The sequence below is a fragment of the Actinia tenebrosa genome, unplaced genomic scaffold (genome assembly GCF_029948245.1).
Source record: "Actinia tenebrosa isolate PJP-AT-01 unplaced genomic scaffold, QUT_ActTen_1.0 PGA_scaffold3__52_contigs__length_22856419, whole genome shotgun sequence".
NCBI lineage: Eukaryota > Metazoa > Cnidaria > Anthozoa > Actiniaria > Actiniidae > Actinia > Actinia tenebrosa.
In genome coordinates this window covers 9792739-9936917 of record NW_028292580.1, presented here as the reverse complement: position 1 = coordinate 9936917, position 144179 = coordinate 9792739, and the positions used below count along the sequence as shown (strand labels likewise).

At 38.9% G+C, this 144179-nt stretch overlaps 7 protein-coding genes, 1 long non-coding RNA gene and 3 pseudogenes across 10 annotated transcripts; 6 read left to right on the top strand and 5 right to left on the bottom strand.

Moving 5' to 3' along the window:
* Positions 1 to 18645: 18645 nt before the first annotated feature.
* On the bottom strand, positions 18646 to 24868 carry LOC148908479 (uncharacterized). Its single transcript, XM_089035327.1, has 5 exons — positions 24058 to 24868; positions 23319 to 23819; positions 22171 to 23070; positions 21503 to 21787; positions 18646 to 21062 (listed from the first exon to the last, which is right to left on the bottom strand). The coding sequence occupies exons 1-5, from the start codon at positions 24604 to 24606 to the stop codon at positions 19902 to 19904; spliced, it is 3396 nt and encodes a 1131-aa protein (XP_088891453.1). The 5' UTR covers positions 24607 to 24868; the 3' UTR covers positions 18646 to 19901.
* Positions 24869 to 31936: 7068 nt separating this feature from the next.
* On the bottom strand, positions 31937 to 32629 carry LOC148908478 (uncharacterized). The gene has a single exon (XM_089035888.1). It carries the CDS (start codon positions 32627 to 32629, stop codon positions 31937 to 31939), a length of 693 nt encoding a protein of 230 aa, XP_088892014.1.
* Positions 32630 to 35740: 3111 nt separating this feature from the next.
* Positions 35741 to 37325, bottom strand: LOC148908477 (uncharacterized). Its single transcript, XR_016120887.1, has 2 exons — positions 37214 to 37325; positions 35741 to 36312 (listed from the first exon to the last, which is right to left on the bottom strand). It is a non-coding gene; the product is annotated as an uncharacterized LOC148908477 (long non-coding RNA).
* Positions 37326 to 42207: 4882 nt separating this feature from the next.
* LOC148908475 (F-box DNA helicase 1-like) lies at positions 42208 to 66553 on the bottom strand. 2 transcript variants are annotated; one of them, XM_089035518.1, is made up of 17 exons: positions 66471 to 66553; positions 62911 to 63001; positions 62544 to 62633; positions 61467 to 61686; positions 58675 to 58753; positions 57211 to 57297; positions 56588 to 56724; positions 55801 to 55900; positions 53959 to 54080; positions 52268 to 52334; positions 50898 to 50998; positions 50278 to 50359; positions 48196 to 48300; positions 47386 to 47498; positions 46828 to 46869; positions 46593 to 46682; positions 42208 to 45861 (listed from the first exon to the last, which is right to left on the bottom strand). In XM_089035518.1, the coding sequence occupies exons 2-17, from the start codon at positions 62937 to 62939 to the stop codon at positions 45724 to 45726; spliced, it is 1602 nt and encodes a 533-aa protein (XP_088891644.1). In that variant the 5' UTR covers positions 62940 to 63001; positions 66471 to 66553; the 3' UTR covers positions 42208 to 45723. The 2 variants fall into 2 exon arrangements, with proteins under 2 accessions (XP_088891644.1, XP_088891645.1); XM_089035519.1 differs by lacking the exons at positions 62911 to 63001; positions 66471 to 66553 and adding an exon at positions 61811 to 61928 and having other exon boundaries at positions 62544 to 62626.
* LOC148908476 (uncharacterized protein KIAA1958-like) lies at positions 64540 to 66066 on the bottom strand. Its single transcript, XM_089035440.1, has one exon. The coding sequence runs from the start codon at positions 65894 to 65896 to the stop codon at positions 64541 to 64543; it is 1356 nt and encodes a 451-aa protein (XP_088891566.1). The 5' UTR covers positions 65897 to 66066; the 3' UTR covers position 64540.
* A 1224-nt stretch (positions 66554 to 67777) lies between the features above and the next one.
* LOC148908474 (uncharacterized) lies at positions 67778 to 69584 on the top strand (annotated as a pseudogene).
* Positions 69585 to 80392: 10808 nt separating this feature from the next.
* LOC148908473 (ankyrin repeat domain-containing protein 16-like) lies at positions 80393 to 89119 on the top strand. Of its 2 annotated transcripts, XM_089034773.1 has the most exons (7): positions 80393 to 80922; positions 82203 to 82325; positions 83330 to 83439; positions 84260 to 84411; positions 85315 to 85476; positions 88012 to 88090; positions 88957 to 89119. In XM_089034773.1, exons 1-7 carry the CDS (start codon positions 80603 to 80605, stop codon positions 89103 to 89105), a joined length of 1095 nt encoding a protein of 364 aa, XP_088890899.1. In that variant the 5' UTR covers positions 80393 to 80602; the 3' UTR covers positions 89106 to 89119. The 2 variants fall into 2 exon arrangements, with proteins under 2 accessions (XP_088890899.1, XP_088890900.1); XM_089034774.1 differs by lacking the exon at positions 85315 to 85476.
* A 7602-nt stretch (positions 89120 to 96721) lies between these two features.
* Positions 96722 to 99627, top strand: LOC148908472 (uncharacterized). Its single transcript, XM_089035216.1, has 6 exons — positions 96722 to 96757; positions 96987 to 97032; positions 97101 to 97176; positions 97829 to 97879; positions 97982 to 98418; positions 98543 to 99627. Exons 1-6 carry the CDS (start codon positions 96722 to 96724, stop codon positions 99625 to 99627), a joined length of 1731 nt encoding a protein of 576 aa, XP_088891342.1.
* Positions 99628 to 99793: 166 nt separating this feature from the next.
* Positions 99794 to 101597, top strand: LOC148908471 (uncharacterized). The gene is made up of 3 exons (XM_089035215.1): positions 99794 to 100975; positions 101092 to 101206; positions 101412 to 101597. The coding sequence occupies exons 1-3, from the start codon at positions 99794 to 99796 to the stop codon at positions 101546 to 101548; spliced, it is 1434 nt and encodes a 477-aa protein (XP_088891341.1). The 3' UTR covers positions 101549 to 101597.
* On the top strand, positions 101594 to 106875 carry LOC148908470 (uncharacterized; annotated as a pseudogene).
* Positions 106876 to 118636: 11761 nt separating this feature from the next.
* On the top strand, positions 118637 to 120450 carry LOC148908469 (uncharacterized; annotated as a pseudogene).
* The last annotated feature ends 23729 nt before the right edge of the window (positions 120451 to 144179 follow it).

Here is a 144179-nt window from a genome sequence, read left to right as displayed (position 1 = left end):
TGATTCATTTCTACGCTCAGTTGCGCGTCAGACACGACGAAGACGTAGCAGTTTATTTTGTCGCCGTCGCCGGCACTGGCGTTTTTGGTGCGCTTGATCTCCAATGTTATGCCATCCTGCGTATTTACTAGACGTAAACCCTGACCATGCAGGTCTTCGTCGTTGATGGTGCGCATATCAATCCACAGCGCATACTTATCCTTAAAGAATTCCTCGGGGCTAATTTGGTCGCCAAACTTGCGCTTTGCCTCCCTGTACACGTCTGCGGGCTTTATCCCCTGGGAGTAAACCTTGTTTGGGACTCCGTTAATATTCACGCCGACGTTAGTAATGTTAGGGTTGTGAAAGGCTTCGGAGTCGCGCTTACCGGCCTCGTAGGGTTTAGCAAACACCAACATTAACCCCGTGAGACTTCTTCGGGGGAGGTTAATGCTTTGGTTGATAACCTCATCCGTCTTATCCAAGAAGCTAAACGTCTTGTACATTACTACGTGGTCGTAAAGGAATGCCTTTCCGGAGCTGTATTCCATGCCAGCGCTACGGGCCAGCTCTTCGCTGTACACGGTCTCATACTGCAGCTCTAAGTTGGTGATAGAATAGGGATCCACAGCTCCACTGATTGCGCTGTCCATTCCTCCTATAACGTTCGTGGTGTCTGCTAACGTTACTTCAAACTGCAACTCGGATAACTGCCTGGGGTAATACGCGCCATGGTTCGTAATTACTTCGAAATCTAAAGGGATAACGTACTTGCTACCATAGGCGGTCTTTACCCTCGTTGCGTCTGCTACTGCGGTTGCTCCACTGGAGTCCGTAGGCGCGGGGTTAGTATCGCTGCGAAGCTTACGAAGGATAACGCTTCCAATTCCCTGCTCTATCTTTTGTGCACGGTCGAAGGCTGTTAGCCACAGATCCTTATACGTGGTGTACAAATCGTACCTATTCAAATCCAAGAGGGATTCCCCTGCGAACTTGATTCTCATCTTAGAGACGAGGTTCCTACCCACATTATTGACGGTATAGCGCTTGTCCTTGGTGCTTGGTTGTATTGCTAGGTCAAACCTTAAAGCCAAGGTACCAGGAACCAATACTAGGTTATCCGTTAGGCGGGGCACGCCTACGTACAGCGTCTCCCCCGGCTTTGCGCTAGAAGGTGTGAATGTGACCCGGTGAAAGGTGCGTTCTGCTTTCAGTCCGCCAACCTGCTTAGGTAATACGTTGGGATTTAACTTTGAGCTTATCATATATAATGGAAGTAGAAGGAACAGACCCAGACTTCGATCCCACCACTGAGGAAGGTCAGGCTGACATTAACGACGGTGATGAAGAACCGCTGCTTCCCACCCAACAAGTCGACGATTCCCTAAGGAATAGAATTGCAAAGGCCCTAAGACATCCCAAAGCACGCGAGTACACGTTTCCGCGTGAGCACATAGAGCTTCAAAACATGGGCGAGCCGCAAGCAGCCGCGCGGGAAACCGTAGAGTGGGCAAAGCAGGAGCTAGAGCTGCGCTACGACAACTTTGATGCTGACGACGTAAAGCTCACGGAAAAGGGAAACAAAGTCCTCATAAGCGTCCAAGACTTAAGATTTCCCGACAAAGACCGCTGGACAAAACCGCAAAACCTCTTTGATGAGGAGGGCAACGTTAGGGGTGACGTCTTGAGATTAAGAGGCTTTCAACGTGCCACCAGAAGCATGTTAGAAAGGTTGGCAAACCTAACCGAAAGGACCAACCTGGAAAGGCGCGCCGAGGAGCTGCAAAGGGAGTTAGAAGCAAAAGCAGAATACGATAGGAAAGTTCAAGTACTCGCCGACATACACGAAATAGAACTTGGAGGTAAAGACGATCAAATGCGCGAATTAGAAAATGAATTAAGTCACATTAGGCGTCAAAGAAACCAAATCGAGGAAAACCTTGGGCGCACCTTAGCAGAGTTGGACATGAGCAAGGAAGAAGCTGGGAACTTAAAAAGTAACTTAGCTAACTCTTTAGAGGAACGGCGGCAGTTGGTTGCTGAAATCAATGCCAAAGAAGAGCAAATCCGACAAAGGGAACAGGCCATCGAAGACCTTGAAAAGAACATATCTGAAAGGCAAGAAGTAATCGAAGACCAAACTCGTACCGAAGAGGAAAGGGAAGCAGCTCAAAAGGAAGTAGATACGCTCGAAATACGCCTTGCGGAATTGCGGGCGCAAAAGGAAAACCTGGAAAAAGAGCTGGGGCTTACCACCAAGGAAAAGGTAAAAAGAGCCCTTTTGAAGTATGGTATTCCGCTGGCATTTGCGGTTGCTATTTCGAGCGTAGTAGGAGTCATCCTATCCACGCTTAAGGCTACGGGCGCGGGCGTAAAGAAATTAGGCAGTGGGCTGACGGACTTGGGAAAAAAGATGGCAGCCGGTCTTCCTGGGCTGCTGGGTTCGGTTGTTTCCTTGGCACTTAGGGCCGGCGGAGAACTGCTAAAGTTTGTGGGCAACAACATTTGGATCTTGGTCGTCGCTATTGGGGTGGTACTCCTGAAGAAGATGAAGGCTTAATCTTATCCTCGTATATTATATCAGGCTTATCGTCGTCAGGCGCGCGAGGCGTCCTCGACTGGGGATAAGTAAAGATAGTATTCGCACCGCCTTGATAATGCGGAACTAGTGGTATAGCGGTCATAGTACTAATGGTCTTATGATGCCAGGTCCTGTCGGGGGTGTTAGCGTATCCGTCCGTGCTATTTATGAAAGCATAATAACCAAGATTGCTACTACCGTCAGGGTAAATCTGTAACTTAGCATACTTACAATTGACTACCATTTGAAACGTAGCCACGTAAAACGCCTCATTACTAAATGGATATGGCTGCGCCGAGAAATGAGTAGGACTTCGATTGTTGGTCGATGCCCTATAAGGGGCTAACGGCTCATCGTTCTCGTCAACCAACCTAAACCCTATGATTCCCGCCCGCCCCGAGGTAACGATAATACTACAAACGATCAACGCAAGACCTCCAACTTCAACCCACATCCCAATATCGAGCCAGGTGTGATCAGTATACCGCTCATCCCTTAAGTAATAAGCGTAATGGGCTTCCTTCCAATGCGGATTCATATATTTCAGGCCTAAAGGCTAAGCACCGTAAGAGTGCTTATGGTCTTGTGGTTATAGGTCGTATCCCTTTGATTTTCTATGCTATTTACGCAAACGCTCCCAGAATCGTCTACGCGTATTTGCAGCTTTACCTTCCCATGGCAATCAGCAACCATGTGAAAAGTCCAAGTCGTAAGATTCTCAGCGCTATTCGTTGGCGGCTCTACGGAGAAATGCGCAGGCTCCCTGTTGTTTGTCTTCGCGCGCATAGGCTGCAGTATGCCATTCTCATCCAGGTACCTGAAGCCCACGTTGGCATGGCTGCTCGTGCCAATGCAAATACTACAAAGGATCAATTTCTTTCCTGAGTAGTTCAAATTCACGGACATGCCCGTGACATCAACCCAAGATGCCTGGGTGTATTTTTTCTCGCCTGTGTAAGTCGTATAAACACAATCTACTCCAGCTACGTAGGGGTTGTTCATCGCCATATATAATAGCTCAGACCAATGCTTGCAGCGGTTAAGCCGACCTTTAGTAAGTTATGGTCATATTCCTCAGGTATCGCAGGCAGGGCCTTCTTTGATGGTTTCTTAACTACGGGTAGCTTCGTTTCATGCGACTTTTTTGACTTCTCCACGAAATGGGGGATGTTCCTAAGAGTGTCAGAGTTCACGTCGTTCACCCCAAACTTCATATCCTTAGTAGCTCGTTGAAGTTTGTTGTTGTATCCTACTACAGAACCAGTATTTATAGATAAATTACTAGGCATTAACCAACAACCCGGGGCTACTGCATAGTCCAACCTCGCCTTAGAATTTTGTATAGCTAGTTGGTAACGCTGTACGCCCTTGCTAATGTCGCCCTCCAAGATCGAACTTTCGAATAAGATCAAGGCTTCGGCTCGCGTCTCTTCTGCGGCGCCGGTATTCCCCACTATACTCGATCGGGTGTTTACCTGAGCTCCAAGGATGGAATACACGTAAGCTTCTATGCTGCGGTTCAAACGGGCAAGGCCGGCTTTGGTTAGTCCTTTACCTTCTGGGGGTATGAAATTAAAGTATTGCTTCGTTTGCTCGTCGTTGGTAATCTTGATAATCAGCGGGTTAGCCCCTGCATACTTACCGCCCTCGTCTTTGAACAGAGGTCCGTCTCTGACTTCCTTAGTGGTTTTGGCATTTGGTTCAAAGAAGGTGCTACTGTCGTGAGTTTCCTTATGATATCCCGTGTTCCATCGTAGATTCAATGCATGAACTTCCCTGTTGCTTAGCTCGTGTCCACCAATCCCCCAATAAGCCCAAATATGCCCCAAGCCATTGTTAGCGCCCGTAGTGCATCGGAAATCCTTCCCTACAACACCAAACTCCTTACAAAGTCTATCATAAGCCGGCACGCTGTATTTGTTATCTCTTGGATAAAACGCGGCATCTCCCGGCAGCGCAATAACGCCCATCTCATGCAGTATTCTTCTAACCGTAAAGTGAAAATGAAACATAAATATCGAATTCTTCATTAAGTTTGCACTTACACCGCAGCCGCTAGTGGCACACCAAACCGCAAAGTTTAGTTGCTGCGGCCAATAACGCATGTTAGGACCACTTAACCATTCATGAGATTCCTTAGCGGTGGTATGATTAATGGGTACGTCTTTGAAGATATCTCGCACCTTTAACGGAAAGGAATGGTTGTTAGAGATCCGCATATTCAATGTCAAATCCAAACTTGGATGTTTATCAAATGAAACCGCGAGTATCGGATAAGTACCGGTACCAAGCAATAATTCCTTTGACCAACCTTGCACGGGTTTTGGATGTGTTGGTGTGAGTTTAACATAACCAGAATTCTTCAGTTGATTGTCTATCTGATCGACCAGCGTAGGCTTCAAATCCTCGTTGCTGTACATCCTGGAGCCGTTGAAGTAAATCCCATCAGGCCTCCTTTCGAACTTACTAGGGTCTGCATGTGGAAACATCTTCCTAAATGCTCTCCAATTCCAGTAATCCCGGTTGTCATGATGTGGCTGCTCCTCAATATCATTCCCAAAAGCGTCGTACATTAGTATATATAATGGATGTTATACCATCAGCACCTCAGTTGTACCCAGATGTTCCCAATTATCACGCTACCACTAAGGATACAGGTCCTAACGAATTAAACGCGGAGAATTTCAGGCTTAATAAAGCGAACTTAATCCTGGCTTACTTGGAAGGGCAGACAAAACACTACGAAAAAGTCCGAAAAAAGTACGTCAGAGCCCGGAGTACGCTACATAAGATTGCGATAACTTCAGGATCCATATCTGTTGTGTTAACGGGCTCTGGCGTTGCTACTTCGCTTACTGGGCCGGGAATAATCGTTGGAGTTCCTTTGGCCGGCGTTGGGGCAACCTGTGGTATTATTTCTGCTGTTGCTACGGGTATTATGAAAAAGCTATCCACGAAAATATCCAAGCATGACACGACAATAGCTCTGTCTAGGGCTAAAGTAAATACTATTACCGACCTTGTCTCAAAGGCTTTGCGTGACAGAAAGATAGACGACGTAGAATTCTCGCTTATTCTGGCCGAAGAAGACAAATGCGAGAAATTAAAGACGGACATAAGGAATAAAAAAACAGTCGTAAAAGATCTTTCCGAGGAATCTCGCAAAAAGATTTACCAAGAAGCGAAAGAAGAGCTTCAAAGAAAGCTTGCTTAGACATCAGTTTTGAAAAAAGCGTGACAGGATTCTATTTACATATTGAACGTCAGTCTGGAAATTACGCGTAATCTTATGCCATAAGATTTATGCTAATTACTCATCTTATGGCATAAGATTTATGCTATTCGCTCATCTTATGGCATAAGATTTATGCTATTCGCTCATCTTATGCCATAAGATTCACTATCTTCTCGGAATCCATCCTAACAGGGGGTGGTTGGGGTCAATTTCGTAAAATATTTCGTAGATTACGTCAGGGTAATAAGGAATATCCTTATCCAGCCGACAAAACATCCACTCGGCTTTTGTCATATCAGAAACCTCAGGAATAGAGTTGTCGGTAATTTCAGACAAAAGATAGGGAATAGCTTTGTAATATTTCCCTAGTTTTAATTTTTTCAGCGTTTTCCGTAGACTTTGCGGGGTTGGCTCTTCTAAATGGTCTATGATTTTCTTCTTTACTTCGTCGCTTAAATATATCGGATGTAAACCTTGGATATGACTCATCCAGTCCCTGAAGTATTTTAATCTCTTATATGGCGTTTTCTTACGACCTCCATTGGCGTAATATTGCTCTTTGGTAGCATTTGGTACGGCATTACGAATATTCTTACCACACTCGTAACACTGTGCTGACGTGTCATCTTCTATTTGCATTTTTTTACCACAACACCAAAAGGGTTCTGGCTTAGGTACGATAACTTTAGGTCTTAGACAAATTATGCAAAAGTCGTTAACGAACTTCTTACATTCGTGCATCGTATATTTATAAGATATTTTAACCTCCGTTTGCGATAAATCTGCTGTACCCGTCTTCGTAAATCCGCGAGTTAAACCCGTATATCTTTGGCATCGATCGCGAGTCCCCCTACCTGCTGCTCATACCCTTGCTGAAAATAATTTTCTATAATCCTACGCAAACCACTTTCATCCATGTTGTTGTCCGTTGTTTGTATCTACTTTGGAACTAGAACTGGTAACGAAGTTAGGGTTTTGGCGGGAAACTATGAACTAGATCCCAGTCTTCTTCGTCGTTGCGTTTTCTTTTTTTGTTTGTGTTGATTTTTTTTCTTTTTTTGGCTAAACTTAAAACAACAACAAAAAATGGCTCCTTTAGGAGACGACCAAATGCTTCAAAAGTCAATAATTCATATGCTTTTACCTTGATAATAATAATAAACATTTGAGATGCACTATACACCAACGAAACCACACTAACATACAAAAAATTATAGAGTTCGAATTAAAATCTGGTAGTTTGACAAGTCGAACATTCTTGTTGTCGAGTCAAAATAAAACTTTAAAAGGAGAAAATGTTTCTTAATTTCGGTGATAGAAGTTGTTCTTAACCTTTCTTGTCATAATATGACTATATTTCTAGGTGGTGACAGAAAAACAAACGTGTCACAAATGCCAATTACTAGCGCTAATGGACAACTCAGATTGGCTCACACATTTCATAACATCCTGCTTTAGTACAGTCGATCAGTACACTGGTTAAATACAATCGATCATTATATTATCAGTTATCACTTAAAGCATGGACCCTAAAAACCCATACTATTTCTATAATTGGGATAGTTGGAACCAAAAATTTGAGCTGTCATTTGATAGTATGTTTACTTTTCTGTCCACGCACAGAATTGTATCAGCAATTGTTTTGTTCAGTAAGACCCCAATTTGGTTTCTGCTGGAATAGTCGCAAACATGTTTATTCACAAACGCCGACACAGTCGACATTCAAATTTTCAGTCTATTTGGAAGTCAGAGTTGGTTAAGAATGTACAAATTAAGGTACAGTGAAAGTAATTGAGGTTCCTGATGATGATGACGAAGTTGAAGACGAGAACGTATTACCATTGGTTAAGAAATATCCTTAATATATCTAAACTAACCAATCAGGTTCAAGTCAATGGCATATAAAACGACTCCAAAACCCCATCGACTTATCTGTCCACTCACAGTATTGAGCACTAATAGCCAAATAAGCAACTAGGTAGCTATCACAGTTATCGAAATTGGTCTTGCTATTCAAACTGTTCTTTTCATAACCATACAGTGTCTAATCTTTCCTGATACACGTTCCATCTCTTACAAGAGGAACAAGTCGATCAAAGACTCTAGCTACATCTTTGAGATTGCAGTCAACCCCAAATCCTGTTGAATGTTTCTCAGGTATTTGAAATATTGGAATAATTTTTAGCATGGAGTCAATGCTAATTATACTTGACAAAATGCATTTGATACCATTGCTATGCTTCAGTATTGTGGCAGTTTGCTAACCATTATTTAATTGCCTTTTTTTTTTTGGAACAGTGATGTAAGGCCAAATTGTAGTGAGGGGATGGGGGGGGGGGGGGGGGGGGCAGCTGTCCCCAAAAGTTTGACAAAGATCAAAAATAAAAAATTTAATGAACATCAATCAGGCTTCCGCTCAGTCCATTCTACTGTCACTTTGTTAGATGCTACGAATGATTGGTTTAATAATATTGATAATGTACCATTAAATTTGGTTGTTTATCTTGGCCTAGCCAATGCATTCGACACTGCTGATCATTCTATTCTATTAGAAAAGCTTACGCTTTAAATAATTGATTTTGCTACTCTTAATTTATTTCAATCATATCTTACTTATAGATACCAATACTGTTATGCAAATGGTTTCCTTTCGAAACCCTCTGAAATAAATTGTGGAGTTCCACAGAGGTCTATCCTGGGATCATTATTATTTGTTATTTATATAAATGACATGCCACAATGTTTGCAATACTCTGTTCCAAGGATGTTTGCAGATGAAACTATTAATACGGCTTGCAAAAACATCTGTCAATTTGCAAGAACGCGCCAATTCTGACCTGAACAATATACGGGAATGGCTGTTGGCTAACAAATTAAGCATAAATATTAGTAAAACGGAATACATGTTTATAGCATCAGATCCTAAATAAGCTAACATTCCTTCCTCTACTAGCATTACTATTGGCAATAGAGATCTTAAACGTGTCTCATCATCTAAATCATTAGGGGTCTATGTTGACGAAAGACTGTCATTGTCAAGTCATGTTGATCACATAGCTTAAAAGGTGTCATCTGCAATAGGAGGAATGAAACAAATTAGACCATTTGTTAACAAAAGTGTTCTTATTTCAATTTACAATTCCTTAATACAACATTTTGATTATTGTGAAGTAGTCTGGGGTAACGTTTCTAAAGAGCTAGCTGCGAGGCTACAAAGGTTACAAAATAGAGCTGGCAGAGTAATCACAAAATCAACTTATGAAATAACACAAGATATAAGAAAAGATTTGGCTTGGGATGATCTATCACAAAGAATGACTTAACATTTACAACAAATTAGCGCCAAAAAGTCTTGCTGAAAAATTCTCCACGGTTGAATCCAGAAACCATTATGGCTTAAGGAATAATGAAATCAATTTCAACTTATCTAAACCAAAAACTGAACATTTGCGAAAAACGTTCTTATTCTCTGGACCCAAACACCACGACCACCACCAACACAACAACCAAAATCTCAAATGCTCTTGGCATCGAGGCCCAGGAATTAAGAGATTCATTTGCAAATTTCATATCATTAATACAATTAATACACTACAAAACAGGAGTACCGATTGCATTTGTACAATCCTCTACAGATTGCAAGGTCGCCGATACTCCTGGTCATCGACCGGCAACGGGGCCCTGGAGGAGTGTATGCAGCACTTGCTGTCATCACGCACATTTCCATCAAAGGCTAGAATAAAATCAGCTTTCCTGTTTGGAACTCTTCCCCTCCATCAAATACGGAGGAGGTACAAGGATAAGAGTTGGGAGGATCGTTGCGTTGAAAAAGTACGTAATATGTTTAAAATACGCACACGATAAAGAAAAAAGAAAAAGAAAAAGAAAGAAAATTCTAAAAAATAGCTGTAAACATGTAATCATACAAGACCTTCTCAGCTCGGGCTGAGGAGGTCTAGACCACCTAGTTGCGTTTATAAATGGATAGAGTGAGTGAGTGAGTGAGTGAGGGTGACAGTGAGTGTGAGTGTGAGAGCGAGTGTTCGAGTTGTAACTAAATAATAATAATAAAAAATTAAACAAAAAAAAAAACAAAAACAAAAACCACGAGAGAAAAGATAATACAAGGAAAGGCAAGGGAAGGATACAAAAAAGTCAACCAAAAAGACATGAAAAGTTGGAAAGTCTCGCTGGGGGGGGGGGGGGGGGGGGGGGGGGGGAGGGGGGGAAGGGGAGTCAAATGGAAATACCGTTTACGGTATTGTTGGTTCAATTCCAATATGGCTTCCAATGAGACAAATCCAAAGAGGGTGGTGGACAATCCTGTATGGCGACACTTCCTCGTCTTAAATTATCCCATGAATCTTCAAATTTGAAGGTCTCGAGCGATTTAATATTGATGTTGATGTTAAACGAATGAAGGGTCTTAAAGATGGGGAAAGTCTACTGCAGTAAGGCCACGTAAGGAAAGCAGAAACAGATCAAATCAGTCCAAACCTCAAGTATTGTTTTTATTGTTTTTAGAGTTATGGTCCTTTAGTTATGGCAAACCCGGCTATGTCCAGGAATAAGACCCATACAGGGTGTGGGTTGTACTTAACAAAAAGACCTTATATTTAGAAACAGCATATTGTGCATTCCCTGTAGGGCATACTATAATGATATAATAATATGCCAATGATATAATGCAATAATGATGTCTTTTTAAAAATAAAAATAGCAGTATTTGAAAAAGTATATACAATACAGAGTGTCCATGAGGAGAAAAATGGGAATTGGGATTTGCCTTTGTTTTGGGTTGGGAAAAGGGATTTTATGGCCTAGGTCGTGAAGCTATTATTAAAGCAAAATAAGTTTAGTCAGTGTAGACAAGAATTATACCCTTTCTAATGTAGTAAAGTGTACATCAGACATACCCCAAAGTGGCGATTCAGGTGTCTCAGCTTGGCTTATGAAAGTTAAGAAAGAAAACAAAGAGGGATGGACTGCACAAGAAAAAATGATGTATAAGATAAAGTAGGTTTCACTTATTATTGGTGATTAGATTCTTGCACGCAATTATGTTGTTTTAACACTGATAGAACAAGTTTTTTTCAGATAGGCAATCTCCCCCCTTTGAAATTTGTATTATACCTCTTTTTATTTATTTTATATAGAACTGGAGTTGTAGTTCGTGAAGCAGCTAAAGTATGGCCAGGAAATACGAAAGTCTACTTTAAACAGAATCAAGAAAACCGTATGAAGCTAGAGGAGCTGGTAGCTACATTGTCAAGTTCATGTACTATCAAGGAAATTGGCTTTGGCAGAGGTATTTGCATGCTATTGACCTATTTTAATCAAAATATGTAGATAAAATGATGTTAAAACAATCTGTTCTTTTAGATGCTATACGTTCTCATATACTCCAATGGGCTCAAGAAAAAACCCGTAAAATTACAGATGGCTATAATTATGAAGTATATCTTTCAAAATAAATCAATATTGGAAATCTATTCAAAGAAACCAATCATTTACCAGTATTCTACCATTTATGTACCATTGATAAGCCTATATTGGAATCTCATTTTTTTTCCTGTGGAAAACAAAGGAATTAGCATGATTTAGTACTATTTCACTCCAAACTAGTGTTAATGATTATGTGCAAATGATAGATTAAAAAACTATGAAATTTATTCAGTGCCTTTTAGGTCTTCAGTTTCTAGACCCCAACAAATCTGCAGACATGGCCGACATCCTAAAGGAATTTTAAGAGAAATATGTTGCCAGAAAAGGAGAGATACTTCACCCAACCATTATGCATGGCGATCAGCTAACAGAGGAACGGGCAAGAAATGTCCAATGGACATACCACATGTGTGAAAGTAATTTTGAGCGTCTAGAAGGAATAGAGCCCAACTTTTTCTGAATTCCACTTAAAGATGTGTTTATTTGAAGTTTGTATGTTCCAATAAATATTGACCCCTTACATGTGGCGTCAGAGACGCTCCATTTGCAGTACAAAACGAAGGACCCCTCCTAGAATCTACTGTTTTGTCATCCAGATGGAACTGCATTCTCACAGACTGCAAGGGGCATATAACCTGTAAACTGGCTTTTTTGGGACATCCCCCTTCCCCAGCCCTTAAAAAAATCTACGAAATCTAAATAGTTACTGATAACTTTTATTTAGTAACCACCTTTGGAATTACATAAGAACCACTTTAGCCTAACCTCAGAAAAAAGTGGTTGTCATATGTGGGTTTCTACTGTATTTAAATTTCCCTTGCGCAATACACATTCTCAATTAAGACAATATAAAGTGCACCATTGCAGTTGAGTGATTTAAACTAGGTAGATTTTATTTCATGGACATAGTGTAAGCATTCAAATTATTTAGGTCAGTAACAAGACATTTGTCAAGAAGGAATTAGCTGGAGAGAGGGGAACATCATTTGCAGATATGAATCGTAGTGGGAGTTCAAATGCTAAAAGGGGCCCTACGAAGGACTACAATGCTTATAAAGACTTCCATGAGAGACATCTGCACACATTTTAGCAGCATGGGCTGAATTCACAGGGATGGGAAGTATTCAAGGTAAAGCATGTTTTGATGCACTACAAAAAAAATTTATTTTTTACAGCACAATTGCAATGCCATATTATTTTGATAGAATTTTGTAACTGGGGTATTAAATCTATTTCAGAATTCCAATGCTGACATATATATGACCATAACATTATTAGAATTTGATATGTATGTCTCTTCTCAGGAAATCCACAAAGACAAAGAATACCTGATGAATCTGTATATTGGGATATACAGACCAAAAAAGAATGCCTTCATAAGCAAATTGAGCAATTTCTCAAGAAATATGTGTTTCAGTACATATATGAGCTGGATGAATTGGAAAGAAATGGCTTTCGTTGTAGAGAGTGTGGACAGAAGTTTAAATATCACTCCACAAGAGTGAAGTAAGTAAAATATATTAAAACCCCAAAGTGCCAACGTTTTCTGCTGTTGAAATCAAAATAATTCTTTTGAAATTTTTGTAATGTGAATGAAATTGAAAATGATTAATTTAACATCAAGTGTGGAAAACATGGCATTGTGGTATTCTATAAAAAGTGAAAGCATTAAATCTATGAAAAACAGGAACTTTCAGTGAGAGTAACAATCTACAAAAGAAACACAATCAAAGATTAAGTGCCTTCACTCTACATTATTATGCATAGAAAGTAAAATATAGTGTTGCATGTTGGAAATAGTCAATGTTAACATGAAAAAGTAAAACCAATATATTATAAATAAACCCTTAATTTTGTATTGTTACATAACACTTTATACCACTTATTACTGTATGGATAATAATAATATTTGTTTAAAGTTTGAAGAATTTTTTATATTATCAAAATTCTCTTTTCCTACATTTTTGTTGTCAATAATGCAGTAGTGGGAACATAATTTTCTGGCCATGGCACCATTATATCCCCTTCCATTCCTTTACCTCCCATCCCCTTCCCATACCATAAATCTAAAACTGTAAGATTTAAGCTTATGTCGCTATAGTGAACGGACATGCTTCTTTGAGCTGCACTGTAAATGACGCAATTAGGAATCTAGAACAGGTCAGAGAAACTATAAAGCAAAAACTAGACCTAATAAATAAAAGGATAGAACAACTATCCGACCAATATCAAGAATTGGGTAACTCAGTTAACGTTTTCTCGGGAAAATATGACGAATTCTTAAATCAAACAAAGACATCAAACTCTCAACTGCAATGACAAGCTCGAGATATCATTCTCATCAAACAAGACCTCAAAATAATTGACAAACGAACAGTGAAAGCATTAGACGAGGTAGCCGAGCTAGCACAATTTATTGGGAGGGATTGTTTAGAGATTTCTGGAATTCAAGATGATGGTACCAGTGCTGAAGAAATAGTAGAAGTGGTAGCAGCATTGCACATAACAAATAATAACAAACAACAAATGTATTTTTAGAAGGCAGAATAATATGAAGGTATCCTTATTAAAGATTATTATTATTTATTTATTATTATTAAAGTAAACGATCACACACAAGCTTACTCGATAGTATTGTCACGTAATCTTTGACGGTAAGTTTGGAAACTAACCTGAACCGGAAATATTATTTCAGCGAGTAGGCGTGGAAAATCATTCGTTTCTAAGCAACCGCCGCGCATGCTCAAATGATAAGCGACAGGGTTTCGGTAGAGTCGTCTTTTCTTTCTTTCTCTCTCTCGGGGGAAGGTAAAGGAGACTCTGCTTGCAGTGTAGAGTTATCAATACAAGTAGCAAAGGAAAAAGTGTCAGTTTTATCAGAAATGAAACAACATCAACATACTATTCGTTGGAGTTTGGCAGGTGAAGCTGGATAATGAGAGAGCTGACCTAACCACGTTTAACACACCTTCAGGTCGATTCAGGTGGCTACGTGGAACGAACATTGTATAGAACATTACACTAAGTAAAGATAAGTTCCAACTCAAGAAGACAGAGGTGCGTTTTCTGGAACACCTCCTTAGTGCAAATGGCGTGCAATATCTCATATGCCAAAGCCAACGGATGTGAAAGGAGCACAGTGATGACTAGGATTCTCAGTAAATTTCTGCCTCAGCTGAGTAAAGTTTGCGAACCACTAAGAAATCTGACATTGAAGGAAAGAGTATGGTGCTGGCTAGATGTTCACAAACAAGCATTCAGCAAAATAAAAGAGCTTCTTACAGCAACACCATTACTTCGTTATTTTGACCCTGATGACGAACTAACACTGCAATGTGATGTATCGGACAAGGTACTTGGGGCTACCTTACTGCAACAAGGCTAGCCTATAGCATTTGCTAACAGCGCTCTCACACAGTGTGAGCTTAGGTACGTGCCAAAAAGAGATGCTGGCAGTGGTATACAGTATGGAAAAGTTTCACCCACTACACCTAAGGAAAGTTTCCGTCTACTCTGATCACAAACACCTTAAGTCAATTGTCAAAAAACCTTTACACAAGGCTCCAAAAAGGTTACAGAGAATGCATCTTCGGCTTCAGAACTATGAGATTACTGTGATGTACGAGAAAGGAACTGAAATGCATCTGGCTGATACATTGAGCCGGGCTTACCTCAAGGATACGGTACCAAGTGCCTTAACAGAAGAGTTGTCAACAATCGACACGAGAGAATGAACACACGTCTCACAAAGCTGCTTAGACGACATAGCACATCACACAAAGGGAGATCCCACATCACGCGAGCTAGATCGAGTGATCCATGAAGGCTGACCATAGTCCAAAACTGAGGTACCACTTCCACTTCGCCCATACTACCATTGCCATGATGGACTGTTTATTCAAGAAGGTATAATCTACAGGGGCGAAAGAGTTGTCATCACCACCTCATTAAGGAAGACGATGACCAAGAAAATCCAATCAAATTGGGTAAATAAAGGAAAGCCAAGAGGCCATCAGCCTTATCATAAAGGATAAAGATTCACTGATGACAAAGAATTGAAATCCATATATAAAAAAAGAATTCGTTCATGTTCAACTAAGCCAAGTATTATCGAAATAGTTGACAGTTTATCAAATGATGAAAGAAAAGGTCGCAAAAGTGACTCAGATGTCACTATTGCACTCTCCCTTACTGAGAAGAAAATCTTACCTTCTTGTTTGGAATATTTTGACACTGATGATCAAATAGCAACTAAAGAAATTTGTAAAGTTCAGTCAGTCAGTGAGAAATATATTGCTGTAATACCATGCTACTCAGCCATGGTAACAGAAGAAATATTCTGGTTGTTTCAGACAAAAGAGAGTTAGACAAAGAGAGCATTTCAGGAAAAAGCCTAGAACTAGTTAGCGAAACTAACACTTAAAACATGGTCATCAAAAGATGAGGAGATAAAAAAAGGAAATGTAATACTAAGAAATGATGACTTCATAAGGTTGGTAACAAGAAGATACTTTCATGTCATTCAGTCAAACAATTACCTAACATTCACATCTCATAGCTAACATGATATAGAAAAATTCTTGCGTTGTTTACATAATCTAGATTGATTTTATCACATGTTAGGAACAGATCAAGTTCAGAATTCATTTATTGTATTTCTCTTATCATCTCTTATTAATGACTCCTGACCCCTCTCAAATCCTCCATCCAACTATACCCCACTCAAATAATCAGGACAGGTCCCTTAAGGCTTTTTTTATGATCCTGGGCTGCTCCCTCTCTATTCTTTCTAGATCTGGATAATTACTTGCAGTTACACACCTCTTCAAAGGTGTTTGGGCTTTTATGAAGGGATATGACAATAGACATAATAACAATAATAAATAATAAACAGTAGAGGAACTAAGACGAAAGACTGCAGTGCAGCTTGCTATGTTGCTGGGAGAACTTGAAGGCCACGTGGTGCAACAGAAAAAGACAAGAAAGGTAGAATTGATGCGAAGGATTTTGGCCATAGCTGTCCCAAGGACCTAGTCTATTGACTATATTAAAACACACTGGCTCTTTTCAGAGCCTCCCGAAACAATAGAGTCAATGCTTATATATGCTTATATACTCGTATTAACTTTTGTGCGCTTACGTTAAGATACCCTGGTCCCAGAGCTTTCTCGTTTTTTTTTTTTTCTCTGTAAAAAGCGGCAACAACGAGCTGCGAAGCAGCGAGCCGCGAGAAACCTCTGGTCACGACCGTTGAGAATCTCACTTTCATGCCATCAACTTATGATCGTCGAATTCTGATTGGATGGCTATTTTAATCAGTGTACGAGAAATATGATTGGCTGGATTAGATATCTATGGGGGTAGGGGCTGAATGATTTTGTCACGTCAATATTTTTGTTTGGGGAGAGGGGTCAGACTTTTCGTGCCATCGGACTATATCGTCATTATAGCGTCTTGTCAGCCTGAAGTTTGATCTTTAAAATAAATCTTACAATCTTATCTAAAGTCTATAGTTTATAAATATTGCTGGTTTATAGTTTCAATGACGGTTTTGATATACAGAGAACTATTCGAGAGTATCTTGAAGTCAATTCTCGAAAGTCGTTTTCCCGAAATAGAACAGCTATCGGCTGAGCAAAGCAACGCTTTGTTTGGTCTGTTAAACCGAGAAGATGTCTTCGCCGTTTTGCCAACCGGCCATGGCAAGTCAATCATATTCCAACTACTGTTCGACTTCTGTAAGGAACTTTATCTCAGAGGGTTTCCTTACCCAAGGAACGCCATCGTCTTGGTGATTTGTCCGCTAAATTCGCTGGTGGAGTCTCATATCCGAGAGTTGAATTCCCGAGGCATGACAGCAAGCAGTTTAACAGGAGATATTGATGAATCGAAAATACTGCGTGGTCAATATTCTTATCTCTTCGCAAGCCCCGAGTCTGTCCTCCAAAATGAAAAATGGAGGAAAATGCTTGAAAGTGAGGTCTATCAAAGAAATGTGTTCGCTGTTGTCACCGATGAAGCGCACGTGGTGCCAAAATGGTAAGCTCAACTGATATGACCCATCTTCGTGGTGATAAACTTTGACAATCGATTACATGTAACTGTGACATTAGTACTTAGGGACCTAAAATTACGGCTTTCGTATATTTAATCTTGAGAACACAGGGGAGGATAGTTCTGATCATAGAGTAACAGTCACAAAGAAGAAGCAATGATTCGATAAAAGGTTTCTTGGCGTAAACCTTGTAAAAGATAGAGCTAAAATATTCCTACATGACGTTGTAACCACAGTTCCGAAACATTTGTGAATTATAAAAATTGAAAAAAGCTTTAGATCCCAACAAGAAATCAGCTCAAACTGAAGTGTTTTTAGATCGGTCACTTGTTGCACAAATTGTAAATGTCTGCATTTATGCTCAATCATTGGTTATATTTTTTCCAGGGGATTCAGCAGCCAAAAACAGAAATCGAGTAAAAAGGAGTATGTTGCTGCTTTCCGTGAGTGTTTCTCAAGACTTGGGGAACTTAGATCTCTGCTCAGCCAGAAGCCACTGGTCCCCGTCCTTGCGCTGACAGCCACAGCAAACACAAAGACAAGGAAGGACATAAAAGAATCCCTCTGTATTCGAAAAAATTGCATTGAAATTTTTCTTAGTCCAAATAGAGAGAATATCTACCTCAACATTGCTAAGGTGAATTCAAACATTGGAAATTCTTTCGAATTGCTTCTAAAGGAGATTCATGAGAAAAATGTAACACTGGACAAAACTATTGTTTACTGCAAATCAATAAAGGACTGTGGCCGCTTGTTCATGCATTTTAAACAGGAACTTGGAAAGGATGCTTACGCTCATGATTGTGAAGCTTTGCCACAACATTTGATTATTTCCATGTTTCACCATTCTACACTGGCAAAGAACCAGATAAGAACATTAGAGTCCTTCCATGATGAGAATGGCACATGTAGACTGGTGTTTGCTACTAATGCCCTTGGGATGGGAGTCAACTTTCCCAACATAAGGAGAATAATTCATTATGGCCCACCAAGGGAAATGGAGGAACTCGTTCAGCAGATTGGTCGTGGAGGTAGAGATGGTAAGCCTGCTGTTGCTTTAATTATGTACACTGGGCATCATCTGAAAAACTGTGATCAGTCAGTTAAAGACATGTGCAAATCCACATCAGGATGTTTGAGGAAACTTTTACTGGCTGATTTTGGGGTTGAAGAGTTCCCCAACTACCAAAGCCATGAATGCTGTATCAACTGTCACAAAACATGTTTATGTTTAGAGGAATTGTGTAGTATCCCTTTGCCTGAAGTGTCACTTCCAGATTGTAAATCCAAAGCACCACAGAAGACCAGGAACATTACAGCACAACAAGAAGAGCTGTTGCGAGAACTCCTAAAAGACGTCTTGGAACTTTCTTTGGGTCTCATTGACTTCTTAGGCATAGATGGCACTGCTTTATTCACCGATATATTGGTGAAGAAAGTTCTAAAACATGCAAAATTTATTTTCAATAAAGCCTACATACTTGAAAATCTTCCTGTGTTCAAGAACCAACATGCCATGGACATATTATGTATGGTGAATGATGTGTTTGAAGACATCAATGAACAGGAAATTGATATTAGCCAGTGTTCTTCATCAGAGGTTGACTTTACCTGTTCTGATGTGGAACTTTACATCTGTGAAGAGTTACTTGAAGAATACAGTGAAAGTGAGGCTGATTGTACAGATGATGAAGAACTGTCTAGCAACTGGTGAGCGATAATAAACACATGTAAGCATTTAAAAGTATGTATGTACTGAGACTGGTACCTGTTCCACCAAAAAATGGAATAAATGATGTGCAATGAGCCCTGATCACATAATATTGTTTTTGACACAACAGCATGTTTGACTGTTTATTGGATTTTTCACATTTGTTTTTATATTTTGAACATGTACTAGTAACTACCGGTAATAATATTGATGTATAGTTCCTCCACCTTTAGAGACCTTTGACATTCGATCTAAAGGTGGAGGGACCATACATCAATATTATTAACTATTGGTTATGCATTCCTTTCTTTTCATGTTGGTATATCTTTTCTGATATTTCCCCCACAAATATCAAAAAGCTGCTTGCTTAAAATAATGGCTAGACATCAGACAATACTCAGCAGTGGAATTTGTCTGGTCAGATCTTTGCCTTGCGAATTATCTTGAGCAGTAAAGAAACAAGGCGACATACTAGCCATTATTTTATGCCCTAAGTGAAAAAAAGAATTTTGCAAATGTTTACCAAGAAAATTAAAGGTACTTTGCAGTATTTTGAACTTAACACAAATGTCATTTGACATATTTAACTAAAACCTAGCTTTATAAAGTTTTCTTTGACACTTTGCTGCACAAAGTAAAAGTTAAAGTTCACATATCAAATTTATTCAACCAAAAATTTATCAATTGAAAGTAAACTGCTATCTTGTATGTCTGGATTCTCTTTAGTCCTTTTTCTTTGGGAAGGGGGGGTGGGGGGTTGAGATTGCATAAATATTGAGTCATGAAAAATATGCAAAAAAGTGAAACCAGACTCCCCTGAAAATTTTCGAATAATTCCTCAAAAAAATAACAAGCAAGACTGCTATTTTCATTTTTCCTGCATTAAAGCTGGAGTTTAGAATCCTTGTTTGGCCCATTTTTTCTTGTGCTGATTAAACCATGAATTCAGCTTGTCATATTCCAAAGTTGAGAGTATACTTCTTTTAAAGTGCGGAAAGGCTGCATGTTGTCTTCCTTCTTCAGCTTTATCAACAAAGACCTCTGCTCTTGTGTGCAACTCATTCACAATTGTTTGAAAGTCTGATTGAGAGCGTGTCACAGTGTGCTTCCCAGATGGTCTTCTAACAGTTAGCTCTGCATCTATAGAAGACAGCAAATCCTCAACAGGCTTAACTGCTCTGCTGCAGCGTAAGGCAGGAGTTTGGTTGAGGTTGGCACCAAGATTACTCAGCATTTCTTTCTGGAGATGTACAATATGTTCCATCCTCAGATCCATAGAAATATTGTTACCAGCTCCACCTTTGTTGTTCACAGTCCTATTCCATATAAGACTGTGTGCCTTTTCTGAAGATAGCAGAGATTTAGTATTTGCAATCAGTTGTAATGCTGCCAAAGCATACTTTGTGTGGCCATGACCTTTATACAACAGCAACATGTACTTCCAACATCTCACTATTCTTGCACCATCTCCTTCTTTTACTGCATCATTGAAATTAAAAATTAGCATTCCAAGACTTAAACGCACACAAGCATAGTTGTATACATAATCTTCTTTGACTTCTACTTGCTTAGGAGATTCAGCTATTGTCTCAGCAATGTCCACTCCATGTTTGAGTTTCAAATGACTATCTCTTGCTTTCTTATAAACATATGTCTTCCCGCACTTACTGCATGGGAACACTGTTCTTTGTTTTGGCTGGTTTAAAGTGTTTACATGATCAACAATTTTGCTGTATTCTTCTGATTGTTTCTTCATCACATATTTCTCAAGTATGGTTTTTACATGATTGTAGAACCAAAGTTGTTTGTCTTTCGTAGATGCTGTTCTTACAGAATGTGGAACAGCTTCGTCATGTATTGACTTCATGCCAAAGTGAGACATTGTTGCTGCAACTATGTAAGCATTTGTTTCATTGTGAACAAAGTCTTTACAGTAATTAAAGTTATCTTCCACATTATTTGTCTTTGCATTAACATTGTTGGTCACATTCATGTTAGAGCACATTGTTCCTTGATCACTTGCTGATGATTGCTTGTAAAGGATGTCATACAAAATCTGAAAATATAATAACAATTATTGTAATTCTAATTACTGTGATACTAAAACAGACTATTGTTTAAGCCCTAAAGAAAAATAAGATTGGATTTACAAAATGGAGACGGGGGAATGTTAACAATACCATTACCACTCCTTTAACTTTCACGCGCCCATCAAAACAACAGTAGCAAAGGGGAAATAGGGCAATACGCTGCCTCCACCAATCAGAGAATATAAAGGTACCGACCAATTTATTTGATTGACGCAAGTGTATTGCCTAATTTTCTGCTGTTCAATGAGCAAAAAGTTATATAGTTTGAACAATTTTTCTAGAAAGTCAAAGTTTATACTTGCCATGTGCTAATGACTGTGATGTCAAGTCTTAGCGTGAATATTTTTAGTTAAATTATGCATTTAACTTTACTTAGTATTTTAGAAGTAATGGATAAAAAACATACCTGGTATATTAAACGAATCCCATGCCAATCTTCGTGTTTAGTTTCAACACCTTCAAGTCTGTCGTAATTTGTGTCTCCATCCCCTCTAGCATCCTTAGCATTTCTTCCTCTCTCTTCTGTAAGTTGATCTCCTCCAAAGAATATACTTTCAATGGCTTCAGTCACTTGTTCTCCACTTTCTGTTGTTGTTACCATGGTAGGTACATATTTCGATTGTATATGTTCCAAGATTTCAATCATCTCATCATTCAGATTTTCATTCTTGAATAAGATTCCAAGAGGAACCTGAAATGCATCAATTATTGTTAAGTATGTATTAATCATGTCATATAACACAGGAATTTCAATCTTGGAAAATACTTGGTATCTTGAAATTACCTAATTAAACCAATAATTTACCAATCTGAATTGTCAAGATATTGGGAGTGCTCTATTTTATTACCAACAATGTGATTTTGTTGATAAAATCAAGCAACAAGATCCTAACCATTGTTATTCTGTTCTATCAATTAAAACCCCAACTAAATGTATTGGAATTTAGTGATTTTTCCTGTGTCATGTGTATGGAAATGTATATGCTTTGGTTGGTTTGGTTTGCAGCCTCTGTATCCCCACTGTAAATGTATTTTTCATATGAAATAATTTGTACTTTATAGCTATTTACTAACCTGGACTGACTTCTTCTTCATCTCCTGTGAAAACTGATGTGGAATGTGTTTGATGATAGTTCCACTGAAGCACTTGAAGTCAGGGACTTTATCAACTAGTACTCTTGCAGCCAATGGGATGAAATCTTGTAGTAGTTTATTGTTGTCTTCAGGTGAGGGAAGGAACTCTGAATTTTCAACCTCTAAAATAGGTTTAATCTGTGTGGCATTGTCAGGGCACTTGGAAGACACCCGATCTTGAATGGCATTCATGGCAAACCAATGTATGCTTCTGTTCTGTTTATCACTAGACATATGTTTCACCTTAACATACATATCTAAATTGTCACCTATAATTTGGTATTTTGGAGGCTCATTGGAATTCTGATGAGATTTGAGAATGCCGACATCTATTTTGTCCAATTTGTTTAATTCATCCACAGTTTCATGATCAAAGACAAAGTCATTGAATGTCTTTAGATCACCTTCAGAAAATCCACTTGTTATCAGATGGTCAGAGACAGGGCAATTCCCAGCATTAGATAGTGCTTTAATGCTCTCACTTTGGCTGTATTGCTTGTAATCATCAAGGAAGTCTTCCATATTTGCTAGATCACTGTTTGTTGATTGGCTGTTCTCATTACAACATCCTATCGATGAATCAGCTGTAGGGAATGATAGATCCAGACTACTAATATTTATTGTCTGAAACCCCTCTGGAATTTGCTCTTGCTTTTGAACTTCTTGTGTAGTTAAATACTCATCGACATGGTCAAGCATCTCATTTATCAGGTGATGGTCCTCTAGCTCACGTTTCCAGGTCTTTACCTCAGAATCAAAATTCTTTCCCATTTCATCTAGTTTCTTTAAGGTGCTGTTATGGCTTACAGATATCCCCCAACGGTTTGCACGAACAAAACCCTAAGATTAAAAAAATGAATTTAACCTAAGTAATCCTATGAGCAACGTGAAGTTAAGGTATATATCCTTTATCATTCCCTCCCCACTCCACATTCCCAACGTTTTGGATTGCATCCTTTTTCTTGAACTCCGTTAATTAATAGCACTCTGTTACATAGTATCTGTTACATTACAAGCACAACTGGAATATAGACATTACACATGTAAAGGAAAAATATATTTGACTGTGTGCCAAACTTTAAATGTACCTGTTTTTTAGCTCCACCATGCCATAAGACACCCAATGAAAACCTGAAAGCAAGAGCAGACATCTGGGGACATCTCTGCTTCAAAAGAATAGAAGCTGCAAAGACGATAGGTGCTGCACTGCCACTCATCTCATCACCATTTCCATCTCCTTTTGTTTTCCTCTTTTTTCTAAGGCTTAAACTGGAACTGCACATGCATCCATACAATGTAGGTGCTCTTGTTGCTAATTCTTCTTCGCATTTTCTTTCAGAAAATGCGACCAAATCTTCTGCCTTCGTTTTTTTCAAAATGGATGGTTGTTTGTCGCTGCATAAGGAGTTGCATTCTTTATCGATATCACAGTATAGCTTCTGTAATATTTCATCTTTTAGGGATGAGTGTTTCCAAAGAGAATTTGCTACTCCACGGTATTCTTGGTGAGCAACCTGTCTTATAATGGTGGCATCTAACTCTTCTTTAATAACGTTTTTTACTCTGCCGGATGGGTAATCAATGTGGACCTAGTTAATGAATTCAAAAGAGGATATGTCAATACTTTAAATTGAGCCTCCTTTTGTTATGATTGTGGAAACGATCGAGACAACAATCGACAAAAAACTTATCGCGAATAGGAATTTATCGCTAATTTCCCTATTCTTTCTTTCGAAAATATATTCTTTAAATAAATCTTAGAGAGAGGTAAAACGTAACCATAGAAAAAAATATTAAAGAACAATCTAAGATATTAAAATATCTCACCTCCGTGCGAGCATTGCCTTTAGCTTTCCGGTCTCTCGGGTCCAACAAAACTTCACTGTCCAAACCTTGGAAAGGGTTATCCGCAAAAGAGTCTCGATGATCTGAAAGTAGTTTTCTTTTGCTTCTTAACTGGCTGTTAGCGCAGGCCTTTTTCCGGACATGGCAGTCGTTAAATTTCTGTGAATGAGGATCAGCTGTTGTAGTGGGGGAATCCTTAGCACATCTCTTCTTGCGAACTAAATCCAAGCGGTTTATTGTTTCCTTGTAGTTTTCCCTAAATGTTAGTATATCATTTTCTTGTTCTAAAATCTTGTGGTATTTCAAAACAGTCCTGTAGCATTTTTGGCACAAAACTTGCGATATACCATCGATGTCCACCACTTTCGCGCCAGCGACTGTCTCAAAACGGCGAAGAAATTCTCGATTATTTGCTCCAAAAATATTAATTTGCGAGCGCCCACTGATTTTTAAACTTTCTCTGCAAGCTCTACAGAAGTTGTTTGGACGCTGTATAAATACCTTTACCGGTGTATTATAATCTTTCTGCATAATCCCATAACTATTGAGTCGAAGTAAGAAGAGTCGCACATGTAGTACACTATTTTGACAGCTCGTAAATATACAAAGTCTCCTCTCCCACCCCTACTTGAAAAAAATAGTGTTGGTATATAGCATTAAGCCTCCACACCCTAATGACAATTTGTAACACGATCATCCTTTTGTGATTGGTCGACTAGAAGTGATGGATTTGACAGCTATGATGGCATGAAAGTGAGATTCTCAACGGTCGTGACCAGAGGTTTCTCGCGGCTCGCTGCTTCACAGCTCGTTGTTGCCGCTTTTTACAGAGAAAAAAAAAAACCAGAAAGCTCTGGGACCAGGGTAACGTTAAGACTGAAAAATGAGAAAAAGCTTTCTTACCGTCTGTAAGATTATCGTACAATGACCCAAAGACGACCATGTTTAATTTAATCACGTGAAGAAAGAAAACGACTCAAGCAGGAGAGGGTGAGCGGGCAAGGGACTGAGTCGAGATTTGTTTTGCACCAAAAGCTGAAAGTATTTCCTTGAGGGTTCAACTAGTTCAATTGATATTCAAAAGTTTTTGTGTAATTTACGAGTGCAGTACAGGCAATTCGAGAATTTTGCTTGAGTAACGGAACAAAATAAGATTTGAAAACTACAATGATAATCAAGCTTTAATTTATAAAGTTGGTTTTCATGGGGTTTTTTTTTTTTTTTTTTTTTTTTTTTTTTCTGGTTTATCAATCTGTTTTTAATAAGCATATGATTCATTGACTTTTATTCATGTTTTGGCTCCTAAAAGAGCCTTTTTTTCTTTGACGAACTTGACCATTACATGTGCTCCTTAAAAAAGATATTCGAAGCCTTTGTATTGGTCTTTTCTTGTAGAATTCGTTGCCTTGTGCAGGAACGAAAGTGGGAGAAAAGCCGGTAATAAGCTTCATCTCCATCGGAAACTCAACTTTTCGTCGACCACCGGTTAAAGTGATCGACGGCCCTCTCGAGGTATCGCTGACGCTTGGCATCTTCAAAGTCTTGTTCAATCTTGTCAATCAGACTTGATGATGTGAGTGTAACACGCCTATCTTCTTTTATTAGTTGATCAAAGCCGATTTCATTCATTAATTTTACAAACTCTTTATCATTGGATGATTTAATTGCCTAAAATGTATATTTCAGAATTTGTAAAGTCTATCTTGTCCAACAAGTCTATAAATATAAAGAAATTTGAATCATCAGGCAGATGGTAAACACTACCAATAAAAATCGGTTTGGAGCGTGAAAAGCGAAGCTTGCATAGTACCAATTCCAGTGCCGCCTCCATTTCGATTTCTGTCCTGTAGTTCAATATTATAATTATCAATTGAAATATGTCTTCATCTGAGATAGAGCTATCCAACCACGGTTCGGATAATTTTATGATGTCAGGCTTGTTGTCAGTTGTAAAGAGACGAAGTTCATCAATATTCTTCAAGAATTTCGAATGTTCAGGTGAATATTTCTTAATCCTTCAAATGCTTCTGTGATTTGGGGGCTGAATTTACATCACTATCAGTAGATAAAGTATAATTTCTTGAATTTCTTTGAGTTGGGCCAGGATTTACTTGAATATCATTTGATAGTAGATAAGGATTGTAGATATCAGATATTTGTGTAGTGAGATACCGTGGCGTAACTGAAAAATCCAAAGTATTGATTGATGTCATCCTGACCAGTCATGCAGAGCACTATTCAACTAGTGGCACCTTACCTGTCGGAATCAGTGACCATGACCTTATTTATACTATCAGAAAATGCAACTTACCGAGACCTAAACCTCGCACTATTGAATATAGCAGCTTCAAAAACTTTAAAGAAGAGGATTTTATTTCTGCTCTGCAAAATGTTCCTTAGCATAATGCGTTTAGTAATGACGATGCTGATGAAATCTGGGATCATTGGTCAAAACTTTATAAAGATATCTGGATTTACACGCTCCCTTAAAGAAGCAAATAAGATCTGATCAATTACCGTAGATAACGCCTGAAATATCGCGAGATATCTCGTCGCAATCATCTCTTTAAACAAAACAAAAAAATCCAACAGTTGACTCCTGGGAGTTGTCGCGTAAACAACGGAATATAGTTAGATCTCTCAAACGTAAAGAAACAAAGGCCTTTTGTTATAAAGCCTCGAATAATATCAAGAACCCTGGGGAGTTTTGAAAGAAGATGAGACCCTTAATGACCAACAGTAAACCTTCTGGCTCAATAAACAAAATTCATCTGATCGAAAATGATGCCTTATTAACTGATTCTAAACCTGTGGCTGAACCACTGAATGATTACTTCATTAATATTGCTGGTTCATATGATACTCTGGAGGATTTTGCTGATCACCCAAGCGTACATCGTATTGTGAAGAACTGTGATTTCAACTTTGACCTCCACATGGTAAATGAACCATATAAAAGCGGTATAATGGATAAGCTTAACCCCAAGAAGTAGGTTGGTATTGATAACATATCTCCAAGAGTTCTCAAGTTGTTGTCACCACTTTTATCTCACGAAATAACACCCCTCATCAATTATTTCACTGGCAGCCAGTCATGTCCTTTGGAATGGAAATCTAGTCATGTGACACCTTATCATTAAATCTGACGAAACTGACAATACAAATTATCGCCCTATTTCCATTTTATCAACCATCTCTAAAATCTAAGAGAAAGTCTTGTATGACCAGATATACACTGTTATGTCTCCCCATTTTTCTAACAACGTGTCTCGATTTTTAAAAGGACACTCATGTTGTACAGCCCTAATCAAAATAATTGATGACTGGCGTGCAAGTCTTGATGATTGAAAGGGAATTGTTAACATAGCAGTGGATCTCATCAAAGCTTTCGATTCCATCAACCACAATCTGCTTATTGCAAAGCTTAAAGCCTATGGCTTTAACACCGATGCAATTTATCTTATTAAAGCCTATCTCCTTGGTCGCCGCCAAAGAGTTAGGGTTGACAACGTGTTTTCTGAGTGGCAACCAATAACAGCTGGTGTACCTCAAGTTTCCTTACTTGGGCCGCTTCTGTTTAACATTTTCGTGAATGACTTTATCTCTACGTCTGTATGCTGATGACACTACTGAATACTATGCTGCCCACTCTCCTATGGTACTAAACTATACTATCAACAAGGAACTTAACACCTTCAAGGAATGAGTTACTAGTAACCATCTATCAATAAATACTGTGAAGACTCAAGCTCTCGTTATTGGAACAAACACAAGTACGATCTTTTATTAGGTGATAATCCTGTGAAAATCAAGGACTATTTAAAGATACAGTCGAACCTCTATTAAGCGGCACTATTATGCGGTCACCCTCTATTCAACGGTCACTTACTAAAGTCCCAAATTTTCTCTCTCATGTATATTGTAAACTTGACCCCTATTAAGTGGTCACCTCTATTAAGCGGACGCGGTCACCATATCAACATACCAGTTTGTAAACTTGCATTGTATTTAACCTTTATTAAGCGGTCACCTACTGATTACACATTGATGTATTATGACACCAAATGCATAAATTATGTCAACATTCTTTTAACAGTTGTTCAGATAGCATAACTTCAATAACAGATGTTCGTATTTTACGTCACTGTATATAAAGCAAATCCGCAGCACTAGCCAGTTTGTTTCGGCCATTTTCCACTTCGCGCAATTCCATGGTCACGAAGAGCTGTCGCTAGCGCTTAGCAAAGTGAACGACATGTTTCATGTCTGCCTCTAAATTACAAACAACCATAACTGAGTTTTTTTCATAATACTGTACTGTACCTTAAACAAATCATGTTTACACCAGCGATGTGAATTTTGTGATTTTTTATAGCAAGAACAAACCACTGTATTGTACGTACGTAGTCATGCAATGTTGTTCTTCAGTTTGCGACGAAAAAAAATATTTTGAGTGAGCAATTTTGCACTTTATTGCTCTATTTTCTAGTGTTACTGTTTTCTAAGAATAAAATGTACATTTCGTGATCAATTATGCACTCTTTTGTTAATTTTCTACAAAATGTGGCCTAAATAAGTAAAACTTCTATCAAGCGGTCAACCTCTATTAAGTGGTCACTTGGCTAAGTCCCGTGGGTGACCACTTAATAGAGGTTCGACTGTACTTGGCGTTAGTATTGACTCAAAATTAACTTTTGAGGATCATTTAAATACTCAGCTTAATAAGGCTTATGCTAAGACAAGCGCTTTACGTAGAAAATGACGCCTAATTCCAGCTCATGTTATGATTCAATTATATAAGTTTTTATTTTGCCTCATCTTGAGTAGTGTCCCTGTGCTGGTGGGGATATCTAAATCATTGTCAAACAAATTAGAAGAAGCAAATTATTATATTCTTAAAACTTCATTAGGCCTATCTAAATCTAATTCTTATGACAGCATTCTTAAATCAATTAATATGCGTACCTTAGTGTATAGGAGATATTTTCAAGTTTTAGTCTTACTTTTTAAATGCATCAAATAGAATGGTACTAGATACATTGACTTTTTCAAGTTACGTACAGTCAAGTATAATTATAATTTTTCTTCTCAAACAAATATATATATAGACATACATATACATATATACGTATTATATTATACTTTATATTAGTTTTAAATATTTCTTAAGGGCTAGTGCACGTGCGTATTTTAAACGAGTATGTGATACTCCTTGGTGTTATGTGGATAAATAAACTATTATTATTATTATATATTATTATTCATCGTTGGTTCCAAAGAAAATTCCATAAGTGTGGGATTGATGTATGTAACTTGTATGTCATTCTTTGTATACTGGTGAGCCAAGTACCTTGATTGTCAACAGTTGGGGCTCAACCTATGACTACCGCTCCGAATGTTGGCTTGAAGAAAGCTACGAGACATATAACCCGTTCGCAGATCAATTTCTATTGAGTTCTCTTCAGGTCAATGACACTGTATATTTCAGAAGAAATACTGATGGTGGGTTGCCTTGTTTCCCAAGTGCGGATAATACAGCTCGCATTCCTCACGTCCCCGAAGAAATCAATGGCTATGATGAAAACAACTTCTTTCTTGGTGTGGTGACAAATCTCCACAACCGAAATGGCGTAATTTACAGCTGGTACCGCAACAAGCACATTTATCTAAAATCCCTGAACTTTACGCATGCTAGCATTTGGAAAATAAAATCTTTAAAATATTCAATTGCCTGTTTCAAACCCCACAGTATTTTATACTCGATAATCTATAATTATTATAATAATAATTATAATTATTATTATTATAATTATTATAATAATAATAATTATAATAATAATAATAATAATAATAATAATTATTATTATTATTATTATTATAAACTTTATTTGACACAAATCCTTCAGTAATAACTGATTTACAAAGATGCTCTGTATAATAAGAACTATAGTAAAAAATAATATAAATAAATAAATAAAGTATCATAATAAAATGTTAAAATAATGTGTTTATGCGTATAAGATTCCGAATAGGGAACCCTGTGTTGTGTAGGTAGAGAAAAGCTGGAGAGAGAGAGATTCGTCGTTGTTTCGAATAGGATAGCGTGTTGTTGTTGTCATTTAATAAAACGAAAAATCAATTGTATCGACTTCCTTCAATCATAATGAATATATAAAAACATATGTATTGTAAAATTACTAGTTAATTTACTAATGGTTAAAACTGATTCTAAAACTAACACGACAAAGCTTAATGGCCCCAGTACCCGCTCCTCTTTACGCAGCCAAGCTTCAATCAATCTTCCTCCTACCCGAATCACTCAGTCTTCTAAAATTGGCTTCAGTTGGATGAATCGTTGTTTAACTTCCTGGCTCAAGGTTTCTTCTTCACCGTCTTGAGTGCTTAAGGTATCAGGGTACCCAAAATTGCTCAGAATTATCGATTTTTACATTTTTACAATTTCCAATAAAATATATAATATTCTTTGATTTCCCCCCCGTTCAGTTACCCGTACATTTTGAGTCCGACATCAAAGGGAATTTAACCGATTTAACTGAAATTTTGAGGAAGTCATCTTGGATAATTGTTCTTCAAAAGTGTGTCTCCGATTTTTTTATTTTTTGCTTATTTCCAAAGTTATCGTGGATTTTGGCTCGGATACAGCTGATATATCAGTGTCATAACTTCAGGAGCGTATAAAAAAGCAACGGGGCAACTAATCAAAAATCGGAGACACACTTTTGACAAGTGATGTCTTGTGATCTCGGAAAGGTAATAAGCATTGGTTTCCGATTATTACCGGCTGTCATCAAACTCGGCAAAGATGCCACAGTGAAAATTTGAATAATTCGCTTTAGCTTAAAAGGATAAATGTATTTTACAAAAAAGAAAAAAGGAATAGTTTCTACATTTATTCATCTTTCAGAAAATGTATACTTTGTAGAGGTTTCGATTAAAAGGTTTTGTGCTATTAAGAGTTGAATGCACAATGGTCGCTAGGGGTACCCTGATACCTTAAGAACGACTCCTTCTGGATGATTCTTCTCTCCGCTGCTTCATTTTCCGAAACTGACAAGGTCTTCTGACTGGGTCGCAAGTTCTTGGTGCTGTCACGCTCAGCTTTACGCGGTCAAGCTTCAATCAACTTAGGAACAGCTCTGATAAACCATGCAACTGCTCTTCTTAGCCTGTTCCAGGTCGAGCACTTGTGGAACAGTGAGTCACAAAAGTACTTCTGCAGCGTCGTTGCTCCGACTGTCACTTTCTCCTTCTTAACTCCTTCATCCGTTTCTGACAATGTTGCCGATATCTCTTGTCTCCATATCTGCAGCTTTCTTGATTCTGTTGCCTTGATCCCTCTTGAAGCATTCATATAATGGCAAGACGATTTGCGACGAAGGTTGTAAATCTTCTCAATTCGTTGAAGATGTATCTAAGAACGATGATAGAATCTGTCCAATAACTGACGTTGTCGATCCTGAGTCTTTCTTGCACCGCTCTGACAATCAACTTATTCATCTGAACAAGCAGGGTGTGGCTGTAAGTTCCAGCTTGGGTACGGTCATTGTGCACTTTAAAGGTTTAACACGAGACTTTCCCATCACAATGCTACAATGACTCTGACCTCTTTTGTTTATCAGTCTCAGGTAGAAAAATGGTAGAGCTCCGCCCTCACTACAGTACCAAAGTTCTTTGGTTTGAAGCAACGTGGGATACTTAGATCTTTCAAACTTGCAAGTGCTTCTTTCCATTCTATCCAACTGGCAAGTATATCTAGTGGGAGATTCTCGTCCCAATCATATCTCTTATGGCAAAGTCCTTGATTTTAGAAGAAGACTTGCAAACTTTCTGACGTTAAATCTCAGTCTTTGATCACTGGTGCGCGTTCATCTACTGGGAATTCTGACAAAACTTGGCGATGATTGGACATCCACTTTGTTAACTTGAATCCTCCTCTAGCTAGCAAGGTCTGTAACTGCTTGCTCACTCGTATAGCTTGATCAACATCAGCAAACGATTTCAACAAGTCGTCAACGTAAAAATCTTTATACACAGCATCGATGGTCTCTGGCATGAAGTCGTGCTCGTTGTCCTTTGCTGTTCTTCTCAGTGCATATCCAGTGATGCTTGGCGATGAAGTTGCACCAAATATATGTACGAGCATTTGGTGAACTTTGGGTTCTTTAGTTAAATCTCCTTTTGGCCACCATACGTAACACAATGCGCCGCGGTCCTCTGGCACTACGTGGACTTGATGAAACATTCTCTTAATATCTGCTGCCACGGCTACTTCCTTCACTCTGAATCTTAGGATTACTTCAATCAACAGACTTGTATTCTCTGGTCCTTGAAGTAACTGTTCATTCAAAGAAGTACCTCCCCTCTTGGCGGCGCAATCGAACACTACTCGCGGTTCCTCTGGTTTCCTCGGATGCCAAACTGCATAGTGAGGCAAGTACCATACTGGTTTCAGTTTATGGAGTTCCTTCTCTCGAAGAACCTTCACTCTCGTACTTCTCCATGACTTGATTGTACTTCTTTTTGAATTTTTCATCTTTCTGCATCCTTTTCTTCAACCATTCTAATCTCCTTTCAGCGTTCGCTCGGCTATCTGGAAGGATTGGGCGATCTTGACGAAATGGAAGTCTTTATTGATAATGTCCGTCAGTTAATTTTACTGATTTGTCCAAAATATCTTTCGCTCCGTGGTCTTCGATGGACATACCTTCATCTGCGTTATTATAAGAGTTCGCAAACTCGTCGTTATACATGCGTTCTATTTGAAGGTTTAGCTTCTCGTGCTCGGTGTTAGTGAGACTCACATACACTTGACTTTCTGTAGATTCTGCTATAGGTCCATAGACAGTCCAACCGAAGGGAGTTTTCACCGAAAAAGGCTCTCCTTTACCACCTTCTCTTCTATCCAGTTCCTTCTCTATGATATCTGGACGGTCGCTACCAAAGAGGATGGTTACCCTTCTGTCGATTTCTCTTAGGGTAAGATCTTTAAGGTGCGGCCATTTCTTTATTTCTTCATTGGTCGCCACATGCTTCGGCAGAACAGGAAGATGTCTCGTAGTCAGTACGTTCTCTAAACGGAAGTGTGCGTCTCCAAAGATTCTACTTTTAAGTCTATTTCATATCCGCATTTCCTTTCCTGCGAATTGACAGTAGACATCGTAAATCTTGCTTGCCTCTTGGTTTTGATCTCTAATTCGTCTATTAAGCTCTCCATACAGAGGGTTGCGTTCGAACCACTGTCAAAGAATGCATATGTGATGATCTGCTTGTCACTCTGGGGGGTGCTGACCTTGATAGGTACAACCTTGAAGCATACTTTCGGTCTGCTAACTTCTAGTGCACTGACTGTGACGGGATCACTTGGCTCTACTGCTATAGCATTTGGGCAGACGGTCAAAGGCGTTGACTGACTAGTTGGCTTCACTGAGTTTGTTCTTTCCTGACTCCCTGATGTCGCCTCTCTTGCTTGTACATTTATTTCGACGCTCTTCCAAGTTGAATTGCTGTTGTCTTTCACGCGATCTCCTTCGATGTCTTCAATGTGAATCAAGTAGTGATGCTCCTTACCGCATCCTGAGATTCTACACTTGAATCCCTTTGTACACGACTTGGCGCAGTGTCCTTCTTCAAGGCAGATTGATATATAGTGAAGCAAGTACATATAGTATTTGCTGCTTTTTTTGTTCTTGTTTGCCAATTATTATATTTACATAGAATAAAATTATTTAATGATCTATTTTTATGTCCTACTCCTAGCAATGATTTACCATGTACCTCATTTTTTGGCAAAGTACGAGCAATCGCAATCGAGACATATGTTGGTTATCCTATACGTTAGAAAGGTTAACATTAATTTTAATCTGCCTTTAAGAATCAAACTTCCTGCAGGGCCACCTTCAAATAATTGATAGAGTAAGGTTAAAGCGAATAATACAATGATCAGTCATTAGTTGATGTGTTTTAAGTACTGGTATTAAGAGGAAAATCCTCAACTTGATCCTTATCAACGATGGTAAGTAGTCAAAAATCATTCCGCCTTCTCAGCCTGCAAATCAGTACTACTGAGTAGAAATTACTTTAGTTTATTAAATGTGTTTTTGTGATTCTTTCTTGAGGGATCGGATGCTACTTAAATGCTGAGTTTCTGGTCGCTCAGTTTCCTTATCTCCTTCGACGAAACCGCTTCAACGAGAAACACCATGTAAGAATTACATGTGCTAAGACGTAAGATTCCGGTTTTATTTGGCATATTGGTTTCAACTGTAATGTGACTGCCAACAGCTCCCGCCCCAAAGACAAGAAAAAGAAATTAGTCATGATAGCCAGTATATATTTATGTGTTTATTTCACAAATAGATCAGGCTTAGCTAGCTGTAGGACACAAAAAAAGTTATAGATATCACGAGCCGTAGGTGAGATTTTAATAGATTTTTACGAGAAAAATAGCGTGAAATTTCAAAAAAGAAAAGAGCGCGCGTCTGTGGTCTTTGGTCGTAAGATACATAATTCAAGGTTGCCGTCACTCGATGAACTTCTTCAGAGAAGTAACGAAATGATGGGTATTGCTGCCACGAAGGAAACTAAGAAAAGAAAGCCCATGCATTTCGAGTTTTTCACAGATCCTGTCACAGGTTTCCGAAGCAATAAAGGCATATACAAGTGTCGAAAACGTGTTAAAAAACTTGCTGATAGCAACATCAGCAAGACCATGGAAAGTTTGTTAGCGATTTTTCTTATGTTCATTGACATTTTGACTAATGTTGATGGAGAAGCATGTTTTTGGTCATGTGTGTTAATGATAAGATGCAACGTTTGTATCTTAGCAGATCCTCATACTAATGAGACAACAGATGAATGGACTTAATTCAGGAAAAAGAAAAAACAGGTTTGTTAAAATCCTGTATACCATCTCTTTCAAGGGTTACCCTCTCCTCTTGCGTACTATTTTTTATTTTGGATGAATGATGAATTTCAACATAATAAAAATACTAAAAAACAGCCTCCTTGAGACTCGTCTCAAAATGTCAAAAGTCAAATGGTCATACCATCTATGGTAGAATGGTTCAAATCCAATATGGCTTTCAATGAGACAGTCTAAAGGATAATAATATTGTATGTAAATTTTTACACCAAACAATACAATTGCTGATAAATGAATAATCGTTTGCTGGGTAGTAAAAGCTGCTAGAAGAGTGGAAAAGAAATGAAGAACTAAATAAGAAACAGCAATGTACGGAGAGACAGGAGTGTCTTCATGAGAGCTGGGCTGATGCTAGAGTCACCCTGTTTGAATCCATGTTTAAAGCACGGTTTGCACCTTCAAGAGAGGCTGGTTGTAGCAGATGTGGAAAGCAACCCATTATGATAAGATGCCATGAATGCACGGGAAAGTTTCTATGTTGTGTTACGAAAAGTAAAGTATTCATGACAGAGAAGCAATCAAAGAAGGGCATTACATACCCCTTGCCACTATTGCCTATAACAGTGGCGAGTGGGTAACTGTTGATAATTACTGTAAAACTTGATTTATGCAATTGTGTAATGTTTGATACTTGCAATATGCTACTGTATGTATTAATTTCTTATCATTTAGGTGGAAGTGTACACTCCAGAGGCTACTCTTGCTGGTACTCACTGCATCATATTGAATGTTCGAGGTACATTTAATTAAATGAGTGTTAACTACAATACTCTCAATTGAGCTTTGAAAGGTGGTTTGATTATAATATTGCAATTTTTAAATGCTCTTGCCCTTTTCAGGTAGATTTGATATGAATCGTAGGGTGTTCACTTGTAAAGGCTGCTGACAGTCTTTTTCAGCATCAAATGCAGCTGTTGTGATGCAAATTGGTTACTGGCCAGGGAGCATAAGTAATCTTAATTATGCACTTGATAAAGATTTGTTTCTCAGTTGGGATATTTTACAAAAACAAATCCCAGGAATTTCTGAATGTGCCTTTATCAAGTCACTAAAACGATTTTCAAAAGAGAATGGAAGAATAAGTGTAGGTTATAGGGCCACTTGGACGAAAATCGGACAAATTTTAAAACCCGTGTATGCGACCACAAACGGTTCCAAAACAAGCCATTGATTTGTTTGTTCACGGCCAAAAGTCAATTCGGCCAGCGGTCTCCCGTAGGAAGCCTCCATGTAACGTCATTTACTCAACCCTTTCGTAGAAGCACAGGTAGCCCAAGCTTGGTTTCTGTGGTGTCCTGTTATAAGGAAATGTATGGAGATTCATAAAAAATTTCGATAAAATCATTAAAACGTGAAATAAAGCCTCAAAATTTTACCCAATCATTGAGAAATAGCACTTCTTTCGCTCTGCGTGGTTATTTTTTGAGTTTAGCCCGTTTTAAGATTTTTTCCCCGCCAGTAAGAAATAAGAGAAGGTTGGAAACTCGAGTCCCAATACTTCAATTGTGACTGTCCAAAAGACTATAAATCATGGGTCACTTTTGGTCATTTCAAGGTTTTGCTTTTCCTAAATATCTAAATGACACATATTTGTTGCTTAAACTTAAAATACTCAAATATGTGAAAAGCAGCATTTACTTGATGTACCATATAAAATCCAATATGACAGGTATGACACCGCGTGACAAAGTGAACTCGAGCGATATAACTCTTACAATTGGAGCAAATCCAAACAAATATTTATGTAGATTAAGAGTATTTTTAATAAACAATACAAGTTCATGAGTTTTTACCTCGTGCAGGTCACGTAACGGCTGCTACGGAAAGTGAAAGTCGCACACCGCTACAGACGAGTAGAAAGCGATGCCATATTGGAAAACCAAACTTGGGATACTAGTGTATCCTCTTCTGAGTCTGTTTGATGAGCCCGTAAAATCCAACAAAATCGCACAAAACATAGATAATTTACCATGAAACATTGCTAAACTCCCAAAGAAGCATTAAAGCATAAATTTGTTTTTGACATTTAAGTTTTTTCAAGCAATAAATCGTTCAACTTGAAGCAAAATTGTTGAGAATGAATCCCACCAAAACATGGCGACAAGCAACCGAACTCTTTACGGTCAATTCAACTCTAAAATATCGCTCTAAATAAATTAACTAAACAATAAATGGCTAATATAATAGGTTATTTACCTTTTGGGTGCGGTATGAGCCCGTAAAGATCCATGTTTGAGGATTAAAAGAAGGATTTTTAGTCGAAAAGTAATCGCACAACAACTTTACTCGTCGACTGCTCCTCTCTGATACCATGTGACTGCCTCGTTTACACGTCGATACAAACTAACACCACGGGGGAGGGGAGGGGATTTATTCATGGTTCAGAGTGACTTTGTAACACTTTTCGGAGTGAAAATAAAATATTTCCAACAAACAACTCACAAATATCTTTTTCCAAACGCACTACAACGATTATGAGACACTTTTGTTTTATTTTTATGAGAAAGTAAATCATTTAAACAAAGTAAATTCTTGCTAAAGTTTTAAAGTTCTGAGTTTTTGGGACAACACATTGTATGAGTTTCATTCGTAATTCGGTAAACGATCAGCTTGGACATCGTGCAAGGTTAGTTTTGGATAACGTGCACGATGACGCAAATAAATACATCAATCACTTTTGGGTTTGGATTTGGCTTCAACTCATTCCTATACGTCCCCAACAAATATTCATACATATATTTAATGGAAAGCGAATGAAAAAGCGCTATCAGGTTTTTAACAACGCCACTGAATGTTTTAAAATCCCGCGGCCTTTGGATACCGGCCTTTTAACGGTATTTGTGTTTTAATGATATTTGTAAATATAATCCTCATATCATTAATAATTCATGAGTAAACCAGCCAGTATCAATGGGCTATTTTGGGTCACAGTTTTTAAACTTTGTTCTGTTTCGTTTGACCCGATCCTCCGTATAAAGCTGAAAGAAGTGTTTTTTTATCATTGACGATAGTTTTTATCATAAAGTTTGGCCGCAAAAAAGAGTTTTTTGTCTTTATTCTGGTTGCCGTGGACCGAAGACGCATGTGCAAAGGCGGAATTCTAAGGGATGTTTATGACTCATTCAAACCCCCATTTAACCTCAAAATTTCGTTTTAATTGTGAAGATTCTCTTGAAATGAATGCAGATATACCTACAGGTCCTTTTTATGGTAATAAAAACTCATATTTTCTAGCTTTTGGGGCCTGATTCACGGACGGCGGAGCAGTTTTTTGATTGGGGGGCAATAGTGACATTGTATAGCAAGGTGGGGGGGCTAAGTTTAGTGAAAATGTATTGAAATTTCACAAAAAGTGGGGGGACTAAAGCCCCCCCAGCCCCCCCGGTTCCGCCGTCCCTGTGATTTTACATCTTTTAAGAAACTCGAGTTATGATATCTTCGCCGACTAACTGACGGCAACAATTATAGACTGTTTTTGTGCTTAAAATGCTTCTCGAATATAATTTATCTTCGAATTTAATGATCCCAGATGAATCGACTGATATTTCGAGAATTTCTGAGCGATCCAGCAATCCTCTGCGATCGTCTGCGATCGTCTGCGATCATATGTGAACCAGGCTTTACATTCGGAGATGTGGATGGAAGGAAAGCTCTTGGTTATAGCGAAAATCGCCGGTACACTTCGTCGTAAGCTTCGTAGACTTTCCAAAGCATTTGGTTGATTATAAGTGCCAAAACCTTTTATAAGTTTAATATCTATTCGACAATCTTGAAAAAAAAGCAGAGCTGGATAACTTAGAATTTGAGGTCACCCATCCAAGTGTACTGACCTTACTCAATCGTGCTTGACTCAGTGTCTTGTATGTCTTGGAAGCCCAAGTTTTTTCCACTGGGTCACAATTTTAAATGCAAATGGTTGCATCTATATATTTGACCATCATCTCGAGTGATATCGGTAAAACATTTACACAATATTCAACCGCTGAAATAGAGTAATGTGAAAATATTGTAACTAACTTTAGTATAATTTATAAGAACGAGGGGGATTAGCTCAAATGGTAGAGTGCTTGCTTAGCATGCGAGAGGTACCGGGATCGATACCCGGATTCTCCAAGTTAAGTTTAATTTTTTGCTGGAGCTGTTCTTCTATCTTATCTAGGTTATTGATGTACTTCTACTAACAGATTTTATTAGAAACTTCACTTCTTATAGTAGAATAGCTTTGTACCATTGGAGCAGCTGTTCATTAATGTATTCATGGGTTTGTGGGTTTGTGGGTTTGTGGGTTTGTGGGTTTGTGGGTTTGTTGGATTGTTGGAATTTCCATTGATAAAGCTTTCTGGGGCCAGGAATGCATTTAAAATGAATGAAATTAATTGGGCCTCTGCAGAGTACTGCCTTCTCAGAGAACGTTAGCAAGTACAAGTAGTAAGTGTTTGGCATCAAGCTCTTTGTATAACAGCTGATGAATTTCCTTAGTATGTTGACCCATACTAGATTGCGTGTCACGAATAGTATACCGTAAGGCTTAGTTTAGCACGGAGATTGTTTCAGGTATCTATCTAGGAGCTTCAGTGAGATAGCTCATTTAAATTTTAACCCTTACCCTAACCCTAAAAAAAGTCTTCGCCCTACCTAAACCTACCCTAACCCTAACTCTTGTTCAGGAATAAAGACTTTTTGTATTCATTATCGTCATCATTACAGTTATTATTAGAGAAAAAAACTGGTCAACAGTAATCGATCACCACTGCAATTACAGCAGTAGCGCAACTCAACGCGTTCGAACTGAATGCATGCGAAGACGACTATTTGGCAGCCGTTTTCATCATCGTCATGTAACATTTGTTATCACCGCCAACGTTAGCTCCACAATCGTCATCATGACCATCATCACATTGCGTTCAATTGCACTAGGTCATGACAGCCTTATAGTTGCGTTATAGTTTTACAAGTTCATAATCGCCTTAGTCCTTGAGCTTGTATAAACCTTTTCACCATTTTTCGTCCGCCATTAAATATACCATGATTATCCGTGCCAACAACAACTTTCAAGATTTCCCGCGCTACATTTCCGGTGCTACATTTTTCATAAGGGCATTTACGAAGACACACTATGGCGTTTCTTAATGTCGTACTTTCCATACAAAAGGACGTCATTTTGACACAGTATTCACTCAACGGAAAATCGCTGGATTAACCAAGAGCTAAGAGGTGAGATTAAAGCACTCTAACTATCGTCGGTATTACTCTTATCTTTCGTTGCTCGTTTATATATATTGATGAGAATTCAACCTTTTCTTACTCAAGAATGTTCACTTCGTTATTATAATTCTTGCATTCATTCTACCTTCCTCTACTTCTCCAGTGCGTGGGGCAATTGTCCTTTTTCTCATCTTTTGCGTCTGCTACGCCTTCAAAAACGAGCAGCCCGTCTAATTCTCGATGCTGATTTTTCAAACTCATCTGTAAGTCTTTTTGCCAAACTAAAGTGGCTGCCTATCTCACTTCTTACTAACCTTAGGAAGCTTGTTGTTCTGTTTAATATCGTAAACAACCCAATCCACCCACTTGCCTTAAAAGCAGCTTCAATTTCTTGGCTACTCTTCGCTCTTCTGGTGTAACTACTAGAGCTTCTAAAACTAATCTTCATGTTTTGCATCCTCGTACCAACTCTGGAAAACGTATATTTGCTTATAGTTCAGCTTCCCTATTCAACTGTCTTGATTCTGATTTGAAACATCTACTCTGTCATCCTAATCCCTCTTACTCGCTTTCATCTAACCTGTCCAATTTCAAGTCCAAAATCCTTCATTTGTCTTCAGTTGTCTTCAAGTGTCTCGCACTTAGAAGAATTATTCTGTTTGGAGTGTTGCTTTAAACTTCGTTATTATTCCTGCAGCACTTCTATTTTAAAATTTTGTCAATTTTTCTTATCCATTTGATTACAATTGTAATTTATTCAAATTTCCAGTAATATGATGTAATTTTTGTACTTTTAATTTCTTATATTTTTGAATTGTTTCAGTAGTGTGAGGGCCACGTGTTAGATAACTCTCTGCGTTAATTGTGTCACCCTCCTTAAATAAAGTTTATTCTATTGTATTGTATTGTATTGTTATTTTCCGGAGCTACATTTTTTTCTTGACGCTTTCCCGTTATTGCGATAGACAGTGGAAAACACGAATTCTTCCTTATTCTTTGTAATTGCTCGAGGTTAATTAGCATGAAATGTGACAGGCGTTCCGTGATATAGTATGCAAATGAGAAAAAAACACCTGAAGTGACCCGGAATTGTACGCGATGATATCATCACCACCTAACAACACCATCATTACCATCATCTGGGAGCAGTTAACTCAGGAGAGCTTTTACTAAACTTTGATTCTCAGTCCGTCAGTCCGTCGTTCCGTACTCCATTTTTAATACACACCACAGAATTCCTGTTCCCGGTTGATTTCAAAGCAAAGCTACTTGCAAATGCACAAAAAAAAAAAAACATTTTCCAATAATAATAATAATAATAATAATAATAATAATTTCATAATTTGAAAGTTTTGGTTAAAAACAAAAATGTCAATAAAAAAAAAAACTTAATGGACGAATATGGTTGAAGAGTTGATTCGGAGCCTTAAAGGTCTTTTTACTGGATGTGAACTTCATGAAACCACGAGGAAGCGACTTTTTTCACATCCATTGAAGGGACTTTTTTCATAATCGAGAGGTATATAAAACTCTTAATACGGATACCCAAAATCGTTATGTAAAAGAAGTGGAAGTACGCTTATATTTTGCTCAGTAATTTTTTAAATCAATTTTCGAGAAATAGTGTTGTTTTGTCCTGAAAAAAATCGGAAATCTCCAGACAAATTTCGGAATTGAATGAAAGATATTCAAGGTAAATTCCACTAAAGGTAATATTGTATTATATAATAAATGGGAGATCCGCTGTTAGGTAGTGCGTAAACTTATATTACTACCTCAACAACGTTATTATATGGAGTGGACTTTGACTTTAGCCTTCTAGAGAAGTGTCTCTGGCGTTACCCGACTGCAATACACTTGGGGCTTTGAGGAAAAGCTTCAATGTCACAGGCTTGGACAGGAATATTTGCAGAGCAACGAAAATACCTTTATCCATGAGATGCAACATGAACATACATTTTAAAAGTTTTTTTTTATTCACTTGTTATATTTGTTACACCTATGCAATAATTAAGCAATGGTCAATGCTTTGCGTGCTTATTGATGTGGGTCGAACGCCGACCGCAATAAAAGGATAAGAAATAGCCATAAGTAGTATGCTATGCATAAAATCAAGGCCCCGTGCACACGTATCAGGAAATTTTTGTATCCGTATCCAGAGTGGAAATTTTCTAATACGCTCCGAATACGGATACGTGTGGACGGTCGCATCCACAAATTTTCGAATACGATGATGTAAACACGATTTTCCGCATGCTTAATAAGAAAAACTATCTGTCAAAGGGACTAGGCACTAGCGTGCATCAGGGCGGATCATGAAATTTCTGGATACGTGTGGACAGTGAAAACGATTCGAATACGCTGTGTGGACGCGAACATTTTCGTATCCGCAGAAAAAGATTTGCGGATACGTGTGGACGGGGCCTTAATTGCCGTTACTTTTTAAAAACTATGGCTTCCAAGCATGTTTAGTCAAAGACTATTTAGTTCACAACTTTAAAAGATTATCACAATGGTTAATTTATGTGAGCTTTCTGTAGCGGTATTTCAGAACAGACAAAACGGACAGATTTTTCGCAAAATCGAGTTTTTGTGAAAAACAGTGCATTTGCTTAATCGCTTACATCTTACAAATTATTAATCTGAAATGCAATCAGAATATACCATATTATAAGTAAATGATTGTTTTAGATGTTGGTAAAGTTTTATGGCAATTGCTTAAAGGGCGCAAAAGTTGTGAGTCAAAAATCGACATAAGCGATTCGGCCATTTGGAAATACCGAGCCACCTTAACTTCAAAAGCCACGCCCTAGCGTTTTAGCCTTTATTTAAAGGTTTACTGCGAGTCCTCAATCCTTCCCCAATAAAAATCGTACCACCCCGTACTACCTACATAAGATATACATAGTTTTTATTAGCTTTTTTCATTGGTATTGGAATAACCTAAGCTTATTGTTTATGTCCATTTACTTTACTTAACAACCTCTTTACGAAAGAAGCGCATACGCCGCGTCTCGGTAAGTATTCCCCATTAATCACTTCGCCTTCGGCGAATAATTGTTAAATATAGGGATGACTTTATGACGTATGCGCTTCTTTAGTATAAATACATAGGTGATTCTTTCAAAAAAAGAAAAAAAAAGAAGATAAAAGGCATTTTTTTCCGGTAACAGCAACGAAGCGGCTGGCCGCCATTTTGCATTTTCGCTCGAGGTGATTGTCGTGTGATAGTGTGTTTCTTGACCAATCAGCAAACGAGATTTTCTATAATCACCTGCGTATTTTTACTAAATCTCTTTAAAGCTTCCCAGCTTATGAACACGAACAATATAAAAATCTGTAAATTTGGATAATGATATTAATCTCTCCTAGTGTTAAATTCCAATTTAATTCGCCACCTTCGTTTCACAGGTCACAGACACAAAGCATTCGATCAGATTATCAAAACTGGAAAAATCAAATTTTAACCTTGTAGCTCCCATTGGATGCTTTGTGTTTGACGTGTGAAGCGAAGTATCGAAAGTGGTGAATACCGAGTAGCTCGCTTTTTTTTTCGTTTTAGACCCGGAACAGAGTATTTTTTGTTATGCTACTGCTAAATGCTACTACAGTTTGGGTAACCCATAATATTCTGTGAAGCTGTCAATCAGCTGTCATTATTTTCTATCGTATCCAATCACATTCGGCATTCTTATCACTTCATATATAACGAATGCGGATATGTTTACAATACTTAACAGTAATCTTTTCACCTATCGTCATCAACAAGTGTTTTTATGACGTCCCGTATACCTTTTGTTTTATTTATATACATGATCCGTGATTCGCTAAGTTCATATGTTCTATATCTCAATTATTGTTTTCTTTAAATAACAATTTATTGTTTGACGTCCTTGTCGAAGCGTATGTATTTAAAAAGACTCGTGTGTGTGTGTCTGTTTGCACTCCAACGAACAATGCGAGATAGATATTTCATTTGCGACCAACAATGTAGAGTAAAGGATTTGGTCATTGTCTTACTCAAGTACCTGCCATTTCTTCAAGTGAATAAAGAAAAAAATACAGATGCAGATAAAACTTGTGGTTTCACGAACGAGAGGTCCTTGAAACTTCTACTAGTAGAACTAGTAAAACTCAGGAACTCGACCACGTATAGTTCGAGTGCTTAAATGACAAAAAACTTCCTCAACAATTCACTAATAATCACTCTATTTTTACTTCGAGGTTCTTTTTTATGGAGATTTTTTATATTTATACAATAAGCAGTCTATATCATATTTTTAGGTGCCATCTATTTATGAGTTCATTTTTTCCCATGAAGAAAGCTAAAAATAGAACTCCTAAATATTACTCACTGTCTGGCTGTCGTGATTGGATTGCGCTAAAAGTAAGACAAAGCCACTCGACACAAAAAATGAAAACCGCACACCCTTCAAACTAGGCTTAGCGGGCCGAAACATCATTGCTCTAAGAGCAATATAGCCTTGTTTTAATTAGTGACGTCATACTTAAATATAACCTTTGCACGCGAGACATTTGTCCATCAAACTTGACCATTATGAAATTTAGACAAACAAAACAGTATATGTTTTATAGAAAAATATATAAAAAGCTCAGAAAACGTGGTGTTCAGCTGTCGAACATACATTTTCTCTTTTTGACGACTTTTGCAATGGTCTACATACGTAGATATAGCAACATCTTTTTGGTTTATATTTTGCGCTCGCAAATAGTATTCTAGTTTATGTAAATCATTACAAATTACTTAAGCCCTGATGATGCACTGGTAGTGCGAAAGCTCTATAAAAATAAAAAGACGTGGTAGAAACCAATTCAATATAGTAATTATGGTGCCCACATACAAAAACATTCTAGACACACTCGATTGAAGAATCGTTGTCGGGTTCAGAAACATAGAACATAAAAGCTGAGACCGAAATTGCACATGGGAAATGACATAATTATATTATAATTTATTCATTTGCGCCATCCATGCAGTCGGTTTAGAAAGCCAAACGCGTATTAAAAACAGTGGATTATTCCACGGGTCGCCGGTCACAGCATGCTTCTAATTAACGTACTTCCCATGTGCCATTTCGTTCTCAGCTTCTATGTTCTATATTTCTGAACCCGACAACGATTCTTCAATTGAGTGTATAACATTTAATGTATCAGCATTTCAATGCGAAACTAGCTGGTTTAACCAAAAGAGGTGTGTTTGGTAGAGCTAAGCCCCTGCACTGAAGATATTTTTAAAATAATTGTGTGTGTTGCGCTGTCAACCATGAAAAGTAGCCGCCCTGATAACGCACCATCTGCGAACTGAAAGTATTGAAGCGCAAAGGAAAAAAAGTGCATACACAAATATTTACTCTAGTGTCCTGGTGTCGCAAACGTAGCTTTCTAGCTTTCCCGAGAAAATGTGTAGAGAGGACAGAGATATCTATTGTGTGATGTCCCCAAGGGAAGTCTAACACTACTTCTTTTCAGTCCTCCTTCTTTTACTTTTCTTCTTGTTCTTCTTGTTTTCTACAGCCAACAGGCGGATTAAGAAAGCAGTAAAGATGAGGCACTTTCTCAAGTGCACACGCACTACACACAAATCCCTGGCCCTTTTCTTCCCTGTTGTTCTTGTTATACTGAAACAACAAGATGATAATATAAATTATAAAATACTATGGTCAACTCTAACCTTTACTCGCATAACCACGTCTGGCAGTGTGCTTTAGACCTGGCTGCAAAGTTTGTTCAAGCGCGCCCCTTAGACCCTCAGGTTATGGAAAAAAACTTGGTCGAGTTTGCTTTGCAAAGCATTGTGGGGTTGTTTTAGGGGATATATTTCCAAGATGGCTTGTATTTCGTTCCTTAAAACAGCCCCACAATGCACTACAAGGCCAACTCGAACCAGTTCTTTTCCAAACCTCAGAATGGTGAATAAGATCATATGAATAACACTGAAGGATTTCAAAGTAAAACTTGACTAGATGTTAAATATTGATGAACGGTATTAAATGGTGGCGACGAACTTCAGTTGTTGCTTGTTAATATGAAAAAATATTTGACAGAGAAAATGATTCACTTGGCCAAAAAATTTTATCGCTATTTAGTACCGCAAGTACAGCAGTGGCGCAGCTCAACTGGGTCGGGCTGAAAGCACATGAAGGCGCCTATATTTGGCAGTAGCTATACAGTCCATGTATGACTCCGGAGCACAGATCCATTCAGTTTGAATTATTCAGGGTTGGATGAAGTGAAGGAACAAACCGACTTAGCTCACTATGGGGCGCGACTGGGATTCGAGGAGAGTCTCTAAGTAAGACTGAACCGATATTTTATGTGGTTGTCATAATGGTGAATGTCTATAACTTACGATCGTGTGTTTAGGTTGTTCAACCATCAAAGAAGGCACATGATACAATCTTATTGGGTCGTAGCAGAACTTGCAGCTAATTGAACCCTTCTACAACATTAATGGGAAGTTTGAATCAATGATTATATGGTATCTATAGAAACGTCGTATATGACAAGACACGTGGTCTAAAATTAGGAGAACATAACACCTAAGATAAAGAGGTCTTTTTTCAAGGACTGTGGACATAACATACCCCATCATAGGACCCTCCTGTAACGGGCTGCAAAAGATGTTCCTGCACACAAGATTGGAGAAGAGCGTAAGACGATGAGAAAAGTAAATACACACAACTGACAAATAATAATATTATCTAATGCAAATATTGGCAAAATTCGGGTGTAAATTTGCTTCCACATACCATAATTAAGCCCCAATCCCCGTTATCAGTGTTGTTGTCTGTTTAAGGTAATTCCCTTGTTTTGCACTGCGTATTTTTCTGCGCATGCAGCTAAAAGCATGAAACTAACAAAGTTTAGGCATTTTTCTATCGGAAACTAAATAAGAAACATGTTCAAAACCAATTTTCACTTTCTTCTCTTTCTTTGGTAGAGAAATTGCGATTTATATCCGACTAGCCCCAGTCTCCACTCGGAAAGTGTCAGTTTTCGACTATTTTGGGCTTCCTGTGTTGAGAAGGGCTCGAAGTATTTGTTCGCCGATTGTGTTCTGACAATAATTTTGTATGGAGCAACACGATAAATACAAATAAACAAAACAAAAAACAAGAAATAGATAGTATTACAATACAAACCTTGTTCAATTCTAAGGCACGCACGATGGTTTGGTTGAGTATCAGTCTGTTCTGAGCCCGTGTCACAGCTACATAAAGAAGGTTTTTTTCATCCCTGATATCTGCTTCTGTGACTAAAACAGCATTTCCTTGTTAGAATACCTTTATCAAGTAACTTATAGCAGACATCATCCAATAATGCCTTACAAACCACCACAACAGCAGATACTATCCAACATGGCTGCGATTGAATCATTCTCGTCTCTTACCACAGGGATCTTGGTGTCAGTCGAAGTCTCTCCCTGGATTCGAGGGTTTTCTACAGGTTCTATGCTTTTCCTCCCATCGCAAAGCCAAACACGCTAAATTCTAATCCATCTTTCAGTTAGCCGTGCTCTGACTAAGATCAGACTAAGCGTTGTTTCAGGCTCGATCTGTTGGTTAGCAGTGCCCTGACTTAGATCAGCCCAGAGGTTGTTTCAGGGATCAATCTGTTTGTTAGCCGTGCACTGACTTAGATCAGCCCAGAGGTTGTTTCAGGGTTCAATCTGTTGGTTAGCCGTTCCCCGACTTAGATCAGGTTGTTTCAGGGTTCAATCTGTTTGTTAGGCTAGCCCCGACTTAGATCAGCCCAGCGGGTGTTTCAGGGTTCAATCTGTTGGTTAGCCGTGCCCTGACTTAGATCAGCTCACATGTGGTTTCAGGGTTCAATCTGTTTGTTAGCCGTGCCCTGACTTAGATACGCCCAGAGGTCGATGAGGGTATGACTAAAATTTGAAATATTTGAAGGCGCCTTATGCCTGATAGGTCCTGATAAGATAAGTATCTTACCTGTAGTGCTGATCATGCTGGGATTAGAAAGAGCAAAATCATCATGTACTCGCACACTACTGAACTGCAGCCCCTTTGCCTTGTGTGCAGTAGAAACTATATAATCTAAGCAAAGAACGAAGAAAGAAAACGAAAATTCAGATGCATTCTATCAACTCTTATTCCACCGCTTTTGTCAAGTACTACTTAAAATAATTTCACTCAGACCGTGAAATAGTTAGTCCGTCCGTCCGTGTACACGACACAGGAATCCCGCTTGATATCAAAGCAAAACTACGCAAAAATGCGGCTCTAAAATGCACAGAAAAAAACGCTTTAGGACAAGTTATAGACCAAAAACAATTAAAAAAAAAAAAAACTTTCATGTAGTCAAAGATGGATCAAGAAGTGTTCTTCAAGAATTCAGGTGTGTGTTTTTTTAGCAAACAATCGTATATATATTTGTTTTTGACAAGCATTCTTCTCGACGAATCGACAAATTAAAGACTTTCTCTCAATTTTTTATATTTCTATCGATAAGCTTAATTTATTTTAATGCTGGAGGAAATATAACACGAAGAGCATTTAACAACAAATATTCGTCCTTTATTTAGCTTTGTAAATCTTTAACAATTCGGTTGTTTTTAACCAGCTATCGTATGTTTTTCGTTCAAGAAAAAAGCAGCTTTGTTCGCCTCCTATCGCGGGGTCCCATCGGCAAAACAAAGAAGACTTTCATTCAATAATTTTATATCTTTCTACTGACAATTAATTTAATCATTGAATGAAATATAAATTTTTACCAAATATTCAACTGTTTATTAAGCTGTTCGAGTGAAAAAAATTTGAAGATTTTCCCCCCGATCTTATTTTTACCTTTCAGTTTCATTCAAATTGTTTTCCCTGTGACTTCCGTATTGGGAGCTCCGCTTTTAGGCAGTGCCTAAATATATATATTAGACTAAGTAAGACTAAGTAAGAGTTACATACCGTGAATGGAAGTTATTGCTGGTACAATCATTCCCAAGAGAATATAATAAAAGGCGTAAATTTAGCGGGATGTTTATCGCGAGGCCAAAATTTCGCGATTTGTTTCGATTCGCAATAATCAAGGTAGGCGAAAACAAGTACGAATAAGGTAATCGTAATGTTTTTTTTTGTCTAATAGACTCCTTGCATATGACATCAAACCAGCTCAATTTGAGGACAAAACAATTAATTTCAATAAAATAACAAAACAAAATAATTTTAATCACATTGTTATGTCCTTCATATTGAGCTGCATTCCAACGTGCTAAAAGGGGTCAATCATTGGTTTATATATCAATCAGAGTAAATCATAGAAATTCATACTAAGGTCACCTCTAGTTTCAGTTAAGAGCAAGTTGATGACACGAGTGAAAAACGTCTGCGCATGCTCTGAATCCGTATGCAAATTACTCAAAACATATGTAAATTAGACTTTCAAACATGCCTGATAAATTGGACTTCACAAAATGCCAAAACTTAGTGTCCATGCTTGAAACGTAAGGCTATTTTTTTATATTGTGTTACTTAATACAGTATCGTGGTCTGACAAAAGTATACTCACGAAATTTTTTGTATACTTTGAGGAAACAAACATTTACTTACAACGATACAGCGCGATGTGTCCTGGTCATAAGCAATATTTAAGCTTGGTTCACACGAGCAACGCAAACGCAAACGCAAGCAATGTTCACACGTACAACGCAAATGCAAGTAAATTAAGATACGCATGCGCAGTAGTGATTGTTTATAGTTCACACGTATTTTCCTTGCGTTTGCGTTTGCGTTGCTCGTGTGAACAACGTCTTGCGTTTGTGCTTGCGTTTGCGTTTTCTCCGGTTCACACGTTAAAAACGCAAACGCAAACGCAAACGCAAGCACAAGAAAATGGAAAATTTTCCATTCCTTGCGTTTGCGTTTGAGTTTGCGTTTGCGTTACTGTAGTTCACACGTAGTTTTCTTGCGTTTGCGTTTGCGTTGCTCGTGTGAACCAGGCTTTAATGTATCAAAATTAACCGCTTTGTGAGAAAGTTCGAGTCAAGCATAAACTTTGAGGATTTTCGTATGAACACGTACCTGCCTGGCTCGCATCTTTAATCACATTGTTTTCGATCGATTTAATGTATATAGGAACATTGCTACGAAAATGCTCTACAATCTAAATGCAAAAGTAATTTAGATATAGTTTACGAAATAATGCATGCAAGTCATAGCCCCGTGGTTATTGGATTAAGAGATCGTGAGAATGTCTCATCGTTCTCTGTCTTTTTGGATAGGGTAAATAACCACTCATTCGGTCACCAGTAAACCGGCAAAGCAAGCTTTGCAGTTCACCCCCCCACCCGTAAGTTCTGTGTTCGGTGTCTATACTATACGTCACTATTTTCGCCGATCCCACTGTAATCATGAGTGGGAGCAGACGTTGTTGATAGAACCACTAGGACGAGAATAAGAAAACTAAGGTGGGGTGCAGCCGCTGGTCAGGGACGGGAAGTATAATGAGCAAGTAATAAGGTCCAGGGCCCAGTTGTACGAAAGGTGAATAGCTCTGATGGATTAATTCTTATCCAGTAGACAAAGCGATGCTGTTATCAAATAATCATCCACTGGATAAGATTTATCCGTAAGATAGCGCTATTCACCCTTCGTACAACCGGGCCCAGGCTGTTAAATGCTTAAATTTAAACTGGTATTACCTTAATTTTACCGCCGAGTTCTTTATCGTTTGCATCACTCGCAAATTTCGACAGCTCCTTAAATGTTCTAAATTTTTTAATGAACGGGTCTTTAATGGAGCCTGTAAATAGAAGTAGGTTTTCTTACAATAGACCCTTCTTAGCTTGGGCATAATTTCATTCCCAATAGTATCCGAGTATGACGAGGCACATGAATATATGGATACAACTCAAATGGAGAATATTATTTTCAAGAGAACGACACGTGGTCTGAAATGGGAAAGCAATACAATAGACAATAGAGTGATTTAGCATCAAGACGCGAACGTTAACAGACGACGCCGCGAGCGGATTTCTTTCGTGCGCGCGCCGTCCTCAAGAGGTTGACGTGCTAAAACAGGACGTCATTTAATTTTCAGCATTTTTACGTCCTGTCCAGGACGCCAACTACGTTGACTAGGGCACAAAAAAATGCGTTCGCGCCGTCGTCTTTTGACGTTTGCGTCTTGATGCTAAATTTCACTATTATCACAAGAGCATAATGTCGTATTTATTCACGCGTTTTTACATATAGTCGCAAACGAACGAGTCCGCGAGCAAGTGGACAAACGAGCAGCGGCGTTTCTCTATCTAATGGACGACTTGAACTAACAGGTCACGTGACCCAACCCCTTTCAAAACAAGCAGCTACGTTTAGATAAACATCAGGAATGAAAATAACTCATCGACATTACCACTTACCAATATCAAGGTGCTCTTTTCATTTCTGGGCAGCTTGTCTTAAGTGGGGTAGGGTCACGTTTGCTGTAAGTCGTCTATTTTTTCACAAAAATTAAAGTGCTACTACGACGAAAATCGCTCAAACTTGGATTCAGCTGAAACTTCCTAAAAATACTCTTTTAAGGTCCAATATTCACTGTATGAAGTGTTTTCTCGATATTCAGGACGAAAGTATGATATTTTTACGATTATTTTTTGGAGTCTGTGACGTCATACACTCAACATCAAACATTGCTACATATATTTCTTTGTATATAAATCCTTAATTTATTTTATTCCTATGAAGCCCAAAGGGTGGCTAATGTGCTTATTTCACATTACTTGTGACTATGATTTATATTTTGGGGTGTTTGGGTATTTCTTTCTCCCTTTACTACTGATATTTTGATCATAAACTACAAAGAAATGTATGGAGCGATGTTCGATGTTGAGTGTATGACGTCACAGACTCCAAAAAATAATCGTAAAAATATCATACTTTCGTCCTGAATATCGAGAAAACACTTCATACAGTGATTATTGGACCTTTAAAGAGTATTCTTAGGAAGTTTCAGCTGAATCCAAGTTTGAGCGATTTTCGTCGTAGTAGCACTTTAAGCTAAAACTCTTACCGTGCCCATAACCAGTGTGGAGATGATAAATGTCCAGAACTCGGTCCAAATTGTACCTTTCTAGGCCCTAACATAAAAGAAGGATTAGAGTTGGTGGTGAAGTAGTACAAAGCTGGAGAAGGCAATGTGCATCAAAGCTCACAAAGCACTCTGGAAATTCGAGTACTGCGAAAATGGAACATGGAAATCTAAGGAACTATCAGAACTATCGATCTGCACTTGTACAAGCAAAAAATACTCGTTGTTTGTACAATGGTTATTGTAAATTTGCTACGAGTGGTAAAAACAAACACACCGAATTACGAGTATGACGTCACATTCTAAAACTCATGAATATTTAATGAGGAGAAAACAAAGCAAATCAGTACTGTGACGGTGGTTTGGAAATGTGTTCTTAATTTGCATTAAATTTCGTAAACGTTTTCTTTGATTTTCTCCAAGAAATATTCATGAGTTTGAGAAGTCATTTGAAACACTTGAGATAGTTCTTCCTTCGATTTCCAAACACCTCAAAGTCAGTTGGAAATCGAAGGAAGAACTCTCTCGCGTGTTTGAAATATTACTTCAAAATTATAAACCTTCTATAGCTTTGATAAAAGTCGCAACACTCAAATGAAGTACACCTTTTGTTGTTCATTAACCGCAAAGGAATATTCATTGAAGCGAAGAAGCATTGTCATTAGAGCGAACAGGCATACAATAAGGCGAACGGAGTCTCAATAGTGCGATGGAACGTTCATTAAGAAATTTAGCATTGAATTTGACAATCATGAATATGTTTGCGTGGGTTCATTAACATTTTCAAACTTTCATTAGCGTTTTGGTGCAGACAATAAATCACAACACACATTCAATACAGCGTTTTGGACATTTATTTACGCAATACAATATAAGTATATTGTGCTTTTACGATTGTACATTTTCAAAAACAAAAAAGTGAATTTATCCTTGAATGTGTTCTCTATTTAAACATCTTGAATGATATGTTTGCATGTGGTTGTACCATTGTATGCATTTCTGTGGATCTTCATAGGCCCTCATAAGACTTCATCTGACTTCATTTGGAATTTGGTTTCTTTTTTGAGACATTGCAGCATCCCAAAAAGAGGGATTAAAAAAATCAGAACTGACTTGATATTTATACCTAACGGCGCTTTGTTTGTACGAAATCATATTCACGGCTTGTAAAAAAAATAAAAAGACAGTTAAAATCCTACAATTTCTAGTGGAAAATATACTTATATTGTATTGCGTAAATAAATGTCCAAAACGCTGTATTGAATGTGTGTTGTATTTTATTGTCAGCACCAAAACGCTAATGAAAGTTTGACTAACGTTAATGAACCCACGCAAACATGTTCATGATTGTCAAATTCAATGCTAAATTTCTTAATGAACGTTCCATCGCACTATTGAGACTCCGTTCGCCTTATTGTATGCCTGTTCGCTCTAATGACAATGCTTCTTCGCTTTAATGAATATTCCTTTGCGGTTAATGAACAGCAAAAGGTGTAATATTTTACTAGAATCAATAAAGTACTGTCTTAGGCTTAGGTGCACGAAAAATTAGTTTGCCAAATCGGCAAGTGCACCCAGATATACCAATAATTATTGCTTAAGCCACTTGTTTTTCCAAAGATGTCACAATAAAAGATAACAAAATAACAACAACAACAAACAAGACGCCCTACCCCAGCAAAGGCAACCTTGAGGTTGTTTCCATGGTGACACAACCTCGATGCCTCGGAAAATACTCCAAAATTCGTTCTGCAGATAATAGCCAATTGACCGACAGTATCTCCCATTATTCCACCTGGAGATCGAATAAGAAGATGCAAGAATACGTAAAGTAAAACAGTAAATAAGAAAATTTAATACATTTAAGGGTTGGTGCCTATAATTTTCAGCGCACACGCTTACTGCGCATCTACATCAATGGATTTCCACGGGTTTCTAAAGAAAAACACCTAAAGGTACAGAAAACGTTGGCTTTGGGAGGCTCTTGCGTTAAATTTAAGGCCAAAAACAAAAGCAATAACTATTTTTTATATGGTCAGATGGTTCAATAAGTAATCTTTAATCTAAAATTCAAGTGTTTTGGGCGAACAATACTATGTTTTTACTTTCAAAAAGAAAATAGTTTCGATCGAATCGGATCGGTGAATCAGAGAAGAACTTTTGTTTCAATATTTCCATACAGATAAGCCTAGTTTATCTTAAAGTCAATGTTAAAGTTTAATATCACTCGTGCTATCGAAATCACAAACTCATACGGGGATTGAAACGTTTAACACGATAACTATGCTACAGAATAGTCAGACATTCAAATCAGGAGTTTTGATACCATATTTGGAATGTTAAGGACGTTCATAGGCAAAAGATTCCATCGTCAGATTTTTTAAACATTTTGCATGATGAAAGAACATCATACTAGAAGTAAATTAAGCAAATAAAAATGGGGGTCCCCGACTTCGTTTAGTCTTCAGAATACGTGGAAGTTCACCCTTTTTATAGTAAAAACGCGCGAACAACGTAAACATGGAAAGCTGTCAAAAATAGGTCATATTTTATTGAATAAATAAATTGGTGGTCCCCATTTCTCATAGAAGACTAGAAAATAACCAAATAACTAGCTAGCATTTGAAATTTGTGTTAAAAAATAGAATTATAAAATGTCAATGTATTAAAAGTGTGGACTTGAAGCCTTTGCGTTACGTGAAAATCTATTCCGATCATACACAAAATATGGAAATTTGGTTTTATCCCATCGTCAGATTTATATGTCCTCTAAAGTTAGGTATTATCGAGTACTTTCAAAAAACGAAATAAAAAGGGGGTGCTTATCAAAACATTGGAATGACGTCATCACGATGAGCGCGCGCTCACTTGCGTAGGAATGTCCATGAACCTCCTTAAGCTTGATTCAAGATGGCCGCTTCTATCATATCTCAAACTTTTTGCTGAGTTTACTACCTTTTAGAAGAAATTTACCGAATCTCTAAATGGAACATTTGGAATGTCTGTCTTCAAGTTTAGTTTTGAGATTTTTTAAAGCAAGAAAAAATTGTTTACAGAGAAGAAATTCACCAACAAAGAAAATGGACGACTTGCACTAACAGGTCACTAAATGAGTCAAAATGAGCTCCAGAAATGAGAGCGCCTCAAATTTAGTAAAGGGCAAAGGTTCAGCTCGAAATGTTGACTATAGAAGAAATTAAATTAAATATAGAATCAAATATTTTACAGGGATTTGTACGGGTAAAGTGTTGGCTGGTAAGCTTTTGCCATCCAGCGCATTTTCCCATACAAATCCTTATAAAACAATCAATTTTATATCTAAAACCATTTTTCAGGTTTTGTTTATTATGAGCTAAAACTCCGCATCCCAATTAATGCCGAGATGCTCTTTTCATTTCTGTTTTTTTTTTTTTTTAATTTTGATAAAACTGCTCGTTTTAAGGAGTTAGGGTCACGTGACCAGTTTGTGCAAGTCGTCTATTGTATTTAAATTAGTCATGAAATAGTAATCTCACCTGGTTTACCATTACCAATTAGTGTCTTGCCATGATAGTCCTTCTGTTCCTCAAGCAGAGAATTGGCAACATAGGCTATCTCAGGACCAAACCTGAAAGACTAACAAACAACACTTAACCCATTGTAGTCTCTCAGGTTGAAGGAGTTTTTAAAAAAAAACATTAAGAAACCTTTGTTGTCGGCAAGAAAGTGCAAAAGTAGATTACACTGTTTATTTATGGAATGGAGACCTACTGTGAACGTGCAGTCATGATTTTGACAATAGGGACTTTAAGATTTGCAAAATCTATGACGACGACGTCAACCGGAAGTGTAAATAATTTCTCTCGTGGGGTTCTGTTCATTGGAAATTTTACTCAGGACATTGTCAGTAAAGACAACTCATCCACAAGGAAGACAGACTTTGAAGGCGCCAAACCCTAAAATGAAGTTATTTACACTTCCGTTAGACGTCGCCATGGCAGATTTTGCAAATCTTTCAGTCCCTATTAGTGCCGTGTCGACGACGAAACTTCGCGTTACTTTCTCTTATTTTTTAAATACGGTTTGTCCATGTATTGTTCGGTTTAATATATAAAAAAATATCAAACATTCATGTTCAACAACATTCTTGCGCAATACCTAAAAAAGCAGTAAAACTGATGGGCTGGTCAGTAATAACAGACGTAACATTATAGTATTTTTACGTGTGTTCTAGATAATATATTTCTCGGTGACCGAAATCCCTCTAGCTTTTATAATAAATACTGGGTTTATATGATAAATATACAGGTGGGGAATATATACCTGAGTCAAGTAAAAGGTATGGCTACTCTTGACAGACTCCATGGCGTTTTCAGCTCCGCGAAAGGAGTAGATCTGCTGATGAGGATCGCCTACTAATATCTTGGAGCACCTTTGGGATAGTAGAATATTGGCCACGGCTGAAAGTTAAGCCATCATCAAAGTTTATTATGATGATCAGCAGTAATCTATATTATACATACATACATACTTTATTGAGACTCCCCTTTAAAAGGGCTTTTCACATCCCCACATCATGACTTATAACATAACTTGAGAAAGAGAGAAAGAAAGAAAGAGAGAAAGAAAGAAAGAGAGAAAGAAAGAAAGAGAGAAAGAAAGAAAGAAAGAAAATAGGGCAGGAATAAAGAAAGGAAGGATGGAATGGATGGAAAGTAAGGTTGGGTAGATGAATGAATGAATAAATGAATGAATGAATGAATGAATTAAAGAATGAATGAATGAGTGAATGAATGAATGAATGAGTGAGTGAGTGAGTGAGTGAGTGAGTGAGTGAGTGAGTGAGTGAGTGAGTGAGTGAGTGAGTGAATGAATGAATGGATTTCCTAATGCATGGAGGGCCAGACAGAAGGACGAATAGATGGATACGAGGATGTTCACTTTACCTGGAGTAAGATCCTGGGCCTCATCCACTAAAATGCAATCATAATCGCCTAGAGTAGGTGCACTCAGTTGAAAAAGCTTCAGATATCCTAGACCACATGACAAAAACCCAAACACAGGTGATCATAATCCACAATAATTACTGATCTTATCAAAATCCATTGTTTTCAGTCTGCATTATCCCAACGAATGCATAGAGGAAAATCAGACACATTTAGTTCATTCATTATTGGCTTTGTTTCTATGATAAACAAGCTAGAAAGAAAACAGTTGGATTTTGATAAGAACAATAATTATACTAGATAATTACTGAGGCATTATACCTACGAAAGCTGCGTGCCTCAGTAATTATCTATTAAATAACAACTGAACTTCATTTCTGATATTAAGAGCAGATGTCCACTAATATCGAGCAAAATCGAGAATTCGCGGTCACAGTGAAAATAATGTAAACTACTAATAAAAGGTATTTTTTTAAAGGAAATGCATTTTCGAGCTTTAATTCCGGATGAAAATAGAAACGAATGAGAAAATAGCGACCAGAAACAATAAACACTTGTCGATTTCAGTCACGGTATATGTCGAAAATACCCAATGTTCACGGCCTCCGTATGAACACAAAATACAATAACCCAAACTGATTTTTGGATATGTTCTAGAAGTACATCTAAATAGTTCATGACGTGAGTTTCATTGAGAAAAAAAGTTGCGCACTTGATTAAATTTTTTTTGGCGTAGTAAGGGTCAGATCTATGAGTGAATACCACTCAATTCTAAATATCATCTGACCGCTTTCAATAAATAGCTAAAACCATTATTTTATACCCAATCAAGTCTCAAACATCTCTTCTATCAATTTATAAACATATAGTTTTCATATCTTTTTCTTATTCTGTATGCGTTAGTTGTTTTTGGACCGGTTTGATTCATCTGAAAATTTGCATACTTTTGGGATCGCCGCTAGGCCAACAGTTTTTCTCGGATTTCTTAGATTTTTAGCGGTTTTTTGAAAGACTAACTACACCACGTTTGTTTACTTGGTAATACCTTCCAGCAAACCAAAAATGAGCAAAAAAGAAATTTTGACCGTGACCGGCCGATGCTCGATATTAGTGGACCTTCGCTCTTAACTGCTTACTTATCAATCAAGATACTTTGTACGTTTTGGCTGGCTTGTAAAATATTTGCGATATAATGCGCGCGCTGATTGGCTGGCTCGTATCAGAGGACAGAGACACGCTCAAAATCGTTCAAAATAGTAGCACCATAAATATAAAGATGCTGTTTGGAAACACTTATCATATAGTCTCCTTCACAGCCCTCGATAGTTTTGGTCCCAGATCCTCACGGGCCCTCTCCACTAAAGCGAGGATCTGGGACCGAAACTAATGAAGGCTGCGGATGATGCTATTCATTGTTCATATCTCTAAAGTATTCTTGGAGTATGTCTACTGAGTAGTTCTCACCATCATGTGTCATGTATATGTCTTTGTCATTCACGTCTTTCATTTTATTCCAAATTGTTTTAGCATCTTTTAACAGTTTCTGTGGGCGAAAATAATAATACTAATAAAAATAATGATAATAATAATAAAAGTAATAACAATAGAGTGCAAACAATTAATCCGTGAAAGACTAATTACTAAATAGTACAAAATAGTGCTAATTAAACAATAGAAAACAATGGAATTTGCATGAAATTGTGCTATTTAGTATTACTAAAGTTTCACGGTTATATTGTTTGCACTCTAATAATAATGATGATGATGGTAATGATGATGATAATGGTGATACTGATGATGATAGCAATATTATAATTTCTAACAAAACACTTAACAAATAAACGTCTTGATGTTCTTTACAATACAATAAACACTATAGCAAAACGGCTTTGCACCAGGTTTTGCACCGTCTTTTGCAGTTATCTTCGTCGGCCAATCAAAACGACGGGAAAATAATTTGAATGATATTAGCAAATAATTGCGTTGAAACACTTAAATTTCATAAGCCACGACCTTTCTTTATCAGCAGGTTATTATCTTGTGCGAACGCGAAAGCCTCAAAGATACTAAGAGAATACATGAATGATATTGGAATTCGAATTCCAAACTAAGCAGCAGCATAGTTTTAGAGAAAATGTTATCAAGATTATACGATGAGTTTTATTATTGTTTTCTGATTGTTTGTAGGCTCAGTATTATAAGTATGCTGTAGGCTCGATATTATAAGTGGAAATAGCAATTATAGTGCAACTACGATGAATATGTGCGAATAAACTAAACTAAACTAAACTAAAATGTAATGTCTCCAATTTTCACTTTTTAAACATATGTACTTTACAAGAGAAAACTGGCGTCTTTCATTTCTTGTTAGCATTTTTGGTTAGAGATATTTAAGTTTATGCTAATTAGGAGGTAAGTGACGTCATATTCTCAACTTAGTTTCCTTCTGCGACATAGATTTCAGTATATTTCTGAGAGTATTCGATGAATGTCATTCAAACTTTGCAGTTTTCTTGTATTCAAAATATGAAACATCAAAATGCATAAACTGTGGTTTTTATGACGACACAGTGGTGTCCAGGCGCCTAACAAAGATTTTTTTCCTTTTAACGATTGCTTTGTTAATTTTTAACTAAACTAAATCATGGATATTAAAAGTCCATGTTATGATCCATGACTAAATTTGGGCCTACGATCATAACAGATATTCAAATCTAGCCTCACTTGATACCATCTCTTGTTAAGGCAGAAATTTCAAACACCTGAAGTTTTGATAGGGGTGGCCTGGAACCGAGGCTGTTGCTTCGGCAACTTATCTCTATAGTTGATTTTCTAGAACAGCTAGAGTACCATAATACTACTAAATGTGGTTGATTTTGATTTGATTATCCTAATCTTAGGCCGCTTTAAAACCTTTTTTACTTACTTAAAATTATTGAGAATTTGACGACATCAGGAAAAATGGCCGCCATTTTTAAACTCCGATATCTTTTGAAGAAAAAAAGATATTCTTGGCTTTCACGTCACCTCATCGAAAAACTAAAATCCAAAATATTAACTCCACAAAACTCTTTCTCGAATATTTTGTCCATTATAAGAAAAGCATACCAAGATCATTTTGTATTATCGACGTTTGGCTTTAGATTTATTACGATTCGAATCCGCCGCGCATTTTTAAAGAAATAGGAAATTCGATAGAAATAATACGTTTTAAACTTAGTTGATGATTTTGATGATTATTGTTATCAAAATATTAAAGTGGTTGCAATATAAACATGATTTTCAACCTTCGTGGTTTGGCCGCCATGTTTGTGCACCTAAACTCTGAATGGGACGCAAAGATGGCGGACCTATCAACTGAATTATGAGTATAATCAATCGCTCATATTTCCGTACCTAAAACTTCTTTTAACTAGAACTTCGGCCGAGATACTACTCAGCTACTCAGCTCGATTAGTCTAGCTATTCTGAGTAGCTATTACCAATACCTGTTTTATTATTATATTATAAATAAACTTTAAAAATCATGGTAATAAAGCTCAATCAATCATATAGTTTACGTTGCCCTTTCGGTGTATGGAAGATTAGTCGTATATAAGTCTTAAGGAAATTTTCGATCACTTCGGTCAAAGCCAAGAAAAAACGAAAAGTGACATTTAACTTCACTCTCACAGGTCTTTAATTCCAGGCAAAACAAACAAGGATGTCATAAATCTGATCGTAGTGGCGTTATACATGTACTTCAAAATAACCATTGTTATCACTACTGTTGAAATGTTTAATAATAACGGGGTTCTTATATAGCGCATTTTACATGGTCTCAATGCGCTTCATAATCATGACTTTAAGGGCTGCGCTGTTTAGCAATAAAACAGTTGTACGCTGGGAAAACAACTGAACATAACGTCACTTCTATGCCTTTGGATTCGTGTAAACACACTATTAGGCCAATAAGCGCGCAAACATTTATTTTATAATCTAAAATTGATTAAGACAGAATGACACCTAATATTTAAGGGTTGCAAGCATTCCTAAGAGTGTCAAAACAAAAACATATTGTTTTTTATAGCAGTTCTTTGATTGACGGTCTTCGAAATGCTTTGGCGAACGAAACATTGAACTTCGCAGATCGCACATGAACGATAATGGTTAGTAATAAAACCGACGACCGGCAATGCAACATCATAAAATACAAAACAAACATGAAAAAATAAAATAAAATAAAATAAAATAAGAGACAATGAAATAAAGCTTACAGATTTATAGGTGTCACTGTTGAAAAATTTTTCTTTTTCTTTATCATCACTGGTGAACCTACTCCTGGTGATATCTTCTTTCGTTATATATTGACGAGAAGATGCCAAGAAGTTGCTGACCGTCTGAACGACTCTCTCGGCGTGAATGAAGGTAGTATTGTCTTCCAGTACTCTTTGGGCATCTGTACTCCTTAATGTAGTACCAAGTTTGCTTGTGTATCTGAGAAGAAAACAGATATCTATTTAAGGTAATCGTTCTTTAAGTTACCATGGGAGGCCTAGGCTTCTAACGCGTCGTGTTTCATCAATGTAGTTCCAAAGGTTCAGAGATGCTTACTATTTACCTGGAAAAACCGGAAATTCCGGTTGGAAAAACAACTGGTGTGTGTCATTCCTATCGGAAAGTTCTGGAAAACTTGGTCTTCCGTTTGAGGTAGTCCACTTTTCCCGCTTTTTTCGGTTCTAGACGCGTGTACCATTTTTCAAAAATCAAAGTGAGTTTAATATTGTGTGCAAAGAACATTGAACTATTTAAGCTTAGGTAGTAGGTGTTAGAGAAAGTGTGTCTACTTAATACGAAAGTGCTAGACCGACTAGAATTACTTTTTTTTTTTCTGCCAATATGGTTGGAACCAAGAATTGACAATTTTATATTGGTTCATCAGTACTATCAAAATGTGGGTAGACTTAACCCACCCTACTCTAATCCCACTACGTAGTCCCTGTCCAACTGCATAGTATAAGGATTATCTTGAAATATAAAGGAGAAAAAACACATAAATTGAAATATTACAACTCGAGCTCTGGTTGGTTGAAATTAGCGAGCAGGCGCGTACACAAAGACCAGTAATCATCAATTACGTCATGCTACAGACAATAGTTTGTGCTATACCCCTTGCCACAATATTGCGAAATTGCGAAGGGTAATCATTCAAGCATTTCAAAGCCCAACTTCGCTGCGCAACTCTATCATTTCGCTTAGTAGATTGAAAGTGTAGCTAAACTGAACTCGATGGACCCATGCTCAGTGTTGTTCTATCCCTTAAGGCGTCATTCCTATCAGTGGTAGGTATTTACCGGCATCCAAAAGCTCTAAACGCCAGAGAATGACTCGTCTTTGATTTTACATTTCGTGGAAATATCTTTTCGGCTTGTTGCTGAATAGATCTGACAAGAGTAAACAAAATCAAATCAACAAAGGAGTACCACTCAAAGAACCAACGGACCCTGACCCAGGGGTTAAAGTTCTCTACGATCCCCCCTTGACCCAAGGATCATGTCTTACACCTACACCCCTATCTGACCCCCCTTGACCCATGGATCATGTCTTACACCTACACCCCTCTCTGATCCCCCTTGACCCATGGATCATGTCTTACACCTACACCCCACTCTGATCCCCCTTGACCCTATTCTTCTTCTTTGAAACATAAATATTTCTTACTTGTTGAATGACACATTTAAGAATTTCATATTTGGATTTGCTCTAGTAAATTCCACTAAAGTTGTTGTTTTACTGTTGGTTTTCTATTTTCCTAAAATAGAAAACCAATAAGTGAATCTTGATGTATTGAAAACTCAAACAGCAAGTATAATAATAATAATAATAATAATAATAATAATAATAATAATGATGATGATGATGATAATAATAATAATAGGAGATTTTTGTACAGCGCATTTAAACAACGTCTCAATGCGCTTTACATTAATGACCAGTGGAAGACTTTACGGGCTGCATATTAAGGCACTAGTAGCAGCTGTGCAGCTTACAATCATGAGTGATTTGTTAGTACATTAGTGTTATGCCTCCAAATTGGGATAGGCTATTGAACCGGGAGACAATCCAGTAGTCTTACACGAATAATTCAACAGGTTCTTTTATGTCCCCCATTTTCTACTGTGGGTTAGGAAGGGTTGGGAGACAGGGCCTACGGTTTAAAGTCCTTATCTGAGAAGACTTGAAGGTCTAACCATATTTGCAGATATTATTACAAAGGGAACACCTTCTCCTCAGACCCTGAATATTTGTCCGGTCGAGGCTTGAACCACGAATATCAATATTTAGACACTGAAATGAGGCTAACACTGAGTAAACGAGTCTGTTGTTAAGGAACGCAGTGGTATTTGACGAAAGGGGATTATAACTCTTGTAACTTTCTGTCTTCCTTTTTGTTCTATTTTGTTTTCGGGGAGAGGGAGGGAAAAAAGCCTCTGCCCTGACCTGTTGAATCATTTGATGAAACCGGTTATGAAACCAGTTTTCTGAATTAAACATCTCTACTCATGACAGCTGCAAAGTCTGCTGTAAGATTATTGAGTCCACAATACTCTACACAATACTGAGCATGACTTTTTACGATAGCTGCTGACTATTAATGAGCCCACTATTTCCAATTTCATCAGTTGCCTAGTATTGCTTACACATGCGCAACAGAAAAGGTGACGGTTAGGGGCAGGGTGGACATGAATGAAAAACGTCTGCGCATGCTCTGAATCCGTATGCAAATTAGTCAAAACATAAGTAAATAGAGATTACTCCACGGAAAGTGCCACGAACGATTTTTATTCACGAGTTGCGCAGCACCAAAAAACGAACGAGTGAGCGCAGCGAACGAGTGAGTTTTTTGGTGCGTAGCAACGAGTGAATAAAAATCGTTCAGGCACTTTCTGTGGTGTAATTTTTTTATTTCATACATACTAAGATTTTCTGGGTTTTTATGTACGTGCATCTACGGCCGCGCCGCAGGCAGGAAGCCATTCGAGTGCAATAACACACACTGACATTACGCAAAAAATACGACAATTTCTGTTTAACAATTTAATTAGAAAAACGAATGAAGCAAACAAATCAAATAAAGTAAATATTTATACATAAATAAATAGATAAATATAGATAAATTTAATTTATTTATGAAGTGTCCTTGAAATTATAATTTCTCAAGTTTGAAAATGAAGTCTATATACGAGCTTCAAGTGAAAACTTGTTTACAACAGACTAAAAGCTAGCTTAAATCTTGATGTAAAAATAACAGACACAAAGTAGAATCAATTAACAATTCAATTTGTTCAATTTAATCTTCATCAGAACTGCTATATAATACACGAATTCTTTTCTGTGGACGGATTTCTTGGGATGGTATGGTTGGCGATTGATTCAGAGTGTTTATTGTGATTGAAAACTGTCCTCCTTGGATAACGGCTCCACTAAATAATGCTATTGACTGTTGACCTGTATTGCTGCTAGATTGCTGAGGCTGTGCTAGGGAACTAAATCCAGCATTTTCAATTGGATTTTGGACGGAAGTTGCGTTTGGCAGGCTCAAAACTTTTTCGTTGGATATATTTGCCAGCATATTCGACATGGATTGTTGTTGTTTTGTAGAAAGCGAACTGTAATTTTCTATAATTTTTAGATTTCTGTGGCCGGAAAGCTGTGCTATATGGGCCGGTGGAACTCCGTTGTCGCTTAATGTTTGAACCATAGTTTTTCTTCCACTATGATTTCTAAGTTTAGGATTTTCTATGCCAGCTTTTTCTGCCATCTCTTTCATCAACCCGCCCAGTTTGTTTACACCCACCTTGTTGCTTTTGAACCAAAGTTTGCTTGAGGAAGCGCTTCTGACTTTAACGTTATTTACGGCCAAATAAAAAGGACTGTCTCGTTCTTTCGTATTACCGGGCCTTTTCTGTGGAAACAGTTTGTAAACTTTGACGGGATCTTTTTCACTGCCATCCGTGGCGAACATTTTTGGTGGAAACGGCCTGACATCAGTTGCGTTTGCGCCGGTACGTGTTTTCGTTTGCCTTTCGTTGTATTCTAGATACTCGACGCCACCCGCTGTTTTGTTCAAAGTCACATCGCCCCAGCACATACTGTGATGTTCCTGAATCCCACGAAGTCCGAAATGAAGAGTATTGTTCAGCCAAAGAGAGTTAAGAAGCGCCTCAGGACTTGAAATTCCAAGGAGACCTTTTTCATAGAGGACTTTCACCTCATCTTCTGTCAATGCCACTGATGCATTTGGCTTATTACCTTTGCCTCGTTTCTTTAGCTCTTTTTGCTTAGACTGCAGGGTTTTACGGGTTTTTTCAAATGCCAAATCGTTGATAATACTGACTTGGTAGTTTTTGCGCTTTAAAAATCTTTCAAAGCTAGCAATCATGCCTCGGAGGGACGTTGGCTCATAATTTTTTCCCTCTACTGTACGAACGGTAAGTATGAACTCACTCAGCAACTCATTGAGCTCAGCTGGAGGAATGTTTTCAACTTCCCTGTGCTCTTTCTTGGATTGAAGAAATACTTTAAGCAATTTTACATCTCTGTTGGTCTTAGCTTGTGTGTTTTTGTTTTCTTGTTCATAGATAAAGTCGTCTACCGTTCCTTCTAAGAGTGCAAATCTCGGCATTTCCTCCGCCATGTTTGTCATTCAAGTGCAAACTCGCGCTCGCTGAGTATCTTTTGATTGATATTTCGGATGCCAAAATGAAGCACAATCGTTCACGCTTCTGATTGGACGAACGAGAGTGAAAAATAGTCGTTCTCTTTTCTGATTGGTTGAATGCATATTTGGTACGAATTTTACGCGGGCTTTTTATCGTGGATAAATCTTAGTACGTATGAAATAAATTTGACTTTCAAACATACCTGATAAATTGGACTTCACAAAATGCCAAAACTTAGTGTCCATGCTTAAAACTTAAGGCTAATTCTTTCATATCGTGTTTGTTAATAAAGTATCTTGGTCTGACAAAAGTATACTCTCGAACTTTTTTGTATACATGGAGATAACAAACATCTATTTTCTCACTCCAACTCTTCAAAATTCTTAGAAAATGTGCTGAAATGAACGCATGTTCATGAGTGTTCTTTTCCTCATGAATCTTTCCGATCCAGCAAGAGAAAAAGAAAAGGAGACTCTGTCAGCAGGGAACTTTCTGTCTATTCTCCGTCGGATTTATCATATGGCAATCTTATAACACCTTAAGTAATAAACATCTCACCAGCAAAAGCCACTATCTTGATCACTTCCTCAGGCATTATATTGTGTTTGATGATGGCTAACTGCTCATGAGTTAGTTCATAGGAGGTGCTGTATAATGATAGATGAGATAAATGTAAGCAAATGTATAGCAGATGATGTGCTTGTGAACCAGTTTTGAACGTTTTTTTTTTGCTGATGTCAGCCCGAGGAAAATCATTTATCCTTTTCCTTTGCGCTTTGCGCGTCTCATGGTAGTGGTTTCAGTTTCTGACTTTCATGTTTGTTTGTTTACGATGAAAATTTTTTTCAGGCACTCTTTCTCAGCTTTTTCGTGTATATAAACAATTATTTATTTCACTCGTGAAATTATCCGGCTGTAATACACAACTAGCAGTGTAGAGACGTGTAAATAATTGTCCAAAAAAAAAAACAATCTTTGCAAGATCACCACCATTCTTGCTTGGATACACAAGCACTGTTATCTTTCAAGATGGCGCAGCAAAACGTGAAAGGGCCTACTCTTTATAGAGTGCTTTCACGTGACGTCACAGCGGCCATTATATGGGGTACCAAAACAATACATTTTCTGTCCTCCGGGAATCGTACTCTATTTTTATAGTCCAATCATCCTATGAAATTTTGGGGGGTGGGGTTGGAACAAATTGCAACAGAATTTTTCTCAATGCTGTTTGACCCGTTAGGGTAAGTTAATCAACATACTAAAAGTCCCAAAAAATCCCTTCGGTGGAACATTCCTAAAAACGGCTTTTCATATTATCAAGGATTACACAGGAAGCCCAATAATGGGAAAATATCAATTTCCCAAACAAATATATGTAAACTTGTTTCTTTCTCTAATTTTACATTGTGCTGAGGCACGTATGTCAAAATTAAGTATAATCTTGTCAATATTCAAACAAAAAAGATAATAACTGGACAGATTTTTCAATAAATGCAAATGTAAATACCACAGGAAGCCCATACTTTGTAAATTTATTATAAGATAATTAAATGGGTCCTAAAAATAAGTATTTTGATAGTAATGAATCACTTCTATACTTATCTATCTCTTATGAGTACTTTTTTCATCTATTGAGGATTTAAGAAATTTGAAAACAAACACCTGAATTTGTTTCCAGACCTCTCTTTGGAAAAGGTAAGTGATGCTTTAGAAATTTAATGAAAGGCCAGCACACTGCCATGCCATGGATGCAATATATGGATATGATCGATATCCTCACAAAATTCCAAAAGGCTAAGAGAAAATACAATCCGTTCATGAAATGCTGCCCTATCTTGCTGCCTCGGGACACAATATTGCAAATGATGGCTGAACTTGAAGATAAGAACCCTGAAGTGTGTTATAAGAGTTTCCAGGAGGGTCTACATGTTTGCGCAGAAGTGGATAGATATTGGGCGGGACTGTCTACTGACCTGACCATTGAGCAAGTACTTATGAGAAGTATAAAAACAAGTGGCGGTCTTACCAGGGGGCGTGGAATGACAGAAGTGCAGCGATTGATATGGGTGATGTCCATGCCTATGTGTGCAGCAGTCAACAACGCTATGCAGAGTCTAACAGGTGTCAACTATTACACTAGTGAGCAGCATGTAGACACATCAGTAGCTAGACAACAGCGCGACTTTAAAGATACAATGGAATTCGTTGCCTATCTTCACTCAAGAAATCCGTTCTGTGCAGATCCTTCACTACGAAGTATTTCGACAGGCATAATCGCAAAAGAAACGATCAACGCAGATAAAGCCAAACAAGTAGGAGAAAGTATACTTGTTTCAATGAAGGGTAAGCTTGTACATGAACACACTTTCAAAAAGAAAGTACAAGCTGTAACGCTTGCCGCCAAGACCACCATCAATGTGAAAGGGATGACTGTTCAAATAGATTCCCAGCTCCTGTTCCAAAGGTTCGTTCACGTTTCCACTCGCGGAAGGTATGACATTCCAAAAGAACTGTTCCAGTTTGAAATGTTACCCTCCAGCACTATTTGATGCTTCTCTCCTGCCACCACAGGCAAACAAGCTTGCCTATAGCCAACGCTATCTGGGAGGAAGTGAAAGATAATTTTCCGTCTGAGCTTCCAAAGCAAGAATATGCGTTTGTGCTGGATGGCGGTGCCCTACTTCACAGAGTTTCATGGCCTCGTCATGGTCTGACGTACGATGAAATATTTGACTTATACATGCAGTATATAAGTTTCAGGTATCCCGGCAATGTCATAACTGTTTTCGATGGTTATGAAGACGGCCCTAGTATAAAGGACTGTACCCACATGAGACGTGCAGGACAATATGAGGAGACAGTGAGTTTTTCAACCAGACATAGAGATGAAAGGCAAAAAGGAGCATTTTTTGTCAAATGCCTCCAACAAACAACGGTTTATCCTGCTAAGCGCAAAACTTCAATCAGCTGCAACTACCACAGTTCATGATCCTGGTGACGCTGATCTTCGTATTGTGCTCACTGCCATTGATATGAGTCAATTGTTTCCAACTATTCTAGTCGGTGATGACACAGACTTGCTGATTCTTTTGTTGTACCACGTAAACAGTACGAGCGTACACGACATTTTTTCAAGCCAGAGCCAAAACTAAGATCTACGAAAAGAAAAATGTGGGACATCAAGAAAACAAAGTTGACTTTGGGGCTCCGTAATACTTGGGTGCGATACCACTTCTCGACTTCACGGAATTAAAGAAGTTTAAAATTGATGAGAGTTTCCGTCAGCAGGCAAACGTTTTCGGATGTCAGGCCACCACAAAGAACGATCTGATTGCTGCTGGAGAAAAAGTGATTTTATCTATGTACAACAATATAAACGATAAAACGCTTGATGAGCTTCGATATACAATTTTTTGTCAAAAGGTTTCTACTGGATCTTCATTTGTTCAGCCAGAAAACTTATCACCAACATCTGGAGCAGCTGCATACCAAAGCATGAGAGTGTTCTACTTCCAACAATGGAAAATGAACAACACATTAACACCTTCCAATTGTGGATGGCAGATTGTGGATGGCAAACTGCTTCCTATCAAAACAGATCGTCCAGCAGCTCACAACGCACTTCTTGAGATAATCAGATGCAATTCCAAGTCAAACTGCAACAATAATTGATGTACTTGTAAAAAGTATAACTTGGATTGTTCTTCTGCATGCGGTACCTGTCAGGGTCACATCAGTTGGATTTATAGGTGGTGAATGCATTCAGTACTGTTTGCAAAGATGTTTTGATAATGATAGGGGTTTTTCAAATGATATATTGTTAAATTTCTATGTTTTATAACAAAATAAATAATTTACAAAGTGTGGGCTTCCTGTGGTATTACTTTGCATATATTGGAAAAAACTGTCCAGTTATTATCTTTTTTGTTTGAATATTGACAAGATTATACTTAATTTTGATATACGTGCCTCAGCACAATGCAAAATTAGAGAAAGAAACAAGTTTACATATAATTTGTTTGGGAAATTGATATTTTCCCATTATTGGGCTTCCTGTGTAATTCTTGATAATATGAAAAGCCGTTTTTAGGAATGTTCCACCGAAGGGATTTTTTGGGACTTTTAGTATGTTGATTAACTTACCCTAACGGGTCAAACAGCATTGAGAAAAATTCTGTTGCAATTTGTTCCAACCTAAACCACAGGATGACTGGACTTTATTATGCAAACACTGTGCAGAAAGTTTCTGTTGTTTATGGCTGCCTTCTCACGTGAGTGAAAACGCTCTATACTGTAAAAGTAGTGAAAAAGAATCGCAAAAATCTCCATGTAGTTTGTACTGAAAGTTTATATACCTCTTTTTTGAAATGTAATAAAATATTCTTTGTGTGGCGGGGGGGGGGGGGGGGGGGGGGGACGGTTTTGTTGTTTGTCTTAGGCAGCTGCACTGAAAGTCGCAGTTTTGTCCGGTTGCAGCTTGCAGAAATACTTTGCCACGTACATAGAAGTATTTAACAACAGATAGGCCATATATATATATTACTGCTCAATATATTTCAAATCCTACTTAATTGATTAATTAATTACAATTAAAAATTAAAAACACCAAGAATATTATAATAATATTTAATTAATATTATAAGAATATTATAAGAATTGTTATAGACAAAATTCTACATTTTCATATAATATGTAATCAGCCATTTTGATAATATGTAATCAGGTCATTTATTTTAAGGGGCCCGGTTGGTGTTGTTTTGTAAATTACCTACCTTTGGCAAGTCTTCAAATAAATAAGTAAATAAATAAATAAATACATAAATAAATAAATACATAAATAAAAATAAATACAGAAATACATAAATAAATAGATACATAAATTAATACATAAATAAATAAATTTATACATAATTAATTAATTAAATGAAGAAATAAATACATAAATAAATAAATAAATAAAATAAATAAATAAATAAAATAAAAATAAAATAAAAGGTAAAGAGAAATGCAAGGGAACACTTACCCTCCTGATACTTGACTTATCGTGGAAGAACTCTCAAATAAATGGCAAGCACATATTATCCTGTAATGAAGCCTGTTGATGATAATAATAGTAATGGTGATATTGCTGATGACAATAATGTTTTAAAAATAAAAACAATTGCAACAAGAAAAGAAGTCCTATTGTTTTGTCCCCCAGAACAATTCCTCTAGGAAATCAATGCAAGGCGTATTTTTCATTTAAATAAACGAATAAATGCTACAGAAAAAAAAAAATCGAAAAAACATAGAAAAAAAACCCCCAAAACATAGTGCTAGAGGTTAATAAATGAACAATTTACCATAATCATCTGGAAGATTTACAAAAATCTCTTTTCTGATATATAAGATGTCATTAATTTTGAAAACATTGCTGAAAAACACTTCTACAACAGACGCAATTTTTGTTGTTACGAAGTCATACTGTAGTCTCAATTCACTAATCAGCAAGGACCTTCTCAATTTTAAAAGGTTCATGCTGATTGTTTGGCTAATTTTTGGAAAGAAATGTCCTGCATAAATAAGCATGCGGGAAACGTTGTGTGACCGTGACTAGATACTGTACTAGGAACATCTGTGTTGGAGGCTACACCTTCAAAGTATGAGCTCTAACATTTGAGTGAATTTAAAAAGGTGTACTAGATCAGTAATATCTTTAATAATTGATAATTTACCCCCAAAAGCACCCAAAACAAATGACACCTCCAAAAGAATATATTTTCTTTGGATTTGGATTTTGGGTGGAGGGGATGGGAGGGGTAGAGCCACCCTGGGTGCCATAGAAGTGCTATTGACATCTGATACTGTTGGTGCTTGATCAATAACAGCATTCTGATTGGTCCAGGGGAAAACAATAGAAAGAAGAGTTTAGAAATAAGGTGGATAACTGACAGAAAAATTTTAGAAAATAAGTGGATTTTTCAAGCACTAATAAATTTGCTTCGATTGAGCTCAGGATTTGCTAGAATATGGTACAATAGACAGAGCAGAAAAACGACAAGGCTGCTACTTTCGCCGGCTTTTTCTTTATCTCTCATTCATGCTAAAAACGTTTAGTGTTTTCGTGTCTCTTGGGCTTTAAACTTCACAAAATTCTGCTAATCTCAAGCAAATCTACTTTGCTACATCTCTCCCAATGTTCTGGGTGTTATATCTCAAATATGCATTCCTTAAATTTCCCCAAACCTTGGTATTTTGTTAATCAGCCCCAAAAGAGCCTGTTTATGAAATATAAAGCTTATTAACACATAAACGTCGAAAGTAGAACCCATTTTTCTGCCCTGTCGGTACAATAATCATTCTTTCTTATTCCGGAATATTATGAGTAGGAGACATGAATTTAAGAGAATTTTATTAAGAATATATGCAAAATAACAAAACTAATTTATTATATAGCTTCTTATTAATCCCATATGGGTAACTGTCCAATTATTTTCTTAATTGGAAAGGTCTTGTTGAGATAGGATAAATTAGGCAGCTTATAATTAATAGGTAATGGGATTTCATGCTCCCCAATCAAGAAATAATTAGTCTCGAAAAATTCCTCTGACTTCTAAATTGGATGAGGCCATAGGCCTCATCAAATTTTGGAAGTCCTCAAACTTTTTCTTGTCCAATTATTTCTTAATTGGACAGCATGGAGTCCTATTACATATACAAATTACACAGACGACAGATTGAATAAGTAAACTTTAAGTAAACTAAATAATTAAACTAGATAAAAGACATATTATTTAACTACAATATTGAATGCTAAAAAATTCTACATCTTATTACTGTGTTAAAAGCAGTTTCAAAGGAATCAATAGCTAGCCTGTGCTTTAGGGCATGCACAGTTGAAACTTCTGGTCAGACATTCACAGACTGAAAGCTAACTCCGGCTTTCCTCCCTACGCAAAAATCAACTCCTAAATTCCAATTGGAATGACAGTGCATGAATAGCTACTCTGTAGAAATGCCACTGTTAAATCCCATTTATTTTTATTATCATTTTATTCATTCTTACCCTGAGTTGATTCTTGCCTCAGACTTCATCACCCACAACATTGTCGCAAGTAGATACAACAGCTCAATGATTTCAATAACCAGGCAGTTGGACGTCTTGGACATCATTGTCCAGATGATCTCAGTAATATCTTGAACAGTTGTAGACACGATAGTAAGCAGCAGAATGACTGACCAAGGGTTCTAAACATTAAAAATAAACACCATCCAGTTAATCTAATTTATTCAGTAGAACACTGTGAAATATTTTTGAAAGTTTGAGTATTGAAGTAGAATGCAATGGCCTGAGGGAAGTTATTAGAGAGAGAAAAAAAATTATAATAATATAAATGAAACACTATTTGTTCTATGTTTGCTAGTAAAAATGTTAAAGAGTTTGAAATATGTCAAGCAATTATGAGGAAAAAGGGATACTACCACACCAATAGACCCCTTGCAGCACTTTGGAATTCAATTTCCTGGCACTGTGTAGGTGTAAGGCAGGTAAGGCCAAAAATGATTTTCAGTTATTTATAGTGACCTAACACTTTGTCAAGTGCTTACAGCATGTCTCAAAGCAAGGTTTACACGTTTTTGCGTGTTGAAGGAATAGAAAACGTGAGCGCGTGCTGTGTGCAGTCATAAAGCACCCAGGGGTTGGCAGAACAAGAGAGAAGTGTTAGGAGAAGCACAACGCGTAGCGGAGTGATTCTGGACACTTCTCGAGTGTTCTGCCAATCCCCAAGTGCTTTATAACGGCACAACGTACAGCAAGAAAGTTTTTTATTTCTTTTATAAAATACAAATTACAATAACCATTATTTTAGATAGGAATGACACAACAGAAAGTGCGCGCGCTTGCAATGTGCTCTCATAAAGCACACGCTCCCAACCAATCGGAACGCGACATTCACAACAGTTATTTTATAAAATGAATTACAAACTCCATCCAAATTACACGCATGGACACTGTGACATACATCTGGACTGTACTGTATGAATCCTAAAAGATGGCTTTGTGGAAAAAACACTTCTGGAGTAGCTTAGGTTGCAGAAACATGAAATGGGCTGTTACCCAAAATCTGCTTACATAGTGCAGGGACAAGTGCAAACACAGTCCGTTCGGTGTGTTTGACAGTGTTGCCATAGAAACACCCTTGGACCCAGGCTCCTTGGTGGGAAAACCAGAGAACCCAGAGAAAACTCTTGAAGCACAGGAAAGAGCTAACAAACAACTACTCATGTCCTGTGATGACTCTGAGTCCAGGCATCAAACCCGAAATGCATCAATGAGATACAAACCCTTGTATCCGGGGGGACTCTCTTGAAAAGTGGGTAGGGGGTTTGATGGACGGTTTTGAAAATGGCCCTAAAAGGTATGCATGAATTAACTGAGATGCTGATTTCAGGCCCTAAAAGGTAGGACCACATTTAAAATGACAATGTTTCCAACCATTATATTCTTGTGTGACGTTTGACATTTTTCAAAATGAACAAATCTGAACCTAAAAGGTACGGAGTCAGCCGGGAGTCAGCCGGAGACCCTAAAAGGTACACGGGGTCTCATTTTCGACCCTAAAAGGTCCGTCAGGCCCCCCTACCCCCTTTTCAAGAGAGTCCCCCCAGGCCCTTGCACTGCTATGTTAACTGTGTACGCATTATAATAAAATAATAAATACATCTTTTTTTCCTTGAGAAATTATGAAAAGAATGACTGAAAAGGCTTGACTTGAAATGAATTAAAAAAAACAGAGATGCAAACTTAACAAACAAGAAGTCATTCAATCCAATGGACATAATTCAGCTTTCATAAAAGCGTACTGGATCGCCATCCCTGGAGTAATCTCTCTCTCTCTCTTGTACTCTCTCTAAATATACAGTCCTTTGACTAAATGTTGTCATTTGTCATTTGTTCGTAGGGATGATCCGATCAACGACAACGTTTAGTCAAAGGACTGTACATATTGTTATACCTTACCTCTCTAACTGACTGTGATGTTGAGTTATAAAAAGATGAAATCAAGTGATATTTACTGTGGCTGTTCAAAGCATCTAAGAGCAAAGGATTATTACTTCTAAAACTTTTAACAAAGTTGCAGAGTTTTGGGGTAAAGGCTGTAGGGTCCTCCATAAGGCCTTCTTCATCCATAATTTCTTGGACTTTTTGACGTGTTTTTTGACAGCCCATAATCAATCTGTGATACATTTTTTTCCAATATAAGAACTGTAAAAAAAGGAAATCTGGTTTCAATATAATCCATATAATTACTGTAAGGCCAAAAACGTTATGAGTAACCTAAAGTTTTGGCATGACTTTAATGACTAATATGTAAGTTTACCCCACTGCTGAACTGAAAATAATATTCTAAGGGCCTGAATGATTCTTGAAGGTGTGTGAGTGTGTTGGGGGGGAGGGGGGGCAACTCAAAACTATGCTCCCCAGTCCCTGCATTGGAGTTGTGTGCTTATGAGAGCCAAAATGAGGACCTTCATTCAAAACTATGCTCCTCTGAGTCCATGAGGAACATGATAGCAAACAGGACACTGCAGGTAGCCATAAAATAAAGCAACAAACATGCAGTTGTCCTTGAATTTCAAGTATTTTAAGTTGGCAAACTTAAAGTGCAACTACATGTAGAGTATGATCACACTTCTTTGTTATGGACTATAACGTTATTTTATTCACATCATTTGAACTCAAGTCGTTTAACGGTTAGGATTCCTAAAATAAACACACATATACAAGGTGACTAAAGGAAAGAAAAAATTACACTTGTAAACATAAAATCCAAAATAAAGGATCTGAACAGCGAACTTATAAAAAGTGTGTGTCGGTTGCAGTTGAAGACTAAATAAAATTATTCAGAGATTGATCTCTAACAGACAGTATAATACACTAGGGGACTGAAGAAAACAATAAACTAAGTACTTAGAAGGGAAAAACAAATTATGCAGGTTTGTGGTAACATTTTGTCTTGCTCTTACATGCATTTGCCTGGATTTAAAGACCTTTGTCAGGGAAGTGAAAAACCTTTCTTTTTCAAATATCTTTTTTCCTTCAAAAGATACTGCAGTATAAAAAATGGCCGCCCTTTTTTTCGAGGACGTCATATTCTCAATACTTGAGCAGCCTAAGATTATGATAAGCTATATCTCCAGCCAATTTCAGGTGTTTGAAATTTCTGCCTTAACAAGAGATGGTATCGAGTGAGGCTAGGTTTAAATTATTATCTGTTATGGTCGTAGAAACTAATTAAGGCCAAACAAAATAATAAGTGTGTTTCCTGTTGCACGAATGACCCACGAATTTTCTTGCCCATTTTTGCTGACCCTAATATATTTTTCCCTCCCAAATGCACCACAGGGTTCCCAGTAAGCTCATTTCCACTGTTGTATCGGTAAAAAAAAAAGAAAGCCAATTATTTTCCTCGTGCAACAGGAAACACACTTATTTTTTTGTATGGCCTAAGTGAAACAGACTCCTGCTCATGTTAAAAAATAATGAAGCAATCGCTGAATAGCTAAATTCATTGTTAGCGGCCTGGACACCAGTGTGTTGCCATAGCAACCACAGTTTGTTCACTGTCATGTTTTATATTATGAATACAAATGTACTGCAAAGTTTGGATGACGTTATATGCTGAAATCTATGTTGAAGGAAACTGTGAGTTGAAAATATGATGTCATCAACCTCCTGATTAGCATAAACGTAAAACTTAAATATCTCTATCGAACCAAAAATGCTAACAAGAAATGCGAAAAGCCCGTTTTTCTTTTGCAAAGTACTTTAATATGTGTTTAATTACTAAAGATTGGAGACGTTACAATTTCAGCGATGTGGCACTTTTAGACTATATAACGTACTGCACGCCCCTGACCAAAGGTTGCTAGCTGATTTCCTAATTTTTCACCCTTTCTTTCCTTTTACTTTTAAGACCCTCTAAAGAGTTTTGCCAGTTTTGATTGCAGGCATTATCTACAATGGCAGATTCAAGGGGGGGGAGAGGGTGGTTCAATAATTTGATTATTTTCTCCTAGAATTGAGTTTGCCACAAGTTTAAAGTGAATTTTATATAAATGATTAGAAAAAAATTCAAAAGCAAAACGAAAGTTTACAGTGAGGGTAAATATGTATGTTTGGTTCCCTTATAAAATAATTCCTTTGCCCCCCCTTATTCTCATATACATACAGGAGTATCACGAGGCCAAAGAAAATAGAATCCTATATAATTGTACAATACTATAAATACCTCTGGTTTGTTAATAACATTGTTCCAGCTCTTGCAAACAGCTGCGCAATTCCTCATCAAATCTTGAAAAGGCACTTGACAAAAAATGTTTTCAAGTATTTCCACTGGAAGTTGACCACAAATCTGACCTCCTAAAAGCAAAAGGCAATAATGGTTGTTTTAGTGTTACAAGGCTATTAATAATGGGTGGTCATGCACTAATCATTTTGAAAGTAACAGAAATTGGAAAAATGGTCGAGACAACTGAAGATATATCATAAAAAAGAAAAGAAAATAATAAAGAGTAAAAAAAATTACTGTTGCCATGGTGATGAGGTTTCTAGCTGGTGGAGATGGGGAAGACAAGACAATTATTTCAATATCTTGAAAAGTCAGAGAATTTAAATACCAAAAAAGCATTGATAACTATAATTGATGGGAAGTATTTCAAAACTGGTGTGATTAGGGAAAACGTGACATAAGAAGCTTATTGGTCAGTAAAATTTATATGCAAATTGACTGAGAGCTGATAGGCCTTCATCCAATTACTGGTTGAAACAGAGTAACTTGGGCCAACGGCTACACTGGCTGGTGTGTACTTTTACGCTAGATAAAAGTGATATTAAATAGTTGTTAAAATTGAGTTTTATAATTCTGGGTCCAGTTGTAGGAAGGGTGAATAGTGTTACTCAACAGATAAATCTTATTCTGTGGATAAATTTATTAAATAACAGCATTAACTTATCCATTGGAAAAGGATTATATTTCATAGCACTATCCAATCTTCATATAACCAGCCCCTGATAGATAATCATGTTCATTTGCATAAACTTAAACTTCTATTTTCTTGGGCAAATTCACTTTTATCTTGAAAATTTTAGTCAAACACAAAACAACTAGCCTAGACCTTTGTTAAGCAACAATTACAATATGCATGTCCATGGTGTATACGATGTATCCAGTGGAGTAGACAAGAGGGGCTATAGATCCCTCCCCTCGCCGCCTCTAAGGACACTGCTTTCTGTAGTGTCATTAGCAAAATTTATTCAAGGCCCACCTTAAATATATTTTTGACTGGATCTGATTTAATAGAAAGAACACTAGATATGAATCATAATCATAATCTCACTTCTCATTGGCCAAGAGCCTACAATCAATCCATGATATTATGTGAACTCCACATGATAAATCTGTAGGTGTTCCTGACTTGTCATGACTTGTCATAGTTTATTGAGGGTCACAATAGAGAATGAAATACTGTATGTTTGGCCTATTTCTTCGAAAGAAGAATGAACTCTCTATTACTACAGTATTGAATTAGTTTTTAATTATTGAATTCAGTTTTCGCATGATAACATAATTTGGACCTCGGCCTTTCTATCCTCCTCAGCCTATGGCTTTAGCAGATCACATGGCCTTGGTTTTGATAATTTATGGTATCATGCTCATTCGTATCCAATACTGCAATCGTATATTACTGCTATTAAATCATTATACACAAGTGTTATATTAAAATGTATCTGTGATAGCAAAACCATGCAACCAGGAGAATAGTCTTATGCTAAAAGGTAATATTTATGAATATGAAATCATCACTTTCAAATATGATATTACATTTAAATCCACTTTATTTGAGGAAGGTAAGGCAGACTGCCTGGAGTATTATGCTGTCATGGCAGAAGAGGGATATACAAACATTTCACTTAGGGACGGACCATTAGATTTTTGAAGGGGGGGGGGTGGGCAATTTATATTGTGCAGCAAGCTTTTTTTATGCCTCATGTCTTAGCAGGAATTTTTTTTGACATAATTAGGATATTTTTCTGGCACTTTTCTTATGCACAATTTTTTTTCACACTTAAAAGCTGTGTTCGATTTTTTCCCAACCCCTTCCCCCCTTAAAAATCTGTCCCTTACATGTAGGGGTTTCACAGTGTTTATATAGATATGTATTAAGAAATAGTCAGTCGATCCTTATGTATGAGTCAATTCCAAAGATGCCCATCCCCCTCCCCCCCCCCCCCCCCAGGCAACCCCTCAGGCATTTGGCTTTTTGGAAAAAAATTGGTCAAATTCCCCACCATGCAGGCCAACCAAATGTTCAAATGCCCAACTGTTCAGGCTCCACTAAGTGGTCAAATGCCCACCCCTCCAGTCTGATAAATCTAAAATTTTACCTAAAAAGTACTAAACTGAGCCCATACAATCGAAGTTTTTCTATTCATGGTTATCATATTAAATAAAAAATCTTAAATTTTCCCAATATCATAGGTAACAAATCTTGAATTTCCTCTCAACAAAACAGTAATTTTAAACAACTTAGGCATTTTCGTTTCTTAAAATTCAAACCACAAACATAAGCACAAACCAGGTGAGAAATTTTGCAATCACAGGCTCAAATTGCCACGAGGAAAGTCCGAGAATAAATTATGCAAATTAGATAAGGGCCTCTACATTAAGTCGGTAGTGAAATGTCCACCTTTCTGGCAAATATTCAGCGTAAATTCCCCACTATGAGGAGCTTGACCATGGTCAAAAGCCGGGGGGTATGGCCGGGGAAGGAGGAGGGGGGGTGGGCACCTTTGGAATTGACTCATGCTTTTAAAATATACACGATTAAAAAGCCGTAAATAAGCCATCACATCAAGCTCATAAATAAAAAAATTAATTATCCAAACTTGGTTTAAGTATTTTTGATGTTGTGACTTTGACTGTGGTCTAGGGGGTGGGTGGTGGTGTTAGATTTGTTGCTTCTGAACGTTGACTGTACGTTTGAAGTGTCCTTCCCAAAACTACCAATTTTTCAACTGAATTTATTATTATACTATAATTTAGAAGCGAAACAGAAGTGATAATATCAAACTCACCGCGGAAGCTCATCTTGAAGAGAAGAAGACTTTATGATACCAAAGTATGAAGAGATGAGGGAACGTAAAAACGCGCTTCACAAGCACGACATGATGCAAGTCCAATAAAAAAATAAGTCAACGATTCAAAAATCAACCAGAGCGACTGAAATATCGCTAGTCTTTCTCAATTACTATCTGTTTCCTTTCATTAGCCTTCGATATTACTGAAAGGGATAAAGATGAAAGCTATTTCTGCAAAGCTGTTATATTTTAGGACGGCGCGCGTTATACGTTGAAAACTGGCATAGCAGAAAGACTGGGTACTACCGGAAAATCAATACACGCAGAACGGGAAACCCGCGGGATTTGAGTGGATATCATGGCGGCTGTCTGACGCGGTGATATTTTCCTCTCTAATAAGCTAAGCTAGCGCGCACTCTTCTCTTGTATTGTTATTCAAAATCAGAAAACTGGAATTATTTAGAAATGCTAAGTTTATGCGTTTCTTATGTAGAGGTTTGAATTTAAATTTTTTAAGATATATTCGACAACATTGAAGATGTTCTAGTCGAACTATTCCTACAAGATAATGGACTATCCTAAGCCGTTAAAGCTAATACAAGATGGAAATATAGACGAGTTTGTAGAGTTGATCAATACCAGTGATGATCCAAGATGTATTATTAACGTAAAACACGAAAGATCGAGAGATAATGCGGCTATTGTTGGTGCGAGACATGGCCGACTCCAAGTATTGGAAATATTACACAGGAATGGAATGGACTTTGAATTGTGGAATTGTGATGGTAAAAGAGCGATACATGAAGCTGCCTACGGAGCTCACCTGGACTGTGTAAAGTTCTTGATTAATATTGGTGTTGAGTTTGACTGCCTGAAGAGAGCAGATTGGTATGTAAGTAGATTTGTATTCAGTGTGGAATCAGGGGGGGGGGGGGGGTACTCCCACATATTGAATATACAGGGATGATCCGCTACACAAGGTATGGTTTTTTGAGCTTCTTGTCATAAACAGGGTATGCAATTTCACTCAAGTTCCAAGTTCTTCCTGAGTTTCCTGTCACATTAAGGGATCCTACTTTCGTATTGACAGAAACTGGTTATATGGTCATTAAAAAAACAATACGTGAGCTGACATGATAATTGATACAGGAACTCAGTGCAATAAATTATATCTTTTGTCATATGCAGGGTTTACAAATTTGAGTTTTTTTTATCATAAACAGGGTACATGTACCCCTTTCAGAATCCCAGTGGAACACCCCTACCCAAATCCTGGTGGAGTACCTCCCCCCCCCCCCCCCCCCCTCCCTGGTGTGGATACTGTGAGACCACTCATTATAACAGCTTTTTTCCATGTTCCGTTTGATAGTAATAAAATGCATGCTTAGGAAGTGCCATAAGCACCCACTCATCTTTCTATTTACACTTCTTTGTTGCTTATATCTTTTATTACTGAATGGATAATGGAAAAAAAACTGTTTTATTAATTAATTGTTGTTGGTCAACCTTATAAGTGTACGAGTTGGAGCGTTGATCGGCACAGTAAATTCCATAATTATATACTTGGCAATTTTCCAAGAACACAACACCCAAACCCCTCCCCTCCCCCTCCCACCAAAAAAGAGAAAAAATACTGCTAAAAGAATAAAAAACAAGTGTGCATGCATGCTCTGTGCAATTGAGTATATTTGGGTGCTTCTATTTACAGCAAACAAGTTTTCTTTCATGATTAGTCAGGTGATGGTACAGGAAATCACATAATCTCGAGTACAATTCGGAATTTATAGGTTCAAAAAGGCCTGTCCAATTTTGGAAACTTTCAAAACATCACAAGTATCTATAGATTCCAAATTTACGAGAAGATTGTGCAATTTTTTGTTTATAAAAGCTCAAAAAATTTGAGCAGCTCAATTGGGACTCTACAGAGTACTACAATTTGAGGTTTAATTGTTCTCCTCTATTATCCATTCAGAATTGAGTATTTTTGTTGAGTGTTAATTATAAGAAATAGAATAACCAATATTTTGGAATACAATATACAAGTTATTGCATGTAACAGAAAGTGAGATTTATAACCAAAGTTATTTCATAATATCCTTATAATCAATTTAAATCAAGAATCAGTTTTTTATGATATTGACTGAGGTTTTCAATTTTGTTCATTTAAGGACTCCACTCATGCTTGCTTGTACAAAACCTAACATTGATGTCATTGACGTGCTTGTCACAGCTGGAGCCAGTTTGGTACAATGCAACAAGGATGGCTGGGACAGTTTCCATGTTGCAGCAAGGTACTGTACTACTACTACCACGCCACGTCAGTAAAGTTATAAGAGCCTTTTTAGACATTTCACCAAATGCGGCTGAATGCACATATACTAAACGTAAAGCATCAATCCGTTTGAATACATATTTATTTGGATATGAATAAATGTCATCTCAAAGTGCCATGTCGTACATTTTATTGGATGACTAAACAATAACAAAAGGTTATATCATTAATTATACAATAAATCATGCGTACTTATTGACTGAGTGGGAGGGCCGGATGGGAAAATATTTGGCTTGAGGTCATGCTGTATGGGTCAAGCTCAGCAAGTGATAAGCATAGCGAGGTGGGCTGGTCTGGTTTTTCTGGCCCACTCTTCAACCCTCAGTCTGGCCCCCATTATGTGACTTTTTCCAAAGGTTTTATTAGAGTGCATGAGAAAGGCCATACAGGTCAAATATAAATGATAATTTGAATTATAGGCACCTTAGAGCCTTTGATTGCTATCTTCTAATGTGTAGTTCCAGAAATGAATTACTCCCCCCCCCCCCCCCTCCCATCCCAGAGGAATTTGGAATCAGAATTTCTGGAACTACGCATTGTATGTTTTGTTTTGTGTTTCACTAAATTTTCCAAGATAAAAGTGAATTTACCCCAAAAATAAAAGTTAAAATTTATGCAAATGAACATAATTTTACATCAGGGGCCAATTGTATGAAGGTTGATAAAATTATAGAGTTTGTGAAGAAGAAAATTGGAATTTACAGGGGTAGAGTGGTTATTAAAAAATTCCTCCCTTGGGAGGGGGGGGGGGGGTGGTGGGGAGATATGGATAATTTCTGGAACTTCACAATAAGGAAAAAAAGCAACTGGTTAGTAACATGCACATTTGACTGGTATATATTTATGTGATTTTTTTTTTCTTCAAGCAAATTTTTATAAAATTTCTATTCAATTTTATGTCCTCAATTTTTAATATATATTTTTTCAATTTGTTTATACATATTCTTTTTTTTAATTTTTTAGAGAAGGGCATGTTAATATTTTAGAATACTTACTAAAGAAGCTGAAGGAATCTGGATCCTGGTCAAGTAAGAGATATAGCAAAAATGGACGTACTCCTCTACACACAGCAGGTATGATTGACTGAGACTATGTATTCATGTAGGGAGGGGGGGGGGCTCATTATCTAGAGATTCATTATTGGGAAGCAATGGTGGCATGCATTGGTATAGCACTGCTTCTCACCAATGTGACCCAGGTTCAAGCCCTAGCTGGTGGACTAAAGCTGTCGGGCTGGGGGGCTATAGCCCCCCCAGTTTACTTTTTCCCATACAATAGTCTCATATTTTCCAATCTTAGCCCTTCCACTTCTTAGGGTGGTTGGCGGTCCTTGAGTGGAGGTCCAAGAAATCTTATTCATGTCAGCTAATACTCCAGCTTTGGATTCTCTGGGTATAGAATTATTTTAAATATGCATGTGTTCCAGTAAAGGTCTGTGGAATTTCAAAGTGTTTGTATTATTAATGTTGTGCATTCTTTACTTTATCGTTGGCATTTGTGAATATTTAAACACTGAAATGAGGCTTACGCTGCATGAATAAATGTACATCTGAAACAAAGGAATACAGCATTAATCTGGAACTTGAAAAAATCTATTCCTACCTACCCTATTAATATGTTCTCGTCACTTTAAGGAGAGGGCATTAGACAATATTATGTGCATCTAGGATTTTGAGTAGGGGGCAGTAATGAAACTGATAATAAGTGAAGATTCGTTATTTTTAGGAATGAACAATATTTAATGCTTAATATATCAACCAGCTAATTCCAAGCTAGACAGGGGGATAATGGGTATTTTGTGACCTAGTTCCCACCAAATACACCACTGACAGTAACATTTGGATAAACAGTATATTACATCTATTTTGTTATTGTATCACAAAACACATCCAGCTCTGCATGGTAAGACTGAAGCAGTGAAGTTTATAGTAGACAACTGCGATTACGAGCCCGATGTCTCTGACAGCTGTGGAGCAACACCATTAATGGATGCTCTACGCAGTGGTCAGATTCCTATTGCTGAATACCTCATAACACACCATCAGGTTTGTGACCACAAAAATTGTGTATATGGACATACTGTAACCCCATTTGATACATGGTTATTTTGCTAGTAGAAATCTAGGTCTCAAGCTCAAATTCATTGTCAAAGTGTTTAGTGTGGCCTAAACAGGAGGGGATGTGGACCCCCATACCTCAAATTTTGCATGGACTTACAATAACTTTTTTGTGTTCCAAAACTGACAATTCTAAATGGTTTTTCAATAACTGCATTAATTTAGCTTCCAGAAAATGTATACTTTAATGGCAAAATATTGCAAAGAGTAGCATGTATAGGGTCTGTAGGTAACCAAATCCCCTTCTGATACTGTACCTTGAAGCAGATTAGAGATAAAGAAGACAGAGGCCCAGGGAAGGGGGAGGGGGGGTACTCTGCCAGAATTTGGGTAGGGGTGTTCCACTGGGATTCTGAAGGGGGTACCCTGTTTATGACAAAAAAACTCAAATTTGTAGACCCTGTTTATGATAAAAGACATAATTTATTGCACTGAGTTCCTGTTTCAATTATCATGTCGTCTCTCATATTGTTTTTTTTATGACCACGATAACCAGTTTCAGTCAATACGAAAGAAGAAACCCTTAATATGACAGGAAACTCAGGAAGAACTTGGAACTTGAGTGAAACTGCATACCCTGTTTATGACAAGAGGCTCGAAAAACCATACCCTGTTCAGCTGATCATCCCCGTATAGTCCATATATGGGAGTACGCCCCCCCCTTCCCCGGGACAGAGGAAGGAAAACCTGAGAACCCATAGAGTTGTTACCATGTTATCAAATCCAAAAAAAAGCTTTATCTGAATCAACATTTTGTGCAACACCACATCCTATCTGAGCAATGTCTTCCACAGGAAGCCCATTATTGAATTAAATTCCTTCTTATTCAAGGCATCAGTATATGCATGTGATAAACTTGGTCACCAACCATTTCACTTGGCAGCTCAGACAGGTTGCATTGATTCAATGGATTACCTCATATCAAAACATGATGTTGATCCACAAACCAGAACAGAGAAAACATCCATGACTCCTTTACACTTTGCATCTAAGGTAATTTGTTATGTATGATAAAGTGTCAAGGGGAGGGGAGGGGGAGGCACTCCCAGAAAGGAAGGGAGGGGATGATCGTTGCATCTCTTAGGGGTTAAAATCGTAAAACACTCTTTTTCGGGAGAAAAAAGGGGTTTGTAGCATGTGTGGTATATTTTAGAAACTTTAGAAATACTAAATAGCACAATTTCATGCAAATTCCATTGTTTTCTATTGTATAATTAGCACTATTTTGTACTATTTAGTAAATAGTGTTTCACGGATTAATTGTTTGCACTCTACTTGATTGTTATAAATTTTTTATTTTGTGTAAAAAAGTGTTTTTTGACGTTAAATTAAACCAAGACCACACCCAAAGAGTATCTTTTAGGGGTTAAATGTTTTTTTCTTCTGTGATCATGCCTGCCCATTTTACATGGAAGTACCCCTAACCCCACCCCACCCCCCTTGGGTTACAGCGCTTCCCAATCACACAAGTGATATCGTACAATAGACCCTATTAGAATTAGCCAAATACCGTGGTGTTCCTTGATTACAGACTCACTTTTGCTGTGTTAGCCTTGAATCAGTGTCTAATTGTACACAGATACCAATGGTAAAGAAAAGAATGCACAACTCCCGGGGGAGGGGGGGGGGTACTCCCCTATATTTGCTATACGGGTATGTGCCGCCCTATAGGGTATGGTTTTTCGGCTTTTGGGTCTGGGGTAGGGTATCATTTTTGACATTTTGTCTGGGATAGGGTATCTTTTTTGTCTGGGATAGGGTTACGATTTGGTCTTTTTAATTGTCTGGGGAATAGGTTACGCTTTCTGCCAGCACAAAGACAATATAAACGTTAGTAAATATTGATTGCAATCTATTTAGTAACCGTCTTTTCCGTCTTTTAGTCTGGGATAAGGGTGCACAATTCTTAGTTTTAGTCTAGGATAGGGTCTAGGTCTGAGATAGGGTCAGGGTTTTGAGGTCCTGGCGGCGCATCCCTACCCAAGTTTGGATGGTAGTACCCCCGGGGCACAACTTCAAAAATACAATCACTTTGAAATTCCACGAACCTTCACTGGAACACTTAAGTAATAGAAAAAAATTCTTTAAAATAATTAAAATTTTGGTGGACATTAGTTAAGAAATTTTAATGCCTTAAAAGGCATTACATGACATTCCATAGACGCATCATCATGCCATTGGGAACTGTGTGTTTTCTGACACTGTTATAGAAACACACTGATGTCCACCAACACCTTATTTTGTCACTACAGAAAATTGTGCGATTTTGTGCGTTATTGAGAAACTCTGTCAGTGTCAATAAACTCGCTGAATTCCAAACACAAAGAAAATCACATTGCATGCGAAATTGCATAGTTATTATACCCATACTAAATTCAAGTATAAAGCTCTTTTGTCTCTCTCATGTGTAAAAACACGGTAGCCAGCCAATCAAGGTGCGCTATATATTTCAAATATTTTATAAAGGAAATTACAAAATATTTAACACATAAAGCGAGTGCACTGATTGGGTAAATAAAATATTCGCACATAATAAAATATAAAACGCGCTCTGATTGGCTAGATAAAATATTTAGAAGATAACGCTCGCGCTGATTGGCTTGATTAAATATTAAAATTAAGACGTGTTCGCTGATTGGCTGGCTAACTTTTTATATCAGACTAACAGAGACACGATCAAAACTATTAAAAAGCATTGTAATAGCAATATAAAACGGCTGCTTATATCTCTGTGCTGTGATATAAACACTCTACTCTAGAAGCTGTAGAGCACGCGTTTGCAAGCTTGCTTCTCGAGCTCTAAATCTCCCAGCGTGTTTATATCGCAGTACAGAGACGTGCGCGCATTTAAAAAGTAGTATCTCTTTCGCCCTGAGTACTTAGATTTTGGATTTACCAGTGGAGGAAAAAAAAGATTAAACATGATGAAATCCAAAATCTAAGTACTCAGGGCGAAAGAGATACTACTTTTCAAAGGTCAGCTAAGATTCCTTTACTTTATTTCACATTTTGACGATTTATTGAATTTTGTAAGTAAAATACTAGAAAAATATGAAACAATAGTACAATAGAAGGTTGGAGCGCACCTCAGTTTCGCTGACGTTGTCACCTGCTTTGTCGTTCTGTAGCTTAAGGTCCTACTACCTCACTCTGAACTCACTCTGAAACGGAGTGATGTAAAAGAACCACTGAGGACATATAGAAACCCTGGCAGTGACCACCCTCAGTGTCTGGCCTTTACTAATAAGTTCTTAATGGGCTGATTGTGGAATGGGTACGGAGGATTTTACGGAGTATTTGGAAAGTGTTGCAGTGTACATACCTCGAAGGGGACCCTGAGTCCTATTGTGCAGCACTAGCCCGTATGCAAAATCTCGATTAAATATAACTAGCGCCAGTCAAGAACATAATACGTACCGACTGATTATTTTCGATTGACGGCAGTGAAAAACCAAATGACAGCATGCAGCTTGTAACTACCGATTTCGTAGAATATCGATAGTAGTAACAACATGTGTTTTTTGATAGGAGGGCCATTCACATGTCATAAAGTATCTGGCGGTTTTAGGAGTTGACGTCAATGCACAGGATCATCAAAAACAAACAGGTACCACTAGATTAAACATTACTGGTATATAACAGGGAGCCCAATGAGACTGGAAGGATCAAAATAAAATCGGGGCTATGGGGGGTGGGGGTGGGAGGGATGTAATACGAACGAGTGAAAAAAGCCATTCAAAATGCACTAGAACATTTTTTTCGCGCGCACCTTTGTTTTTGTTAGACAGTGTTTTTCATTTCATTCGAGACCAATTGTAACGAGGGGGCACATTTCCGGTATGCAACTTTGTTACTAAATGATGTAAGTGATTTCCTCGTGTGTGTAAGTCGGACGTGAAGCACAAGTAAACAAAATTGTTTTCAATCTCTCGAGTATTTATTTACTATTTAGTAAAAACACACAGGTAATTATTGAAAATCTCGCTTGCTGATCGGTCGAGAAACTCACACTATCGTGTGATAATCACCTCCAGCGATAATCCAAAATGGCGGCCAGCCGCTTTGTTGCTGTTACCGGAAAAAATGTCTTTTATCTTCTTTTCTTTTCTTTTTTCTTTTTTAAAGAATCACCCGTGTATTTATACTAAAGCAATTATCTGCCTCAGCCTTAGTGAATATCGGGAATATTTACCTCTACACTCGAAGACTCGCGTCTCGGTAAATATTCCCCGATATTCACTTCGCCTTCGGCGAATAACTAGAAATAACTATTGACCGCTGAAAAATCGCTGGCGCATGCTGGTAGTTAAAGTTACCTGTAGGTTCTCGACCAATGAGAATTCAGATAGTGAGTACAATGTATAGTAATCGTTAATTATATGATAGTAAGTTCGTGTACACAAGATACGCCACAAGATCTTCACCATATTGAGACAAGTTTTTCTTTATAACTGCATACATTTTTTCTTTCAGCTCTTCATCTTGCATCAGCAGCGGGACACGTTGAAAGTGTTCGTCTTCTTTTAGTAGATATAAAGGCTGATGCTTCAATACTCGATACGAACGGCAAGACTGCGCTGGACCTCGCTATAAAACCATCTGTAATGAAACTTTTAAAATAAAAAATTAGTATTCATGTTTTGAGTTTAGCTCCGGTCATGACGGGAATACTCCCGAGAAGAGAAAATACTCCAGCTTATCAGCCTCGCTTGCGTACAGACGTATTCTTTTATTTTATTAGTTTCCATGGTATAGTAAGGAATGTACGTCTTACGGAACAATAAGAGTTGATTAAAATGCCACGGGTTTTGGTTTAATAGCTGAAAATTATAACACACAATTGAGAATAAGGCTGAGCAAAAGGAACTCCAAACTGGAGTATTTTCTCTTTTTTCCCTTTGGGAGGAGGGGTGTAGGAAGAGGAGGTTTTGTGAAAGATTATAAGTATAATTTTCTGTCGATTTGATAGGTTTTCTTTGACTACAACTTACATTTTTGCTCCTCGTATCTTGGCGCCGAAATTTAATTTTTTTACAACATCTCACGTAAATAGCACGTTCTGATTGGCCGACAGCTTGTGACAGTAATGTTTTTCAAAGCGAGACCTTAGCTTTAGAATTTACTTTTGAAAATGTCGAAACGTTTACCTATGTTTGCACAAAAACAACATAAAACAAATAAGCTAAGATAATTTGTTAAACAGTCTGACTCTGAGATTATCAGGGGTGTTTTTGCACTGCATTGACAGCTTCAAAGGGAAGGATTAACGATCAAAATTAGGAAAATAAAGTTATTTCATCTTCCTTCTTTACGACAACTTTGGTTTAAGTTTTTGAGTCGAAAGTGTCATTCAACTCAATTCAAAATGTTAATTTCTTCTTAAAACGAAGTGGAAATCATTGAGGTCAGAACTTTTAAAAACGCTTCATGTTAGATCGGTGTACCAAATTATTTTTTTCCGTCTTTGCAAAAGCCGTTGCAAAAGCCATTTAGTTGCAGGTGTCAAGTTTTAACCAATAGGTCTTTGTCTTAATCTCTTTGTTTTTGTTTTTTATTTGATTTGTTGAAGTGTCTTCCAAGATCGTTTTTTGTGAATAAAAAAGACAGCCTAATTTCTTAATCTATCCCTCACAAAAATAAACAAAGAAAATCCCCTATCTTATTTTCTATAGTCTGTCCTCTAAAGGTCTCGAACAATCTTAGCTAGAGCAATATGAAAACGCGTGAAAAAGTGATAATAGATTGAGGCTGCTTAAAGTCTTATTTTATAGCTCTTAAAATGTCTAGGCGCATGCGTCGTATCGCTTTTTTATTTAGTAGGATGTTGTAAAAAAACAAATCGCACATAGATTTTCATTGTCTGTTCTCTTATTGAATATATATGACGTCTTAAAATGTTCAAAACTTTATAGTGGAGCCAGGAGCGCTCGTGGTTCCACTTTAGTTTTGAACATTTTAAGACGTCATCAATGATCAATAAGAGGACAGACAATGGAAATCTATGTGCGATTTTTTTTTTACATTCATGCGGGATGCCTGTGGATATGGTGGGAAACTCAAAATACGAAACGCATATACTCTTATAGACGCCTGCTGTCCTTCGGAATGCAGCTCAAATTGGAAGAAATAACAATAAGTTTCCAATTCTCATGCTTGTGATGGAAATAATTTTGTTTTGCCATCTAAATCACGTCACATGCAAGAGGTACATAGGTTGCTATCAATAGACGTCACTTCCTGTGATAATAGCTGCGTTTTTAATGCCCTGTAGGATTTTGGAGGTTGTTTTGATCTTTTGTTTTCTGGTTTCATGTCGTAGAAATAATCAAATACAATAGTTTGGGGACTTATTTTGACATGTTTTGACTTAACATCCGCTAGTTGCTCCTCAGTCAACCGCTTGTTTGCCCCCCAGTCAACTCCAAAAAGTCACGTGATTGATAGTAAGCAATTCGCGGTAAAATGGCAAATTGCTCCCCTCCCCCATCCCCCCTGTGGTCAAGACCTCGCTACGCCACTGTTTGCGAGGCAATCTCGTACCCAGAGCCCACGTTCCTCATGGTCAGCACCGAGAAACGAGATGCTGTGGTTGTAACCGATTTTCAGTTGGCTTCCGGTCCGTCAATTTCGGACCGGAAGCTTCAACTGCGCATGTCTTAATCAAAGGTAAGCTCAATCTCGTACCCAGAGCCTGCGTTTCTTCTGGCCTGCGGCGAAGAACGAGGGCTCTGACATAATCCCTTTTTGGCGCATGAGCAGTTTTCCGGAAGTGAAATATAATGAATGAAAATCATGCTTTCAAACAGAGTTCTGTGTTTATTTCGATCAAAATAAGAATTAGAAATCGGGAACATATTTTTTTTATTTTTGGCAAGTCTTTTAGCGTATGCGCTCTTATACCGGAAGTCCAAGAAATCCTGGTCTCAAAGAATGGATTATGCCAGAGCCCTCGTTCTTCGCCGCAGACCAGAAGAAACGCAGGCTCTGGGTACGAGATTGAGGTAAGCTGATGTTTGGGTTAACTTTGATCTTCAGGGATTCAAATTGCTTTGGACAAACGGTTATCAATTATTGACCTTTTTAGCTTGACTATAGTAGTAAAATTATTTATCCTTTGCCTTCTTAAAGTTTATTTAGTAAATTTTTCCCCCGGGTACTAATTGCTTGTGCTATTTTGTAAGTTTTTAAAACGTTTTTTTGAGTTCAAATCATCACGACAAATACAAGAGCGATCGGCCGCGAACTCGACTCGCACTAATCATTGTGAAAATTTCCTTAAATTCCAGTGTCCTTCTCATCTACTTCGGGTATGTGAAGGATTGATTATCGTACCATATTCTAGCAAATTTTGAATTCGACACAAGCCAATTTAGTGCTTGAAAAATCCACTTATTTCCTGATATTTTCGAGTCTGTTAGCCATTTTATTTCCAGAACGACTCTTTCTATTGTTTTTCCCCGGACCAATAGGAATGCTAAAAAAACGGTTGCAACTAGAGCCTCTCGTTTCTCGGTGCTTACCATGAGAAACGTGGGCTCTGGGTACGAGATTGATTGCAAGGGAAAAGCTTTACAGCAATTAGGATAAACTGAGAAAGATAATGATATGCTGGTACCAACATTAACAGTAATCAGTATGAATGGGTAAAATGGGAACTGGGAATTGCCTATTTTGCACTCGGAGTGAGGAAAAAAACAAGGTGGGTATAGGAAAAAGGTTTTTTCGGATATGAAGGAAAGTAGGATTTGTAAAAAGATTAGGAAATAGGATTGAAACCACTCCCCTTCAGGGCCCGACTAGCCTCCTTTGCGGACGTTATTTGTGTCGGTCTCTTATCCCTCCCCCGTTAGTTGGAGGCTAGGGCCCGACAGTCGCGACAGGGAAATTCGTTAACAACGACAACAACAATAATAATCATATTAGTTTATTTCGCCACATTTGCAAGGTAAATTGAATAAAAGTGGGGGTCAAAAATAAATATCAACATAAGCACAATAGTAGCATTTATTATATAATTACCAATGAAATATCTATTTTTCTCTATTTCGAAAAATTGATATCTTCACATGTGAAAATAACATGTTATTTTCACGTGTGAAATAACACCATTGCGATGGCTATTCAAGAATACACGGAAAGAGTTGCCTGAAAAAGCCAAAACATACTTTCATTGACAATTATATAATAAACAGAATATTACATGGGCGCTTGGAGATACGAAATTTATCTTCTCGTGTTGAAAATCTCTCACTCGTTCGCTGCGCTCACTTGTGAGAGACCTTTTCATCACTCGAAGATAAATTTTGTATCTCCGCGCGCCCATGTAATATCCTCTATATATTAATGGGGTAAAATGGTCAAAGAATACCTTTCTTAACAGGCTACCTGTGGTAAACCGGTCATAAAATACCTTTCGTCCTGATTCCTCCCCTACAAAATGTCCTGACTCCTCCCCTACAAAATGGACGAGTTGCGTAATTTTAAACAAGAGTCTTCCGGTCCTTAGGGTTCCAGTTCCAATCAATTAGGACTTCCGGTGAAGCACTCCCCACCCGCTTCACACCATACCCATATACTCCTTTGCTCGGGATATTCTCACATGTGAATCGCAGGCGATTCAATGGTTAGTTAGGGTGATTCGATAATTAGTGGAGTAGGGTTCAAAGAAGCCAAAAAGAAATGGTGTTCTTAACGTAATGGGGCTTGGGAGTGAAGGACATGTTGACGTGTATTGCTTGTGTGTAGCATTACATTCTGGAATCGAACCAGAGCCTCATTACCTCTGATGACCATCTGTAATTTGTGTAGTGCAAGTGCGTGTGTTAAACGTAGTGTGGATTGAGTATCACAGGAAAAAACTATGAAATTTCATTTCGACAAATTGGGAAAATGTTTTTGAGAACATTTCCTTATAATGGGATATTATTGGGAAACCACAGATTACAATGTTAGGAATCTATTGGAACTTTTGAAGCTGTTTTTTCTATATACAATTCTTTCCCAACTTTCTCAACAAATTGTCCCAAATGAATCCCATTATTGGTAATAATTTGAGATTACATTTCCAATGAAATTCCAGGCTAGGGAATTGTTTGGAAATATTTCCCAACTGAATCCCAAAAATGGGAATTGATCATGAACCACAATCTTGTTCCCAAAATAATCCCATACTTGGGAATGGTTTGAAACATTTCCCAACTGAATCCCAAAAATGAGAATCGAACTGCAATCTTGTTTCCCAAAAAAATCCCATGGTTGTTTGGAAATATTTTCCAACTGAATTTTAGATAGTTACCCTTCGTTATCCCCTATAAGTGAGATACTAAGTGAGATAATATTATAGTCATTTAAGAATACTGTGACTGTTACAAGTCAGTTATGGAGTAGCTCCTTGCCACTGTGAAGAGCTTTTCGAACTGCCATCAGCAATCCCGATTAATGAATCCCATGGGACAACATTTCTTGCACATTTTCCAGTTGTTTCTGTAACACAAATGTTTGGCATTCTTGTACTTTCCACGAAGAAAAACACATCCACAGTTTCATTTGTGTGTTGACATTGTGGGCATGACCATACCAAATATCATTAGCCTCTACACCTTGAATGAGTAGCATATCCCCCTTGTCTGGAAACACTGGTACAACAACATCAAATGGAAGCTGCTCTTGATGCCTCTGATAGTCAACAACACTAGATGTTTCTTCTTCACATTCATACAGGATGACTTTTCTTAGGATGCTATTGACATCACAAAAAATTGGTTCTCTTAGTGGGCTGCTCTGAACCTTTGAAAACCCACTCCAGAAATTTCTTATTTGGTGTTCAAAAGATTGGATGGATTTTTTATCAAGGTATGTTTCCTAGATTCACCAACTATCGTTTAAAACAGTTTTCTGTTTTTCTTTGTTAAATCCAATCGAGTAATTGGAATTTATTGGCGGGGACAGATTTTCGGCAAAAACGCACGGAAAAATGAAAAATCACACCTTTTTGACGCCTTATATCTCGATAACCAATACAGGGACCCCCTTTTTTTTTTCCATTATTTGAAAGCCCTAACAATAAACTTCAAATGGCAGAATTAAAAAAAAAATTCATAGAAGAATTTTGAAGATCCGGTGCTACCTTAAAGGTTAGCAAGATACCGAACCTGGATACGGTAACTCACAGACTACATAATAGTCCCAATAGCCATAACAAGCCAGCAAGACCAACACCTGCCTTTGGAACTTTTGCCATTTCTTTATTGCAGTTTCTGGACCCCAAAGTTTCAGTGTGCTATGGCTGTAAAGAATCCCTCAAACCAGAGGGCAAAGTTCCATCACCACCAATCGACTTGACAATTGTATCTCGAGTAAGGAGAGATTACATCAAAGATGGTGTTTCGAAAACTTCTCCCGATTTCTCATTTCTCTTATATTACCATTTAAATCCGAATTGCGTATCTGAGCGAGATCTGCATTCATCCGCGACTCAAGCCTTGACAGTGTTAAACTGGATTCCACTGGCCAAGAAAAGAACAATAGACCGCTGTATTTTTGTTTATAAATGTTTAACTCACTTAATTAACCATGACTTTGGCTTTTATTCATTATCACAAATCCATTCTTATAACACAAGATATAAGGACAATCTTAGTTTTGAAGGTGTTAGGACCAACTGGGGTTTGTTTAGAACAGTTCTTCATTGTTCTAAAGACTGGAACTCTTTAAATTTAGAAGTGAGAAATATTGACAGTCTGAAGGTTTTCAAAGAGAAGCTTTTTAAGATTTTTTCATGATCATATCACGAATTTAATATGGTTTTTGGAATTTTCGACCGAGTCCGGGGCGTTGTGGTCGCGCGCGCTGGTGTGGGCTTGGGTTGTTGGCGGAGCGATCTGGCGTGATTCCTAATTCGTGAATCACGCCAGGTCGCGCCGGGTCGTTTTTCCACGCCTTGGGCCACATATCGGCGCGCTCAAAAAAATTTTTTTAGGACCTCCTTGAAAGTCATTTTTATGAGTGGAGTATCCTCATTAAATAATAATATTATTGTTATTGTTATTATTATCATTATCATTATTATCACAGAAACATAACTTTTTTATTCCGTCACTGGTGCAGGTACCACCAGATTTGCTTCCATTTTTAGGCAGTGGTCATGTCAATTTTCTATATGAAAGACTGAATGTAAAAGTTGAACTGAAGCAAACACGAAATATATCAATCAATCAAACCGTGTAACCAAAGAATAGAAAAAAAAGAGGGGGGATGACAATTTTGTACTATCAATTTTTTTCCCCTGTTATTCGTGTGTGATATAGTTTCATAAATCCCTGAAATAGATGTTAGTAAAGTTAGTACTACACACTTGAATTATGTCAATAGTGACCAGTTGGCGGATTTTTGTTTTTATGTTCACATATATTCACTATATTCACATACGTGTCGCGTGCAATTACCGTGACCTGTATTACCCAAATACTTAGGCTGCATAAGTTGCACAATCTTTAGTTACAGAGACCTTTCTCACGAAGTATGTCACTTAATTCATTTTCTATGGAATCATTCTGTAAACCTAATACTTAATAGTCCAGTAAAGGCATTTTTCGAGCGACATACCTCGTTAGGCGTGATAATGGAACTGTCATTCCATCAGGTCGGGTTCAAATAACGATAAACAGCTGTCAGTCAGCCTTGAAATCATTATTAACAATGCTGCCTTGTCACGAACAATACTAAAATTAGATCTCAAAAGAAAAAAAAATTATAAAAGTTTAATAAAAAACATCGGTCCGGGTTTTACAGATTTTGGGTCCGGGTTTTACGGATTTCGGGTCCGGGTCCGGGTCCGGGTCAGTTTTTGCGTATCAAAGGGCATGGGGTAAAACATGGAGTGGACACTTGGTCTCTTGGACCCTGGACTGTTGGACTATTCTTTGGACCCATGTTTGAACCATTATATTTCTCATAACTATTGGTCATCATATTCATTAGTCTTTTTCTTTTTTTTTTTTGAAATCACTTGTAAGGTTTTTATTTTGCTGCCATATGATGGCCGCGTTCAAATCAATTTATTTGCCTGCATACCGAGCTTGCTTTTATCTCCCATGTAAAATGATACTTAACTTGACGACAGATTTGTAAAGTAACTCTAGCTGAAAAAAACAGATATAATGGGCATAAAAATGTTGAGGGGTTTTTGTCTTTTTTTGTTCTATGACATTCAACATCGTAACAGAAGAGCGCGGTAAGAATGTATGGCCAGACTGACCGTTTGCCAGTGTATGTGGTAGGTAATTAGTTTTGCTAGACGTTAGGGTTTGGATAATAAGATAACAAGGTGACGACAAGCGCGATACTGGGAATATTGAAGGGTCGTACAAAGGGATCTCAACGTATAGGCTGTCTTTATACTTTGTATTGCATGCACGTGACTTGAGAAAGAGCGAGTTGTGTGATATGAGAGTAAAAAAATAACAAAGTTGTATAAACTACCTCTCTGACGTTGATTAATACAGGTAAAAACGAAGTACATATCATATGCTGATGTCGTTTCTGGTAACGGTAAGTAAAACGCAACTATAGGCTTTCACTCAATAGCGTCTATGATACGTTGGGTTATATATTTAAAGGGTCAGTCCTAACCAAACATGTGCTCTTTGCTCTATATCCAGAATCTTCTTCTGACGATGGTGATTTAAAGGTAAGGTGAATGCTACTCTGTGTGGTTTAATTCACTTAGCGCACGTTTCTGGATTGCTGATTGCAGTTTTGTTTACCATTGCAATTTTTTTTTTTTTGGACAAAATTAAAAGCATGGTGTTTACGAAACCTATTTAAAATCATCCCGGGTGTTTCATCTATTCGGAATGCATTTCCCTGATTAGTCCTGCGATGGCATTACAGTCGCTACTATTATTAAATGTAAAAAAAGTTAGAACACCCTTTATTTCATAGGAATCTAATACGTACATTATACTTATAGCGCACTGGCAAGTCCGCCTATCCATCAAAAATACCGCAAGAAGCTGCGGAATGATAAAGATAAAGGTATGAAAACGTTTGTTTACTTTATAGGATAACTTAACCATCTCTTAATCTGACTCACGTGCACAGGTAAGATAAAATCTCAAACTCGGCATGTAGAGGCTTTAGTCTTGATAGTTTTAACTTCTTTGAAAAGATCATCTCTTACTTTTCAGAATTCGCACATTTTTAAACTCCAGTATGCCAATATACAATTTTACTGTATGGTTTTAATATTCATAATAGTTCTTTTCTTTTTTGGTGTATTTTGCACACAAATTCAAATTTACATTTGATATGCTTCGGATTTTAATTAACACTATTTGCATTCCAGCATCACCATCCCCGACAGTCCGGCCAAGGATCTATACGATGAAATAAAGAGGTAATTTACGACAAATACAACAAATTAGCCTCGATCAAGATGCTATAGATTTCTTTCTTTTTATCACTTTTTAATTCATTCTCACTTGTTTATAAAAAATAGTGATGAAGATGGCGATAATGATGAAGATGATGAGATTGAGTTCTTTAAGGAAGAACCCCTTCTGCCAATACACCAAAAGGGACTGACCAGTGGCATTCCATCCAAAAAGGTGGTAGAGATTCTTTTGAATCCTAACGAAGACCGTGTTGCCCGTGCTGTCCCAGGTGGAACCAATAGAAACGCCTCATTTGTTATTGACGTAACTTCACAATATGTGGGGCACTTGAAAAATATCTTGGCAGACGACCTTGGAGCATGGCACCCTACTGGCACCAAACAACATTATTTCCAGGGACCCTCGAAAAGGAATCCACCCAAAAAGATCACACAAATGGAGTTTCAAAATTCATCTGGTGGACTAGGATTCCGTTGCCCGAGAAACTTCTACCGCAACAAGTCGTCCCCTGATTTACAAAGAATTGTTATCTATTTAACAGGTTAGTGTATGTGCAGGGCAGCAATTTATTTTTTCCATTCATTTTCTGCCCCCTTCATATAATACCAAAACATGCCCTCTTCCAATTTATGTCATTCCGAAGCTAATATTAATAATCATTTTAGGACCCAATGGTAGCACTCACCCCATGGTTTTTGTGCAATATATATGTGACAATGGCGAGCATGACATACAGGTCAATGCCCATGGTAATTCCAAGAAATCCAAAGAGTACTACCGTACCTCTCACACCACAATAGAGAGACTTAAAAATATTTCTCAAAATAATACGCCCAAAACAGCTTTTTATCAGAGTATCGAAGAAGTGGGCACCATCTGCGAGATTCATAATGCAGCAAGCCACGCCAGGGATTTGCGGCATAAAGAAAACATAAAGAAGGAGTTAAAGGAAAAACCCACAAATGATTTGTTGGAGTTGATGGAGATGGCCAAAGAAAGCGACAGGGATTCCAAAAAAGCGTTTGTGCGTAAAGTGGAAACATCAAGAGATCCCTTCGTCATGCTTGCTACAAACCAACAGTTGAAATTTTGTACAAACCCGTCTAAATTCAGTGTGCTGGGCGTTGACCCTACTTTCAATTTTGGAAAGCACTATGTTACTCTTACAACCTACCGTCATATTCTGCTGCGTAACAAGCGTGGTGAGCACCCTGTACGAATAGGACCCACACTGGTCCACAACAGGAAGGCAATCGAAAGCTGCTATGAGCTTTCATCTACTATGGTGAAACTAAACAAAAACGTTCAAAAGGTCCTTGTATATGGGACAGACAGTGAAACGGCTTTAGCAGAAGGCTTTGGAAGACCGCCACCTTTTGCACAACATCTCCTTTGTGATATCCATATGAAAGATAACATTCAGTCGAAACCTACCGAGTTAGCTATACGTGGTAAGGCTGCTGAAGAAGTACTAACGGACATTTTTGGTGTCGATCTTAGTAATAACAGAGTTCCAGGCCTTATCGACTCCAAGAGCGAGAAAGAATTTGAGACAAACAAAACTAATCTGAAAAGCAAATGGTCATCATTCCACAACCAAGGAGAGCGTTTCTTCAACTATTTTGAAAAATACGAATCAGATCCCATAATGAAAACAATGACGCCTGAAATACGAGCTATGGCTGGATTAGGTTGGCCTCCAGCTGTTGGGTTCCCTGTGTTATTGTTACTAGCTTGTAACCAAATATAAGTTAGTTGATTGATTACATGCGGACTCAGATAGGGGACGCTTGTCGAATAAAAAGGATACGTTAAAACCAACTTCACATGGTGTCAGGAGCGGGATATAAATTGTAAATTATCTTCGGAACCAGTAAGGAGACAGACAATAATCGAGAGGACCGACACAAGCCCCAATGGCCAGCCACATCCCTCTACCTGAGAAACTCGAGTCAAAGAGACCGAAAGCGTGGAAAACTTGGATCGAACGTTTTGACTTCTACCGTATCGCTTCAGAGTTACATACTAAAGGAGATGCAGTCCAGGTTAGTACGTTAATTTACGCCATGGGAGGCAACGCTCACGAAATCTCAAAAAACTTTCCTCTTGGTGCAAAAGACGTAACCTACAAGAACATGGTGAAATGCTTCAACGATCATTTCATCGGAAAAACCAACGTTATCTACGAACGAGCTAAATTCAACCGCCGCTGTCAACTAGAAACCGAGTCAGCTATTGACTTCATAGAAGATCTACACAAGTTAGCAGAATCGTGCAATTATGGCGACCTAAAAGATGAGCTTTTTAGAGACAGATTAGTTGTTGGAATTCGAAACGATGCTTTGTCCGAGAAACTGATGAGTGACGAATCCTTGACGCTCGATCAAACAATCAAGAAGGTCAAAGCATCGGAATTGATCAAGGAACAACAACAAACGCTTAAAGCCGGGGAGTCTACAGATGTGAGAGTGGCTACTATTCATAACAAAAAGCAAAACTCATACCGTCGATCGAATGTGGAACACTCAAGCACGCAAGGAAATCCCCAACCAAAACCTAAGAGCTCTGATAAATTCTGTTATCGCTGTGGGAGATCACCGCCGCACCGGCGCCAAGATTGTTCTGCCTTATCAAACAAATGTTATCACTGTCAGAAGATCGGACATTATGCTTCTGTTTGCAAAGCAAATAGTGTCAGTGCCGTTGAACAAGACAGCGATAGTTATAGCAGTGATAGCAAAACCGGAAAATTTCTTGGAGAAGTACGATCACAAGAGAACACCGACTCGAAATGGCACGTGAAACTCTCCATCGGAGACACGGACGTGACATTTAAACTCGATACTGGAGCTGACGTCACCGTCATACCCGAGAGAGTTTACAACAATGCACGATTGAAACCACTTAGTAGATCTAACCGCAAGTTATTTGGCCCAGGACATTCACCGCTCTCTGTTAGAGGAGTAGTAAAAACACAGGTCACAACAATGGATGGGAAATCGGCGGCGACTGAAGTCTATGTGATCGACGGCCTCAAAGAACCTCTACTGGGTCGCCCTGCAATTGACTCACTCCACTTCGTCGAAAGAGTGAACGAGGTGAAAACCGGAAATGTAAAGGAAGAAATCCAAAAACAATATCCAAAAGTTTATTAGTGTAGTACACTATTTAGTGCTACCCTCATTAAATAAAGTTGTTATTATTATTATTATAGCCAAAAACATCACGCTTCGCCGTTTACAGTGAGAAAGACCTTGACAACATAGTTGATGAAAGCCAAGCAAAATCAACTAAATATGCCACAGCATACGCTGTACCGGTATTTAAAGGTATTGGTTTCATTCAGAATAACGTTTTTCATGTTTTTTAATTGATAAAACTGGCTATTTTATGGATAATGTCACAAAATTTGCAATTTTGATTAACATGTTACGCAGTGGGTGACTTGCTGTGAATTCACACGTGCAAATCAAATATTTACAAAAAAAACTTTTCAGCGAATAATCGTGCAATTTGTTTATACTCTTAATTCAGAATGGGCTTCCTCAAAAGGAATTGAAGAAGAAATAGCAAACATGAGCAAACAGGAGCTCAACTACAACCTAAAAAGTTTCTACGCCGAAACTAGAAATAAGGACGGAGAAAACTATACATGTTCAGGAATGGCATAGAGCGCTTCTCAACAACCCACCCCATAAAAAAAGTTTTCATACTGATCACTTGCCACTGATCCTGCCTTCAAGCAGTCAAACCAAATCCTTGATGCTAAACTTAAAAGCATGAAAAAGAAAGGCGAGTCAAATGTTCAACACAAACCTGCCATTGAGCCAGAAGACCTTCGCCGTCTAAAAGAAAGCCAAGCTATAAGTCCAACAACTGTAACATTATGTGATAGTGTGACAATGCATCTTTGTTTAACTAGTTACGTTATAGTTAATCACATGATTGTAATCGTATATATATACACATGTACGCCAGATATATATCAGTTCGCGTACTGATCAATACATGTAGTATAGAGTCAAGATAAAACAAATAAATCGAGACATAACCAACCGAAGACTATCACATGGATGTCAGAACCGGGATCAGTTAACTTACTTCGAAGAACCTATTTGTAAAGCCAAGTCTTCGAGAGATTACACCCGGGGATTACACAACAATAACACCGAGGTCAATTTTCAAGTCGCCGCCACGCATCATCGTATTCATTAGTATATACATCGTATTGTTCAGCAAATCCAGTACGAGAATGGGAGATCTTTCAGGTTTCGAAGCCCCAAAGATGGATTGGTCGTCTGGACCAGATTTATATAACCGTTTCAAGCGTTTTAAACAGAAATGCGAACTCATGTTTGATTGGCCATTGAAGGGCAAAACTAAAGAGCAAAGGATTAACTACCTACTGTTATGGTCAGGAGACTATGGACTAGATCTATACAACACTTGGACATTGGACGAGGAAGAGCACAAGGACATAAATGGATATTGGAAGAGATTTGAGGATCATGTTAAGCCACAAGCAAACCATATCTTGAACAGATTTAATTTACGTAATGTGAGACAAAACGGCAGACCGCTAGACGTCTTTCTGACAGAAGCACAACTCATCGTACAAAGTTGTGGATTTCCCGTCGAACTACGAGATGAAATGCTGAGAGACACTCTAGTTTTTGGCACTGGCTATGAGACTGTTAGAAAGAAATGCATTGCAGAGGGAAATTCATTGACGTTCCAGAGAGCGAGGGAAATCGCACGAACCGAAGAAGCAACACGTGAACAACTTGTCGCGATGAGCAACGCAAGCCATGAAGTAAATGCTCTAAAGGGTCCACAGCGACAAACGCAAAATCAACGCAAGTATGAACAGTACCCTACGAATAAAGAAACTAAATCGACGACCAAGTCCACATGTCACCGTTGCGGGAATGAACAGCACACAGCAAACCGGAAATGCCCCGCCAGCGGTGTCGAATGTCATTACTGCCACAGACGAGGACATTTCAGTAAGATGTGTAACAAGCGCAGACAAGTACACGAAATAAACGAGGAACCAAGTCCTGAACACTGTGAAGAAGATTTTAAAAGATTCTTTATGGGATCGCTTGAAGTCGACGGGTTACAGAGTTCAAGTCGCAACAAAGTGATTACAACCGTTAACGTCACAACAAGGCCATTCCACAAGAAAATGACAAGGTTATCATGTAAACTTGATACGGGCGCAGAGACCAATGTTATGTCTAAAACAGACTTCGACAAGATAATCGCTTTACCGAAAGATAAAGTACTCGGGCCACCACATATTCTGACCGCGTATGGTGGACAGGAAATCCGTTGTATCGGTACATGTGAACTGTACGTACACTACAATGGGAATACTACGAAGGTACCCTTTACTGTAACAGATGTACAAGGGCCTGCCATGCTTGCATGCAACACGTGCGAACAACTTGGACTCGTTACAATCAACTGCAGCATTGAAACATTCAACAAGCAAAAAGGAAAGTTGCAAGACAACCGTCCTCTAACCAAAGAGAGACTCATACATGAATACAAAGACCGTTTTGAAGGTATTGGTACCTTTGAAATGAAGCCATACCACATCACCTTGGACACAAGAGCAGAGCCGGTCGTTCACCCTCCTAGAGCAGTACCTATACATTTACGCGAACGTTTCAAAGCCGAACTTGACAACATGGAGGAACTTGGAGTTATAGAAGCAGTAAATGAGCCTACAGACTGGGTCAACAGTGTAGTCCTGAACGAGACAGTCAACGACAAGGGTGAGATAACAAAGCTAAGAGTGTGCCTGGACCCCAGGGACCTCAACAAATGGGTAAAGCGAGAGCACTACCACTCTAGGACGATAGACGATGTAGTAAGCCAACTACATAATGCTAAATTCTTTAGTATTGTTGATGCCACGAAGGGCTACTGGCATGTGCCTCTTGACAAAGAGAGCTCGCTGCTCACCACGTTTAACACCCCATTCGGCCGGTATCGATTCACGCGAATGCCATTTGGACTAAACGTATCGCAAGACATTTTCCAAAAGGAACTCGACTCATCCCTAGAAGGCCTGCAAGGTGTTACAGGCATCGCCGACGACAACTTCGTGTATGGCAAAACAGAGAAAGAACATGACGACAACTTAGCCAAATTAATGTGCCGCGCAAGAGAGAAGGGCATAAAGTTCAATAAAGACAAAGTGCAAGTCAAATGCAAAGAAGTGAGTTTTTTTGGACACACATGGACACCTGAAGGGATTAAGCCAGATACAAAGAAAATATCAGCCATATTGAACATGCAACCACCGCAAAGCATCAAGGATTTACAGAGCTTCTTGGGCCTTGTTAATTACTTGACAAGGTACTCCAGCCGTCTAGCGACAATCACAGCACCACTAAGAGAACTGACCAAAGCTGAAACAGCTTTTGTTTGGGATACAGAACAGGATAAAGCCTTCCAGGATGTCAAGAAAGAAATCGCATCAGCTCCAATACTCCGGTACTTCGACAAGAATGCTGAGACAACTATTCAAACAGATGCGTCGCAGAAGGGACTAGGCGCAGTCCTCCTACAAAATGGCCAACCAGTATGCTACGCATCGAAAGCACTCACAGATACAGAATCAAACTACAGTAACATTGAGAGAGAGACGCTAGGCGTGGTATGGGGCCTAGAAAGATTTCATTATTTTATATATGGGAAGCACTGCAAGATAGAAACTGACCACAAACCTCTTGAGTCAATCTTCAAAAAGAAACTCGCTAGCTGCCCCCCGAGGCTACAACGATTGGTGCTCCGCGCATTGAAGTATGACGTCACAGTTACATACGTTAAAGGAGCTAATGTCCCCATTGCAGACGCCCTCTCGAGAATCACTCCACAAACAGGGCCAACCATTGGAGAACTACCAAGAATAGATGTCCACTGCATCACAAAGACCCTACCTGCCTCGCCTACAAAACTTAAACAGATCAGAGAAGAGACAGCCAGGGATTCTACCATGTCGCTTCTCAGAGAAACCGTGTTTAGAGGATGGCCTGATCAGAAAGGTAATTGTCCAGCAGCTCTACTAGACTATTGGAATTTTCGAGAAGAGCTTACTATCGAAGATGGTATCCTCCTTAAGCAAGACCGAATCATCGTCCCACCCAAGCTACGTGCTGACATCTTACGCGCCCTCCACCAAGGCCACCTAGGCATCGAAAAGTGCCTTCTCAGAGCACGATCATGTGTATTCTGGCCTGGAATAACGAAAGATATAACGCAAATAGTTGAACAATGTGAACCATGTCAGAGATATCAAAAAAAGAACCAAAGAGAACCAATCTTGCAAGCTGATACACCCAGCCGACCATGGGAAACACTCAGTTCTGACATGTTTGAGTACAAAGGTAAGCACTACCTACTAGTGGCTGACCAATACAGCAAGTTCCCAGTCATACGTTACCTCACAGGTACTACCTCAGCAGCCGTCATCAGCCACCTGAAGAGTACATTCGCAGAGCATGGTATTCCATCACGCCTTATAACTGACAACGGACCGCAGTACAACTGCAGAGAATTCAGTTCGTTTACAGCAACATATGGTATAGATCATGTGACAAGCTCACCTTTGTACCCACAGTCAAACGGTTTTGCTGAGAGAATGGTGCAAACCATAAAAAACATCCTGAAGAAGTGTGACGAGCGAGGTGAGGACCCATACTTGGGGATCCTTTCGTACAGGACAACACCAGTCAACAATAACCTCAAGTCACCAGCAGAACTTCTTAACAGTCGAAAGTTCAAGACCACTTTACCAGCTGCACAAAGAGCATTCCAGACTGGAAATGATAGGGACCAGATCAGAGAGAGTCTACTTGACCGACAAGAACAGCAGAGTAAATACTATAACCGTACCACTGGAAGAGTACAACAACCCTTATATGGTGGGCAACCAGTGCGCATGTATGATCACAGATGGAAGACATGGGAGCCAGCAGTAGTACAGCAACAAGCTAGAGAACCAAGGTCGTACCTTGTGAAAAGGCATGATAATGAAACTGTATATCGCAGAACAAGGTCTGACTTGCGACCGGATACAGCAGTACAAAAGCAAGATACACCACCAAAGCCACCAGCAGATGACGAAGTACCACAAAGTACTAGTGGCATGGACACGCCCTCAAACTACACAACTAGATATGGACGGGTTGTCAAACCAACAACAAAGTTTGACTTGTAGTTCGTTGAGAGGAGGATGTAACATTATGTGATATTGTGTGACAATGCATCTTTGTTTAACTAGTTACGTTATAGTTAATCACATGATTGTAATCGTATATATATACACATGTACGCCAGATATATATCAGTTCGCGTACTGATCAATACATGTAGTATAGAGTCAAGATAAAACAAATAAATCGAGACATAACCAACCGAAGACTATCACAACAACATCCCTCAGGGCCTACTATTCAACGTATGGTTCCATATTACGCTGTACTTCTGTCGCCGTGGTCGAGAGGGGCAGAGAAATAAAAAAAGTCCAGTTTTGCGTTTCTTCCTGAGACAAAAACACGACAGGGAGGGCTAGATGACAGATCTGCAAGCTTTGAAAAGCTTGGAAGAATCTACCAAACCGACCGTCCAAACGATGGATATCATGCTCTCTGCCTGTATGTGGAGAAATTAAATCCCGAATGTGAAGCATTTTTTCAGTTCCCGAAGCGTTTTTGGAATGGTGAACAAGAGAAAGTTTGGTTTGAGCGATGATGCCTTGGTGTAACCAAGCTCGGAGAGATGATGAAAGACCTCAGCAGAGCCGCAAACACTAATCTACACTAACCACTGTGTGAGAGCCACTGCTATCACACTGTCGTCCAATGCTGGCCTGTCCAACCGACATATTATGTCCTTATCTGGAAATAGGAATGAAAATTCCCTCCCTAGTTACAACGCACGGCCATCGTCACAAAAGCTACAACTATGCAGCAATGTCTTGTAATCTGCACTTAACTCAAGCTCCAACCAGCAGTTGATTCCAGGCCAGCTGATGCCTCCAAACCAGCAGATGGTTTTACGCCAGAATCCATGCATAGCCTGTTAACTTTAGTTAACCTTTTACCAATCCATTAATCATTAAGTAACTCGATCCCTTTAGTCAATCAAAGTCAATAACACGTGTTCTTAGTAATATATACAGTATTCATATCAGATATACAACCACGAGGCGTAGCCGAGTGATTGTATATCTGATACAACACGGACACGAATACTGTATATGACTTATCAAACGTCTAGGTTAGTTCCTTTGTGTTTCACTAAAATTTGTCAAACTTAAAGTGAATTTGGCCAAGAAAATCCAACTTCAAGTTTATGCAAATGAACAGTTTTGTATCAGATTTACAACACTCTTCACGGTCTTGATTTCGTTTGTGTTTTCCTCCTAAATTATTAATGAGTTTGATAATAAGTATTAAGTTTGCTACTCGACGCCTACTAGGCATTTCCAACATTTCGAATCAATTCTACCCTTCAATTAGCAATTCTACCTACGTACACCAAAGTAAGTGATTAGTGAATGACCTTATAATGACTTAGCTTAAAATAGTACTCTTATTTTTTACTTTTTTTATGTTTCTAAGATGATTCACATTGTATCCATTGGACCTGTGTTGAACAATACATGTACATGACCTCGATTTTCCGCTTGACAGATCTCATCCTGTCATACTTCAAGAAACTCAAATTCCCTGCTTGGCTAAGACTGCTTATAATTGTTCTGAGCTGTTTAATCTACGCCACAACTCACTGCATCATTCTCCCTCCTATTTTTCTACTACACTCAAAATGCTTGGTATTTTTCGCTTCAGAAGCAAACGTGGTGGTAAAAAGTCTGTCAATAATTATCAATGGTCACCTGCCAACTTACTAGTTAGCAAACCGCCGGCAACACAAGCTAGTAACTTACTTAATTTTTGTCTTCTGAATGCAAGATCTATTAATAACAAATCTCTTCAAATTAAAGACTATGTTATTGATAGAGACATTGATATTTTGGCAATTACTGAAACTTGCTTAAAGTCTAATGATTATAATTGTTACTATATTACTCGTGACATTTGTCCTGCTGGCTATCTGCTCTCACATGAACCTCGTCTTAACCGAACTGGTGGTGGTATTGGTATCTTGTTAAGAAACACTCTAAAAATGAAATCCTAAAGACCTCATCTTTCAAGTCCTTTGAATACATGGAGACAATTGTTCGTTCAAGTACTTGCTTTCAACTAACAATGGTTTAAATTACGTCTTTTTACTGAACTTACCACTTTACTGGAACATATAATTACCTTGCCTGGTAAATTACTTATCACTGGTGACTTCAATTTTCACATTGAAAATCCGACAGATAGTAATGCTAAGCGATTTTTTGATGTGTTAGACTGTTTCAATTTATCCGTTCTTAATAATACAACGCCAACCCATAAAAGCAAGCATGTTCTTGATGTTATCATAACTCGTTCTGATGAAGTGTCTGTAAAATATATCCAAATACATGACCCTGTCATATCAGATCATTATGCTGTTCACTGCAAGCTCTCTGTATTCAAATCAGTTATCTACTTAAGTCGTATCATACAGAAAACTTCGCTCCGTGGATATACATTTGATAGACTTGTTTCTTTCTCAGCTTGTGAATTCTCCATTAGTTAAATCTCCTGCGACTGATTTAACTAATTTCTGTGATCAATATGACTCTGTTTTATCTACACTCTTTGACAAACATGCTCCTCTACGATCAAAACTTATCTCTCAACGTCCTAGGGCACCTTGGTATACTAATGAAATCAAAGAAAATAAAACAAAACTTCGCAACCTAGAATGACGTTGGCGTCGTTCCCATCTCACCAATGATCGGGAAATATATGTTAAGCAGTGTAATGTCATAAAAGATATGATCTTTGAAGCTAAAATGAACTACTATTCCAAATAAATCTCTGTTGCTGGTTCTGATAGTACAGCTCTTTTCCGTACAATAGATTGTCTTCTTCATAGATCACCTGAAAAACTATTGCCGTCATCTTCATCACCTACTGTCCTTGCCAATAATTTTGTACAGTTTTTCAAGAACAAGATATTCAATATACGCAATCAACTGCCTTCTCTTGTTTCTGAACTAAATCGTTTTTCTGAAATTGACCATTCCACACTTAACTGTAGCTTAGATTCCTTCAAACCAACTACCTGTGATGAATTACAACTAATCACAAAGAAGCTGTCATCGAAATCCTGCTGTTTAGATCTTCTTCCTTCAAGTCTTTTAATTGGTCATTATGGTTCCTTACTGCCTGTCATCTGCAAGATTATTAACTCCTCTCTTGAAAATGGTTGTTCCTCCTTCATTAAAAGTTGCTGTTATAAAACCACTTCTCAAGAAATCATCCCTTAATCACGAAGTTCTCGCAAATTATTGTCCTATCTCAAATCTAAAAGCTGTGTCCAAGATGACTGAAAAGATTGTCGCTACACAACTTAACACCTACTTGACAATAAATGATCTCCATGAACCCTTCCAATCTGCCTACAAATGTCTCCATAGCTGTGAACCTGCTCTTGTTCGTCTTCAAAATGATATTCTACACGCCATTGACAATCGAAATTGCGTTGTACTTCTTCTCCTTGATCTGTCTGCTGCCTTTGACACTGTTAACCATGGTATCTTCTTAAAACGACTTAAGTCTAAATTTGGTATCTGTGGTAATGTACTCAAGTGGTTTGAGTCTTATCTATCTGACCGTTCTCAGTATGTCTCCTTAGATGGTGGCTCGTCTGGTTCGGTTGACTTGGATTGTGGTGTTCCTCAGTTCAGTACTTGGTCCAATTCTGTATCTTCTTTATACCTCTCCTGTGGCTGATATTCTGTGTAATCATAGCATGTCTTACCATCTGTATGCTGATGATACTCAACTCTACATACCTTTTACGTGCAGTGATGATGCTGAACAATGAATCGAACAATGACTAAGATCGAGAACTGCTTAACTGACATTGATCAATAAGATATAGAAATATAGATAAGTTATAGTGCTTGGGAACGAGGTTATTCCGGGCGACAGCTTTGGAATTAAATTCGGAAAAATTAATTACCGACCTCGCTGGGAATCGAACCCACGACCTTCGGAATTGTACTACCGATGCTCTACCAGCTGAGCTAGAGGTCAGACTGAGAGCAGGCCGGGATGAAATACATGTTAGGTAGCGGTAATTATGATGCAAAGATGTCGCTGTCGCCCGGAATAACCTCGTTCCCAAGCACTATAACTTATCTATATTTCTATATCTTCATGTATTTCATTAGTGCCATGCGGTCCACATATTCTCATCTTGACATTGATCAATGGATGACGATAAATAAACTTAAACTAAACAAAGATAAAACTGAATTCCTCTTAATATACCCCAAACACATTCCACAAAAATCTCTTCCAAACTTGCTTTTTCGAGACGACAGGATTAAACCCTCTGAATCAGCTAGGAACATTGGTGTCATCTTCGACTCTACGTTATCTATGGTTCCTCATGTTAATTCTGTTTGTAAGTCTGCGTTCTACCATCTCCGCAACATTGCTAAAATTAGAACGTTCCTGTCTGCTAAAACTGCTGAAACCCTAATTCATGCTTTCGTCACATCCAAGATTGACCAACATATTTGTCTTCTTTTTGGTCTTCCCAGTCATCTCATCTGTAAACTCCAATCTGTAAAAAATGCCGCTGCTTGCCTGATTACATACACTCATAAATATGATGACATTTCTCCTGTCCTAATCTAATTGCACTGGCTTCCTGTAACTGACCGCATCAAATTCAGTCCTCTAAATCATCGATTCAGTTATTTTGAGATAAAATATAACAGTTCCTGTCTTATCAAAAGGAAGTACTGGTACTGATAAGATATAGGGACGTTCCATATATGATGCAAAAATGAAAAAACGCCATCAGAAATAAAAGAAAGTTATCTAAAAGATTCTCGAAGAATCCGACAGTAGAAAACTTACAACTAAAGAAAAGCTGGAGGAATACGGCAACACGACTGAGAAAAAGAGCACTCAAGCAATTTTGGAAAGATAAAACAAATGATATAAATAATAATCCAAAGGAATTTTTATAAGGTCTTCAAGCCGTTCCTGGATGACAAAACAAATGTTAATGACAAGAATACAATAATACTGGACAGCGATGGAAGCATCACAAAAGACCAGACAATGGTGGCTAACCATTTTGCTAATCACTTCTTGAATGTCGCAAATGGAATAGGTGATTCTCATGTGCTTACTCTCACCGAAGAACAATGGTACAATCACAAAACTGTTCAACAAATACGAGAGAACAAGAGAGTGGTTAATGGTCCAAAGTTTGAATTCATAAAGGTTGGAAATGCTGAAGTGCAAGATATCCTTAAGAACATTAAAACCAACAAAAAGGACGGTCATGACAAAATACCGCATAAAATTCTTCAATTAGCGAACGAAGCTTTGGCTGCATCATTGTCAACACTGTTCAATGATTGTATTGAAGAAAACCAATTGCCAGCAGAATGGAAAAAAGGTGAATGGGTTCCAGCGTACAAAAAGGATAATCCAAGAGATGTAAGTAATTACAGACCTCTTACTGTTCTTAGTGCCGTAGGCAAAGTGTTTGAGAAGATTCATGGAGCCAAGACTGCACAGTAACTTGACTGCCTATCGAAAGTCAAACAGTTGTGAGACAACTTTTGAAATTAGCTGAAGACAGGAGATCAATGCTGGATGGTAGCAAGACCGTGTGTCTACTATCAACGGACTTGTCAAAAGGTAGCTTTCGACTCATTACATCCATCACTACTGCTGCGAAACTAAAGAGTTACGACTTCTCTGACAAGGAATTACAGTTTATGGCATCTTATTTTCTTGAAAGAAAAAACAGGGTCAGAATGATAACAGGGGATATGATTGGAAAGAGTCTACAAAGAGAGTACCCACAGGGTTCAAATTTTGGAACGTTTTCCAAAATGACCTTGTTTTCAGATCAGAAAATGGCAAGCTAGCTATGTACGCTGATGACCATCAGGTCTACACGTGTGGAGAAAACATTGAAGACGTGGAAACCGTATTGGATGGTCAAAGAATCTCCTATTGGTACAAAGATAATTTACTGAAGTGCAACCACAGTAAATACCAAGCGATGTTGATGGGACCAAAATGCATGAACAGACAATGAATATTAATGTATGTAATGGACAAATGTATTGATTCTACGTCTACTATTAAGTTATTAGGTGTCACCATAGATGATAAACTGACCTTTTCTGAGCATATTAAGAATACCTGTAGTAATTAAAGGGGTGGGAGTTCTCATGAGGTTCAAAAATATATCATGTAGCCATGTCTAGCTGTTTGGACAATATTAATACTACAACTCTTGTGCAGATTTGTTTTCACCCAGGATTGAGGTTACCAATAAGAGGGAATGTAAGGGTTTACCCTTTCTCAGAAAAGTATGAGAGAAGGACAGCAAGAGAAACTCGGTTTCATGCTTTAGTAGCTGAGGCTGGTGGTGCTAGTGTGAGTAAAAATTAAATCATTGCAATGATTAAATAAACTGAAATAAAAAATGACAGATCTTTTAATTTATTAAGAAGTGTAAAGTCAATAATTAATTCTTGCACTTTTACAATAATTTGGAAAACTTTTTAATATGCATCATCACTTAATATTCAATATTCTTTACACATTAGGCTTTTGATTACCAACATGTTCATTTTAAAACAGGTATTTGGATTGAAAGGTTTTTCTATACTTCTGAATCATATGAGCATTCCTGATGGTTGTCCGATTGATTATATGCATTGCATTCTTCAAGGTAAATGTACACACGTGCACAATAATGCAAAAGTATAACACATGCATGAACATAATCATTCATAATTAATTAACTGATTAGAATAAGGTATCATTAATAATATATGTGTGCCATAAATATTCACTACTCTAGGTACTGGTAAATGGTAAACAGCACTGATAAATTCAAGTAATAAGGATAAGCCTTTCTACCTGTCTCCGCCTCACAGAGGAAAGTAAATACAAGTATTTATAGAGTCAATTGCAGTGTCTCATGACATGGAAAGAAAACCTAGAACTCTGGATAACTTGAAAAGATGGAAAAGTTAAAATTTAAAATATGTTCTTTTAATTTGGTGAAGTATTAATTAGCATACAGTATAAGTACTAATTAAAGACATGGTTGCTTTTCTTATTCATAACACAGCTACTGAGATTCAACATTTCTTGCTGTACTTTGGTCTTCCTGTCCTGAAAGGAGTATTAAATCCAGAATACTTCCATCATTTGCCTTTATTCTCCTCTGCCCTATGGATATTCTTGAAGAGCGAAATAACAAGAGATGAAATTGAATTTGCTGGAATTGTTATTAAATCATTTTGTTGCCTCACGAAACAGTACTATGTTATATGAAACTTTCAAACTTTTAATTGCCAGTAACAATAATTATTATAAAAATTATTTTCATTAATAAGAGATGGTAGAGCGAAAGTCCTAGAGGATCAGTGTTAGTCATAAATAAAATGGATTCTAGTATTTTATCACATGGTGGCCATATTGGTTGAAACTACAGCTCTTGAATCCCCTGTGTCCCCTATAAGCCTCAATTCTTAGAAACTTATCACAGCATTCAACAAAAACGGTTTACACTAATGAGAATAATCATGACCACTGTGTGATGAAAGCCAAGTATGGGTGCTTTGTAATTCTAAACTTTTTCTTTGTTTTCTCGTCAATGATTACATTCAAGGTGTAAGAAGTGAAACAATCAATGCCCACATCTCATTTGGAACAACTAGTTCATATTATGGGTCCACTGTGGACACATTTATCATTTGCATTTGAAGCTATGATTGCCCATCTGCTAACTGCTTTCAAAGGGACAAGAGGAGTTGCAGACCAGGTAGCTAAACAGCTATTATTAAAATTAAAAAAAGTATCCAACAAGCTTAGTTTAATTCATAAATTATGCAATTTTATATACAAAATTGTGTTGATTTGTTTAATATGTACTCTTCTATTTGATTAGATGGCTAACAACTATTTGGTGGAAAAACAGATCTATTCTCAGAGCAAGAGGGCCGCTCTATTATCTGCTCTCTTGAATCAAGCCTAGAAATCGTTTTTCACATATTTATCTTCATTTTCCTATTTTTCCTTATTATTTACTAATATGAGCTCAACCGACAGCCTACTTTCAAAGATAGAGTCTCTATCAGCTAAATTAGCCAAGCTAGATGAGTTTGAAACTACAGTCAACTACCTTTGTGCAAGTTACGATGAGTTGAAATCTACGTGTGCTTCTTTACAAAAAGAGGTAAAAGAGCTTAAAGAAGAAACCCTTCGACTCAAATTTCAAGTCTTACAGTCCAACAGCAACATCACCAATGTAAAGTCGGAAGTAAACGACCTGGAACAGTACCCGAGGAGAGATTGCCTCGAGATCCGTGGAATTCCCTACTTATAAGATGAAAACACGACTGAGATAGTGAAAAAGTCGGAGAACTATTAGATACTGAACTAGCAGATGATGATATCTCTGTCAGTCACCGTCTTCATGATGGTGAATCAACTCGTAAAGATGGTGTCCAAATTGTGAGAGATCCAGCAATAATAGTTAAATTCACTAAAAGTTCTGACCGTGACGACTTCTACAATGCAAGAAAAAAACTCAAAGATAGTAAACTTATAGCTAATGCTTTCAATAATTTTTTCACTAATGTAGGTCTTAACCTATCTAATGCTATTCCTGACACTAATATTTCTCCTTTGTCCTATATGCCAAATACACTTACTAGCCAGTTAGTCCTTGAGAAAGTCAGTACTCAAGAGATTTCTGACATTATACAAAAACTCAGTCCTTCCAAATCTACTAGACCTTTCAGTATCCCAACTAAAATTCTTTTAATTATAAAAGATCTCATTTTTCGTCCTTTACAAACTATATTCAATCTCTCGTTTGAAAATGGAGTAGTACCTATCAGGTTTAAGACTGCTAATGTGATTCCTATACATAAAAGTGGATCAGATCTTATTGTAAACAACTATAGACCTATATCTCTTTTATCTGTCAATAGCAGACACAGTTTATCTGTCGCAATTAGCTTGTGCTTTTAACTAGGTAAATGTCTTTAACTTTATGTATTACTGTAAATTATGGCACTAAATAAAAAGTTGAGTTGAGTTGATTTGTCAAATCCCAGGTAAATAAACATTTTGTAGATATAGAGTAAAGAGTTTACCCTCAGAAGTGCACGTCTAACATATTAAATCACTTGATAAACTTTTGTAACATCACTTTAAATCGCAGAAAATTTGACATGGCTGAACAGCTGTACTAACATAATTTGGGCCGACCCAAATTCCACTTTTAGCACAGCTCATGGAAAGTACGCCATCTGAACTTGTTTTAAGTTGACTAAAGCAATTTTAACAATCTAATGCATGTTATTTTCAATTTTCAACACTACAGGCTCAAATGGAGTCAACAGGAAAGGTATCTTTTGCTGAGCCTACCCAACTTAAATCTATAAGTGCCGAGGAAGTTAATACAGTCAATGCATTACTTGCTGTTTGCAACGTTTCCCCAGTACATGTAGATATAAATGAAAAATACAACTATGCAGAGAGAATAGAGATGAATGGATTTCATTCAGGATCCTACAAAAGGGCCGGAAAATCATGTAGATCTTTTGTTCAGCTATGTTCTTTAAACAAGTCTGAATACTTTTAAGGGGAGGTACAAACTTATATAAGAGTAAAATCATTACCTATTGCAATAGTCAAGCTTTATAGTCAAGTAGTAACTTCTATTTGCTCTGTCAATATCACACCACCATCATATCCATCAGTTTTGGCATATGCCATTGCTAGGCTACTAGGAAGTAACCATATACCTGCGTCTGGTCCTCCTGAGCCAGAGCTCTTTGCTATCAAATGCACAAGTATCACATGTAAATGTATATTAGTCAAAGTGAATGAGCCTTTTTGCCTATGTTACACCAGTAACAGACTTCAATTGTAAATAATATATAATGTTCTCAACTTAAAACGTGAACTGTTTTTTTGCAAAATAGATGAAGTAATATTATTTTAAAGTGGCAATGACTATATTATATTCTTGTTTGTTTACTTGCCTCAGCAGTAATTTTCACAACAGTAGCGTGATCATGTAGCATATACTCTGATAGTAAGATATTAGTCTGAGAATCATTCAAATATTATAAGGAGTAAATAGAACTGGCTGAAGTTGCTGTCTTAGATTCTTAAAATATTTTTAAATATCTTGCAAAGATTATGACAATTAAATTCTAGAGAAAATTCAATTAAGTTCATTTAAAGATTACAACTAATCTTGTAAGAGCTTCTTGATAAGATCATGCCATGATCTTGGCAAGAGTCTTGTAAAGAGTTTGTAAGAATCTTTGGATATATTTTCAAATATCTTGCAAGATTATTACAAGATCTTAGGAAGATCTTATTAAGATCTCAAAAAAATCTTGCTTACGATATTGTTAATAACTTGATAAGATCAATGCATGATCTTGCCTAGATATTGATACTATCTTTGGAAGATCTTGCTTAGATCCTTTGAAGATTTTCAAATTGTCTTGCAAGATCATTGCAAGATCTTGTTAAAATCTTTATGAGATCTTGACTAAGATCTTGTTAAGAACTTGATATGATCATGGCATGATCCTGCCAAGATCTTGATACTATCTTTGGAAGATCTTGTTAAGATCTTTGGATATATTTTCAAATTATCTTGCAAGATCATAACAAGGTCTTTGGAAGATCTGGTTAACATCTTGATAAGATCTTTAATAAGATCTTGTTAAGGACTTGGCAGGATCTTGGCATGATCTTGTCAAAATCGTGCCAAGATCTTGGGTTTACACAAGATCTTACCAGATCTTGCAAGATCTGGCAAGATCTGACAAGATCTTAACAAGATGCTCAACCTGGAAAGGGGGCAAGTAAGTACTCATGAAGTACTCATGAGGTGGAAGTACTCATGAGGTTCAAGAATATGATATCAACCGCTGCCAAATTAGCTATATATAAATCAGTTATTTAACTCAGCTGACTTATTGCCACATAGTACGGCACTTTTGTCGTGCTTCAGATAATAGGAAATTAGAGCGCATTCAGGAGCGGGCTTTAAGGGCAATTTATTGCGATTGGAATAGTGACTATAGGGAATTGCTCGGGAGGGCAAAACTTCCAACTTTGTGTAATCGTAGGTTACAAGAATTAGCTGTACTAATGTACAAAGTTAAAATTAACTTAGCTCCTCCTTATATATCTAATCTTTTTAAAAATAATGACAGCTCATATAACCTTAGAAACTCAGGGGACTTTGAAATACCTAGAATAAATATTATTAGTTATGTGAAACATACCATACGTTACACCTGTCCATATATATGGCCAAGGATTAGCAAGTCAGTCAAAGGGGCAAAGTCACTTAGTGCCTTCAAAAATCAAATACGCAAACTAGATATTGAGGATATGCTTGCACAAAAGTGTAAGAACTGTAATTTATGTAGTAACTAGCTTATGTATCTATTTATTTGTTCATTTACTTTTTTTTAATCTATTTATTTATTTTTTTTTTTTTTTTTTTTGAGTTTAGTGGGGAAGGTTAAGTGGGAACGTTTTATATATTGGGTTAAGTGGGAAGGTCTAGACACATACACTGTCTGGGAAATTAGGGGTAGACACAGGGAAATATAGATTTTAGTAAAGAAGAAGAATGGGAACATTTGGTTGTGAGGGACGGGATATTACTGTATGGTACACTTGTGTAAATATATAGGGGTTGTTTTAATTTAAGGGTTTGGAATACAGGAATTGTTTTATTGGTTTAATAGGGTCTTAGATAGGTGTCCCCAATTAGTTTATTTTGTAATAAGCTAGAACGATGTGACACATTAATAGAATTAATTATTATCTGACGTACGATTGTCACTTCACGTTTAAACCAAAGTTTGCGTAGACGTCAAACAAGAAGGCGAATATTTCAAGTACTACGACAACAGTTTGCTTACCGAAGGCAGCGTTTATTACAGAACACAGCAGCATTCGTATTTCTGCAACTGTGTTATCAAAGTTTAACTAGACGCCATGAGAGGCGATTTTGGACTTTATCTCGGCCACAGATTGGCTGGTTCGAAGTACAGCTTAACAACACCTCCCAAACCATGTACTGGAAAGAACAATTCCGTATGACAAACACTTTGGTTTGTTCTTCAGACCACCTCAACTTTTTTGCACTTTCTTGCTTTTTGCTTGCATCGCCTTCGTCACTGATGCAGCTGCATTCTAACGAAGAACAGCTAGGAGCAGGAGACACAGAGTTGCGTGCAGTATCAGGAAGAAACTGAAAAGCACCTCCAGAGTTCCATGGTTGAAAGGAGTTGAAGTAGGGATCTAACTGACGATTGTTGTTCATTGCTGCCTGACTTAAAAATTGCTGAAACTGAGTTTGAGAATGAGGGAATCGAAGATCAAAATTATTGTAGTTGTTGTTTGTGAAGTGAGTAGTGATCAGATGAACAAACTACTCTTCACTCATTGGTCAAGATGTTATTCCTTCATTAAAGTGTTTTTAACAGAGCTCCAATAAGTCATTAGTTCTGTAATTCCGTTTTATATTATTGAAATTCAATGGAGGGAGAAAGCGAGTTACGATCGATTGATGATCTCCAGTAAAAACTTGTCGTTTTCCTTTGCCATGAAGTAGTCCCAGAAGGCATAAGAGAATGCCTAACAATTCTCGCAAAAAGCCATGGAACAACAGAAGAGATGCTACTAATGAGCGCACTTGTTCACTGATTGGCAATACAACAGTTAAAGTTCTGGGTACCTATGCTGAGATTGGAAGCCTCTTTATGATCGTCGTTGTTCCTTCGGGATCAGGAAAATCCCCAGCTTGTCGTTTGGGCTGCATCAACCCCATAGTTGGACACATTGAACCCAAGATTAATTTTTGCTGGCTGTGGCATCAGCGAATGGTTTATTCAACCACTTCATTTCCTCGTCGACCGTACCTATTCTGTGTATAGATAAAGCACATTCATTTCTCCATAAACTGTCCAGTGAGGACAAGTCCCTTCAATTGTCTATGGAACGACTATGCAAATGTTTTGATGGAGACTGCTGGTATGTCTTGAAGGGAGACAAGGGCAAGAGATCTGGAATTCCTTTAGCTAGAGCTTCTCTGTTGGCGTTTACAACTCCAAAGCAGTTTCTGGAAAAATCTTGGCCAAAGGTCTTAAATGCAGAGAATGGTTTAGCAGAGACAGTGATTTTTTTCTACCTGAAGAGAATCGAGAGAGAACTCGAAGAAATGTCTGAATTTTGCCGGCAACTTAATGACGTCCAGGTGAAGAACTTGAACACAGTGCTTGAGCAAATATTTGCTAAACACAACAATGATGACCAGGCGAAATACAGCTTGAGTGCCTCAGCTCGAGAAGCTTTCTTTCATTTTCTAAACCCCAAGAGAATATTATGCCCTCACAGAAAGGGAGTCAATTTGGAGCAATATAGCCAAGTGCCAAAATTCAAAGAGAAACACTCATGTGCTAAGGGTGGTATTGAACATGCATATTCCATATGATAGATTAAACAAGGCTTTAAAGCACGAGACAGGTCCTACAAAAAGGTCCATTAACCGGAGTACCATGAACATGGCAATATCTCTGGTCGAAAATTTGGAGAAGTATAAGGGAATTTCTGAAATTGTAAGTACTAAATTTGGCATATGTAAATGAACTCCATTACTCCAATTAATAATGGTAATTGAACAGACTTGAGTGAATATGACTGTGTTATCTCTAATTAATTCCCATTTTTATGTTTTGTTTATTTGTATATGATATTCTTGCAATAAGCTGTGGATTATGAACTGTATTCAGTACAAAAATATTTTACCTACAAAATACTGCCAGACTTTAAAATTCTACCAGGTTCTTATTATGTGGAGTTTTACTGTAAGACCATTAATGCAAATAAAGATTTATTGTTTGTATCGTATTTTTCAGTGCTGCCATGTAAAATCTAGTGAAAGTGTAAAGGTTGGAGTTGTGGATAATGATATCCAAAGAAAACTTTTGGAAATGCCAGGGCCATATGTAACTGCAAGGAGAGCATACAACAGTTTTTCATCACTTAATAGGCCCACAGTGCTAATGGTAAAGAACTGCATGAAAGAACTGCAAGGACAAAGGCTAGGTACCTACAAAAGTGTCAATAAGCACAATGTGTTTTACAAGAAATTGCCTTCTGATGAATTGAAAGCAAATTCAGTACAAAAAAGTGTCAGTAAGCACAATGTGTTTTACAAGAAATTGCCTTCTGATGAATTGAAAGCAAATTCAGTACAAACAAATTTTAACTACAAAATGCTGCCAGACTTTAAAATTCTACTAAAAATTCTAATTGAAAGCAAATTTGGCAGTACATGGGATTTCTCTTGACAGCTACAGTGCAGTCTTTAAAATTGAGAATGAGAGAATTATCTCATGCAAGAGGGATGCTTTGTTAGAAAATCATCCACATCGTTAAGATCTTGAAGCCTTTTTAGGCCCATCTGTTTGAAGAACATTCTTATTATTAAACAGTAAATATACAGATATCATTAACTAAAGCTTTTTATCATACCTCATAGACAGGTTTCTATAATCCCGTGAGACTGACATTAAACTATACACATTAGTAGATCAACAATCATCATATTTTGAGGAGAAGCAGAAGCATTTGAAGAGGGGATGAAGCAATTATTCAAGTTGGTTTTGCAGAGAACGTCTATCTTTGTCTTTTCTGATGGTCCAACTTTACAATTTAAAAACAAGTATATTGTAAATTTTCTTCATACACTGAATGCTAAAGTAAACATTCAATGAAACTATTTTGCTAAATCACAAGATTCCACTGCATAGAGCCAGAGTTTGATTATGTAAAGTGTGAGATTTACTCTAATCAGAATACAAGTGATAATAGAGTGCTGCCAGAAGTAATCCCATGACTCAGATGAATCTGAACAATCTTCTTTAGAGGATGTCTACGATGAAAGCCTGAAAGGATGGAAGAAAGCATGACTTCAAGTGACTTTGGCCAAGTTATGAGCAGCTCCGGCATTTTGGCTAAAATTGACCTACTACTATGCCCTATATCAACTATTTTGAACCACGAGTGTTTCCAAAATGCTATTCTACCAGATGGATGCATTTTCAGGAAGGAAGGTAAGGTGAATGTCAACAGAAATATCAGGATTAACTCCTTTCAAATTCACCTTCAAAAACGCTTTAATCACTTGTCAACTTCAAAATTTACATATGGCCTTTCCAAAGAGACTGCTCTTCTCTCTCAAGAACAATGGAAATTTTGTACCACACTCGTAATGGTTCATTAACGCTCTTAAAGCCTAGAGCTAGAAAGAAAATGGTCAAAAAGCAGAGCTTTATATTATGTTAAGTAGCAACTTTTAACTTTTTAAGAGGGCATGTCTGTAAAAATCAAACAAAATCGAAAATCGGCGGCCAAGCTGAAAAAATCGATTTGGTTCATATTTGGTCCAAAGACGTGAAATACCACCTAAATAAACGTACTGGTGTTTATTTTGAAAAATTTCACTTTTATTTTGAGAAAATCGAGAAAATCCATTTTGGCCGTCGGCACCCTCTATTCAGCTTAAATTCGAGGTGAAAATGATAGGTCTGGAAAAAGCGCTCGCGTATAAAAATGAAGCAAACTAGAGAAGATCTGTTTTTGGAATATGGTAAAGGAAAGATTAATGATAATTTTAAGCTAAAATATGAATAGGGAAACGCGATCTAATGAGTCGTCAGGAACTATTTACAAACTACATTTTTCGGGTTTTCAGAGACTTAAATTTCACCCTTAGTTTGCAAAGCGCATTTTCATGTGCACCGGGTGTTGGGATTTATCTGAAATTCCAACCATAATACCTTCGAATGTTAAGCTAAATCATATGTAAAATTCAGCTTGGGTTATTAAATGAGCGCGATATACGAAACTCTCGAATTCGGATAAATTTGGCTTGTTAGGGGTTTGCATCCAATCATTCCAATGAAACCAGTTCGAGGCAGAGCTAACCGGCCTATATTTTCAATATGTGCAGTTCTGACATTTGATTTAATAATTTTATTTGTTGAATATTGAGTGCAATACATTGTATTTCTTTGCCTTTTTTCGACATTAGTACGTTTAAAATACTGTGAACCTTACTACCACTTCGAAACAAGCATGTAAACACATGCGACGGCACGACTTATGTGATAATTTACAAACGCCCAAATAACATGTAAATTAGTACTTTACGAGTTCTAAAAAAATGTTAGATTTATGTCAAAACCAAGGCTTAAAAAACCACAATATAACTGGGTGATCCGAACTAAAAGATAAATTGTTTAAATGTTTAAACCTAGTACTGAATTTCGGGGTTTTATAATTTTTGCTCGCCGTAATACTGACCTGAGACAATGCGTATATTACCTTTAATCCAACTCACTTTTCAACACAGAATGACAAGTGTTCTACGGTTCCTTGCAGAGGTATTTGGAAATTGCCTAATTTCGTATCAAAGTATTTTCTTTAGACTAAGATTTCATTTTGAGGAAGCCCGAGATTAATTTTCACAGCCTTTTTCATTCTGCTTATGGACCTTCCAGACTTCGTCGTAATAATACTTGCTTCAGTATCGATAATGGCAATGCCGGAATGGCGTAAATGGAATCTCCAATCTCTTGAAAAATCCCGCTATCCGCGATTGGTTTCGCGTTTAAAATCCAAGTTTTTGTTTCAACAATTAAATTCCGACGAAAAAATTACATGGGCAATTAGCTGCACTTCCAAAAAATGATGTCTATAAAGTATAGGTGCCCCATTAAAAGATTTTAAAGTTCTTTGCGTTTCCCATAATTCTGCACCAGCAAAAATTAGTTTGCACCTCTCGACGCAATGGCAGAAAGCTCACTTGGTTGTTGTAGTATCCAATTGTATGTAAGTAGCCAGTGCTCTTATGCTCCAAGAGATGACGAAATCTTGCAAAATAATTCCTTTGGCGTCTTGTAAAAAAGATATAACATGTCACAAGAGGTCCTACGGTATAGTTGATGTCGAAAATGAAGTGGAACTAATACTTACTCGTTGCTCTATATTTTCGATATCACCAAGCCTTTTAAATGATTTAACAATTTGCCCTTTACATCGCTTTACGCTTGGTCTCGGATGGTATCGCTGTTCTCAGAAGTGCCAAGTTCCTTCTGAAATTTCGAATCACAATAGTTCATAATAGCTTTCCCCGGCGGATCGCGCTATATCCTGGCGTTCGGCTCAGTCCGGTCATTTGCACGAGATCTTCGATTCGGTCTAAGGTATTGGCTTTAAATTGCACTTGTTTGCATATCCTAATGTATTTAGAATATAATCGGTGGCTTTTCTGAAATGGCATTTTAATTCATGAGCAAAATCTCGAATGTTTTTGTAACAAAACAACCAGAATTGAAATGTAACATGAAGATCGTGCTAGATAAGCCGGTGTCGCCTTAGCTAATTGATTATTAGTTTACCGACTTTCATTTTTGGCGGGAAAAAAACCATACAATAAATGGCAATACAATGACAAAGCTCGATATAGGATCTTTTGAACAGCCGGCCTATAAGTTTATTGAAAGTAGCTTAGCAAATCCCGCGAGCACATTTTCATAGCAAAATGTTTGAAGAAAACGAAATTTACATCAGTATATATAGGGCTTGTTCGGGGGCTTACAACACCCCACTCAACCCACCCCTGGACCCGCCCCTGAAGAAATTCTCTCATAAAAATAAACTTTCCCCCACTTTATGTAATATAAAGGGTTTGGTTTTCATGATCCTTTACTGAGAAGTAGTTCAGATTTTTAATACATGTTAAAATCACAAGGGAATAAGCCGTCGAAATTTATTTTTTAGGGTTGTGTCGTAGTTGCAGACGAATTCTCGATGCTGTTTGTAAAGAAAGAAGCCATATGACGCAATTGTTGACAGATATTGATCCTTCTACCAAAGATGAATTTGAAGAAGAAGACCTCGGTGAAGTTACTTTTCTTTTGAAAAAACTTGCATTGGTATGGTCATTTGCCTCTTCAAAACTACTGGGCTACCACCTACCTCCGATTGTTGATATATTCGTCAAAACTTTAAAATGAATTTTTATTTTAGTGTTTTTAGTTTAAACTGTTTTAAGTATATGTAGATGATGGCTAGTAAACACTAGCGTGGACTGCGTCGGTGTTTCTAATGAAACAGTTATCGTGGAATGATAAGTTATACACCGTAGTGAAAATAGTAACTGACGTTTCGGACGTTAGTCCTTCGTCGGAGTCAATCATTGACTCCGACGAAGGACTAACGTCCGAAACGTCCGTTACTATTTTCACTACGGTGTATAACTTATCATTCTACGATAACTGTTTTAAGTATAGTTTATTTTATTGTGAATTATATTTCGGCTATTTGAATGATTTTAAAATCCTCGTGTTCTATATGTTGCAGACGCCTAACAATTGCTCTAGCGACGTGAAGGTTGCTAGTAATGACACCCCAGGAAGTCTTTCAACTGATGAAAAACGATTAAGCATCTATATTCCACCAGACAGTGATAGCTCCGAAGACAATGGCATGAGTTCGACCACACCTTTACGACAATTAAATGTATATTTAGAAAAGCGTGACGTCAGTCCAATACGTAGCGTATTAAAAACGCCTTGGGATCAAGCATCTGGCAGAACATAGAGAAGATATACCCAAAAAGCCAAGAAAGTTGTTGAAACTGTTATGAAGGAAATTGCACCAAACGACCCGGACATGCTTTTCGACTCTGTAAAATCAAGCGACGTCGTCTCAAGTAAACATGAAGCTGAAAGTATTGACATTTCCTTACTAGATACTTTAGCCGAGTGCTACGAAAATGCAGGGAATTGGGAGGTTCGCCGTCAAATTCTTTCCATCATGGCTGACAAAGTCCATTTTCTAACGCTACAAAAATGGATACCAGACCTAACACGATACAGATATTACATCGCTAAGAAGCATTTACTTCTACATGGGAGAGGAACACCCGTCGAAAAATCTATCCATACGAGAATGTGCGTAGCTCCAGAAAAATTAGAGCATTTCCTTCCCTTTATAACCAGTCCGCATATCATACAGGAGCTTCCACTTGGAGAGAAAACTCTTAAACTTTCAACTAGTGAGATCAAAGTACCAAACGTAATCCGAACCATCATCCCCGAAAGAATAGTTCAGCAGTACAATTCCTTCTGTAGCGAAGTAGATTTTCCTTCACTAAGCCGCAGTACATTACACAGAATACTTAACGTGTGCTCAGCATCACAGAGAAAATCGTTGCAAGGCCTTGACAATTTCAGTGCATGTGGCGCACAAGCCTTTGACGATTTAGAACAAATGGTTGAAAGTCTGGGAGATAGAGGCATGGGAATGTCATGGGCCAAGCTCCAAAAAGACAAACTGAGGTCATCCAAACGCTACTTAAAAGGAGACTACAAGGTAAGTCATAATAGTCTAATTTCATTGAGGCGCATGTATAATCATTAGCAACATGGTTTTACATGGTATGTTTATAGGAAGGAAGGAAGGAAGGAAGGAAGGAAGGAAGGAAGGAAGGAAGGAAGGAAGGAAGGAAGGAAGGAAGGAAGGAAAAAACATTTTTGCCCATTTTGTTGCCACGAGGTGGGTCCTGGCCCTTTGGCGCGAAATCTGCAAATCATTTCGATCTTTGCTCTTGACCATGAGACATTTTAGCAAAATAATAATACTACCTAACTACCTTGCCGATATATTTTAATCCGTATCCACTTATTATGTTATTTTAAATGTTTGTTTGCTTGTTAGGTACATGTCTCTGCGACCTCTAAAGTTGCTGATCATTGTATTGCTTATTCACTGAGTGATCCTAAGGATAAAGATTTTCAAACCCTTTGTAAGGATCATACACATGAGCTTCAGTGTGATCGCTGTTCAATCCTCAGTCAAGTACTACAAGAAATTAAAGATTCGGTACAGTGCCCTAAGGTAAAGTGCAGTTCAGATGACAAAGAAGAGATGGAATATATTATCAAACAAGCTGATGAAAGTATTCTGGCGTGGAAAGCCCACTTGCTGAGATCCATAAATCAAGATGAAGCCCGACTTCGTGTTCTTGATAAACTAGATCCAAATTCGGTTTTACTCGTACAAGACTGGGCCATGAAGTACCTACCACGCAAGTTTCGAGAAAGTCAGAGCGACTGGTTTGCAAAGCGCGGATTTCCGTGGCATGTTACGGTGGCTATTCGTAAAGTTCCAGAAATTCAAATGATCACCTTTGTTCATCTCTTTCCAGCGTGTACTCAAGACAGCTCAGCAGTACTTGCCATAATGGATGATGTAATCTATCAGTTGAAAGAAGTTATGCCGACGCTCAAGTCTATTTATTACAGACAAGACAATGCCGGCTGTTACCACTCAGGCCTTAGCATGTTAGGAGCTAAAGTTGTTGCAAATCGTTATGGAATATCCCTGGAGCAATTAGATTTCTCCGATCCACAAGGAGGAAAGGGTCCATGTGATAGAAAAGCGGCTAACATAAAATCGCACATTAATTTCTACATTAACTCAGGACAAGATGTCGAAACAGCGCATCAGATGAAGACGGCTATTCAGTCTTGTGGTGGTGTTCATGGCGTTAAAGTATCGCTGTGCAGTCCCCCTCCATCCATACCAAAAGTGAAATGGAGCGGAGTTAGTCTTATTAACAACATCAAGTACAAGAAGAAAGGATTGCGAGTGTGGAAAGCTTATGGTATTGGCCCAGGCAAATTTCTTCTGTGGAAAGAATTCGACGTTCCCAAAGATAATGCCATACCAAAACTGGCTATTGAAGATCAAGATGGCACAAATGGTACCACCGCAGGTTTCGTCCAGGTAAAGCCAAGACAACAAAAGAAAGCCAAACAATCCAAGGAAAATAAAGGCTCTGGTGATGACACATCTGATAATTCCGAAGAAAAAGATTCTATTCAACTTTTTTCTTGTCCGGAGGAAGGGTGTGTCAAATCTTACCAACGTTATTCAGCTCTTGAGCATCATGTAGATTGTGGGTCCCATAAACGAGTTCTTGAACAGACAACACTCCTAGATAAGGCAACGTTGGGTTACTCAATGAAGCTTGAAGAAGGTATTTCCTCAGTTCCTAATACAGATGAAAATGCTGGTGGTGCCGTTACTGACGCTGAAAATCCACCACCGTGTCTCAAGATGGGATGGGCGCTTAAGTCGACCCAAAGAAAGAAACGTTTTTCTTCCAAACAGAAAGATTACCTAGTCAAATCGTTTAGAATTGGAGAAATATCTGGTCACAAGAAAGATCCCAAGACGGTTGCAAAGGAAATGCGAACAGCAAAAAATGAAGAAGGAGAACGTATTTTCAAAGGGAACGAGTTTCTGACGCCACAGCAAATTTCAAATTTCTTCTCTCGCTTGAAAGCAAATGCGAAAAACCACGACACCGAAGATGATACAGACACTGATGACGAAGATATTGAGAATATAGAAAGAGAGGAAACCATCAGTCAAATTCGTGCTGAAGTCGTAGAAGAAGCATCTCCATCTCACCCTATAGTGTACGATGTACATAACATTTGTGATATTTCAGCAAGCTCGAAACTACACAGGTTTTCCGTGAAAATGCTTCAAGAAATCTGTCATTACTTTGAAATTCCTACGTCCGATATAAAAGTGAAATTGAAGAAGCCATACATTGATCGATTAGACTCGATGGTAAACCTTTGCTCCTGCAGCTCAAAATAATTGATGGCAAAGGCGGATATATTCTTTAGATCGTCGACTTTACAGGCAAAGAGATATTCAACATAATTACCAAGTGTTTGATCCCCACTGAACTCGCTTCCAAGATTTTCTACAACCTCTCCAGCTCTCCGGATAAAACAAAACAAATGTGAACTGAACAGAATGGGTCGTTAAATCATGTTTAAGTATATTCTTTTCGGTGAACTTGACTGTGTAGTTCAGACAGTGACCCTCACAACAAATGTCTTGAACGTTTGACACGAGCATGACTGAGCAGCAGTAAGGGGGACTCGCGGTGTCCCCAGGAACCTATCACGTTTTCATGGGAATTACCCGCGTTTACGCCTATAGGAAACTTTTTACCGGCACGGGAATAACCCGTGTGAGGTAGGTGCGTTACACTGTTAGCTTTCGCGGGAAGTCCCTTAGCTGCTGTGTTGGGTATCGCAAACGGAGGGTTAAAATATTTGTCTCATATACGATGCATGAATGTAAAAAGTTCAGCAATGACTTCTGTGTGATTTGTCTAAGACCCAAAGTTAACATACCCAAGCCCAAGGGTTTCTGGTGTTGTGGTAAGAAAATGCAAATAGAAGACGACACGTCAGCACAGTGTTACGAGTGTGGTAAGAATATTCGTAATGCTGTGCCAAATGCTACCAGAGAGCAATATTACGCCAATGGAGGTCGTAAGAAAACACCTTATAAGAGAATAAAATACTTTAGGGACTGGATGAGTCATATCCAAGGTTATCGACCGGTATATTTAGACAACGAAGTAAAGAAGAAAATCATAGACCACTTAGAAGAGCCAACCCCACGAAGTCTACGGAAAACGCTGAAAAAATTAAAACTAGGGAAATATTACAAAGCTATTCCCTATCTTTTGTCTGAAATTACCGGTAAGTCTATTCCCGAGGTTTCTGATATGAGCAGAGCCGAGTGGATGTTTTGTCGGCTGGATAAGGATATTCCTTATTACCCTGACGTAATCTACGAAGTATTTCACGAAATCGACCCCAACCACCCCCTCTTGGGATGGATTCCCAGGCGATGACATCACATAGCAACGCCAACATTCCTCTTCCCCATAGCAACCAGCACTTTCACTTTTAAATTTGAAAAGTACACGAGGGGAAATGGAATGTAAGGAATTAATTTGCATATTTTCTAGACTGACGTTCGATATGTAAATAGAATCCTGTCACGCTTTTTTCAAAGCAGATGTTTACTGAGCAAGCTTTCTTTGAAGCTCTTCTTTTGCCTCCTGGTAGATCTTTTTGCGAGATTCCTCGGAAAGATCTTTTACGACTGTTTTTTTATTCCTTATGTCCGACTTTAATTTCTCATACTTTTTCTCTTCGGCTAAGATAAGCGAGAATTCTACGTCGTCTATCTTTCTGTCACGCAAAGCCTTTGAGACAAGATCGGTAATTGTATTTACTTTAGCCCTAGACAGAGCTATTGTCGTGTCATGCTTGGATATTTTGCTTGACAACTGTTTCATAATGCCCGTAGCAACGGCTGAAATAATACCACAGGCTGCCCCAACGCCGGCCAAAGGAACTCCAACGATTATTCCCGGCCCAGTAAGCGAAGTAGCAACGCCGGAGCCCGTTAACACAACGGATATGGATCCTGAAGTTATCGAAATCTTATGTAGCGTACTCCGGGCTCTGACGTACTTTTTTCGGACTTTTTCGTAGTGTTTTGTTTGCCCTTCCAAGTAAGCCAGGATTAAGTTTGACTTATTAAGACGAAAGTTTTCAGCGTTTAATTCGTTAGGTTCCTTAGGAAGTTCAGGATAAAGTGGAGGTGCTGATGGTATAACATCCATTATATATAATAATGTACGACGCTTTTGGGAATGATATTGAGGAGCAGCCACATCATGACAACAGGGATTATGCCAACTGGAGGGCCTTTAGGAAGATGTTTCCGCATGCAGACCCTAGTAAGTTCGAAAGGAGACCCGATGGGATTTACTTCAACGGCAAAAGAATGTACAGCAATGAGGATTTGAAGCCAAAGGCGACCACCAAGCCACCAAAACCCGTGCATAAAGAAAGGCTACCTAATTTTCCAAAGAATCTATTAATAACCAACCAGGATTACCCATTTTACGATGCCGAAGGCGGCATAAACGACTTTGATAAGATAGTGACGCATTTAAAGATTCCAGTGGGTAAGCAAACCTTTGACGTAGTAATAAGGGATATCTTTAAGGATTTTAACCTTACGCACACTTCAGGAAAAGAAGCCCACGAATGGTTAAAGAGGCCTAACTTTAAGTACTGGCCGCAGCAGTTAAACTTTGCCGTCTGGGCGGCTACGAAGGGCTGCGGGGTTGCCGCGGATATGTTCGACATTGCCTTTCTAAGGTTCCACGTTGCCTTTACTATGCGGCGCATATTGAAGGAGCTTAGCGTACCGCTGCCGGGGGAAAAGCCATTCAATCGAATGGATAACCACTACGATTCCGCTACCTTAGAAAGGCTAATGAATGAGTTTAAGCCGCAGCAAAAAGACTTTCGTTATCGGGAGGGCGCCACGCATGGCTTGGGCATTATTTATACTTGGCATGTTGACGGCGTGCGTCCGGCCGACATGTATCATCAAAAATACCCCGGGGTCCTAAAGTTTTACGACTTGGGTGGTCGCAAGAATGACGTTACGCTGATCGATAGGATTGAGACAATTTACCCCAGTCCTTGGGATCCGTTTGTATTATTAAAAGGAAAAGGCCTAAGAAACCTAGCTCGAATTAACCGCAGCATTGAAGCATTTGTCTACTGCATCCTGGGAGCGCAGGTAAATACCCGCAGCCCCATTGTTGGATCCCAAGGTGCTTCGCGGGAAACGCAACAGGAATTCCTAACCCTGTTTGAGTCCGCAATAATAGAAAATGACATATCCAAGTCGGTGCAGAGATATCAATTAGCGGTGCAGCAATCTAAAGTGCGGCTAGATTATGCCTTGAGTCCTGGTTGTTGGTTAATGCCAAGTAACTTGGTTATTAACACCAATTCCGTTGTGGGTTACAACAACAAGCTGCAGCGAGCAACCAAAGACATGAAGTTTGGGGCAAATGAAGTGAACTCTGACATGACCAAGGGCATTCCTCACTTCGTAGAGAAGCCAAAAAAGTCACACGAAACGAAGCTACCCGTAGTTAAGGTATCAAAGAAGGTTATGCCAACCATACCCGAGGAATATGACCATAACCTACTAAAAGCCGGCCTAGCAGCTGCAAGCATTGGTCTGAGCTATTATATATGGCGATGAACAACCCCTACGTAGCTGGAGTAGATTGTGTCTATACAACTTACACAGGCGAGAAAAAATACAACCAGGCATCTTGGGTTGATGTCACCGGAATGTCCGTGAATTTGAACTACTCGGGAAAGAAGTTAATCCTTTGTAGTATTTGCATTGGCACGAGTAGTCACGCCAACGTGGGCTTTAGGTTCCTGGATGACAATGGCATACTGCAGCCTATGAGAAATAAGACAAACAACAGGGAGCCTGCGCATTTCTCCGTAGAGCCCAACCCAGCCAGCGCCGAAAATCTATCGGTTTGGACTTTTCACATGGTCGCCGATTGCCATGGGAAGGTAAAGCTGCAAATGCGCGTAGATGACACCGGGAGCGTTTGCAGAAATAATATAGAAAATCAGAGAGATACGGTTTATAATCACAAGACCATTAGCACTCTTACGGTGGTGAGCCTTTAGGAGGATCTTTGATTCTTGAAATATATGAACCCACACGCGAAGGAAGATTGGTTTCTACATTTTTTGGAGGAGAAGGACTACTTAGAACAGCATTGGCATGACACCGGGCTGTGGGTGAAGGTTGGGGGCCTGGGATTGATCATGTGTACCATTTGCGTTTCGACGGGGTATTCGTGTAATGTCGGGTTTAGGATTGTCGATGAGGATAACCACCCATTACTACCCTACAGAAAAAAAGATAATAATAGGAACCCAGCTCATTTCTCGTCGGAGCCCCCACCGTTAAGCAGAGAAGACTTAACGCCGGTAACTTTTCACATGATAGCCAATTGTCAATATGCGAAGCTTCAGGATCTTCCCAACGACGTTGCCTACCTTCGGATAAATGCCGCCCCGTCAAAAGATCCTCCAACGAATGCTATTTGGAATCATAAGCCCATTAGCACCATGAGCGTGCTGCCGCTAGTTCCGAATTATCAAGGCGGTGCGAATACTATCTTTACTTATCCCCAGTCGAGGACGCCTTGGATGCCCGATGACGATAAGCCCCCAGTAATACACAAGGATAAGATCAACCCTTCATCTTCTTCAGGAGTACCACTCCAATAGCGACGACAACGATCCAAATGTTATTTCCCACAAACTTTAGCAGTTCTCCGCCGGCCCTAAGTGCCAAGGAAACAACCGAACCCAGCAGCCCAGGAAGACTGGCTGCCATTTTTTTCCCCAAGTCCGTCAAACCATTGCCTAGCTTCTTTACTCCCTTACCTGCAGTATTAAGTGTGCTAAGGATTACGCCTACCACGCTGGAAATAGCAACCGCAAATGCCAGCGGCACGCCATACTTCAAAAGGCCCCTTAATACCTTTTCCTTGGTAGTAAGCCCCAGCTCCTTTTCCAGCTTTTCCTTTTGCGCCTTTAATTCCGCTACCTTTTCCTCGAGGGCTTCTACCTCCTTCTGGGCTGCCTCCCTTTCCTCTTCGGGGCGGGTTTGGTCCGCTATTATTTCCTGCTTTTCGGATATGTTCTTTTCCAGGTCTTCAATAGCCTGAGTTCTTTGTTGGATTTGCTCTTCTTTAATCTTAATTTCGGCAACCAACTGCCGCCGTTCCACCAAGGAACCCTCTATGGTGGTTTGTAGGTTTCTAACTTCTTCCTGAGTCACGTTAAGGTCTCGCAGGGCAAGCTCAAAGGCCTGTCGGGCTCGGTCTCTTTCATCTAAGGCCTTTTCTGCTTCTCGCTTGATTGTTAATATGCTTTCGTTTTTACCCTCGACTTCCCTCTTTTGTCTTTCGTAATTTGCTTTCATTTCCTCCTTTTCCCTTTGGGTTCGGTCCCTATCGCGCAGGGCCTTATCCATTTGATCTCTCATTTCTATCATTCTTTTGTTTTGATGGTCGAGCTTTTTCTCAGAATCGGTTAGCTGTTGCATTTGTTTTTCGTATTCTGCTTCCCTTTCCTTAAGCGTTTTTTGCAGTTCCTCGGCGCGTCTTTCTAATGCGACTCTCTCATTCAGGGTTTCCAACCTTTCTAACGCACTTCGGGCAGCCACTTGGAAGCCCCTTAATCTTGCCACGTTAACCTTAACTGAGCCATCTTCATCGAAAAGGGTCTGTGGTTTCGTCCAGCGGTCTTTGTCGGGATATCTCATGTCTTGGACGCTTATGAGGACTTTGTTTCCTTTTTCCGTGAGCCTTATCGCGTCGGTGTCAAGGTGGGGATAACGCTGCGCTAGCTCTTGCGTTGCCCACTCCACGGTTTCCCGTGCGACTGCTTCCGGCTCGCCCATGTTTTGAAGTTCTAAGTACTCAGGAACAACCTTGCCTGGGTTCTTTAATTGCCACTTACGATTTAAGGCTGCCTTGAATCTTTTCCACCTGCTACCATATTCGTTTTCTAGGGCTGCGTCGTAGACTAGGGGGTCGGTATCCGCGCCCTGAGTCCATTCGTCGTATTCATCGTCGTTAATGTCAGCCTGGCCTTCTTCGGTAAGGGGGTCAAAATCCGTTCCTTCTACTTCCATTATATATGATAAGCTCAAAGTTAAATCCCAACGCATTACCTAAGCAGGTTGGCGGACTAAAGGCAGAACGCACCTTTCACCGGGTCACCTTTACGCCTCCTAGCGCTAAACCTGGAGAAACGCTGTACGTAGGCGTGCCCCGCCTAACAGATAACCTAGTGTTGGTTCCTGGCACCCTGGCGCTAAGGTTTGACCTAGCAATACAACCAAACACTGCGGACGTGCGTTACGTCGTCAATAACGTGGGTAGAAACCTCGTTTCCAAAATACGCGTAAAGTTCGCCGGGGAATCCTTGCTGGACTTAAACAGGTATGATTTGTATACCACGTACAAAGACTTATGGTTGACGGCCTTTGATCGCGCGCAAAGGATAGAGCAGGGAATCGCCAGTGATGCCATACGCAAGGTAAGAAGCGCAACCTCTGGCGCCTCAGGAGAAGACGAAATAAAGACGGCTTATGGTACTAAATATGTCGTTCCATTAGATTTCGAAGTTATCACGAACCACGGTGCATACTACCCAAGGCAGCTAAGCGAACTGCAGTTCGAAGTAACCCTAGCAGACACTACAAACATCCTGCAGGGAAAGGACGTAAGTTCCTCAGCCGTCCACCCATACTCCGTTACTAACTTAGAGCTGCAGTACGAAACGGTATACAGCGAAGATTTAGCACGTAGTGCCGGTATGGAATACAGCGCCGGGAAGGCTTTCCTTTACGATCACGTCGTGATGTACAAGACGTTCAGCTTTACAAACAACGTCGAAGAGGTCGTCAACCAAAGCATTAACCTTCCCAGGCGCAGCCTCACAGGGATAATGTTGCTGTTCGCAAAGACATACACGGCAGGATTGCGTGACTCTGAGGCGTTCTTTAATCCTAACATCACTAACGTAGGCGTTAGCATTAACGGAGTGCCTAATAAGGTTTACTCACAAGGGATAAAGCCCGAGGACATGTACCGGGAAGTCGCGCGTAAGTTTGGCGACCAAATTGGCCCAAAGGAATTCTTTAAGGATAAGTATGCGCTGTGGATCGACATGCGCACGACAAACGATGAAGACCTACATGGCCAGGGCTTGCGGTTGGTAAACACCCAGGACGGCATTACGTTGGAGATCAAGCGCACCAAACATGCCAGCGACGATACTAAGATAAACGCGTATATCTTCGTGGTCTCAGACGCGCAGCTAAGCGTGGAAATGAATCAGCTAAAGAGCGTTGCCTATTAAAATATCCCTTACGTATAATATGCTTCGCGTATTTCGAAACAGCGAAACCAAACTGCAATGCATAGTGCAAGGCGACAAACTGTACTTCAAAGCAAAGGAGGCGGCTTTGGCGTTGGGCTATGAGCGCCCTAGAGATGCAATTAGAGCACACGTACCTGAGAAATACCAGAAAAGATGGGTTGATCTACAAGGGGCTTCAAATCACCGCTCCCCTACTACGCAACCACATTCCGTGTTTATATCCGAACCTGGTTTGTACGAACTGATATTTAGCTCCAAACTACCCAAAGCTGTGGAGTTTCGTGATTGGGTCTTTGAGGAAGTCCTACCCGCGCTGCGTAAGGACGGTCGATATGCAATAGAAAAGCGGTTTGACGGCCCAAACAAGTTGGTATTCAAAATAGAAAATGAGTTTGACCTGCATAAAAAGGTAGTGGACTACATCCGCAGGTTTTACCCCCAAATGCTCGTGACCCCTGTTCTAGGCGAACTGCAGGATTCGGACGGCAAACGTATAAAGTGCTGGCAGAAAGGATATCAGCGAGGTCAACCCGACCTGCTCATCTTGAATGCACACGTGCGATACCGTGGCTTCTGCGTAGAGCTGAAGACTCCAAAAGGCAACGGGGTATTATCCTAGGATCAACGCCGCCTCTTACAGAGGTATGAAGAAAATGGTTATAAGGTAATGATTAGCAGCGACTACGATGTCATTTGCAGGGAGATCACGGAGTATGCACAAGGAATTCGCCTGCCATGTAGGTGGTGCTGCAAGCGCTTTAAAAGCGCGCAGACTCTGGCAACGCATTTGAGAATATTCCATAGGTATAATGGACAAGGATAAATTTAACGAGTTAAAGTTCATACAAACACACTGGAGGGATTTAACCGTGGGGGAGATTTATGAGATAAAGAATTACGTGGTCTTTGAAGACTTGGACCGCCTGCGTTTGGTCTTAAAGAATAAAAAAAGAACATACACCCTTTGGGCGCCCGATAGGATAAGGTACGCTATTGAAGGGCAGGACGTTACCCATGTTATGAGTCATGGTAAAAAGGATGGCAGGTGGGTATTTGACGTAGTCAAGTATGTGCCCGAGAGTCCTCTGCATTCGTAAGGACGTCTAATAGGGTCCGCTGCGCTTTAGGATCCGCGGAGCACCAATGCCCCACAAAGGATTCTTCAAGGAATGCACTGCCACAATGAAGGCAGGTGTATTTTTTACGCGGTTTAGGTTTGGGTGTCGCAATGCAATCTGCAGGTGGTTCGCACGTAATACAGTCCATATATTGAAAGGGCGATCAGGAATCCTCCCAGAAATGCCACGAAGTAGGCCAGCATATACTTAGGGCTCTGCAGGGCGCTTTAAAAGGGGTCCTTATTTTTCTTGTTGTTTTGTTGAGGTATTGTTGATCCCTAACAAACAACAAGAAAAATAAAGTCGTATCTTGAGACTCTTTGCGCAAGTCGTACTTTACTACCTTTCTGCAGACCTTCTTCTAAAGGGGTCCTTATTTTTCTTGTTGTTTTGTTGAGGTATTGTTGATCCCTAACAAACAACAAGAAAAATAAGATCAGGATTTGAGACTCTTTGCACAAACCCTGCTTTACTATTAAAGGCCCCTTACTGCTTTCGAGCTTTCCTTGCCGCCTCATTACTGGCATGCCAAGCATCAAAGCGATCTAAGTACTCTTTAAAGCCGCCTTGGCCCTCATACAAGCACTGCCAAATATGTTGGTCACTTCTTTGACAGCCGCAGCGCTCACAAAGCGCCTCCCAATGTTCCCTGTTCTCCCACCTTACGCCTTCGACGCGGTCAAACTCCGCGAACGTTTCGTCTATTTCCTTCTTGCGGCGCGTTAACTCCTTTGTGGTGTTGACTGGACAACATCGGGCGGCAACGTCGCCGTGTTTTAAGCATGCTACGCCCAGCAGGTCGTACCCAAGGCATCTATGTCGGTGCCAGGCGTCGGTAACATCCTCGTCGCAGCGCACGCATACGTTCTTTAAACAAACCCTTTTATTACGATGGTACTCCAAAGCCTGCGCGCTGCTAAACTGCTTATCACAGTCTTCGCAAACGGTAACGTTGTTTACTTTCTTACTGCAGACCCGTCTTTCGACGTGATATTGCAACCGCTGCTTGCTGCTAAAACCCCTTTTACATTGCTCACACTCCATTATATCTATGTGTTATTTAAGCCTCATAAGGGATACCGCATGAAGTCCTTAACGGACTCCTTAGCCCAGCCCGCCATCGTCAAGAGCGCACCAAACCTTTCCGCGCGCTTCAGACCGCACATTTCATCGTACAACTCCTGCACGCGCTCTTTTAACCGGTCTATCTCCTCCCTTTGCATTTCTATGGTGTCTCTTTTATCTTTTGCGTTGGCGACAATTCTTTGCACTGCTTCCACTGGCTCCATATGTATCAGGGAACAAGTTCCCTTCGAAAGAAGGGATATAAATGAACCCAGATCACATGCCTTGTAACGCTCTGATAGTAGGACCCACCGGCTGCGGAAAGACCCAATTCGTGGTAGAGCAGCTATTAGGACCCTTTAGATATCGCTTCGACTACATAGTGCTGCTCTGCCCCACCTACGTGAATAACCGCACCTGGACGGGCATAGGAGTGAAAGATGACGACTTCTTTGTAGATATCTTAGACCCCAACGAGTTATCCAGCCATCTTAAGTTTTGGCACAAACAATTCCCTAAGGATACGCAGACACTCCTCATATTGGATGACATCGCCTGCGGGGACGATGTAAAAAGACGCACCTCCGAATTAGTGAAGCTCGCCTTTAGCGGTAGACACGACAATATCAGCGTTTGGTTGCTCTCGCAGCAGCTTACCAGCGTCTCTAAGCCCTTCAGGGAAAACATAGGATCGCTTGTCGTCTTCTACACGCCCAGTAAGTCTGACCTGGAAACCATCTTAAGCGACTACGGCGGTGAGATATCCAAGGAACAGTTACACGAATGCATGCGGCATTTAAAAACGCACCAACATTCCAAGATGATCTTCTCTTTGAGGTTTCCCTACACGGTTGGAATCTATGATTCCTAATGTATATGGAGATTGAGCAGCTCTTAGATGAAGTCCCCACACAGTTAGACGAAAGTAACCTTAAGGAACAACTCAACATCCTTGTGTCTTCTGGGAAGTGTAAAGAAATGATAGGCAAGGAACTTACCCATGAACAGGTTAATAAGTTGTCAGAAGAGGAAGTCAAAAAGTTCCATAAGAGGTACGAGGCCGCCCTTGCAAGTAAGACCACGGACGCCGTAGCAGACTCCGCTATCCGACTTGCGACTAAATTGCTTGGACTTGCGCTGCCCATAGACGACGTGGAGCAACTACGGAAGGACATTAGCGAGGACTATGTCATCGCTCAAGAACTTAAGATAACCTGTGGGTGGTTGTCTTTGAAGTGCGGTAAGTTAATGGCAGTCGCCTCTGCGGTTTTGCACGTAGCTCAGCACGTTGACTTGAAGGAGGTACTGGTGTCTTGGAAGGACTTCAAGAAGGACAAAGAAGTCGAAAAGGTCTTCCAGGCGGCACTTGCTGAGGTACCTGATCAAGTCGCCTCAAGTACTTAGTTAAGTCATCCCTAAGTACTTGGTCAGGTCGAGCCCAGGTTATTTCCAAGTCGTCCTTAAGTCATTCTCAAGTACTTATCAAGTCCTTCAAGTCCTTAGATATAAATGAGTGAACCAGAGTCGAAGGTAGAGCAGCCCCAAGAGGAGCAGAAGATTACCAAGGCTAAATCTCCAGGCAGAGTTGCTGCCGGAAAGAAGCTCGCGGAGATGAACAGGAAGAACAAAGCAAAGAAAGAAGAAAAGGTGGAGGAAAAAGAAGAGGAATCCCTTATTAATCCTGGGTACGTCATCGGCGCGTTAGGAGTAGCTATAGCAGCAGGCAGCCTCTACTTACAATGGCGGGCTACGAAGCCAAAAGTAGAACCCGTGCATGTGCCGCCAACATATCACGCACCCGTGCAGGAGCCCCCTAAGAGAAGCAAAATACCCGTGATGGAGTAATAACCTTCTCGCTTTGTAATATAATGTCAACCGCGTTATTGAAAACTGTTGAAGAAGCAGCTATTATTACTTCTATTGTTGCGGGTATTGGTTGGGTAGGTAAGAAAGTGCTCAAAGAAGACTTTACTGAAGACCCAAGCAAGAGCTTCGCTAACTTTGCTAAGATGACCGCTGCCGTAGGCGGGGCTATCATGGTAAAGGATTACCTACGGAAGGAAAAGTACCTGCCGACGACATAGTCTAGAAGCAAACTGTGTTTGCTGGTATATAATGGCTAGCGTGGTCGCAGGTGGAGTTATTGCAGCTTTAGCATTCACTGGAGCTAATTATGGTGGTCAGTATTTAGATAGATTAGTTAGAGGCGACAAAAGCGGAGATTTAGCCGCCGAAAGGAAGAGACACGACTTAGCGCTGGAGAAATATCAGCGGGACGTGGCAGCTTGGAATGAAAAAAGACAAGCTTACAGGGATTGGTTGGACAAGAACTACCAAGACAAAATGCAGGCAGATAAGAACTTCGAAAATACGGACTACGCCTTTAAACTTTATGCGCAAGCACACCCCGCGGCATCAACAGGGTTAAAAAGGCCTCAGTTTAAGAATTATTATCAGCCTTCTAAGAAACAAAAAGATAGTGAGCTGGTCTTCGTAGGAAGCGCAGGGCTGGCCGGAGGCGTGGCTTTGGCGTATCTAATATAATGATTGTCTTTTTGGAAAGCGACAAAAATAACTTTACCACTTATTTGAATCCCCCCATCAAAGCCCATAAGGTTCGGCTGGTTAGTTGCTCTTTGTACAATTCTTGGTATAATCTAGTCAATGCCTTGGTCACCGTACTTAAGGCGCCTGGCAAATATCAAGGTGAAATGCTACCCGATGGACATTACACGCCAATCACCCTTGCTAAGGAGCTCGCCAAGCGCGGTTATACTCTCACCACGGGATTGTCGCACGAAATGACCCTCAAACATAATATGCCAAACTATTCAGTAACTTTTGGAAAGCTTGACCCATTGGGATCTTTATTATGTGCCTCTGGCAAGACAATTACCGACACAGCCATACCTGTGAAATGGAAAGTCGCATCCTCTTACGAAGTCTATTGCGATTTAGTCCATAGTTACAACAATGGAGAAAAGTCTTCTCTCATGTCCAAGTTTCTGCCCAAAGGTAATCCATTTGACCCAGTAGAATACACTCTCATTTCTTTGAGCTATGACTTGTCTCATTTGGTAGAAAGCATAAACATCACCATTAAAGTGGACGGAAAGACGGTGGATTTCAACGGACGTAAAATCAATCTTGTTTTGGAATTCATATAATGGGTCGAACAGAGGACAAACTCAAAAGGATTTACTATGGGCCTGAGGGCTATTGGAGAGGAGCGTCAGCTATCAAGAAACTCGCGACCGCGGCCAGGGTATCAGAAGAAACGGCTAAGAACTGGCTAAGAAAACAAACCCTCTGGCAGGTTTATCTTCCCGTGCCCAAGTACATTCCCAGGCCCAGCTTCACCGTAAATACCCCCAATGAAGTTCATCAGGCGGATTTGCTCTTCTTACCGCACGACAAGGTGCGAAGAAAGACCTATAGGTACGCTTTGACCGTAGTTGATATCGCAAGCAGATACAAGGACGCCGAACCCATAACCAGCAAGGATTCTGGGGAAGTCGCAGAAGCCCTAGGTAGGATTTATAAGCGCGTCTTGAAATGGCCCAAGCTGCTGCAGGTGGATGCGGGGACGGAGTTTATGGGCGTGGTTACTAAGACCCTGAAAGACCACGACACTAAGATTAGGAGAGCCGAAGCTGAGTACCACAGGGGTCAGAGCATCGTCGAAAGATTTAATAAGACCCTGGCCGAGCGTCTCTTTGGGTACCAGTATTGGAAAGAGCTGGAAGATCCCTCCAAACGCAACAGGGAATGGACTCAGAGGCTCCCCCAGGTCGTCGCGGCTTTGAACAACGAGGCGGCCAGGGCTACGGGAATGAAACCCAAGGATGCCATAAAAAAGAAACACGTGGAACACAAGTCCTACGTCAGAAGTTCAAGGGCGGTCGGACTGAAGGAAAAAAAGCTCCCCCGCGACATAGTGGTCAGATACCTCTATCAGCCGGGGGAACTCGAAGGCGGCAGTAAGAGAGCCACGGATCCTAACTGGTCTCTGGAAACGTATGAGATTTCGAAGTCCGTCACCAAGGAAGGGCAACCCGTGTTGTATTACCTAGATGGCCCAAGTCGTGGATTTGTCAAGGAAGAGCTGCTCATAGTTCCCAAATACTCAGAGTAGTGCTGCTCCACTCGCCCGATTACACTCTAGGCATGTCAGTCTTACGTTGCCTCTGCAATGCCCGCGTTTATTATTTATGCGATCCACGGAGAACTGCTGATCGTCATTTGGGTCAAACCTCCATAGTAGAGGTATGTTACACTTTGCGCAGCGGGCGCCTTTCTTATAGACGTCGTCCACGCATAGGTCGAACGTCATATCTTTTTCTTCGTCGTGCCGCTTGTAGCGAAGGAGTTTCTTAGCAATGTTCTCCTTAGCTACGTCCTCTGGCGTCTTATCGTAGCGCAGTTGCGGCCCCCAGGCTCTTTTCAACTGCTTGGCATATTCTACGCGGCTTACGGCTGTGTAGATAAGGTTGCTCCAACACAGCCGCTGGTCTATGATCCATAAGGTTTCTTTTATGGTAAGCCCCTGCGCACTATGGACTGTCATGCAATAACCCAAGCGCCAGTCTGGATGGGAGGTTATTTTTTCCACCTTTTCTATGGGTACCCAGGCTTTATCGTGCCTTACCGCATTTTGCAGTTGGATGTCGGTACCAGGTACCCAGACGTCTCTTTTTTGCATGCGGGTGTCGTGGGGTTTGTAGCAAACAGGTACGGGATGCGTAGGGAAGCGCTCTCGGTGTATATTTAGCAAATCCTTTTGTATGCGAGACTGTGCTGCGCGTTTGCTGCTCAGCACCAGATCCTTTGGATGCCATGCGTAAAGGAAGTCCTCGTAGGACTTCGCTCGTACACGTTTGCGCAGCGTCTTGCATTGGTCGGCGTCACTAAGGCCCCTTAATTCCGCTTTCAGGTTCCTTACTTGATCCTTGCTGCGGTAGTCGGTGTTAATTTCCTCCGCATGGTCTACGAAATCTTTCAGCCATTCGTGGGGCATCTCTCCGGCTATTGGAGGAGGCTGGCATGGATCTCCGGCGAATATTACTTGGCACTTTCCGCGGAGGAAGTCTACGAACTCCTGCAGGATTTCCAAAGGCACGGTGCAAATCTCATCCCAAAGTATCACTGGAGGTATGTCGTGGATAGCTTCAGGTACCCACTTTTGGCCATTCCAACGAAAGAAGCTGTGGTAGGTTTGTGCGTCGTAGCCCATTTCGCAGAGTTCTCTTTCCAAACGATGCGTTGGCGTTAGCACCTTTATCTTAGGAAAGAGTTCTAACACACGCGTCGTCTTACCGCTGCTTCCCGTACCGTAGAGGTAAGAGAAGCGTTGGTAAGAGATTGGGTCGGCAACTGAAGGCAGTGGCTCTTCCGTCGGCGTTACGGTGCCCTGGGTGTGCTCGCCGTGATATTTTACACGGCCTCTCCAGGCTCTTATCTCCTCATCTTTAACGCGCCATTGGCCACTTTCTGCGAGTTCATCGGCAGTGTAGAATTCCTTCATCTTTTCCAATACGTGCGGTTTCACGTACAAGGAATCCGTGGCTACGCGGGGGATATCTTCTTTGTCAAACCGCAAGAGCATTGCGAGAAGGTTAATGTGCGCATATGCGAGAATGCTGGCACGCAGATGGTAATACTGCGGTCGATGGTCCTGGTAATAACACAGCGCATTCCATTCGTGTAGTTTATCGTCGACAAGGTAGTCCCATTTCTCTACAGACACCATCGTTCCTTTGTCATGTGCGCGCTTGATGAGGAAGCTTAGCTCACCTTCGTCCGTTATTAGGCGCCGCTGCATATGTTTTTCACCTTCTTTTGCGCCCTGCGTGAATTTACCTATGACCACGCGCGCTGTGGGGTTATGCTCCGGTAACCACTGCGTAAAGGCGCTGTGACAAAGTATGGCTTCATGCGCTGTGTATTTTAAAAGTTTGCGCTCTTCAAAGAACTTCAATAGGGGCACCGGTATCCATTCTTTCTCCTGCAGGTGCTTCCCATACCACGCATAGATTATGGGGTGCAGACCCGCTGCTAATTTCCAGGTGGTCAACCGTACAAACCCCGTTGCTGGGGCGTCGTAGTGACCATCTAGAGACACACGGAAGAATTGGGAGTCTGGATGTCCGTAACGGTCGTAATATTCCTTACAATCTCCTAGACCTTTAAAGCTTGCAGGGTAACAGTGTTTCATATCCAAAGACACGTATTGGTCTTCGTCGTATTCCATGTTCCACAAACCACTGTGACCGTGTTCTACACAGGCTTTGGCTATGTCTCCGAACTCTTTTGGGGTAGGTTTCCATCCATTTCTTTTCTTTGCGGCTAAGAAGTCCAAGCTGCGACTGCTAAGGACCTCGTCAGAGAAGTCTTCCCCTAAGGTCTCACAGGCGCTTTGAATGCGCTGTTGTTCAATTTCGGGTCGATACAAAGTGCCGTCTTGCGTCATAAATTGACTTCCCTCCGCATCCATTAACCAAATAGAATTCTCGTGCATTAGTTCTGCAAGCAGCGACTCCTTGTAAACGCGCGTCTCCTTCTTCTTTGGGAACCGTAGCTCTCGCCACACATGCCCGTTGTGCTGGTAAATTACGATAGGCGCACCCCGGCCCCCATACTTGTGCGTCCCGGAGTAAATAAAGCCGTCGGTAATGTCTTTCACGTGTATGCGCCTTTCTAAAGCAACCTCTAACTTCTTGATGTTGCCTATTGTTCCTCCAGTCTCGTAAGTGGCATTTTCCCATTTCCTGATGGCTTCTCTTCTCTTTAAAGTCAACTTACCACCTCTAGATGAATCCTCAAAGAACCCTCTAACCAGCTTTCCTACGCAGTTACCAGGATGGCGCATTGGCTTAAGTTTTTTGACATCCGGCTTCTTGATCTCGTACGCGCCGTATATAACTACGGTAACCGGGTAAGCAACCTCGTAGAACAGCATGTCCACGCCTACTAACGCTCCTGGTCTGGTGTCTTTATTCAGCACGAACAAGCTTTGCTTACCCGACGCCCGTATTGGATTACGCCCCTTTTCTATTATCCACTCACCGTCTAAATACTTTACAAACGTCAACTCCAGACGGTAATTACCTTCGGGCATCAAGTCGATTATCCTTTCTGCTCTTT

Coding starts and splice junctions, on each gene's coding strand:
- LOC148908475 (XM_089035518.1), bottom strand. CDS start 62,939: ATGAAATTCTTAAATGTGTCATTCAACAA. Junction 57,298..58,674: donor CATATACATGACACATGATG/GTGAGAACTACT, acceptor CATGTGGTCTAG/GATATCTGAAGCTTTTTCAA. Junction 47,499..48,195: donor CAGCATGATCAGCACTACAG/GTAAGATACTTA, acceptor ATGCTGTTTTAG/TCACAGAAGCAGATATCAGG.
- LOC148908473 (XM_089034773.1), top strand. CDS start 80,603: ATGGACTATCCTAAGCCGTTAAAGCTAATACAAGATGGAAATATAGAC. Junction 85,477..88,011: donor CTTTACACTTTGCATCTAAG/GTAATTTGTTAT, acceptor GTTTTTTGATAG/GAGGGCCATTCACATGTCAT. Junction 88,091..88,956: donor GGATCATCAAAAACAAACAG/GTACCACTAGAT, acceptor TTTTTCTTTCAG/CTCTTCATCTTGCATCAGCA.
- LOC148908472 (XM_089035216.1), top strand. CDS start 96,722: ATGTATGGCCAGACTGACCGTTTGCCAGTGTATGTG. Junction 96,758..96,986: donor ACCGTTTGCCAGTGTATGTG/GTAGGTAATTAG, acceptor TGATTAATACAG/GTAAAAACGAAGTACATATC. Junction 97,033..97,100: donor TGATGTCGTTTCTGGTAACG/GTAAGTAAAACG, acceptor ATATATTTAAAG/GGTCAGTCCTAACCAAACAT.
- LOC148908479 (XM_089035327.1), bottom strand. CDS start 24,606: ATGCAGAAAGATTATAATACACCGGTAAAGGTATTTATACAGCGTCCA. Junction 23,820..24,057: donor AAGGCAATGCTCGCACGGAG/GTGAGATATTTT, acceptor TTCATTAACTAG/GTCCACATTGATTACCCATC. Junction 23,071..23,318: donor ATGGTGGAGCTAAAAAACAG/GTACATTTAAAG, acceptor TTTTAATCTTAG/GGTTTTGTTCGTGCAAACCG.
- LOC148908471 (XM_089035215.1), top strand. CDS start 99,794: ATGGCCAGCCACATCCCTCTACCTGAGAAACTCGAGTCAAAGAGACCG. Junction 100,976..101,091: donor TCGTCGAAAGAGTGAACGAG/GTGAAAACCGGA, acceptor TTATTATTATAG/CCAAAAACATCACGCTTCGC. Junction 101,207..101,411: donor CGCTGTACCGGTATTTAAAG/GTATTGGTTTCA, acceptor CTCTTAATTCAG/AATGGGCTTCCTCAAAAGGA.
- LOC148908478 (XM_089035888.1), bottom strand. CDS start 32,629: ATGAAAAATTCAAAAAGAAGTACAATCAAGTCATGGAGAAGTACGAGA.
- LOC148908476 (XM_089035440.1), bottom strand. CDS start 65,896: ATGACAAACATGGCGGAGGAAATGCCGAGATTTGCACTCTTAGAAGGA.